The sequence below is a fragment of the Narcine bancroftii genome, chromosome 1 (assembly GCF_036971445.1).
Source record: "Narcine bancroftii isolate sNarBan1 chromosome 1, sNarBan1.hap1, whole genome shotgun sequence".
Classification (NCBI taxonomy): Eukaryota; Metazoa; Chordata; class Chondrichthyes; order Torpediniformes; family Narcinidae; genus Narcine; species Narcine bancroftii.
Window position 1 is genome coordinate 146,557,136 of NC_091469.1, and position 144,179 is coordinate 146,701,314.

The 144,179-nt window shown below is 43.3% G+C and overlaps 1 long non-coding RNA gene across 2 annotated transcripts; it reads left to right on the top strand.

The window, feature by feature from the left end:
* Positions 1-39,121: 39,121 nt before the first annotated feature.
* Positions 39,122-103,060, top strand: LOC138764889 (uncharacterized). 2 transcript variants are annotated; one of them, XR_011358346.1, is made up of 5 exons: positions 39,122-39,403; positions 53,142-53,213; positions 80,992-81,177; positions 97,241-97,448; positions 102,173-103,060. It is a non-coding gene; the product is annotated as an uncharacterized lncRNA (long non-coding RNA). The 2 variants fall into 2 exon arrangements; XR_011358347.1 differs by lacking the exon at positions 80,992-81,177.
* The last annotated feature ends 41,119 nt before the right edge of the window (positions 103,061-144,179 follow it).

A 144,179-nucleotide genomic window follows, 5' to 3' on the forward strand; every position in this document is an offset into this window, starting at 1 on the left:
TACGTTGAAAGAGGGGGCAGCGCAAAGCTTAGTGGGAATGGGTTGGATGGTCTGGTCATTAAACAGAAGTCTACGCTTCCACCAGCGTTGTCTCCGCTCCATCCTCAACATTCATTGGAGCGACTTCATCACCAACATCGAAGTACTCGAGATGGCAGAGGCCGACAGCATCGAATCCACGCTGCTGAAGATCAAACTGCGCTGGGTAGGTCACGTCTCCAGAATGGAGGACCATCGCCTTCCCAAGATCGTGTTATATGGCAAGCTCTCCACTGGCCACCAAAACAGAGGTGCACCAAAGAAGAGGTACAAGAACTGCCTAAAGAAAGCTCTTGGTGCTTGCCACATTGACCACCGCCAGTGGGCTGATCTCGCCTCAAACCGTGCATCTTGGCGCCTCACAGTTTGGCGGGCAGAAACCTCCTTTGAAGAAGACTGCAGAGCCCACCTCACTGACAAAAGACAAAGGAGGAAAAACCCAACACCCAACCCCAACCCACCAATTTTCCCTTGCAACCGCTGCAACCGTGTCTGCCTGTCCCGCATCGGACTTGTCAGCCACAAACGAGCCTGCAGCTAACGTGGACATTACCCCTCCATAAATCTTCATCCGTGAAGCCAAGCCAAAGAAGAAAGAAAGTAGTCCTATCTAGTGAATTGAGAAAATCTGCAGAAGATATGATCATGGTTAAAAACACAAAAGCACTGGAGAAACCCAACTGGTCCCACAGCAACTGTAGGAATCAGAAGCCACTTCCAAGTGATCCCAGGTATTAACGGCCAATCATCCTTAAAAGTATCTGGTGTGAAAGGGAAATTGTCTCAACGCCAGCGTCAGATGGTGTCATCTCACATCAGGGATTCACGGCCTTGACCCCTAATGCAAACCCCGGCGACTGTAGACGCTGGCGTTGCAATTAGGCAAGTGTAGAATGGGTAATTGCATTGTGAGATTGAAATGACCCAAGGTTTTTGTGAGTGCAGGAATGTGAAGGAAGATTAAAAAGGTATAAACATTGCCATGGAAAAGTCACAGGGGGGGGCGGGGGAAGAGGGAGAGGAAATAAACAGTAATAAATAGCAAGAGTGGACAATTTTCAAACAGTGTTGAAAAATTGGTAGCGATATAGCACAAAATTTATAAAGACTGTGGGAGAAAGTGGTGGCAGAGAAGGTGTGGGGAGCGGGAGGAAAAGAGATACGGATAGGGAAAGAGATACAGTAGATATATCTACTACATGGAGTGTGTGTGTGTGTGTGTGTGTGTGTGTGTGTGTGTGTGTGTGTGTGTGTGTGTGTGTGTGTGTGTGTGTGTGTGTGTGTGTGTGTGCGCGCGCATACGAGAGAGAGAGGCTTCTAATGTCTTTAAATCAAGATATTGGAAAGAGAACACTGACAGATGATAAAACCATAGATCAATTACAGAATAGAAACTGGCCACTTCGGACTCTTTTATTGCCTAGTCCCACTGACCTGCACTCAGTCCGCAGCCCTTCACACCTCTCCCATCCATATCCCTGTCCACATTTTCCTTGAATGTTAAAATCAAGCTAGCATCTACTACTTCAGCTGGAAGCTCATTCCAGTCTCCCACCACTCTCTGAGTGAAGTTCCCCCTAAACCTTTCCCCTTTCACCCTTAGCCTATGTCCTCTTGTTTGAAACTCACCCACTCTCAAATGATGTCAGAATCATGAGGGCCCTGGAAAGAGTTCCTTTGAGATCGACATACCATCGCACTCTCTGTCTCTCTCTGTCTCTCTCTCTGTCTCTCTCTCTGTCTCTCTCTCTGTCTCTCTCTCTGTCTCTCTCTCTGTCTCTCTCTCTGTCTCTCTCTCTGTCTCTCTCTCTGTCTCTCTCTCTGTCTCTCTCTCTGTCTCTCTCTCTGTCTCTCTCTCTGTCACTCTCTCTGTCACTCTCTCTGTCTCTCTCTCTGTCACTCTCTCTGTCTCTCTCTCTATAAAAGAAGGAACAACGGAGATGGAAGCAGCGATATCCCAAGACAAGCGATCATGCAGAATAGGACTTTAATCCCAGGACTCCGAGATGACCCTTGGAGTGAACCTGGTCAATTTCCTCTCAATTAATCAGTCCTTGGGTCAGAATCTGTGAGGCAGTTGTACACAATTATGGATACTTCCCAGTTGAGCAATGATGAACCTTAAATATACCTGAGTTGATTAGTCTTTTGCTTCCCCATGGCAGGCTCGGGCCTGTACAATGCTTCCCATGCATGCTGTGCGACCTGTTAAGTTTCTCCAGCATTTTTATGTCCAGAGTAGTCTTTTGTCACTTTTTGTTTGACAGTGGTATATTTTGGCACAGTAAAAGCACTCGAGGGGGTCTCTTTGGCTGCTCTTTCTCTGATTGTAAGGGGTGCTGGGCATTTTTGCTGATGGCAAATCTTTGTCTGCCTTACGGTAGACCATAGGATATTTAGGGTAATATTAACTTTCTGTTTTATTGCATGAGAATGAAAAAATCTTGAATATTAATGAGCTATTTTTACCATTTAAAAAAAAACTTTAATGTTTACCCTCAAGCAACATGGGAGATAAAATTTAATATACTTAATCTGCATGGAGCGAGGCTAGCTTAAAATAACTGGATTGTTGTCAAAGCCCAAAGGGATCATTTTTGGCCAGATCTACCTTTTTGCCAGATCTGTGGATTCAAATGAACAGTCATTATGCCAACAACCTTGGAATTGGCCAAACCACTGGCATCACTAGGGGGGGGGGGTGTAGGGCACGCAGACCGCACCAGGTGACACCAAAATGACTGGCTATTTTTAAAAACAAATCGTGCAGAGTTTCACCAGAAATTTATTGTTTTCTAAAAATAACCCTGTAGTTAGTTATAACAACAGAAACATATTTTAAGTCAAACTTACATGTATCAATATACCTACGAGGCTAAAACTTGATGCTAATTTACTTTTTGAACCTGCTAATGTGCTCCAGTCAGAGCTGCTGTTATTACCTGATTACAACAATGCTTCAAATCACGTGGTTTTGTCTGCACCCGCCTCAAGCGCGGGTTATTGTTGCTGGTGTTTTTATAGTCACTGCTTTTGTTAAATTTTCTGGCATTTTAGCTCAGTATTGTGGTAATTAGTATTTGTGAACCTATCAATAACCTTTTCTGAGAATGAATTATAGGCCTGTATGTCTGACGTCTGTTGTGGGCAAGTTGATGGAAAGTGTTCTGAGGGATGCTATTTACAAATTTTTGGAGGTACAAGGATTGATGGGGAGTAATCAGCATGGTTTTGTCAGGGGTAGATCATGCTTGACAAACCTGATTGAGTTCTTCGAGGGGGTTACAAAAAAGGTTGATGAAGGGAAAGCTGTGGATGTTGTCTATTTGGACTTTAGTAAAGCTTTTGACAAAGTTCCCCACAGGAGGTTAGGAAAAAAGGTGGAGGCATTAGGTATAAATAAGGAGGTAGTGAAATGGATTCAGCAATGGTTGGATGGGAGATGTCAGAGAGTAGTGGTAGAAAATTGTTTGTCCAATTGGAGGCCGGTGACTAGTGGAGTTCCTCAGGGATCGGTCCTGGGTCCACTATTGTTTGTTATATATATTAACGATCTGGATGTAGGGGTGGAGAATTGGATAAGCAAGTTTGCAGATGACACAAAGAATGGTGGTGTTGTGGACAGTGAGGTAGATTACCATAGATTAAAAGGTGATTTAGGAAGGCTGGAGGTGTGGGCTGAGAAATGGCTGATGGAATTTAATACAGATAAATGTGAGGTGCTGCATTTTGGAAAGGCAAATTTAAATAGGTCATATACATTGAATGGTAGACAATTGAGGAATACAGAGCAACAAAGGGATTTAGGAGTGATGGTAAATAGTACCCTCAAGGCTGATACTCAGGTAGATGGTGTGGTGAAGAAGGCATTTGGAATGTTGGCCTTCATAAATCGGAGTATTGAATTCAAGAGTAGGGAGGTTATGATGAAATTGTACAAGGCATTGGTGAGGCCAAATTTGGAGTACTGTGTACAGTTTTGGTCACCAAATTATAGGAAAGATATAAACAAAATAGAGAGAGTGCAGAGAAGGTTCACGAGAATGTTGACAGGATTTCAGGGTCTGAGTTACAGGGAAAGGTTGTGCAGACTGGGGCTTTTTTCTCTGGAGCGTAGAAGATTGAGAGGGGACTTGATAGAGGTGTTTAAGATTTTAAAAGAGTAAATGTGGATAGGCTTTTTCAATTAAGAGTGGGGGAGATTCAAACTAGAGGACATGGTTTAAGATTGAAGGGGGAAAATTATAAGGGGAACATGAGGGGAAATTTCTTTACGCAGAGGGTGGTGGGGATGTGGAATGAGCTTCCGGCAGACGTGGTTGAAGCGGGATCATTGGTTACATTTAAGGAAAGACTAGATCGTTACATGGATAGGAGGGGACTAGAGGGGTATGGACCGGGTGCTGGTCAGTGGGACTAGGAGGGTGGAGATTTGCTACGGCATGGACTAGTAGGGCCGAACTGGCCTGTTCTGTGCTGTAAGTGGTTATATGGTTATATGATTTTGTAATTCAAAGGTGTCATTTGAATTCTGCTTGTTTATCTCTACTATTGGCATTACAGTCAGTGATAAGCAGGAATTGGGATTTATGAATAATATTTAGTAGAAAAAACCATTACTGAGGATTCTGGATGGTCTGGTAGGAGAGGAGGTCCATGACGGGTGGGGGTGACACCAATACACTGTGCCAAACCATGCATTAAATCACCATGGGAAATGGGTGTAGCTTTACCACAGGTGTTGCCACCATTAAAGAAGGATAATAAGTGGCTTCACTATATGTCTGTCTCGCAGGAAGGTCAAGGGAAGGAGATGCAGAGAGACTCCACACAAAACTCCCTCAAAACTGCACCCTATCCTGAAGAAAATATATTAGAACATGACAGCACAGAACAGGGCTTTCAGCCCATAATGTTATGGTGGCCTACATAAACCCACTTTACAACAATCTAACCCTTCCCTATCTCACACCGATACCCCACTATTTTACTTATGTAAATCCATGTTAGAATCAGAATTTATTGTCATGAACAAATCACGAAATCCATTGTTTTGTGGCAGAATCACAGAGCAAACTTGCATGTAAACCACCTTACAACAATAAATAATAAATAGTGCACAAAAACTCAATGTGAGGCCGTGTCATTGGTTCATTCAGGAATCTGACGGCAGCGGGGAAGAAGCTGTCCTTGTGCCACTGAATGCTCGTCTTTAGGTTCCTGTATCTTTTACCCAATGGGAGTGAGGAAGGAAGGGGTTAACAGCAAGGAAGAACACGGAGCCAGATTTTGCAGCATTTTAGGACCAATTAGCATGATGACTAACTATAGGAATTTATTTTGAACCAATCAACTTGATCAAAGTTTGATAGGCTATCAATGTGTATGTAAGAAGCAATTGCATTGGGTAAGAATGTATTGTGTAAACTTTTGATCGGGCCAAATGCACCCCAACCCATGTGCAGACTGAACAAAGGAAAGAACTGTGAAACACGAGGTCAGACTTTCTGCCTCTCTTTATATAGAGAGAGCATCTTTGTGAGACATTGAGCAGATAGCTCACAATTCTGCAGAACAAAATAGTCTGACCCGGATGAAAGGTTGGGTATCGTCATTTCGTGAGGTCCACCAAATGAACTGGAATCTACAGGAGCAGAGTGATGGGGGTCCTTGAGGATAGAAGCTGATTTTTTTAAGACACTGCCTCTTGTAGATGTCCTCAATGGAGTGAAGTCGGGTGCCTGCGATGACGCAGGCCGAGTTAACAACCCTCTGGAGCTTTTTCTTGTCATGAGCATTGGCACCTCCGTACCAGACAGTGATGCAACCATCCAGAATGCTCTCCACGGTACACCTGTCAAAGTTTTTGAGACTCTTCGGTGAAAACTTCGACAGGTGTACTGTGGAGAAGTGTCATGTGCTGAACATTTGAGGCCATTTGACATGTGCCTAAGCGTCTTTTGAATGCCTCTATTGTACCAGCCTCCACCACTACCCTGCAATGCATTCCAGATACTCACCACTTTCTGAGTACATATCCCCTAACACTGATGTCTCCCCTAAACTTTCCTCCACTCACCTTCAACAGATGTTTGCTGGTATTTGACATTGTCACCTTGGAGAAAAAGGAGCTGGCTGTCCACCCTTTCTAAGTCCTCATAATCTTGTCTACCTCAATGAGGTGGGGGGGGGGGGGCACAGTTAGCTTAGCGGTTAGGACAGTGTTTTTACAGTGCCAGCGATCCGGGTTCGAATCCAACACTGTCTTTAAGGAATGTGCAATTCTCTCTGTGTCTACATTGGTTTCCTCTAGGCACTCCATTTTCCTTCCACCCTTCAAAATTCATGGGATTTGTAGGGTATTTGGGTGGCATGGGCCCATGGACCAGAAGGGCCTGTTACTGTGCTGTATGTTTAAATTTGTCATCTCTCATCCTTCATCGTTCCAAAGAGAGGAAAAAAAACCCTACCTCTGATCTTGCAAATATCGTGATTGCTCCATCGTCATTGAGTGCTGTGGGAGAACTTTAAGCAGAGGTATTATTGGTGGTTCAAGAAAATGAACATCACACTCTGAAGAGCATTTAAAGCAGGGCAGTTAATGCTGGCCCAGCCAGGAATGCCCAGATCCTGAAAATGAAATAGAAAAAATCCACTCTAATTTTAGGTTGTGACAACTTAAAGCAGATTTATCTCTCCTGAAGGTTTCGCCATGCACGGATTGGACAGGCATGATTAATGACTCTCTTTCTCAGGTACCTAATTGACAGTGAAACACTATTGAAACCAGGGTGTGGGGATGCTGAAAGATGCTTTATAACTGCAAGTTTGTACTCTCCGAACATTGTTGCAGTATCTTCACAATGCACATGAGCACCCACAAGGCATTTTACAAGTTTAAAATAAAACATATCTATCTAGCAATTAAGACCTTTCTTGCAATCTACCTCAGCACTGAAGCCTGGGTCCTGAAGCAAATCGGTTTAGACAGAAAACACTCAAATTCCCTGAGTAAGATGGTGTTGCAAAGGTTACTGTGAATTTAAAAAAAAAAAAAATCTGCTCTGGTCTGGTTCTCCAGTGTCAGCACCTGAGAGCACCATAGATAATTCGACACAGACAATGCCGGCATTTATATCTGCATAAAGTGTAACAAGGCACCTGAGTTGCATCTGACCTGTACCTCTGGATTCACAAAGTGACAGTAAAAGGCTGTGATAAAATGTTACATTTACTGCCAGGGTCATTGCAAAAAGGTGAACTGCGGAAGCTGTAGATCCCCTTGCTTCTGGGAACTGCAATGGCCTGAACACAGTAGTGTATTTGCATTCACCAGGATCAAGTAAAACAGTTTATTACAAAGAAAGTATCAGGCAGAACCTCTATTACATCTAAAAACAGGTTGATTCAAGTCGCATACAACACACAACACAGCAGCACAGATCGAAACTTTCCAAGTGTGCTCATCGCAGGCTCTGGACCACATATGAAGCTCAGGAGTTTGCATGGCACCCTCCAGTGGTGTACATCCACTGAATGGACTCCGTGTCCTTCAGCAAGAAGGGCCTGAGTTCAACACTGCCTGCAGATCACAACAAAATGCATAATGACTGAGACAGAGTGTCCACAATCTTCCTGAAGAATTCTGAATGCTTATAAGCAGTTTGTAAAGAAATTTCCACTCAGCTGAGTCACCGATGGCAAAGCCCCTTGTTCTAAATTACGCCCCTGCTTCTATCCTCCAGTTAGATGGAAGGGTCCTGAGTGGCTCAAGGATAATCATCTCTTATTCCGCATTTCAGTGATGTTGATCAATCTTACTCAACTGCCTACGCCACAGAGACTGGAACAAATCTTTAAGCAGGACAGAAGGAGACTTGGTCAAAAACTCTCTCGGGAGAAAACGTCTCAGTGGAATCTCTTTGACCTTAAAGTGCATTGTGTTTTTATACTCTTAAGGACAAAGATAAAGGCAAGTGATTAAATACTGTTTGAAAGTATAAATTAGAGTTTACCTCAACATTTTGGGTGTAAACAAACCGCTCCATAGAAATACACATTTCCAACCAACTCGAACACCTCAGCATATTCAAAATATAATGCTGCAGAAACTCAACAGGTCAAACAGCGACTTCATAGGGCAAAGGTAAAGATACATAACCAAAGTTGCAAGCACTTTCACTCTGTCCACTGGGATCTCCCAGTGGCCAACCGTTTCAATTCTGTGCCCCACTCACTCTTCTCCATCCCTTTGTCTTTTTTCCTCCAACTTTCTGCCCCTGTTCCATCTCCATTCACAGAGCTGCCCCCCTGTTTGCTGGTGTGCCCTCTTTATTACCTCCTGTATGTGGGACTATCCTCCTCCCCCCAAGTTTTTTTTTTGGGCACCTGCCTGCATTTTGCTCATACCTTGATAAAGGGCTCAAGCTTGAAATGTTGGTTATGTACCTTTATCTTTGCTGTGTGACCTGTTGAGTTTCTTCAGCGTTGTGTTTTTACTTCGATCACGGAGTCTGCAGACGTTCGTGTTCTACTTCCTCTCTCTCTGCACGTGGGAATCCAGACAACAAAAGTAGGTTTTACTTGAAATTGATGATGGTTCTTTTCTCTCTCGGCCAAACCGTCCTTGCCTCGAAGACTTAAAACGCTGGAGAAATTCAAAGGGCCAGGCAGCATCCACGGAAGGCGATAGCCAGACATGATTTTGGCCCCAAACCGTAATTCTTCCTTTGGCTTTGTTCATGACCTCCCAAATGCACATCTCTGTACTTACAAGAAGTAAATTCCATCTGCCCTTGCTCAATCCAAACTTAGCAGCTGGTGAATATCTTTCTGTAACCTGAGGTTATTCTCATTATCAATAAATTGATAAACTTACTTATAATCATACATCCTGCAGTAACATCGAGGTATTTAACAAAAGAAATGTCTCAATACTGATCGCTGTGGTACCCCACTGGTTGCCGATTTCAATTGCGAAAGCAACACACTACTACCTGCCTCTGATTCCAACAGATCACAAGTCAACCTCGCGAATTAATAACAATCACTCTTCCCTTCCAGACAGACTTAACACCTTCTCTGCACGGTTTGATGAGATGAACAGAATGAAGTCCTGATGTCCCACTGATGAATGGTGATGGCCCTGCATAGCCGAGGTGAGGAGAGCCCCATCCAAGGTGAAACCGGGCAACATATCTGGTCAGGTACTGAAGGATTGTGCAGACCAAATGACTGGATATCTTCAACACCTCACTGAAACAGTCCATCGTTCCCGTAGGGTTCAAGACAGCCACTACCATCCCAGTACCCAAGAGGGCAACAATACCAGGCCTCAATGATGACAGCCCTATGGCACTGAACTCCATCGTTAAGAAATGCTTTGAGCATCTAGAGATGGAACACATCAAATCACATCTCCCAGAAACACTGGATTTATTTCAATTTGCCTAGTGAAGAAACGGTTTCACAGATGAAGCTATTGCCTTTCCACTTCATATACCAGGCTGCTGTTCGTTGACTTCATCTCGGCTTTTAATACAATCATTCCCCAGAGGCTGGTGGAGAAGTTTTCCTTCCTAGCAAGGATAGCAAATTCAGTAATTGGATCCTGGAATTCCTAACAAAGAAATTGCACTCTATCAGGGTCAGTTGCAGAATTTTGAGCAATGTCAGGCTGAGCACTGCCCCACCTCAAGGCTGTGTGTTCAGCCCATGAATGCATCGCCATATCCAGCTTCAACAGTGTCATCTAGTTTGCAAATGACACAACAGCCTTTGGCCTCCTCACCAATAACAACGAGCCGCACTACAGAGAAGAGGTGGGAAATGTTTTGAAGTGGTGCAAGAGGAACAACCTGACTCTCAAACGTGGACAAGTTGAAGGACTTCAGAAGGATCAAGAAAAACCACCCTCCACTACACATCAACAATTCTGGTGAGTGGAGACCTCCAAGTTCCTTGGAGTTCACTTAACTCATGAAATATCATGGATATTCAACATCTCTTCACTTGTCAGGAAGGTACAACAGCGACTGCACTTCCTGAGAAGACTGAAGTTTGAATTTTTTAAAAATTTAGACATGTAGCACAGTAACAGGCCCTTTTGGCCAATAAATCCGTGCTGCCCAATTTGCACCCAATTAACCCACAACTCCAGTACGTTTCGAACAGTGGGAAGAAACCGAAGTCCTTGGGGAAAACTCACGTAGACATGGGGAGAATGTATAAATTCCTTACAGACAGTGTGGGATTCTAACCCCGGACCCGATCGCAGGTACTGTAAAGGCACTACACTAACTGCTATGCCAACCTGTGTGGACAAGGCCATCAGCCATCATCTTTATGTCAGCCTTCTATAGGAGCTCTATCAAGAGTGTCCTTGCTGGCTGCATCACAGTGTGGTACCATTGCTGTAGAGAAATGGATCAGAGGTCAATCCACAGAACAATAAGAGTGACAGTGAGGATCACCATCGAGGTGTTCTACTGGGATCGTTGTCTGAAGAGGGCGCGCAAAATCATCGAGGACCCCTTCCACCCTGCACACAGCATCTTTCAGTTGCTCCCATTGGGGAAGAGCTACAGGAGGATAAGAGCCAGCACCACCAGGTTGAGGAACAGCTTCTTCCCACGGGCAGTGAGAATGTTGAAAGACCCAAAGGAACTGCTCACTTTAACCATTCAAAATTCTCATTTGTACATTTAAAAAAATAAAATTATTTATTTTCATAGATAAAATACTTGTTCTATTTGTCTGTATGTCTGTTACGTCTAGTTATTTGTCAACATATTTTGGACCGAGAACCAGAGAACACTGTTTCGTCGGGTTGTACTTGTACAATCAGATGATGATAAACTTGACTCTATTTACTATACTGAGTCAAATGTGAATGCAATGTGCTTTCGATCCCATGGGCCCAAAGCTGCTGGGCTAGCCTTCAATGTTGGACCTTGTCAAATGCCTCACTGAAGACCTAGCCCAATGCAGTCCACCTGCTGCATTTGAACCTTGGTGTCCTTATCTCTGGCGCAGTAACAGAGATAGCTATGCTATCTGTGCCACCCTCAGTGCGTGCTCTCCCCATATTTCTATTGGTTTCCTCTGGATGCTCCTGTTTCCTTGCTCCTGCCAAGAATGTACGTGGTTTATAGGTTAATGGTGTATAGGCATGGCACCAGCTCATGAGCTGGAAGGGCCTGTTACTATCCGAAAAAAGAAAACCAGCCCTGCCTATTCTTTCAGCTGACCAGTAAATAACAGGGTGATATTCTAGTGCAAATGAAAATCTCCTGCCGCAGGATTTTCTTAAAATCTTGATAAAGGGTCCAGACCCAAAAGGTTAACTGCCCATTTCTATTCGTGGATCCAGGGCGACCTGTTGAATTCCTCCAGCAGTTCCTTGCTCGAGATTTCAGTGTCTGCAGCTTTTGTGAGCTGAAGGGTGTTGTCCTGGGTCTGATGCCACAACCTTGCAACCAAACAGGAACACACCAAGACTCAGTGCAAGAATGCTGTGGATTGATTTCAGGCCGGCAAGGGCACCTAGGTTAAATGGAGCTGTCGAATTAAGCAGAAGAGCAGGCATGAGTGACTGAATGATCTCCTCCTGGCAATAATGCTCTATTACTGAAGGCAATGTCAAATGCTCTCTACCCTGGGCTCTTTTTGAAAAATGTTTAAAATGTTTCTGATTGAGAAAGTTCTGTCCTCTTACACTTGTCGTAACTGGAGCAGCTGCAGTTGAGATGGATTAATTGATAAACTATGAAATGCAGCTCCGATCCAAGGGAGATTAGAACATGCACTTTCTATATTCAAATCATGGGAGTTTGGCCAAGGGACTTCATTCCATTGGCATTATTTGATTGCGGAGGTCTGTTGTTCCCAGAGGATTAATACAACTTACTCACAATGAATAACAAGGAAATTGCGACAGTACACCACTAATGCCGGGCAGTGAATGCTGTAAATCAAAGTCTAGGAGCAATTGGATCCGATCGATGTCTAACAACGATATTTTGTGCAATGAACTCTCCCTTATAGAATCAAATTTGTTCAATTAACCCTTGACCCACTTCATCTCGATGTTTATCCTGCCGCAAGCAAGATGCTTCTGTGTGTGGTGGGAAGCACAGTGAGGCAACGGACTGCAAATGCTCTCGCTTTCAGAAAAGGACCGAATGGCAGGAGTAACTCAATGTGTTGAGCGGCATCTGTGAAGGCTATATATATGGAGGCTTTGAGTTAAGGCACTTCTACGGGACTGAGAGTTTAGAGGAGAGGTTAAAAGGGAGGGGTGAGAGGTGCCTCAGGCCTCCTCCTCACCTCTTCTGACTGCTATTTCCCTTCTACCCTCTCAGTCCTAATGCAGGGCCTTGACCTGAAAGCAGGGCCACATGGCTAGCGAGGCAGTTAGTGCAATGCTATTGCAGTGACAGCCAACTAGGGTTTGAATCCGGCACTGTCAGTAAGGAGTTTATACATTCTCCCCGTCTCTGTGTGTTTCCTCCAGGTGCTCTGAATTCTTCCCACCATTCAAAACATAACGGGATTGAAAGCTGATTGGGTGCAATTGGGCAGCACGGACTTGTTGGCCAAAATGGCCTGTTACTGTGCTCTATGTCTATTTAAAAAAAAGTTGTCAGTTCACACTTCGGGTTGGGACTCTTTGTCTCTTTGTAAGGTGTCGCAGCCCATCAAGATGCCTCGCTCTTTCTTTCCATGGATGCTGCTTGGCTCGCTGAATTCATCCAGCTTCTCATTTGTTTGCTTAAGATTCCAGAGTCTGAAGTTTTGGTGCTCTTCTTTATGAAGTGGATTTCCAATGAACTGAGAAGGTGTGAGTCACAGGGTTAACAAAGGCAAAAAGATTTAATGTGCATGACAGCATCTGCTTCCATCACCCTGATCAGCTGTGGATTTCTAACTCCAAACACAGTCTGTGTGAACAGATTTCCTCTCAGATTCACTCGAAAAACCATAAGACCACAAGACAATAAAATTGGGTGAAACACGAAAGCCTGCAGATGCTGTGATTGGAGTAAAAACACACAGAAATGCTGGAAGAACTCAGCCTGTCTCGTTGGGTCCCTTGGAGGTAAAGATATATTACCAATGTTTGGGGCATGAGCCCTTCTTCAAGACAGAAGCAAAGAACAGAAAGGCATCAAAACAATAACTGAAAAATGGGAAGGGGGAGGAGTCCAGACCAACAAAAGGTTTTGGCTCTGTCAAAGGAGACAGGGAAGAGGGAGAGAGACAGACAGATGGCCAGAGCTGGGGGAAAGTTGACAGGATGAAGAAGGAGGGAGTGATTTAATGAAAACCGTAGAAATCGATGATAATGCCATCTAGTTGGAAGGTCCCTCGTCTTCTGTCTAGAAGATGATCGTCCTTTTAAATTCAGTTATAGGAAGGATGTGGAACCTTTAGAGAGGGTACATAACTGACTGACTAGGATGATGCCTGGATGGGAGAAAATGTCTTAGGAAGTAGGTTTGATTGAGTTAGGACCTTTCTCTTGAGAGCAAAAGAGAATGAGAGGTGATTTAATAAGATTATGAGAGGCATAGATAAGGTGGACAGCCAGCACATTTATCTGAGGGCAGCAATGGTCTATACCAGAGGACATCTGTTTTAGGTGAGTGGAGTAAAGTTCAGAGGAGATACCAGAGTTAGCTTTGTTAGTCAGAGAATAGTTGGTGACTTGGATGCATTGCTGGGGGTGGTTGTGGAGGCTGGTAAAATAGGGAAGAGTTAGATGGATGCTGGAATAGGTTGGCTCAACATCATATGCCCACGGTCCATAGTGCTGTAATGTTCTATGTTCCATGTAATTTACAGATTGCATTGGAATTGAACTTTTCTATACAATCATGAATAGATCAGGGGACCAAACATGTAACCTTGAGGTGTCCCTGTGTTGATCAGCAAGGAAGAGGTGATGTTACCGATCTGCCCTAATTAGGGTCTTGTGAAAGGGAAATCAAGGAGCCAGTAGCAAAGGGATGAACAGAGACTCAGGTCCCAGAGTTTGATTATTTGTTTTGATTATGATGGTGTTACCACTGAGCTGATGTTAACGACGTAGGAGTTCCTGTGGTCCAGGTGAACAAACGCAGTGCGGAGGTCCAGCAAGATGTTCTCTGCAGTTGACCTGTGTGAAACCAGGTGAAATGAAATGGGTCCAGGATGAAACTAGTTGTGACAATCACAGGTGCTGGGAGGACCAAGGACCTTGGCATTTACATTCTATTTCAGTTGGTTTTTTTTTGCACCAGTGGAATTTTAAATTAGAATGGTAATTATATAACCTCATACAGTTTGAATTTCAAAGCTAAACTACATTACCAGTCTCGCACTTCAATGAACAAGTGCACCAAAATTAATAGAATTATCAGGTGTTCTGTAGATGGACAATATGTTGAGAATATCAAATGAGTGACTGCATGTGTTTTATTAAAAACGTTTATTTTTAAATTGTGGGAAAAAAAATCAAGACTCGCGCTCCTGACGCAGAACTGAGGGGATGCTGAGCTATTGGAGATTTGCCGGCAAGAGCTCTCCATACAATGTGCCCTGCCTTTCCAGTGCCAAGGTCCTGTGTGGGAGCAGAAAATTAATGACTGTCTCTCTGTTTCCTGTTTGCTCAGGACTTCTGCAAAATCCAGCAAAAGGTAGTAATGTTCACGGGCGAACATTTGCATGGATTGCTATGGTCAAAGAGCAGCAGCAATCATCAAGGATCCATCCCACCCAGGACACGCACCATTCTCGCTGGTGCCATCAGGAAGGAGGTATAATAAATCTGAACTTTGAGTTGCTGTACCTCAATCATCAGGGCAGCTTCTCCACCAGACTCTAGGGAATGATCTGCCATAGAGGAAAGAGGTGTAGGTGCCACAAGACTCATACCACCAGGTTCATGAGCAGTTGCACCACTTCACCATCAGACTCCTAAACAATAGGCTCATTCCGAGACTCGTTTAAGGGCTTGTACTTTGCTCATTATTTATTACTCTATTTATACTTCTGTATTTGCACAGCCATTTTGTTCACAGTGATTCTTTCTTGAGCACAGTTTACAGTTGCAAATAATTGTAAATTCTGCCTGGCCCACAGAAAAAAACCATCACAGGGTTGTATGTAGTCATGCATACACTCCAACAATGAATTTGAACTGAGCATCTTTTGTATAAAGAAAGCCAAGATGATCAAAGGACCATAGCATTAGATACAGTAAGATGGAAGCACAGCCTGTAGACCACCTTGTCCATGCCAAACACCTGAGTGTACTCATCTCATTTACCAACATTTGGTCCACAGCCCTCATGCCCTGGCATTTCAGGTTAGCCTGCCTGCGTACTTCTTAAATGTGAGAGGACCTGCCTCTGCCAACAGTATGTTCCACATTCCAATCACCATTTTCTGAAAAAATCTCCCCTCAGATTCTCCTTCCTTCCCCCCCCACCCCCCACCCTTTCCCTAAACCTTCGGCCTCTGCTTTTAAATGCCTCTGCTATGGGGTAAAACTTCTATTGAACCATAGAACACAGAAATAGGCACTTTGGACCTTCTAGTGTTGTGCCAAACTATTATTCTGCCATATCCCATAGTTCTGCACCAGGACCATATCCCTCCATACCCCTCCCACCCATGTATCTGCTCAGAAATTTCTTAAATGTCAAAATTGAGCCTGCATTTACCAATTCAGCTGGCAACTCATTCCACACTCCTGCCACCTCTGTATGTAAGAAATTCCCCCAATGTTCCCTTTAAACTTTTCCTTTTTCAAAGTCTCATCTTCCAAATACACAAACCTAGTTTAGTCCTTGAAATTAAATTGTTGTTTAAACTTAGGCATGAAGATATACTTTCAGGATATAAGGTGACAATAAGCTGACGGAGGAAGCGGTGGAGATGATGCCACTGTGATGTTTAAAAGGCATTTGGATGGGTCCTAAGATAGGAAGAGAGTAAGGGACCTGGGCCTAAGGCAGGCACATGGAATTAGCCAGAATGTCAATTTGGTTTGCGTGGATGTTGGGCCAAAGGGCCTGTTCCATGTTGTATGTCTCCTGGACTGGAGCATAGATAGACATTGAAGCCACCACGTTGAGTTGGGACAAATGACCCATTTATGTGCTGTATGGTTCTCTACCTTTTTTTCTCTCTCTGCAAATGCTGCTTTATCAGCTAATCTATTCTATGGAAACAAACAATCCGATGGAGGAAATCAACGGGTTGAGCAGCAACAGTGGAGATAAAAAATGGTCAAATGTTTCCAATCAGAACTGTTCATCAGGACTAGTCCCTTTCCTCTTGCTCCCCCATGACTAATGAGTTCTGTAGTTATCCATTTCCATTTAAACCTATATTTGTCCATATCAGTTTTCACCCAATTACTGGCTCAATCATGGAAGCCTGCCTCAGACCAGGACAGGGTGAATGCCATTGCCTGGAAGGAACGCTACGAGACCTGCCCACAAATTGTTTGTAAAGGTCTCTAGCAGCTCGCCAAACATCACTGCTTTGTTAGACCCAGTGGAGGTTGAATGAAATGGAATGGTTTATCATCATGTGTGCTGAGATATCCCATTTAGTGAAATCCTGCATCACTGGAGCTCAAGGTGGCACGGTTGGCGAGGTGGTTAGCGCAACACCTTCACAGCACCAGCAATTGGGACCGGGGCTCTGTAGGGAGTTTGTACATTCTCCCCGTGTCTGTGTGGATTTTCCCCAGGGATTCTGGTTTCCTCCCACCATTCAAAAGGTACCAGGGGTGTAGGTTAATTTGGGTGGCATGGACTTGTGGGCCAAAATGTTACTGTGCCGTATGTCTAAATTTTTTTTTTTAAATTTCAATTTAAAATTAAAAAAAAGTCCAATGATGGAGAAAGGTTGACAAAACGAAGCCAAAGAGCATGTGTGGTAATCCTTGAGAATTCTATATGGAAACACCAGCATTTCATGAGAACTTTATATGGAGACACCAGCTGGGATGGTGGAAACAACAGCATTTCATCTCCAGTTCCAAGTCAGTGTTACATAGAACATGGAATGGCACAGCACAAGAATAAGCCCTGTGTGGTGAACATAATGCCCAGGTTAAACTAAAAGTCTGCTGCCTTCACATGATCTCTATTCCCTGCATATTCATGTACTATATCCACTGCTACACCTGACAGCCTATTCCCAGGCACCCACTGCTCACTGTGGAAGATACTTGCCCTTCATATCTACTATAAACCATTGCCTCACCTTACATGAATGCCTCCTAGATTTTGAAACTATTTACAGAGAGAGAGGTTGATTCTAACTGTTTATACAGTCTACTGTTCATTCCTCTCATAATTTTATGAACTTCGGTCAGGTCTCCCCTGATGCCCCAGAGATAACAACCCAAGCTTGTTCAATCTTTCCTGATAGCTCATGCTTCCAATCTAGGCAGTATCCTGGTAAAACTATTCTGCACCCTTTCCAAAGCCTCCACATCCTTCCCGTAATTCAGAATCAGAATTAAAAACACACTGAAATGCTGGAAGAACTCAGTAGGTCTTTTCAGAATCTATAGCAGATAAATTTATATTGACAATGTTTCAGGCTTGAATCCTCCTTCAAGGAATAAGCAGAATATGCCAGAAGTAGGAAATCTCAGGAAGTCTCAGAATTCAAACAATGGGGGAGGAATCCAGGCCAACAAAAGGTTAACTGGATATGATAAGGGATGAGGTAAGAATTTATCACGTTTGCGTGAAAGGAGATGGAATGGAGAGACAGAGATAAGGAAAGGCAATGGGGTAAAGGGGGGGGGGGTTAATGAAAATAACAGAATCCAGAGAACTCCAAAACCCAGCAGCAACAGAAATTTACCAAGAAAATGGTTACTTAAACAAAGGTTGCTTTTAATCATCTTTAACTTAGAAATTCACCAAGAAAATGGTTACTTAAACAAAGGTTGCTTTTAATCATCTTTAACTTTAACTTATTACTATTAACTTAACCCGCTTCTAATTCTAAGCACATGTGTATGTAATGTTTATGTGTTCAGGCATTTACTACTCACTCCTCCAAGTTCACTGGTATCAGGCAATTTTCATACTGTGCACAGAATTGAACATTAATGATGCTCACTAGGCTCTGGTACTTTAACTTAAATTGTTGCCACAAAGGAAGGTCTTTGTTGGTTTCAGAGAGAGAGAGAGAGAGAGATGTTCGTTGGACACACAAACTGGTCTCCTTCAAACAGCCACTTCAGTGTCTTGCCAAAGAAATTTTCCCCCTCTTGGGTTTTCCAAAAGATAGCCTCTTCTTCCAGGTTATCACAGAGCATTTCCCCCCCCCCTCCCCCCCATTCCAGGAGAAACACATTAACCAGCCACTTCCTCTTGTAATTGGCTACAAGATTTGAGAATAGGCTGAACTCTGAACTCATAACCCCCCTTCAAATGGGGTCTTACAGCCTCCAACACCAACTCCTCCTGTGAACCTCCCCCCCCCCACCCTCCCCAGAGAATCACTTTTTTTTCCCTTCTCTCTGCCAAACCACATGACCCCTCTTAGAATAGCAACCTTCAACCAGCAATTTAAACTTCTGGCACCAGTCTGAACAGTACATGATTTTCAATTCTTGAGCTTAGGTTCTGTGATCCATTTACACCTTGTAAAACTGTACTCTTCTATTGGCTTTGCAAAGCACTGTAGACTTGTAAGCTCCACTTTAGCTTTTGCCTAAGGTGGAGCCTACAAGTCTACTCTGATGCCTTTTGTGAAATATTAATGTCGGTTTGTGAAATGTATCTAAACGAATACTTAAACTAAACCTCCACAATCTATACCTTTTGAAAGACGTATTTTAATCATTATTAACCCAATCCATAATAAAAGCCAAAGAAGTCAATATTAATGCCATCTGGTTGAAGGGTGCCCAGTTGGAAGATGATGTATTGTTCCTCCAATTTACAGGAGGTCTCAGTCTGGCAGTGGATGAGACTATGGACAGACATGTCAGCATGGGAATGGGAGGGAGAACTGTAGTGGGTGGCCACTGGAGGATCCATCCTATAGCGGTGACAGAGCATCTTGGCTAACTATTTCTCTTTCCAGCACCGCCTGCCCTACTGAGTGATTCCAACATTTTCTGTTTTTATTTCAGCTTTCCAACATCTGCAGTTTTATTACCCCCATTACAAAAAGAAAACAGTAAAAACTCCAACTGTTTTGATAGCAAATTCGATAATTCAATGGAGAGAAAAGATTCAGGGAGCGGCTTCCACATCTGAGGATTTCGACAACTGAAGGTACTTCCGCCAAGGATGAAGCAATCGCCTTCACAGGTGATCAAGTGGAGAGTGTTTGAGGGGCATAGGTCCCTTCAGAATCAGAATCAATTTTATTGTCATGAACACATCACGAAATTCATTCAAATTCGTTCTTCTGCAGTAGCGTCACAGCGCAAGCATTGCTATAAATGGCATTTAAAAATTAATAGTGCAAAAAGAAGAGAAAGTGGAGTAGTGTTTGTGGTTCATTGTTCGTTTAGAAATCTGATGGCAGAGGGGAAACAGCTGTCCTTGTGCCCCTGGGTGTTCGTCTTCAAGCTCCTGTACCTCCTTCCTGATCATAGCGGAGAGATGAGGGCATGGCCTGGGTGGTGGGAGTCCTTGAGGAGAGAAAAACGTGTGCTTTCTCAGTCGCAGGGCAGCCACAGATGACGATCTCCACATGCATTCAATTGGTTGCATACTTATTTTGAAATCAAATAATTCTGGGTGCGAGCCCCATTCCAAATGTTAAGGCAGTATAGTCAAGAGAGAAATGGAAAGACTTTTGAATGCTCATTAAAGGACACCAGGTTTAGTATCAGAGTGATGAGGTCAATTCTTATTGAAGACAAAGGATGAATGACCTACTCCTGCTTCTCTTATGTTCTTATCTTTGACTGAGAATGCACCAGCCTTCTCATGTAGAGCCACAAGTGCAGTAGTCACCATTTCAAAGAAGAGCAGAAGAATCATGATTAACTTCCTTGCCAATATTTATCCTTCAAACAGCATTTCCAGCGAAGCATAGCTACAATAAAGATGATCAGGACTTCGCTATGTGCAGATTCATTGCCCTTTGTCCTACCTTGTCAAAGGAGCCACATTTCAGAAGCTCGCAACTGCTTCATTCCCTCGCAACTGCTTCAGGATGTCCCCAAAGGGGCGTGAATAGGGCATAAAAAAGGCAATATCTTCTTTTCATTTTTTTCCCCCACCAGGAGCATTAACTATGGGCTCCCGGTTAATTGGTCTCCAGATGACAATTAGACTTGAGTGAAGCGAGGGAAGAAGAGTTGGAAAGATGTGATGCTTTTGTGAATAACCAGATTGTAGAAGGTTAAAGGAGGACAGCAAAGGAGCAGTAGGCGATTGCAAGGTGGCTTGAAAAGAACCACAGGCCTAATAAAAGCAAATTTATAGTTCAGCATACACCCTGTAAAGTACCACTGCTGACAATTATCAGAACTATTTTCATTCAACAAGGGCACCAAGGTTTTTTTTTTCAATTTATGCTGAACAGGATGAAGGGTCAGTTTCAATCAACGCAATAACTGCTGCCTTTCAATTTCACACAGAAGATCTAATAGAACCATAATGACCACACTGAGTGAGCTGGACTCGGCTGGAGTGGAAAGCTATTTATTCAAACGCTTCTGTTTGCACTTTTACTTCTGCATAGGGGTTAAAAATCGATTGTTTTCAACCTGACTACCAGCGTAACAGGATTTTAAGAGGCGGTGCGAAAGAAAGATAGTGCACACCAGGGGTCACCTTCCAAAGTTCCTTAGGTTTGAGACGGGTGGGAGAGAGACAGTGATGTGAATGGGGAAAATTGAGGAAGTGATATCTGGACACCCAACAAACTACTCTGGCAGAGTGAATATAGATTTACAAACAAATAAAATATATTTTGTCAATTTTTTTTATTTGCAACTAGTAGGATGGCGGGTGGTCAGGGTGGGAGAGTGCAAAAGGACAGATATGTGAGTCTGGAAATGTGACTTGGAACTGAAATGGTTGACTACTGGGAGGCCGCTGTGGTTGTGGACTTAGAGGAGGTGCTCAGCGAAGTGATCTCCCAATCTGCAACCGGTCTCTCCGATGAGGAGAATGCCACAAAGGGAGCACTGGATGCAGTAAATAAGTCCTGCATGAATTCAACACTACCCACCCCCCCCACCACCCCATTCACATCAACTCCCCATTTTGAACCAGTTACCAATACAATGGGGCATTTAATAGTGGGCCACAAACTCAGACATCTTTGGGCTGGCATGGTTAACATAACCAATAAATCAATACTGTTACGGTGCCAGCAACAAGGGTTTGAATCTGGTGCTGCCTTTAAGGAGTTTGTACATTCTCTCAGTGAGCTGCGCTGTTTTCCTCCAATTTCCTCCCACCCTCCAGAATTGCACAGACTTGGTAGGTCAAATGGGTGTTAATGGTCGGCGTGGGTGTTAGTGGTCAGCTGGAAGGGCCTGTTATTCATGCCGAGTTGGAACCCTTCATCAAGACTTGATGCAGAGATCCAGCCCAAAACATTGACCATTCTTTTTCTCTCACTGATGTTACTTGACCTGTTGCGTACCTTCCATAGATTTTTTTTTTTGCCCCAGTTTCCAGAATCTCCACTACCTCATATGTCTAGAGTCACAGGAAGAATGAGCAGAAGTCAGTCCATTGGCCCATCGAGGCTGCTCCACCATTCTGATCATGAGCTGATCCATCCTCCCACTCAGCCCCATTTCCTGGCTTTCTCCCCATAACCTTTGATGCTCTGACTAATCAAATACCTGTCAAGTTCCGCCTTAAATCCCTCCCCAATGACCTTGCTTCCATAGTCAGTTCCACAGACTCATGACCTTTGACTAAAGACATTTTTCTGCCCTGCTTTAAATTGATACTCTTTCATCCTGAGGTTGTGCCCTCTTGGCCAAGAACTCCCTACCATGGGAAACATCCTTGCCACATCTACTTAGTCCAGGCCTTTCAGCATTCGAAATGCCTCTATGAATGCCTCCCTTGTCCTTCTATTCTCCTACGAGTATCATCCAAGAGCCGACGATTATTCCTCACAAATTCACCCTTTCATTCCTGGTATCATTCGAGTAACTCATGATTATTATAATCAAACTCGGGTTGCTGGAGCTTTTGGCATCATATCAGGGAGCTGCACCTCTGTTTGAAATATCTAAACTTCAATAGGGTGCAACACAGAAGGTTACCACAAAAAAAAATGACTGCTAAGTACTGAAGATTATATTCTGACATGGATAAAGGATTGCTCTAATGGGAAGTCAACAGAATTTGGCATAAATGAATTACTTTTGGGTTGAGAGGCCTGTGACATGCAAAGTGTCAGCAGGAGCACAGGCTTTCTGCTAACAAACTGATTTAGATGAGAGGATCAAGTGCAATCTATCCACGTCTGTTGAAAATGACAGTGTGGGCTGTGTGGAGGATGCACAGATGGTTTGGGGATTTATAGAGAGAGAGAGAGAGAGAGAGAGAGAGAGAGAGAGAGGTGAATGGACAAGGTCATATAAATGTGAGGTCTTCCACTCCATTAGAAAGAAGATAGCAAAAATCCATTATTTTATATGCAAAAAGCTGGAGGAACTGAGCAGGTCAGGCATCATTGATAAAAGATTTAAATTTAAATATAGACGTACAGCACAGTAACAGACCCTTCTGGCTCATGAGCCCGTGCTCTTCAAAATCACCAATTAATCTACAACCCCCCTCCCCCACTACATTTTGAAGGATGAAAGGACACCAGAGCACGTGGGGAAAACCCATGCAGAAATGGGGAATACTTGCAAACTCATTACAGACAGTGCGGATTAGAACATTGGTCGCTGGTGGAGTAATTGCATTGTGCTAATCGCTACGGTAACTGTGCTGCTAGATATTATCTATTGCTTTTGTAACAAGCCCAGAGGACCCCAAAAACCAGCAGCAATAGATGTTCACCAAGACAAATAGTTACTGAAATAAAAGTTACTTTTAATTATCTTTAAACATGAAAATAGAATCAAACTTTAACTTATCTCTATTGACTTAACTAACCTAACTTAACCCCCTTCTAATTCTAAGCGCGCGTGTATGTAATGTGCGTGTAAGTTCAGAAAAGTTCTTTGGTTCACAGTCCAATCTCACCTCTCATTCCTCCAAGTTCACTGGTTGCAGGAACTTGTACACTGTACACAGAATTTAAAATTGATAAAGTTCACCAGGCTTTGGTGCTTGAAAGGTAAATCGCTCAGGAAGGTTTCTATCGGTTTTCAGAGATATTTATTGTACATTTACTTTTATAAGCCACTTCAGTGTCTTGCTGAAGAAACTTAACCCCTTCAGGGTTCTCCAGATGATCACCTCTTTTTTTTCAGGTCACTACAGAGTTCTTTTTTGTTTCTCTTATTCCAAGTGAAATATTATGCAGCCAATCCTCTCCTCTTTCATAAACCCCAAGGGCTTTGACCAGGCTGTCTTCCAAAATGGGGCTGCCACAAGTTTACCAACTTGTCCTGTTCCAGTCCCAGCTACTCTTGCTGGCTGTAACACTGTAGAAGTGATTTATCTCTCTCTCACACACACACACACACACACACACACACACACACACACACACACACACACACACAGAAAAAGTCTGCTTGACTCTCTCTGCTTGCAAAACCACATGACCCTCTTAAAATAGCTCCAGACATAAGCGGCTCCAACCAACTCTTTCATCTGTTGCCTTTTGTAAACAGCAATCCATTAGTGAAGTCTTTTGAGCACTCTTCAAAGCTCTTGCAAACATTATTGGCCCTGACATGTCTAGCATGGGGCAGAGCTCCAGTATTTCAAATAAGATCTGTTTTCAAGTGTTTGTATGCAACCTTTCCCAATTTATCTTCCAAAAACATATCTATATACTCTGTCACACTTTCCATTGAGTTTCTCCAGCACTTTGTGTGTTTCTCCATTATTCCAGCATCTGGCTCTCTCTCGTTTACTAGGACTATTTTATAAAATGGCGAAAGATTTGTCTTGGTTTTAAAAGGGAACTAAATGTACGTTAATCACTAAACGTTAATACGCAGCTGTAGCAAGTAATTTATAAAGTGATCAGATTTCAGATTTCAGATTTATGGTCAGAGTACATATATGACATCACGTATAAACCTAAGATTCCTTTTGCCTGCGGCAGAATGACCATGAATTGGTCATGCAAAAAATAAACTGAATACAGTGTAAACATGTAAACAAATAAAAGATCTGTAAACAGATAATGAATGCAAACAAATTGATTGTGCAATACAGAGAAAACAAAAATAAAATCAATGAAGTACAGAAGTCAGAGTCCTTAAATGAGTCCCTGATTGAGTTTGTTGTTGACGGATGCTGATGGTGGAGGGGGAGCAGCTGTTCCTGAACCTGGTGGTGCAAGTCCTGGGGCATCTATACCTCTTTCCTGATGGCAGGAGTGAGAACACAAGAGGATCTGAATTCAAGAGAAGTGACTTCTTCCTTACATTATATAGGACTTTTTTGAGAGTCTATCTGAAATATTGTGTACGGGCCTGCTTTGCCTATTAATGGAAGGATATGCATGTACAGACAAAGTTCCCCTGAATGCTGGAGAAGGGGGTAGGAAGCATTTGTACTATGAAAAGAAATTGATCATCCAAAATGAGAAGAATGAGGAAACAAATGAACTGCAGATGCTGGAATCTTGAGCCGCAATGGAACTGCTTTAATTGAAACCTGGGGCAATCTCCATAGGGATTGCTGGGGGCGGGGGCGGGAGGGGGGTGATGTTTTCCCAGTTGGAGTTCCTTGGCAGGTGTATGGAACATGCTGCCAGAAAAGGTAGTTGAGGCAGCAGCTATTGCAATGTTTAAGAAAACAAATAGACAGATAAGGCTTTGAAGGATTTGGGGCAAATGCTGACCAGAGTGGGGAGAGCCATTTTGGTCAACATGGGTAAGTTGGGCTGAAGGGCCTGTATCCACGTTGTATGACTCTCTGACTCTAAAATCAAAGGGATTAGCCAATCAAAGCAGAGATCAGAGGAAATTTCTTTATCTAGAATTTAGTGATTTTTTAAAAATCAACCCGAGAAGACCGTGGTGGCTGAGTTGAGTATATTTCAGATAAAGCACAATAGATTTTGGATGTTAACAGATACAAAGGATATTGATGAATGCAAGAAAGCATTAGATCACACATGAGTGTATTAAATTTAAACTTAGAGATACAGCACTTCCGGCCCACAAGCCCATGCCCCTCAAATACACCAATTAACCTACAAACCCCACATGTTTTTGGAGGGTGTGGAGGAAACTGAAGCACCCAGAGGAAATCAATGCAGATACTGGGAGTATGTAGAAACTCCCTTCAGATAGTGCTGGGTTAAAACCCAGATCGCTGGCATTGTAATAGTGTTGCGCTATGATGCCCATGTACTGAATGATGGAACATGGTCGACTTCTGCTTCCATTTCTGGGTTTTAATGAATGTCAAGTGGAAGTAAGAACAAGAATCTGTGCTACTTAAAATGTATTTCCTCGGCTAAGAGATCGGAAAATGTCAGCCCTTCGGATCCAGAAGACCAGGAGCTGTCTCGCCAATTTTGAGTCAGATTGGTCCATTACTTGCTAGATTTTAGAAGAATGAGTGTTGAGGTAATTGAGACATATATTTTATGTGAAGGATTAATTGAGTGGATGCTGACAGCCAGTTAACTCAAGATGGATTCCTGATCTTTGCATGCATTCATTTGTTAGCTTTGAAGCATCATTTGGCAAGGCCAAAATTTATTGCACATTCCTAACCAGCCTTCAATTGAGACGATTGCAAGGAACAATTCTATTGGCTTGAGGCCACATACAGGGCAGACCAGGCAAGGAAAACAGAGATCGCTTCCTTCAGCTCTGTCCTCCGCAATAGCGTGGATATGCCAGTGGCTACCCATTTTCAATTCCCCGTCCCATTCACTTGCTGACAAATCTGTCCATGGCCTCATGCACTGCCAGACTGAGAGTACCCACAAATTGGAGGTACAACTCCTCATCTTCTGACTGGACACCCTCCAACTGGATGCCATTAACATCAACTTCTCCAGTTTCTGATAAATCCCCCCCTCCACCTTTATCCCCTTCTCTCCTTTCCTCTAGTTCTGTCTCTTTGTCTTCCCTTTTCCCTCTGTCTCCTTTTAGTGAGCCAAAATTAATTCTCGCCTTTCCAATTCCCAAGATCCAATTAACACCTTTTGTTTGTTGGTCTGGACTCCTCCCCCTCCCATTCTTCTCCTTTCTCTCCCAGTCTTTATTCAGACGCCTGCCTGCTTTTAGCATGTACCTTGAAGAAGGGCTCAGGCACAAAACGTCGGTAATATAAATTGAGTGGCTGAGTTCCTTCAGCATTTACTATTTGCTTTTACTGCAATCACCGTGTCTGCAGTCTTCTGTGTCTCACAGATTTCCACTTGTCTCCTCTGAAGGGCACTGATGAACCAGAAGGCTTCTTGCAATAGCTTTGTTGCAAGCTCCATATGATAAATTGAATTGAAACACTTTTGTTCTCACGGTGCTATTTGAAATTGGGTCTCTGGATCATTAGTGCAGGCTGTTGAATTACTAGTCCAGCAACGTCAGTGTTTTAGCACCACCAGGGCAGTGGTTGTCTCAGGTTAAGGTGTCGGTATGTGAATGAGATGAAGCGAGATTTCTCCCCGTAGAACATTATGGATTTTCGGACATGAAGGAGATTAAAAGATTGTGGGGATCAAGCAAGAAAGTTGATCAGCCATAATCTTGAACAGCAGGGCAGGTTTGAGGAGCTGAACTACTTCTATTTATAGATAATAAAACACAGAAGAGTGCAGTGTACAAACAGGCCCTTCAGCCCACTATGCCCGTGTTAACCATGTGCAAATCAAATTAACCCACCTCGCTGTACATGGCGTGCATCCTTCTATTCCCTGCCGGGAGGGTTGTTTAAATTAGGATCAATAAATTATCGACACTCCCTTCCATCTTTGACCCACTGTCACCTGGAAGGAGGTACAGGAGCATCAATATCAGGCCTGTCAAGCTGGGAAATAGTTTCTTCCCACAGATTGAGGAACTGTATCCTGTAACATTGGGATTTAGGAAATTATTCCAGAATATTTATACGTTTATTTTATATTATATATATATGGAGAGAAGGGTTCAGAGAGCTCATTGCTGTATCTGACCCGACCTTGTTGGTTTTTGTGCAGTTGGATAACCATGTTGAGGAACTTTGGGGGGCATCCGAGGCGCTCTAGTATTTGCCAAACCCCTTTCCTACTCACGGTGTCGAAGGCTTTGGTGAGGTCAACAAAGGTGATGTAGAGTCTTTTGTTTTGTTCTCTGCACTTTTCTTGGAGCTGTCTGAGGGCAAAGACCATGTCAGTAGTTCCTCTGTTTGCGCGAAAGCCGCACTGTGATTCTGGGAGAATATTCTCGGCGACACTAGGTATTATTCTATTTAGGAGAATCCTAGCGAAGATTTTGCCTGCAATGGAGAGCAGCGTGATTCCCCTGTAGTTTGAGCAGTCTGATTTCTCGTCTTTGTTTTTGTACAGGGTGATGATGATGGCATCACGAAGGTCCTGAGGCAGTTTTCCTTGGTCCCAGCAGAGCTTGAAAAACTCATGCAGTTTGGCATGCATATATATATATATATATATATATATATATATGTGTGATTATTGAGTGGTGTGTGAGATACTTGTATGTTTTCGCACCGTGGTCGAGAGAAACAATATTTCGTCTGGATGCATATGTACAGTCAGATGATAATAAACTTGAAATTGATAATTAACATGGACAGATCAGAATGGGAACAAGTCCCTCAGCCCATATGTCTCTGGAATATGATGCTCAAGTAAAATTTAAAATCTGCTAAGATTTGCAATGAAGCATATCCTTATATATTCTTGCAAAAAACATACCTAAATGCTGGACGAATGCAGCTGGTCTCGCAGCCCCATAGAAGATAAAGATATATTGCCAGTGTTTCGGGCCTGAGCCCTTCTTCAAGGTACGAGCAAAAAGCAGACAGGCTTCTGAATAAATACTGAGAGAGAAAGGGGGAAGAATGGGAGGGGTAGGAGTCCAGACCAACAGACAAAATGTGTTAATTAGTTAAGAGGAAAAGTGAGAATTGATTTTGGCTCTGTGAAAGGAGAGAGAGGGTGGTGGCATTGCATGAGACCATGGACAGACCTGTCAACAAGGGAATGGGATGACTAAAAGAAATGGTGGCCAGTGGGAGATCCATGCTATTGCGGTGGACGGAGCTGAGGTCCTCAACAAAGGAAACGCCAAAACTGTGGCCAGAGGATACCACATCAGGAGCACTGGATGTAGTACAGGACCCCCACAGATTCACAAGGAAGGGCCACAGCTTCATTTGGAAGGGCCGCATATTCTAGTGTCAATCTAAATGCCACTGAAACATTGCAATCATTTCTGTTTCCACCTGTTCCCCTGACTGTTTTTTGAAATGCCCACAACTCTCCTTTCCCCTTCTCACCTGAAGTGGATTCTCACCACTATCTGACATTTCAACCCTGGGATGTAAATCTCTGACTATCTACGCTGATCAGGACAAATGTGTTTGTGCAGAGAGGCATAAAGGGTCCATATCTGTGCTTTACACTTCTATTTGTCTATATATTGCTGTTCCACATAGTTCCTGACTGGTTGGTGCACATCACAGATAATATTAGACTGAAAGTCTTGGATTATCCATGCTTCCCTGGGATTTACTGGATTTTCCTTGAAATCTGTAATGTAAGCCTCTGCTCTTTTGAAGGACTCACTGTCCAGTCATTGTGGAAGTAAAGCATTTTTATCTTGTTGGATGGATAGAGTGCTGAGAAATTGTTATTGGTAGAACTTAGTCTACCGAAATGAGAGATGAGATAACAGTTGCCTGACTTAAAACCTGAATTGTATTACACGCTGCCCCAGCACTGAATGAAGTGATAAATCAATCCCTTGCTTCTGTTCTGTCAGGATGATATCAAGGGTAATAGTCACGAAAATAGATGAGATACTGGGACAACTTCCTCTGGATTAGGGGAGGTCAAAAACAGATTTAATAGGAAAATTATAAGGGGAATTAATAAGGAAAATATTGAGGCTACTTCCCTCTGGTGATGGACCCACTTAAAAAGGGGACATTAACAAAAGTGAATAAAGCAAGAGGTTGGGAGAAGATTTTTTATTGCAAGAGGATGAGCAAAGGAATTTCAATTAAATAATTATAATGAAGGTGTTTGCTGTGTAGTTCTGATAGAAAATTGAATCAAGTAAAAAGGGAGTGGGCTACTGACTGAACACTGTACAGCCAGAGAGTTTATTCAGCACAGACGGTGGCCTTTCAGCCCAACACATGAAGCCAATCTACACTAATTCAATTTCCTGGATTAGGCCTGATGCCTCTTCTCTTTTCCTGCTGCAATACCAATCTAAATGGCCACAGACTAGGAGACTGTTTCATTGGGCACCTTTACTCCATCTGCTGCAATAACAATCCTAGTGGCCAACCATTTCAATTCCACAGAACTTTCCCACACCAACAAGTCTATCCATGGCCTCATGCACTACCAAACCAAGATTACCTGCAAATTGAAGGAACAGCACCTAATATTCCTTCTGTATACTCTCCAACCAGACAATATTAAAACTGACTTCTCCAGTTTCTGTTAGACACTTCCCAAAGTCTTGCTTTTTCCCTATCCCTCTATCTCCTTTCCTCCAGCTCCCCACAGAACAGACTCGACAGGCCTAGCGGCCTGCTTCTGTTTCTTTGTCTTGCGATCTTGTCTTGTGAACCTTTCCTTCCCTCTCCTATCAGAGCGTTACCTTCTCCCCATCACTTCTCAGCTTTTTTCTCTTCTACCCTCCCACTTGTATTCACCGCTGACCTCTTATCTGTTAGCCTGTGCCCCTTCCCCTACCCCTGCTCTCTCCTCTCCTCCTTACACCACCCCCATCTTTTTTCAGGCACCTGCCAGTTTTTTTTGCTCATACCTTGACAAAGGGCTCATAGGTACCTTTCACTTCTTGATGCTGTGTGACCTGCTGAGTTTCTCCAGCATGTTTGTGGATCTGTAAATGCCCTTTTAACACTGTAATTGTATGTGCCTCGGGTAGCTCATTCCAAAGAACTACCAGCCTCAGTGTGAAAAATTTGCCCCTCGAATCTCCTTTAAATTTTCCCCTTCTCAGAAACACAGTTCGTCACTGCATCTTGGTAAATGAGACAACAAGCACGACACCTGCACCCTCTGGATCTGCACTCCCTTGCCCTGGGAAAAGTACCCTATCTAACAAATCTCTGTCCCCTGTGATTTTATAAACTTCAGTAATGTCGCCCCATCAGCCTCCTCTGATCTAGTGAGAATAAATCCTGCTTGTCCAGTATTTCTTTTATAATGACTGCCTTCCAAAGCAGTCAGCACCCTGGCGAATTTCCTCGGTACCTTTTTCAATGACCCCACATCAGAGTGGTGACCAGAATTGAATGGAATATTCCCTATGCAGTCTGATTGATATTTAGTGCAGCTGTAACATGTATTACAAAGAGATATGCTGAAGAGTGGAAAAGACCCTCTTTCCTATTCCCGGGAGCATAGCATCATGCAATCGTGTATAAGGAGACATGAAAACGTGTTTTACTCACCTTTCTAATGCTCTCTCTCTGTCTCTGTTTCTCTTTTGCTCTTGAGCACACACGCACACGCACCCCCCACACCCACACCCTCTTCCTGTCCATCTGTCTTTCCCTCTTCTTCCTCTCTGTCTTTATCTTACTATTGGTCTGTCTCCTCTCCTCTCTATCTCTTCCCCCACCCCCCACCCCATCCATTTTCCTTCCTCTCTGTCTGTCCCACTGTCTGTCAGGCTCCTCGCTCTCTCTTCCTGTCTCTTTCCTTCTTCTTCCTCTCTGTCTCTGTCACCGACTCTCAATGTCCCCACTGATCCATTAACCAGGTGGTACCATTAACTTTGGGACCATTACAGCAAGCATATTTTGTTCCATTTTCCTCTCTCTGCCCTCAGTAATCTATTGAATGGATAATCTCTGCAACTTATCCCCTTAACAACCTTGGCATCACCATATCAGAGTGATGATATGTTCTGTCCCTTTCGCACTGACACCTTTTGCAGTTAAAACCTTATATGATCTTACATTCAAAGTTCTGATTAAAGGACCTTGCATTGACTCAGTTTCTCTTTCTAGAGAAGTTGCCTGAATGTTTCCTGCAATTGCTGTTCTGTTTTTAATTCTTTTCCTTTTGAATGTTTCTTATATTCATACTTTGTTTGGTTATTTGTGCATTCAGAGCATTCTAATATGGAGTCCCTTCACCCATTACAGGTTTGGCAAGGTTAGCATAGCGATTAGCATAAAGTTATTACAGTGGCAGCCTCCCTGGTTTGAATCCAGCACTGGCTGTAAGGAGTTTGTACTTTTTTCATGTCACACATGCAAGTTTCTTCTGGGTGATCCAGTTTCAAGGTAGAACATTACAGCACAGTGCAGGCCCATATCTACCTAAATAAAACCCTCAACTCTCTTCACCTCATAACCCTCTATTTTTCTTTCATCCATGTGCTAAAGAGTCTCTTAAATGCCTTATTATTTCAGCCTCCACCACTGAAATTCAATTTATTGTCAGAGTACATACATGACATCACATACAACCTTGAGATTCCTAATTCCTGTGAGCGTGGCAGAATTACCACTAATTGGTAGTGCAAAAGATAAACTGTACACGGTGTAAACATGTGAACAAACAAAGAACTATAAACAGAAAATGAATGTAAACAAACTGACTGTGCAATGCAGAGGGAACAAAAAGAAAATCTTTAAAGTGCACAAGGAAGAATCCTTAAATGAGTCTCTGATGGAGTTGGTCGTTGAAGAGTCTGATGGTGGAGGGGTAGCAGCTGTTCCTGAACCAGGCGAATCTTGTGGCCCTTATACCTCTTTCCTGATGGCAGCGGCGGGAACAAAACGCGTGCTGGGTGGTGTGGGTCTTTGATGATTTTTGCTGCTCTCCGACGGCAGCATTATCTGTAGATGTACTCAGTAGCGGGGAGGGGTTTGCCTGTGATATCCTGGCTATGCCCATTACCTTTTGGAGGGCCTTACGCTCAGGGGTATTAGAGTTCTCATACATGATGCAGCCGGCCAGCACATTTTCCACCACGACACTGTGCTTGAAGAAAGCTCAATGCTGAAAATAATTACTCCCACCTGAGATAAATATGGATGTGCACCACAAGATGTTGTGATTTAATTGAAGTTGCATACAAAAGAACAAATAATTCTCCCTGAGCTGTTCAATTTCCAAGCAAGCAACTTGGCTTTTGAATGTATAGAGTGGAAAGAAAAGATTGCATGATGTACTGAGCTGGCTGTGGCAGATAATCCAGAGTAAAAGAAAATAAAGCCGTCATTGTAACTCTTTGGCCAAAAGAGCAGAGACCATAATGCACTTAAATGAGACCCCAGAGAATGAATTAACTGTATTATATAAGCACAATGGAAACAGTTAGAAGTTAAGTAGTTGACTGGGTATTAACACACACAAAAAAAAAACTGCTGGAGGAACTCATTGAAGCAAGCATCATCAATGGGAAAAAAGAAAGTCCCATATCTCTTACCTCCTGTAGATGCTGTGTGACCTTCTGTGTTTCTCCAACTTGTTTGTGCCCTGTATAAGGAAAGGAATGATCAACATTTCTGGTCAGAGACCTTCATCAAGATTTCATCAAAATGTTGACCATTCCTTCTCTCCCACTGATGCTGTTAGACCCACTCCACCAGATTGTTTGTTGCTCCTAGTTCCTCCATCCGCAGTTTCTCCTGTGCCTACGGGTCTTCAGATGTAGCCGGAGAATGAGGATTCCTTCAGTATTTTCTCGATAAAGTCAAGGTGGTTGGCAGTTTTACAGACTGGAAGGGGCAACTCATCAGAAATTGGATTATTTGTGGAAATGGGTAGCCCAGCACGAGTCAATGGCTGACACTTGACATGGAGTTAGCTTGAGCAAAGGTCAAGCTGGCAGCATGAGATAGCCAACACCGAAAAGTACACCAAACACCTATGACTTTGTTTGTGTGTCTAAACCTGAACTTACTACACTCAACAATGTTAAATTCCCCAAACATTCCTGCAACAATATGATACAGAGTGAAGCAAAACATGAATTTGAGGAACAACACGGTACATTCCTTCTGGACAGCCTTAAAACTGGCAGCAAGAAAATTGAATTTTCTAATTTTAGATAACCCCCACCTCACCCCCCTGATTCTATTGTTTCCAGAACTTCTTTATCTGCTCTGGTATTTAATTTTTCTTCCCTCTCTCTGTTTTCTTATTGCCCCTTTCTAATGGAGGGTTTCTACCTGTCTCTCTAACTCTCCAACTCTCACACCTTCTTCCCTCCATCCTATCACCTCTGGGCCCCTCTCTCAGCTTCTTTTTCCTTTTATATGTGTAATTTCACCTTGTCATCTCAGTCTTGATAAAGGAATCTAAATTAAAATGTTGATTGGTCATTTCCACCTATGGTGACTGCCACATCTGCTGAGTTCCTCCAGCAATTCCTTGTCTGCGTGAGATTGCTCAGAGCTATCCCTCTAAATAAGACAGCACAGTGAATGAAGCTCGGCAGATTCACGGAACCAGAGACTAAGGTTCCATCCCAACCTTGGGCACTTCATGAGCCGGATTTGAATATTCTCCCTGTGGCCACATGCAATTCCTCCTGATGATCCAGTTTCCTTCTGCCTCCCAATTGCTTGTGGTGTGGGACATTAATTGGCCACTCTCTGCTGCCCCTACTGTGTAGGTGAGTGGTAGAACCTGGAGGGATTTCCACACATAAGGGAAGAATGAAAGATGGGGTTATTAGTGGCAGGTATCTGTACATTGAGAGACAGAGATAGGGAACTGCAATGGGGGAAGAAGGGGGGAGGTTTAACAAAAGCCAGAGAGGTCTATATTAATGCCATCTGATGTAGGATTAGCATCTATCTCTTCATAGAAAATTAGAGACCACTAAAGGCCCTTTCACCCACAGTGTTGTGTCAACCTATATACACCTAACTCTCCCCTTTCTCACACCTATAACCATCCATTTTCCTTACATCCATGTAAAAACACAGCAAAATACTGGAGGAACTCAGCCAGTCTCTTCAGCGTCTATAGGAGGCAAATATATATTGCTGATATTTTGCACCTGAGGTTTTCTTCAAGAAATAAGCTAGAAGTAGGAAATCTCACTAAGTCTCAGAATTCAGACCATGCTGGCTGGGGGGAAGGAATCCAGACCAACAAAAGCTGTTAATTGGATATGATAAGGGACGAGATCAGAACTGATCATGTTTGTGCAAAAGGAGACAGGATGGAGAGACAGAGATAGGGAAAGGCGATGGGGGAAAAAGTGGTGGGGGGGGGTTGTTTAACGAAAGCCAGAGAAGTTGATATTAATGCCATACAGTTGGAGGGTGCCCAGTCAGAAGATGTGTTCCTCCAATTTACGGGTGGTCTCAGTCTGGCAGTACATGGGACCATGGAGAGACATGTCGGCAATGGAATGGGATGGAGAATTGAAATGGGTAGACACTGGTCAAATGATCTCTATCTGGCTGAAACCAGACAACAACTCTCAGACACCTCTTACCCCTCCAACCGGACCCCACCAAGGCTCACCAAACCAGTGACCGCTCATTTTAATTCTCCATCCCATGGAGAACAGCACTCATCTTCCAACTAGGAACTCTCCAACTGAATGGCATGAATATCAACTTCTTAGGCTTTCATAAAATCCCTCTTCTCCCATCGCCTTTGCCTATCTCTGTCTCTCCATCCTGTCTCCTTTCACTCAAACATGATAAATTCTTACCTTGTCCCTTATCATTAACACCTTTGGTTGGTCTGGATTCCTCCCCCAGCCAGCATGGTCTGAATTCTGAGACTTCCTGAGATTTACTACTTCTGGCTTATTACTTGAAGAAGGGCTCACGCGCAAAATGTCGGCAACATTTCTTTGTCTCCTATAGATGCGGGAAAGACCGGTTGAGTTCCTCCAGCATTTTGATGTGTCTTTACCACAATCACTGCACCTGCAGACTTTCATGTCTGATTCTTCTTACATCTATGTGTCCATCTATGAGACTGATTGTACAAGCCTCCACCACCACCCCTGGCAATGCATTCAAGAGTCAAGATTCTTTTTATTGTTATGAAGTAAAACAGACGTAATATTCCACAAAATTGCATTTAGTCTTGCGCGAGGCAAACAAAGATTCGCCATGAGCAGAAATTGCTCAGAGCCCCTCACAGTCGGAGAAAGAGAGTCACTGAGTGTCTGTGGGTTTGTCTCCAGTGGTCTTGCAAACTCTGCAGCAGTGCAGATTTCAGTCCAAACTATCGGCAACCCGAGCTCCAGATCCAAACCTCTGACACGATCAGGAACCCTCGGCATCCATTACACTGTGTGTTTAAAAAGAAATGACCACTGATGACTGCCCTAAACTTTCCTGAAATAGATGTCTTCTAGGATTGGCTACTGCTGATCTGGTGAAATAAAAGAGCTGGCGGTCTCCTCTGTCTACGCCTCTCATAATCTTATACATGGCTATTAAGTCACCTCCCAACCTCTGTCACTCTGAAGAGACTCTGATGGCTATGGGCTGGCGACGAGGGAAAGAAATTTTCTCCGAGTCGCACACTCTCCTGACTTCGAAGGATATTCATCGCCACAGGGACTCGAACCTCGAACGTCCCGCTTACCAAGAACGGGGGGAGCACCCTCATGACACAGACTGCATTCGCTGAAGATCGTGGCTCGCCATCATAGAGTCAAGGGCGATTAGAAACAGGCTTTGAGCAGAAGATAGAATGAGAGACCAGAAAGAGAAACATCCACCCAAAAGATAAATTGAAAAAGCCCGAAGCATTCTTGGCTGTCAGCGTCGCTCAGGCAGAAAACGGCTGAAATCTCTCGATAAGGGTGAGTATTTATCTCTGTACCAGCTGCCGAGGTTTCTCAAGTCCCTTTCAACCCACAGGGTTTTCTTGGCTGCGGAAGGAAGCGACAGCTTAATAATTCTCTGACCGACCCGTTAATGCATCTCGAGCGAACAGGTCACTGAAGATAAGCCACAAAGAAACAAAGGGAACGGATCATATATTTTGTACTATGTCACTTGAGGGGCTGAATCAACGTCACTGATATACCAGCCAGCACCTTTTGAAGGCTTCCTTCAATTTACAGAATCAAAACACTGAAGAGGATAAGAAATCCGTGCCTCCATAGACTGTAACCATCAAAGGCTGCCCAGCATTGTACTCATCAATGGGCCCTTTATTTTCTTCTTTAGCTGTACGTTTAAAGTGATATTTTTAAATGGATGATTGAAGAGAACAGCAATTTACTCCACAATCCTTTTGGAATTAGGATAAATTTTCTCGCAATTTGCTGTTCTACGAAACTTACTTGCCAAAGTCACTTTCTCCCTTTAAAATAGTCCTGAATTGTATGATTTTATATGTGTACTGCTGGCCTGTTTTAAAATTTAAAAAAAATGTAAATTTTTAAATTTTAAATTAAAATTTATAGATGCAGCACCGTAATAAGGTCTTTTTGACCCACGAGCCCAAATCTCCTAATTTCACACAATTGATCTACACCCCTGGTACCTTTTGAAAGGTGGGAAGAAACTGGAGCACCTGGTGGAAACCCATGTAGACGCGAGGAGAACATGCAAACTTCTTACAGATAGCGCGGGATTCGAACCCCGGTCGCTACGCTAACTGTGCCACCCAAATTTATTTTGATTTTTGAGCCGCTTTCAAGAGGGATGCGCTTTGGTCAACTGAATCCTTGACAGTCATCCAGTTCCTGTTTACGAACTGTACACAAATCTCTTGCCCTCTCTCTTCATATTCTCTACCTCGCTGGTACCCCTGAACCATTTATTATCATCCTTTTAGCTGCCAAGGTGAAGTCTCAATCACCCTGAAGGTGAACAACAAATCAGGGACAACATTTGTCGACCTTCCAGCCCAGTAATGGGATTGAAATTCTTCATCGGGTGCCTGACCTGGTGGGCAATTCCAGCTTTATTTCAGAATTCCAACATCTGTTGCAACCATTTTTTTGTGGATCAGAGGGAATATTGTTCAATTGGCTGAAAAGACAATCCAGGTTGTTATGCTGTGTCCCGGTTGCTCAGGTCAAAAGAATATACAAGAGAGGAGGAGGATGTGTTACATGCAGGCACCAATGTAATAGTCTGGAATAAATGGATGAGGTCCTGTGGCAAGAACTAGATGACATTTAAAGAGCAGGACCTCAAGGGTTATAATCTGAGTTGTTTCCAGTGCCACAAGTTGGCGAGTATAGGAGAAGATGGACAAGCCAAATAAATGTATGGCTGAAAGGAAGGTGCAGAAGGATGAGCTTTAGGTCCCTAGATCATTGGGACTGTTTCTGGGGAAGATGGGACCTGTACAAATGGAAATAGCCAGTGAGGAACCAACATCCTTGCCGGGTGGTTTGATGTGCCGTGGGGAGAAGGTAGCTCAGAGATATTGTTTAGATGCAGCTTCAGAAAAAATTGTAGCAAGTCTAGAGGACAGAACAAAGAAGTAAGTGAAGTGGCAAATACTTTAATGCAAGTGGTTTCACTCATGAAGTCAATGAAATCAAAAGTTTAATGAGACATGGTTGAAGGTTGGGCAGGACTGGCAGCTCAATATCTCAGGGTATAGAATTTTCAGGTGAGACAGGAGGAGGAATTGCACTGTTGGTCATAAATTCCATTACATCCTTGTTGAGAGAGATGTTGCAGGTTATTGGGAGAAGGCCAGGCAGTGGGGGTGAGTGGGAGGATGGATTGAATGGTAGCGCAGACTTGATGGGCTGAATGGCCTATTTCTGCTCGTGCATCTTATGGATATACTCTGCAAACAAAGCAATAGGGCTAAAGGTTAGTGTCAAGTTCCAGACCCACCCCCCCAGAAGTAAATCGAAGGTAAAGAAACAGATTTAAGTTACGTTATGTTTATTGTCATATACATAAGTACAATGTACAGATGCAATGAAAATCTTACTTGCTGCAGATTCCCATGTATGTAAAATAGAAAACGCAAAACAACACACAAGAAGAGAAAAAATTAAAATAATAATAAATATTAACAGATTTGACAATTGATTTTGGAGATAAAATAAAAACGGGATTATGGTACAAGGGGATTTCAATTTCCTGATATTGCTTTAGGGTTAAAGGTTTGGGAGGATGGAATTTCTGAGGTGTGTCCAGGAGAGCTTTCTGGCACATGGGTCAATAGACGAGGACAGGAGAACCTTTTTTGGGAATGTCGCTGGTGGGAGTGAATTGTCAGGATGAAGCATTTTAGAAATAGAGACAACAACTCTGTATAAAGTGGTAATGGAAAAAGATAAGAAAACAGATGGCTTGATCAGCTCTCGTGGCATTGGGAGCTTACTGTGTCCTGTGGTTCCTATCAGTGAAACATGGAAGTCTGTAGGTGCTGTAATTGTAGTGAAAACATACAGTAAATGCTGGAGGAACTCAGTTGGTCTCACAGTGTCCATAATAGGTAAAGATATATAAATGCCATTTTGGGCCTGAACCCTTCTTCTAGGTGGGCTCTGGCCCGTAATTCCAGTAAGATAGCTTTACCTCCTTTTGGATGATACGAAACTGCTGAGTTTCTCTGGCAGTTCCTGTGTGTTTTCCTATATTATAACAATACCACACTTAAAATGACTTAATTGGCTGGAAAATCCCTTGGGAGTAAATTATGCTTTTGGTGATCCTCAGAGATGATGGATTTTTAGGCAAATCTGCTTAATATTTATAAATTTCACAAACTGTCCAGTAGAGGGAGCTGCAGTTTACAATGAGCCAAACAAGATCTGGCCTGAAGTTAACCGAGGGTCCAGATGAGTAGAGTTTCATAATCCCCAGCAGAAACTTTAAAAACTGCTTATTAACTCCAACAATGTAGAGGACCTTTGCACCCATCAACCCCCGCCCCCCACCCCTACTCGCACCGGCCACAACCGCGTCTCATTGCTGCCTATGGACAGAGGTGCAGAAGTCTGAAGACCCGCACCTCCAGGTTCAAGAACAGTTTTTTTCCAACAGCTGTCAGGCTCTTGAACCTCCCTTGTTACACTCTGACACCGTAAGATGACTGTCTGCACTGTGGTAATGCCAATTTTTTTCCTTGCATGAAGGTAACTGAATATTCTTATCTATCTTTTCTCTTCATTATTTCTCCAGTTTTATTTGACGTATTCTATTGTGTGTGTGTGTGTGTGTGTGTGTGTGTGTGTGTGTGTGTGTGTGTGTGTGTGTGTGTGTGTGTGTGTGTGTGTGTGTGTGTGCGTGTGTGTGTTCAGCTGCAGCAGGTAAGAAATTCAGTGGAGAACTTAATACAGTAATACCCCTGGTATCTGTCACCTATGCAGATTGAAGGTGCTGGATAAGTGAGTTTTCCAGTTGCTTGAGATTCGGTTTCACAATGCAAACTAATACACCAGCATTAAGAATTAATGGATTAAAAGACAAATGACAGTGCCAAATATAAAATAATTTTAAAAATCAGTACTCTAGTGCTTAATTATGTAATGTTCACTTTAATCAGGTGATTGCCATCATTTACAAAATATAAATTTAAATTCGAGCTCCGGCTGCTCATGCTGTAACAGCATTGCGCTAACTGCTGCAAGAACTGCTATGCTAATGCTTCCGCCATCATAATTAACTCCTCCCCACCACCCTAGGTTTATAGCTAAAGCCTTACTAATAAAATACTAATAAAGACTCTTATGAAGCAGGGATAAGGAGACACTTTAAGAGAGTCACCCCAGTAGTGAGCGGCATCAACCAGCTCTTCATCCTGGGCGACGCCATTTTATTCAAGTACAAATTTATTCAAAAAGCAGCTATGAGCAAAGCAAGATCAAGGCCCTCTGCTGGCTGAGAAGTTGCTCCGATCTTCACTAAAATTTTATGTTACTTCAGAGGACATTTACAATTTTAAACTTTTATTTAAATTCTAAATTTCTATTTATTTTCTGTGAGAGAGGGAGGGAGAGAGAGAGAGAGAGTGCATGTGTGTGTGTGCATGTGTGTGTGTGCGTGTGTGTGTGTGTGTGTGTGTGTGTGTGTGTGTGTGTGTGTGTGTGTGTGTGTGTGTGTGTGTGTGTGTGTGCGTGAGAGAGAAAATTTTTTGCCACTTGCTTGAGGTTGCAGGTGGCTTGAATTCAGGATAACAGGGATTCTACCATACATTGTATAATGTATATGACAATAAACTCATTATCATAAAAGCAGCCCGTCATTTCTAGCAATTTAAATTGCCTGTATAACTACTTGCTGTTTCCGCTCACCCTTAACGGGTAAAAGTGTTTCAGAGGAGTGCATTAGGAACGGTGACAAAGGTTATGTCAAGAAGACAGGAGAATAAGATAGAAAGGAAAGATATATCAGTCATGATTTGAATGGTGCAGCAGACTTGATGGGCCTAATGACATAATTCTGCTCCTGAGTCATGGTTGTATGGTCTAATAGCACCTAAATATCACCCAGGCAAACTCAATATGAGCCCTCAATGCCCAGGGGAGATTTAATTGCGCTGCTGTTCTCAAACTATTTGATCTCATTTTCTAAAAAGCTTTTTTCAGAAATACCTTTTGCTGATTCTTGTCTCTCCATTCCACTGTGAATAATGCATTAGCCACAAATCGCTGGCATGAATAACATTTATTCTAACCTGCTGATTCTTCCAGCAACTCATTCTTGCTCCAGTGCTCCATTCTATCTGCTTCTTTTGTGTGCACTTGAATCTCGTGTATAAGCAAAGTTGAAGTCAGTGTTTCCCTTGTATTTAACTATCCTCCTTGTCCATTCAATCCCTGGAAATTAATTTGCTAAGAGTTGAATACTAATCTTCATCTGAAAAAGTTATGTTGAAATCTCATTCCCACATAGGCTGATCTTAAATCCAATAAATCTGTGATATTAATCCTCCATGAAAAAAACATAAATTAAAAAGTACATCAAGAATGTTACTATTTAAAATTTGAGGAAAATCAGAAACCTTGGACTGAAGAAAATGTCTAACTTGTAAATGTTTTAAAAAAATGTCTGTTAGAAAGAATAAATTTGGCTGATAATTGTTCAAAAGACGCAAAATTATCTCAAATAAAAAAAATCATTAAAACTTTGGAGACCTAATCTATACCATTCCAACATCGAGCCGAGATGGCTGAAAAAGATGATTGTCTATAATGGGACCAGCCAGAGAATAACAATTAAATCCAAAAAAATTTCTCTCAGAGCAAGTTGACAGTCTGGAGCAGTTACAGGGTTATTTTCTACAGACAGCTATTAATATTGAAGCCTCTTCTAACTGCTTCATAAGTTGTTATTTTTAAAATAAATTTTATTTATAACTTTAAAATCATGCATTTTACAGTTCATTTCAAGTATATGTTGTATATATAAGATAAAGAATAAAAGAGAAAGAACCCTTCCCCTATAAACCCCTCACCCTCCCCCTTCTAACCCTCTACAAAGCAAAAAAGAATGGGAGAATGTGACAAGAGATCTTCAACAGGTGCACTCCTCACTATAAGTCTTCTACTATACAGAGACCTTTAGGAGAAAGGGCGTGTCTGAGACTGATTCAAATATTCATACCTACAGTTTGTAAATATGGGCACCATATTTTCCAAAATATATAATATTTGTCTCTTGAATTATGTCATTTTCTCAAGTGATATATACAACTCTGAAATTCCACATGCCATCTCACCATTCGCAAACCTGTATCAGACTTCCAAGTTATAGCAATACATTTTCTAACTATTACTAAAGCAATTTGAACAAACTTCACTTGATACACATTCAATTTTACTTTAGGTTTAACCCCTCTAATATCACCTAATAAAAAGAACATTTGATCCTGTGGGAATTTAACCCCTATTATTCACTCTAATTCAGAAGTTGTTAAAGACCTCATCAATATTCAAGGAAGTGCAAGCAGTTCTCTACCTCAACACTAAAAGTACTACCCCAGGTAGGTATTAACACAGTTTTATGGGATGCAGTTGTGTTGAGCTTTAGGGTAGATCTCATTCGCTATGTTGGAGAGATCGGATTCACAATCAAATATGTATAAATTTTTATTAGAGCACAAGCAGTGAATTAGAACCTAAGATGTAAGAGCAGAAGTAGGCCCATTTGGCCTGGTTCTTAATTCCACTGTGATCAAATGCCTAGGTGTCAACATCTCTGAGGATCCCTTCTGGAGCCTTCAAGTTGATGCACTCACAAAGGAGGCTTGCCAGTGGCTATACACTGTGAGGTGTCTGAGGAGATTCAGTATGCCACCCAAAACTCTTGAAAATTTCTACATGTGTACCGTGGAGAGCATTCTGTCTGATTGCATCACTTCCTGGGATGGAGGCGCCAACTTTCAGGACAAGAATGAACTCCAGAGGGTTGTTGACTCGGTCTGCAACATCACAGGCCTCAAACTTCACTCCATCGAGGACATCTACATGAGGCGGTGTCTTTAAAAAACAGCTTCTATCCTCAAAGACCCCCCCCACCCCCACCCCAGGGCCACGCCCTCTTCACTCTGCTACCATCAGGAAAAAAGTCCAGGAGCATGAAGACGAGCACTCAGCGGCACGAGGACAACTTTTTCCCTGCTGCCATCATATTCCTGAATGACCAATGAACCAAAAACACTGCCTTACTTTTCATGGACTGTAATATTTAATTTTTTTCTTTATAGTAATGTTGTAGGATGGTTATATTATGTATGTTTACATTATGACGCCGCTGCAAACACCAAGTTTCAGGAAAATAAATCCTGATTCGGATTCATTCTCCCACTCAACCCCATTCTCCCCATAACCTTTGATACTCTGACTATCCAGATATCTATCAGTCTCTGGCTTAAATGCACCCATTGATTTGGCCTCCACAGGCACCCGTGGCAGCACATTCCTCACATGCTTCTGAATTTCAAAAAGCACAGTCCAAAATCCATCAAATGCTCCTCGTTTGCTGATCCTTTCATTCCAGGAATCATTCTTGTAAATGAAACCTCCAATGTTAGCACATCCTTCCTTAAACAAGGAGCCCACAACCTCACCAGTGGCTTATAAAGCCTTAGCGTCACATCACTGCTCTTGTATCCTATCCTCTCGATAAGAATATTGCATTCTCCTTCTTCACCACTGGCTCAACCTGGAGGTTAACCTTTAGGGTATCTTGCATGAGGACTCGCATGTCTCTTTGCACCTCCGAATTTTGAATGGTCTCCCCATCCAAAGAAGACTGCCCTTTTATTCCTGCTACCAAAGTGCCAGGAATAACTTTCAATGGTGCATTTCATTTGCCATTTATTCGCCTATTCTCCTATGTACCCCCGCAGTCTCTCCATTTCCTTCTCACTACCTGCCCTGCCACCTATCTTTGTATCATCTGCAAACTTAGTCACAAAGCCATTTATTCTGCACTCTAAGTCATTAACATACAACGTTAAAAAAAAGTGGCTGCAACACTGAGACCTGAGGTACCCCTCTTGTAATCAGTAGCCAACCAGAATAGGATCCCTTTAACGATGCTCTCTGTTTCCTGTCGATCAGCCAATGCTTTACCCATGCAAGGTGTTCGTTATTATGAGTTGGCGGGGGAGGTAAACCAGGTAAAAAACTTTACTGAACACAACCAAACATGATAAGGGAGAGAAAGCCCACAGCGGGGCGTCTCGTACTCGATTCAACTAACGCACCCTCATGGTGCTTGTGCATGCGCAGTGTGCTCTTACAAGTATGGTGGCTACATGCGATTGCATCGGGTACAGAGCAGCCAATGGCACTGGCTGTCTACATCCCCTTTCTTGAGCTACCCCTGCATGATACAGTAAACATATATAACTTACATTAGTACAACAATATATACATTCAACCCTGTTCGGTCCCGATATTTTGGGTTCGGCTTACAGACACGCCCAGTGTACATTTTCTAATAGCCCTCTGCTGTTGTGGAAGCTTGGGGCACCTTGTCCTGATTGCCTCCACTGTCCATAGTCTCAGGGGCATTGTCCATTGCCTCTCCTGTAGTTACTGGGGGGGTGGGGGCTCAAGTCAATCCCGGGCTCATGTACCAAATCCAAAAATGCCGAATTGTCTGGGTCGGTTTGAGATGGGGGTGGCTCTCTTACTGATCCTCCTGTATATTTTCCCCCTTAAATGAACCAGGTATGATCTGGGTTCCTGGAAGCTCATTTCCGCTATACCTGAGCGGTCGTAACCTTGTGGAGTCTGCATCTTTACGACTTGCCCTTTGGGCAATGGGTTGAATGGCTGGCTGTATTCATCATAACTTCTTTTGCACCAGCCTTCTGTTTAGCAAATGGGTCTTAACACCTTTCAGGTCCTTTGGCTGAGGCTCCATAAGTCTCCTTGCCACTGGTAGGGTAGTCCTGGCCTGCCTCGACGTTAACTGTTGCGCCGGCCATCTGTGTGGCAACCCCCTCTATGGTGCACATGGGGTAATGTGGTATTTTCAGGGCTGCATTGAGGTCTTGTGGATGTATACAAATTCGGATTTCCTTCCCCTCATTTTTTTGGCAGCCACCATGGAGGAAATCCATTCGGTTGGTTCTGAGCCTGAAGTAATGATGCCCAAGTCCTGCATTCTGACTAGCTCAGCCTTGACTTTATCCTTCATTATTACTGGAATGTGGTGCGCCAGCCGGACTATGGGTCTTACCTCCAGGTTGAGCCACGTGGAGTATGTCACTCGCAGCTTCTCTAGCTTGTCTTTGAAAAGTTCACTGTACTCATAAAATATCTTCTGTGAAAAATCATCCTCAGATGGGCTTATCTGATGGACTTCTGTGCTAAATGAGACAAGCTCCATGTCCGTGCATGCTCTGAGGCCTAGCAGAGGCATGATGTCTTTGCTGACCTCAAAGAAGGTTAACACAAGGAGCTGTCCTGTATGAAACACTGCAGCCACGCCGTGCCGTTGGTCTGGATCCTTAACTTGTTCTGTCTTTCTCAGCCGGTTCAGTGACATGCCATTGCATTTGGCCCCAGTGTTGGCTTTCACCTCGCCCATCTTGCCATTGACTTCCATGGACACGAAGGCCTCGTTGATACCTCTGATCCAAGTTTCTGCTGGGTTGCCTGCCGTCGATGTGGTACTCATTGTTGGGGTCGCTCCCTCTCAGCTCTGGTTCCAAATGGTGAATGGTCCCCCTGGGTCTGGTCTTTGCGGTGGTCTGCAGCATCTGCTGAAGTGGTTCCATTTGCCACAGTTTCTGCACTGCTGGCCGAACGCTGAGCACATCTCCCTTGTTAGCATGTGGTCTGCACTGCAATTGCCACATCCTGCTGGTTTGGCTGGTTCTTACCACCAGCCACTGACTGCTCACTGGCCCTGCCTGCATCACATCCATGCTTGTGGCGTGCTGTCGTGGAGAGGTTAGCTTTTTACTGTTTTCCACAGTAGTTTCATACGCTAGCACCTTGCGATAGCCTTTACTAGTGTCAGCTCGCTGTCTTGCAGGAGCGCCTTCCATATATTATCGTCGAAATGCCACGGACCATTCTGTCTTTAATTAGTTTAGCGCAAAGCATGCCAAAATTGGAGGTTTTCATCCTAAATTTTAAATCACTGACACATGAGCATATCGACTCGCTGGGCTTTTGGTGTCTCATGTTGAATTTGTGCCTTTCCATTGTCACATTTCTCTGAGGGTTGCACATTTCTCTAAATTTACATTTTAAACATTCTCGACTCAGCTGGGCTGATAACAAAATTCCTGTCATGCACTTCGCCTGCGTACACAAATCACCTCTCCCTTTCAATGGCTTCCGGGCTTGCCAAATTTAACGGAGTGTACACCCTGGTGTGAGCAGGCTTGTCAACTATGTGCTGCTACTGTGAATATTTCGTATTCCTGTTCAAAAATATGCCAGTTTTCTGCCACATTTCCATCAAACACGAGTGGGTCGGGCCACCTGGATCCATTCGCCATTATGGTGACTGTGCAAAACGTGGGTGTGGTTACTCACGGTGACCGATTTGTGATCGGAAGACTTTAGGCTTGGGGTGCTCCTGATCCTACTTCTGACACTATGTTCATTGTGGTGTGCTTAATAACGAGTCGGCAGGGGAAGTAAACCAAATAAAAGACTTTACTGAACACAACCAAACATGATAAACAGGGGGAGTGTGGCGTCTGCTCCCTGCTAGTTCTCGATTCAACTAACGTTCCCTCGCTGTGCTCGCGGATGCATAGTGCGCTGTTGCAAGTATGGTGGTTGCAACGCAATTGCAGTGGGTGCAGAGCAGCCGATGGCAGCAGCTGTCTGCACACGGATTGTTTTTATATGGTCACTATTAAGGTACATGTATTTCTGCTATAACAGTGGTGGAACAATTGGTCTGCAACACTGACAGTCTGGGACACATCATCAGTCTTTGCCTTGTCCAGTGTTCTCAGCCATTTCTTGTACTCACGTGGAATGAATTAAACTAGCTGAAGACAGACTTGTATCTAAAGACATGTTTCATCAGTAGGTTAAGCAGCATTGTCTGATTTGCTTTCCACACTCACATACTGAGCTCTGCCACTACAGACAAGGGAGATGTTCCTTGAGCCTCCCAGTGTTAGCTGTTTATCTACCCTCGCTCTTCACAATCTGGTGAAGTTACGACCGAGTAGAAACACAGAAATGTTGGAGGAACTCGACAGGTCTGGCAACGTCCATAGGAGGCAAAGATATATTGTATAACTGACTTTTCAGACCTGAGGCCTTCTTCAAAGTATATATCTTTACCTCCTATGGACGCTGTGACACCTGTTGAGTTCCTCCAGCATTTCTGTGCTTCTACCACAGACTTTTGTACATCACTACACTAAACTACCTGCAGCCTCATATAAATAGGGTTGAATGATCGCAAACCCAACTGATAAATCATTGCTCTCTACATACTTGGCACATCATAGAACTATAGAACTGTCATGTTCTTTTGCAGAGAGTTTTGGTTTGTCTATTGGTTCTGGATTAATACAAGGCTGCAGGTTATTTTGTGCTATCACTTCGTGTTACGAAACCCAGTCTGAACACATTAACGTGTTTTGATCGGGGTGGGAATAAAGTCAATATATTTAAAAATCTTTGCATGAGCCCATTTAGTCATTTGTTCAACAATCCAATATCACAATTTCTGCCTGTTTGTACAGAAGTCATTACATTTAAAGACTTGCAGCTGTCTCCCTGAGTAATGGAACAGTAAACTGAGTATACTTCGCTGGGTAAGCACTGCAAAAAGTGACACCCTGTAAACTTGGATCATAGGATCATTCCATCTAAATATTACTATTCAAGCATTTTCCACAGTTGGAATGAAAGACTTCAGAGGATTCAGGAAAGGCTGTGTGTCAATACCAAGCAGAGCAGAAAAGACTGTCAATCAAACTTAGAGCCCACGCCATCATAAATGGCAGAGATTGATTTTGTTCGCTAATATACTTGCATCTGTTCTTCAGTCACTCCATTTTTCTTGAGATGCGAGCCTGCTTCTACAAGAAGCGGGCTATTTCAGTACCAGCGATCAGGACCGGTGTTTGAATCCCGCGCTGTCTGTAAGGAGTTTGAATGTTCTCCCCGTGCCTGCGTGTGTTTTCCCTGGGGGCTCCAGTTTCCTTCCACCGTTTGAAACGTACCGCGGCTTGTAAATTAATTGGGAGTAATTGGGCAGTAGGGGATCGTGGGCCGAGGGGTCTGTTACCATGCATTATGTTTAAATATTTAAAAAAAAAATTAAAGCACTCTCCCCAATAGTTGTGCAAATTATTCTCTCTCAGGACCCTGTCAAATTCCCTTTAGGAAGCCCAGATGAATTGTTTCCAACATTCTGTCTAGGAAGTTCTAACTTCTCTTAGTAGAAAGAAATGTTTCCTTTCTCTCTCATTCCCTCCTGTACCTTTTGAACTAAACTTAAATTGGTGTGTTTTGCTTCTTAAACTGTCCACTTAGGCATGTCTTCCTTCAAATTAATTGACTGATGTAATGTTCAGCAAATCAGTGTGGGAAGATGATACAGATGAGCATCAGCAGAAAAATTAGGGAGTTTAGAAGATGGAATTTTCACAGAGGCAGAATTTTGAGAACCCTCCAACAAAGGTTCGCTGACCCAAATCCTCCTTTGCTAAATTGGGAATGTGGTGTAATTTTCCAGGAGCCAAAGCCTGGTCTTACTTTTAGGATGATAAAGAGTCATAAAGCCAAACAACATGGCCTTTGGTCCAATTTGTCCATGGTGACCAAATTGTCTATCTGAGCTGGTTCCAGCTCTCTGCATTTGGCCCATATCCTTCTAAGTCTTTCCTGTCCATGTACAGTAAAAGTCCGACAATCCCGACCATCCGTACTTTTATAATTAAAACAAAATCAGACATACAGCATGGTAACAGGCCTTTTCGGCCCATGAGCCTGTGCAACCCAATTTACACCCAATTGACCTACACCCCGGTATGGTTCGAATGCTTGGAGGAAACTGAAGCCCTCAGGGAAAACTCATGCAGACCTGGGGAAGAACGTACAAACTCCTTACAGACAGCGCAGGATTTGAAACCAGGTCCCAAAAAGGGATTGCGCTAACAGCTACGCCATCTGTGCCGCCCAAAAACTTTTGGCATTTGTATGTGGGCATGGAGGCATACATGCGTAAGTGCCACAGATGCACAGCGGCAACAAGTGACCACACAGAAGTAGTGGAAATATAAGAAAAGTGTATTTATTTGTTTCTTTTTGTACTTTATTTGAAAAAAATGTTTAAAAAATAACTATCAGAATATACCTGTTTATTCCCCTTAAATTTGATTTTTAAAAGAACTTCCCAAGAATCTGGAAAATCCAAAAATTTAATGCCCAAGCAGTCTGGATTTTAGGACTTTGACTATAACCGTAGACGTTTTAAAAAATGTTGTAAGTGTATCTACCTCTACCATTTCCTCTGACTGCTGGTGCATGTAGACACAAACTTATATGTGAAAAGGTTCAGCTTGAACCTATCCCTTCTAGTTTCAGACTTTTCTATCCTGGGGAAAAGACTATTGTTAGAGTCTATATTGAGTCGTCTTTCAGCCTCCTGTGCTCCAAGGGGAAAATAGTCCTAGCCTATCCTTATAACTCATGCTCTCCAGTCCTGGTAGTATTCCTTGTGATTCTTCTCTGGCCCCTTTTCCAACTTATTGACTTTGTTCCACAGTAGAGTGAACACATAATCCTGATGAAAGGTTCCGTTCCTCAATGTGGACCATTCTTTTTCCCCCACATACGCTGCTCGATGCACTGAGTACCTCCAGCAGATTGTGTTGAGCTTTTGATGGGATCATCTGCAATCTCTTATCATTCACCAAATGCAGTACACAGTTTCATATTACACTGGACAACAAAGACCTCCCTTCCTGAACACTTTTGGGTCCATTTTATGGATTTTGGATTGCTGACCACAAAAATCACCTTAAAATGTTCCTATCGTGTACTGTTCTTGGGAGTCGCTATCTCAGAAGCTCTTTCCTGGACCCAACACACTAAAGACATCATGAAGAAAGCATTACTTCCTCTAGAGTTTGCAGAGGTTTGGTATGCAGAAACCCCGGCAAGTTTCTACAGGCGTGGTAGAAAGTGTGCTGGAATAGTAAATACCAGAGTACAAAGTGAAAGGAGGAAAGTTTAGGGGAGACATCAGGGGTAAGATATTTACACAGAGAGTTGTGGGGACCTGGAATGCATTGCCAGGAGTGGTGGTGGACCCTGGTATCATAGGGAAATTTAAAAGACTCTTGGACAAGTTATGGGTATGAAGGGGGGGAAGGTTAGATTGTTGAGTAGGTTTGTATAGGTGTGCACAGGCTGAAGGGCCTGTTCTGTGCTGTAATGTTCTATGTACTTTGTCTCTTCTATGTCTGCTCCTGTACTCTTTTTCTTCCCTGGCTAGCCCTCTTCTCTCTCCCTCTTTCTATCTCTCCACCTCTCACACCTTCTGTCCTATCACCTCAAGGCTCCTCCCCAGGTCCATTTATAAAAGTAATGTAACTCCCTTTTTCTCAAAAATCGGTTCAGGCCTGAAGCATTGGCTGACCATTTCTATCCATGGATGCTGTCTGACCCGTCAAGTGCCCCCAGCAATTCTTTGTCTGCTCAAGAATGAACATTTCTGATTGACTTCCTGATATCAGCAATCTCGCTATAAGAGTACTCTCAAATTTACACATGGAAGCACTTCTGACCATTGAAGTCACTCAACTTGCTCACTGTTCGAGCCAGCCTGGTGAACGCAGCATCTTATCAGCGGATACATAGAAATGTTGGTTAAATACAGAAGAGAGGATATTATGTCATAGATTGGGGAAATTAGATGTGACTGCAGCCCATTGCTGTGCATGGAAGAATGCATCCAAATGTCTTCTCTTAGAGATTAATAAACCTTTGGTATTCTACGCATCTAAGGGTAACAGCGGGCAGATCATCAAATATATTTAAAGTAGACATTTAGGCTAAACAGAGGGTGGTGGCAGGCTGCTAGAACTAATGGTGGAAACAGATCCAAACAGTAGCATTTAAGAAGACTGTACTGACAATAACCACACCAGCGGTGCGAGTATAAGACAGCTTTAATAAACTAATAGGTACACTAAGAGGTCTTGTCTCTCTGCAAGATGAACCTGGAAGGCTAGACTGTAGCTCTAGACTGCTTTATAGACAAGGTCACTGGGATGACCCCTAGTGACCTAGTGGTGGAATTACATATCACCAAACAAAGACTACAAATAAACACTTAGGAATGGGGTGTCAAGTGCACGCAGCTGAGCTTTAGTTTGATATGGACATCATGTTCAGCACAGACCTGGGGCTGAAGGGCTTGTTGCTGTGCTGTACTCTCCTAGGTTCTGTTTTCAAGGCCCAGAGTGTCTGTACATGAGATGATTAAAGTGTCCACTTTTACCTTAGTTGGGTATGGGTTTAATTTAATGGTTTAATGGGTCATCAATTCTCGGTCTTGGATGCCTATAGCCAGCAAGGGATGGACTGGAGGAAGGTATCATGCATGTTTTCCTTTGTTTTGTGAAGAATTTGCCTGAAATGTTCAGCAACTTTCTCTACACCGGCACCTATGGGGGGCATTGGTAGATGCTGGATAAATGTATTTACTGGTTGCTTCAGACTTACTCTTCCAATGCTTAACTCAAGGGTTCTCGAGCTTTTTCTTTCCACTCACATCCCACTTTAAGTATTCCCTATGCCATTGGTGCTCTGTTTAGAAAGGGATTGCTTAAGGTGGGATGTGGGTGGAAAGATAAAGTACCTAATTGACTCGTTATGTGCACGGTTTCAGAACTCCAAGGGAAATAGGCCAATGGCAATTTTTTCACAAGCAAAATATTTCAGTAACAATTGGGTCTAGAGCAGTGATTCTCAACCTTCCCTTCCCACTCACACCTTAAGCAATCCCTTACTAATCACAGAGCACTGATGGCATAGGGAATACTTAAAGTGAGATGTGAGGGGAAAGAGAACTAATACACTTGCATTAAGAATAAACAGTTGAAAAGACAAAAGTACTATAATATTACTTACACTGAAAAAACTTCACTTGTGTGAATGTATAAACCTTAAAGCATTTTATTTTACTTTCAGTTACATTCTTTGAAATCATTTAACCATCTCTGCACCGCCCCCCTCCACGGAGCTGCCCGAAAGATGAACAATAACATTATAGATAATTAAATCCCCCTCCCCAAAGTGTACAGATAAATCCCCTGACAGGGGTGACTCTTCCTAAGCAGGGATAAGGAGTCACTTTATGTGAGTCACCCGAATGGCGAGAGGCATCAACCAGCTCTTCACCTTAAGCGACGCCACTTTTCACACCACTTTATTCAAACAGCATGACCAAGGCACTCCGCTGGCTGAGTATTTGCTCCCATCTTCACCAAAGTTTATGTGTTACCTCAGAGAACATTTACTTTTTGTTAAAGTTATTATTAAACCTATTATTTTTTTTTTGTTTATTTTCCTTGATTTTGTTTTTGCCAGTTCCTTGAGGCAATCAGTTGCTTGAATTCTGAGTACCAGGGGCTTCACTGTAGTTGTAGCAGATCCAGATCTCAAATGATGCTGACCATCTGATCTCCATCAGACAATTTTACATGCAACCTTGAGTTCTGGCTTTCCTTGCATTCATTGCTTCAATGTCCATTGTGGTGCAAGAGTGTTTGATTAAGCCATAAACCCGTAGGTGTAGCTAACTCCATGTATATTAACAAAGCCACCAGTCAAGCAGAGTCTACATATTCACTTATATGGTTCACATATTCTGTAACTGATGAAAAGTTTAATATCTCAGACTCCCTAACAGAACCAAGGCTCTGTGGATGTACAAACTGTGTGGACAGAATGACAGAGATGGAGGGTCGTGATTTGTTGCTTTAAGAATGTCTTTGTCTCCCGTGGTTTGTGATTGTCCACAAGGCTATAATATTCACATTATGGATGGAAATAAAGTCTTCATGTTCTCAGAAGCCTTTTGGATATGATGATAACAGAGTGGGAGCTATGAATTGAAATAAAACCCACCAGAGTAAAACATTCCAGTTTTCTAAACAAACAGAGAGGATATATTAGAATCCCTGCTGTGCATCTGAAGGGCTGGTTTGTTTATATCTGGCAATTCACGTTGCTATGCATGAGGAGAGAGCAAGTGTTGGAATTTTTTTTACTCCCACCTCAAATGTAACCATGTTGAGAATCTGTAATTTTATTGAAATTGCCTTTCCAAATCAAACCCTATTGAGGTGAAAATGTCTGAAATTCTGCTTGACCTCCTGGAATATGATTCAAAATTGTGACCTTGCAACATTATTTTTAGGTACCAAGGAGCTGACGCAGGTAATGGACAGTTGAGGGTGTTCGAGTTGATTCCTGTTCACAGGGAGGAGAGGTAAGAGGGTAAAATACGGCGTGAAAGGTGAAAGTCTGCAGATGCTGTGATTGTAGTGAGTGGATAGAGATGCTAGAGGAACTCAGTCAGTCTTTCAACGACCATAGGAGTCAAAGATACATTGCCAACATTTTGGACCTGAGCCCTTCTTCGAATTCAGCCGAATGAGAGAAAAAAAACAACCCAGGAAATCTCAGAATACAGACTGGGAGAGGAGTGTAGACCAACAAGGGAGATCGCTTCGCTTAGTACCTCCGCTCCGCTCGTAACCACAGCAACCTGCCAGTGGTCAATTCCGAGTCACACCCCTGCGCCTACATGGCCTTGTGTACAATCCCACCCTTACCAGCCACAGATTGGAGGAACAACAACTTATTTTCCAACTGGGCACCCTCCAGCTGATGGCATTAGCATCGACTTCTCTGTTTTCCACTAAACCTGCTCGCCTTTTCTTTCCTCTCCCCATTTCCTGTCTTTTCAGTTCTTCCACCCACCCAGCCATCCCTCCTCCCCCTCATTATGCTGTCCCTTCTCTCCTTTCTCCTCCTATCATCTCCAGCCTTTGCCAACCCCCTCCCCCTCATTTCCCCCCTCACTCTTTCGTTCGGATGTCTGCCAGCATTTTTTCATACTTTGATGAAGTGCTCAAGCCTGAAACGTTGGTTATGTATCTTTACCATAAAGGAACACTGTTTGACTTGCTGAGCTTCTCCAGCATTTTGTGGTTTTACTTTAGACCAACTAAAGGAGTTATTTGGATAGGATAAGGGGCAGCAGGGGCCGATGGGAGCTGGCGGCGCAGCAGGAGCCGTCAAAACCAGTGGGAGCCATCAGGGGGCTGGCCTGTGTGGGCTGTGACAGCCTCACAAGGCTGCTTTGGCTTTCTGGGCTTCTCCAAGCATGGCAGAGCAATGGCCGTCTTCCCGACCCATAATCCCCCATGCAGATGGAACTCTTCTGGGAATCACAGAGCGGTTTCAGCTGCATGGGGGATTATGGGTCAGGAAGACAACCATTGTTTTGCCGTGTATTTATGATTAAGGCAGCAGTCATCCCACCTCCATCAGCTCTGGAGGGCGCTACAAGATGCCTCTCGATATGAATGGGTCACTGGAGCAGCATTTTAGGGCTTCTGTCTGAAATGTAAGTTTTAAGTTTTTGATCTGCTCTTGTAGCCGGCCTCCAGGTGGAGGCCTGACATGAAATGGCAGAGAGAGAGAGAGAGAGAGAGAGAGAGAGAGAGAGAGAGAGAGAGAGAGAGAAAGGGAGAGACAGAGATCAGAGAGATAGACAGAGACAGATATGTTTTTTACATAGCTGCTGCAATAAAATTATTGCCATCTTCCCGGAACGCAATCTGTGTAAAAAGATCTGAACAGGAATAAGGAGTCATTCCCATTTCAATATTTTACATCCTTGACCCCTAGTCAATTTCTTGGAATGTCTGTGGTCTAAAGTTAACTGTAGGCAGTCCGTGAACAATGGGCTAATGAATAGCACGTTTCGATGATGCGTGATTCACATCACTCTCAACGTCACCACAGTAGCACTGTATGTCCCACGTACGTCAGTCATCTAGGTCGACATCACTGTAGCAGAGTTGCAAGTCCCGCCTCCTTAATTACCTCACTTCCCATGTTCTGTCTAAATGCATGATGTGATGTGGACATTTGGAGTTTTGGTCGCTCCTGTGTGAACGGCTACTCCTGAAAGGTAGGGAGACACTTGAGAATGGAAAAATCATGTAAGTGCTATTTAAAAAAACATAAGAGATAGAGGTAAGTAGAAATGGGTTATAAGTGTGTGTGTGTGTGTGTGTGTGTGTGTGTGTGTGTGGGGGGGGGGGGGCGGGGGGTTGTCAAACAGAAACTGGAGGTCATTCTTAATGCCATCCTGCTGAAGGGTGCCCAGACGGAAGATGAGGCTTGTTCCTCCAATTTTCGGGTGGTCTGAGTCTGGCAGTGCTTGAGAGACCATGGGCAGACACGTCAGCAAAGGGAATGGGGTGGATCAGCCTGTGTGAGATCAAGGAGGAAGCTACAAATTTTAAAAAAAACACAGAAAATGCTGAAATAGCAAATCAGCCAGCATCTGTAAAAATAAAAACAGAGCTGATGTTGCAGGTCAAAGAAACTTTTGTCAGAACTGACAAGGAGACAAAAGGAGCTGAAGGACTTTGATGATTAGCTGTTCAGTACGGTTACTTGGTCAATGGGTGAACAGGAACAGTTAAAGGGTGAGAACGTGGACAAAAGAATATAGGAGTTTCAAAATGCCGGATAGGAGCTCATGACCAGCGGATCATGGCGGTTCAGTCTGTAACTGTACAAGAGGCCAAGGACTGATAGGTGAGAATGGTATACCACAGGAAACTCAGGGCTGTCCCCTCAATGTTGAACGCAGGTTGTCGGTAGAGCAATCATCCAATGTGAGTTTGGTTTGCAGAGGAGACCACATTCTAAATAATTTTATCAAAACATCAAATAGTTTTATGGACTGTGAACTTTTATTTTAAAAGTAAGTTCTCGATATTCAGATTTCAGATTTATTGTCAGAGTACATATATGACTGTCGCCAGTAGGACTAACCTCTACAGTGGTGAAATGCTTTGAGAGGTTGGTCATGGCCAGAATTAACACATGCTTAAGCAGAGGTCTGGACCCAATACAATTTGCCTATTGTTACAACCGCTCCACAGCAGAAACAATATAATTGGCTCTCCACTCATCTCTGGATTATCTCAAAATCATCAACTCATACGGTTGCTCTTCATCGACTACAACTCAGCCTTCAATGCCATTATTCCCTCAGTGCTGGTTAAGAACCTCCAAACCCTGGGCCCCTGCAACTGGATCTTCAACTTCCTCAATGGAAGTGATGCAATAAATTCTGACTCTGAATTCTTTCTTGATCGACATGGATGAATTGGGCCGTGGTACCTGATTTTGTTCTGTATAACTTCACAATCTCTATCAATGAAGAAGCCAAAGACGAACTCCAATCTGATAGGAACATAGGAGCATAGGAAGTAGGAACAGGAGTAGGCCAAAAATGGCCCATCGAGCCTGCTCCGCCATTCAATAAGATCATGGCTGATCTAATTTATGACCTAACTCCACCTACCTGCCTTCTCCCCATATCTCCTAATTCCTCTGTCATCTAAAATAAATCCTGGTCTCCATCTCATCTAGAGACAAACCGACTCTCTGATATACAGGACAACAAAGAATTTTCTCCTGAACACTATTGGGTGTATTTTAGGGATTTTGAGCTGGTGGTGATCATGAAAATCCCCTTAAAAGTTTCAAATCATGTAATTTTTGTGATGTTCTGTCACATTTTAAGTCCACTTCAAGCAAACAAAACCATGAATTGCAACATATCATTGAAAATTGATTTTCTTCATTCGCACTTGGACGTCTTCCCTGCTGATCTTGGTGCAGTCAGTGATGAACATGGAGAAAGGTTTCACCAGGACATTGTGACCATGGAAAAATGGTATCAGGGCAACTGGATTCCATCAATGCTGGCCAACTATTATTGGACACTGACATGAGTGGCATCAGATGCCGAGTACAATCGAAAATCAGTGGCAAAACATTTTTAGGTTAGTTGAACTGTCATGTGTCAGCGTCATTATGAGATTAAACATGTTAATTTCACTAAAAGTTAATTTAACTTTTCTCCAACTTCCTATGCAATACAGCATATCTGAAATTATATTTGTGTTCATCTTGAAGTTGTCTGTCATAATCCTCAATTTTCTTTCAGTAAGCAAACCTTGTGAAAAAAAATTGTTGTCCAGTGGAGTCTTTAAGGTCAGGCAAGCAAGGGGTGAGAAGGCTATTTCCAATGGCTTTTTCCCCTGAAACACAGTCTTGTCAAAACCAATGACTTGATGCATTAAATGGACAAGCACAGGTTGCCATGGATGCCAAGCATTGATTCTGTAACATTCTTGACAAGTGATCCCCACTTGAAATGTTGACTGATTGGCTGAGTTTGTCCAGCATCTTGTTGTTTGCTCAAGATTCAGGCATTTGCTGACATTTGCTTAATGAGAGCAGCCTGACAGGCTCTAATGCATGCAAGACAGCAATGCAATACACTCTAATACGAACTGTTTGACCTGATTTTTAACGCTAACTATACTTAACTACAGGACTAATAGAAATAAGATTGAAAGTGTGCAGAGAGAATTTACCCAGATGTTGCCGGGACTTGAGGAACTGAGTTACAGGGAAAGGTTGAACAAGTTAGGACTTTATTCCCTGGAGCGTAGAAGAACGAGGGGAGATTTGATAGATGTGTAGTATAGTTAGAGGAAATGCAAGCAGGCTTTTCTATGGAGGGTTGAGATTCCAACCAGAGGACAGGGGTGAAAGGCAAAAGGTTTAAGGGAAATATTAGGGGAACTTCTTCACACAGAGAGTCATGGAAGCGTGGAATGAGTTGCCAGCTGAAGTGGTGAACGTGCGATCAATTTTAGCATTTAAGAAAAATTTGGACAGGTACATGGTTGGGAGGGACATGGACTGGGTGCAGGTGAATGGGACAAAGTAGAATAATATTTTGGCACAGACAGGAATGGATGAAGGACCATTTCTGTGCTGTAATGTTCTATGGTTCTACGATTCAACATAGAGTACCTTGTTGAAACCATGAATAAGAAAAAAATTGAACAATTTCTGTCAGATGTCCTCTTTAGGCAGACACCGTATGGCGGAACAGTTGGTGTAGCAGTTAGTAAGACATTATATCAGCACCAATGACCCAGGTTTAAATCCAATGATGTCTGTATGGAGTTTATACCATTTCCCTGTGTTACGGGCCCAGAGGACCCAAAACCCAGCAGCAATAGAAATTCACCAAGACAAATGGTTACTTAAACAAAAGTTGCTTTTAATTTTCTTGAAACATAAAAAAAGATCACACTTTAACTTATTACTATTACATTAACTTAACCTAACATAATCCCCTTCTAATTCTAAGCTCACGTGTAAGAAAAGTTCTTTGATTCACTGTCCAATCTCACTTCTCACTTCTCCAAGTTCACTGCTATCAGGCAATTCTTATACTGTGCACAGAATTTAACATTTATGAATTTTCACCAAGCTCTGGTTACCACTCAGAAAGTTTCTTGTCGGTTTCAGAGAGAGATTCGTTGTTCGTTGGACACACACAAACTGACTCCTTCCGATCAGCCACTTCAGTGTCTTGCCAAAGGAACTTGCCCCATCAGGGTTTTTCAAATGATAACCTCTTCTTCTGCAGGTCACCTAAGAGTTCCTTTTTGTTTCCCTTATTTCAGGTGAAACACCCTAACCAGTCATTTCCTCTTGTATGGACCACATGAGTTGTTGCAACAGGTTGACCTCAGAACTCACAACCCCTCTTCAAAATAGGGTTTTAAACAAGCTGCCAGCTTGCCATGCTGCAGAGACCAGCTCTTCCTCTCTCTCCCTCTCTCTCTCTCTCTCTTAGAAAAATGCTGTTTCGTCTCCTCTCTCCCTCTCTGCTTGTAAAACCACATGATCTTCTTAGAACAGCAAACTGCATTCAGACAGATTGTGGCACTGGACCCAATCTTCTGAGTCCGTTCATCTGTTGCTTTCAAAACAATAATCCATTACTCCACAGCATCAGACCAATTAACACCTTCTTGTGAAGTCTCTGTAGGCTTTGTTCAAAGATTTTTCAAAGGCACTCGGAGCCTGGACTGTCTGGCTTGAGCAGAGCTCTGGCATTTTAAATGAGATGTTTTGTGAAGTGTTTGTATTTGTTTGTGACCTACACTACCCCCACAATCTATCTCCTTCAAAAGCATATCTATATACAATATAAAATATGATATAATCTGTCTGTGTAATTTTTCCCCATGTGCTCCGGGTTCCTGCCACCCTCCAAAATGTATGGGGTTGTGGGTTAATTTGGGTGTAGTTTGGCGGCACAGGCTCATGGGCCTCAATAGTCTGTTTACCATGCTGTATGTTTACATTTTTTAAAAATTAAAAATTAAATAGCCAGAATCACCTTCTACCGTGCTGCAAATAAAATGTTTTTTTTAATTTAAAAGGATACAGGAACAGCAGGCCACATTTAACATATTACTGCAGGTTTTTTTGTGGATATATCGAATGCCAAGGATAGAGGGGTGCAGGATGAGGTTGAGAACAGACATATCAGTGTGGGAATGGTGAGTGGAATAGAAATGGTTGGCTAAAGGAAGTTCAAGCTTTGATCCAGAGGCAGAGCGCAGGTGTCTCCCACTTTTTGCTGCACCCCCCCCCCCCCGCACTCTTCAGAAAGAAGAAGGGTGACAGAGACTCAGAGGCAAACCACACATCTCCACAAGCTGCTGCTAAACTCCACAGTCTTTTATTTGAGGAAGTCTTTGCCATCATTTCAGGCCTGCAAACTGAGCAACAGGGATATACCATTCAGGCCTTAGAATCGGTTGGTGGGCACTCATTGTGGTGCTTTTGAGAGCTTTCTGTGTGATTGTTGGTGGCTGCATTCTTTGACTTGCATCAATGAATTTGTTCTGGAAATTAAGTTCATCCAATTCCTTTATTCTTTCTTGTTCAAGGCTCATTTGTGTCTGTCTACCTTCTACCCAACTTGCTTATGTCACTTCCTTTTAGAGTGGCACAATTAGTGTAGCAGTTAGTGCAGCACTGTTACAACGCTGTGGTGTGGATTCTGGAGGGTCAAGTGACCTCTTCTTATGGAAGCTGGTCAGAATGTGGATTGGGGAGGGTCATGTGACCTTCGTCTGGAACCTTGTCAGAATGTGGATTAGGGAGGGCCATGTGACTTCTCCATCTGGAGTCTGGTAGGAATGTGGATTCTGGAAGGTCACGTGACCTCTCCTTATGGAACCTGGTCAGAATGTGGATTGGGGAGGGTCACGTGACCTTCATCTGGAACCTTGTCACAATGTGGATTAGGGAGGGCCATGTGACTTCTCCATCTGGAATCTGGTAGGAATGTGGATTCTGTAGGGTCAGGTGACTTCTCCGTATGGAACCTGGTCAGAATGTGGATTGGGGAGGGTCATGTGACCTTCATCTGGAACCTTGTCAGAATGTGGATTGGGGAGGGCCATGTGACTTCTCCATCTGGAATCTGGTAGGAATGTGGATTCTGGAGGGTCAGGTGACCTCTCCGTATGGAATCTGGTTAGAATGTGGATTGGGGAGGGTCATGTGACCTCTCTGGTGAGCATGAGATTGGAAGCTATCTCACCTTCCAATCAAATGTTAGATTTGCCCACTGGTGGATCTGGAGCCATGGGCGATGCTGGAGACCAGGTTTATTTGATATACTTGTTCGTTGAAATTAATTAATTAGTGTACTGTGCCTGCTAGAGACAGAGAGGATTGATGGGTACTGTGTGTTTAAATTTCATGTTCCCAATCAAATATTTAGCAGAGATTTATTCACATCCGATGTGTAGTTATTTGTGCATTATTGCTGTGTATGTTGTGTCCATTGTTGTGACTCCCCATTCATTAGTTGTGACCATTGCTGAACTCCAGGCTGTGAGCCACGGGCGGGTCTGGAGGGCCAACTGCAATGGTCCTGTCCCAGATCCCAACCATCAGTGATACTGGAGATCAGGTTCATGCATATGTACTCGTTTAGTTATGCCAGCGCCCCCGAACTTTTTATCTTGATCCTTCAACAACCCCTTAAAGTGTTCTTTGTATGTCTGGGGGTGTCCAGGGGTGGGGTGGGGTGGCAGTGCTCTCTGGGATGTGGTGGCACTATCTGAAAGGTGGGGGTGTTGATGGCACATTCCTCATCCTCTTGTTCACTCTCAACTTATTAGATGGCTGAATCCAAATACAATTTAGAGGCCACCAAGGTCAGCTCCCATGAGAGGTTGACCACCAATGCCAGCTCTTGCAAGGGGTTGGCCACCCTTACCATAGGCGTGATTTTCCATATATATACCCCTGCTTTTGACCCCGATCAACCCCATTTTAACCCCCAGGCATTTATCGACCGCTTGGATAGCCCCATCAACCACCAGAGGTCAACCTCGACCTCTTTGGAGACCCTGAGGTATGCGGTATACCATGCCTGTGGGTGGACAGGTAAACCCTCATTGATTTGTCACATTGTATAATGTGCCTGTGGATATTATGGAGGTTTAACTCTCATTTATTTGAATACTTGGTATCTGTATGTGTACGAGTGGGTTATTTTTGTGAATTCCCCTGTGCGTAAATAAAGACCACTGATTGTAATAATGCATGTCCAGCCTTGATTCACTTTGAACCTGTCGAATCTATTCCAAACACAACAAGCTCCAGCCTACTGACAACCTACTAATCATGTGTGTCTTTTTAATATGAGAGGAAACTGGAGCATCCAGAGGAAACCCATGTGAACTGGGGGAGAATGTACAAGCTCCTTACAGACAGTGCTGGTTTGAACCTGGGTCGCTGGTGCTGCAATAGTATGGCATTAATGGCTGCCCTATCATGGTGGGGAGCTGGCTGATGGAGGACCTCAGTTTTCTTCAGGCTGACTTCCAGGCCAAACATTTTGGCAGTTTCCGCAAAACAGGACGTCAAGCGCTGAAGAGCTGGCTCTGAATGGGCCACTAAAGCGGCATCGTCTGCAAAGAGTAGGTCACGTCTCCAGAATGGAGGACCATCGCCTTCCCAAAATCGTGTTATATGGCGAGCTCTCCACTGGCCACCGAGACAGAGGTGCACCAAAGAAGAGGTACAAGGACTGCCTAAAGAAAACTCTTGGTGCCTGCCACATTGACCACCGCCAGTGGGCTGATATCGCCTCAAACCGTGCATCTTGGCGCCTCACAGTTCGGCGGCAGCAACCTCCTTTGAAGAAGACCGCAGAGCCCACCTCACTGTCAAAAGACAAAGGAGGAAAAACCCAACACCCAACCCCAACCAGCCAATTTTCCCTTGCAACTGCTGCAACCATGTCTGCCTGTCCCGCATCGGACTTGTCAGCCACAAACGAGCCTGCAGCTGATGTGGACTTTACCCCTCCATAAATCTTCGTCCGCGAAGCCAAGCCAAAGAAAGAAAGAATGGCTGCCCTAACTGTGCTACCTTTCTTTTCCTTGTGTTTGGAAGAGTGAGAGGTCAATTCAACAAGTTAGATATGGGGATGAGGTATCTGGAGCCAAGTGTCAGTCTCGAATCAAAGAGTGGGCCATTTATGACAGAAAGAAAGAGAAATGTCTTCACTCAGTGGGCAGCAAATCTTGAGAATTCAGCACCCTGGAGGTGTAGAGACACTTAATAATTGTCTTTATTGAAAACAGGTGTTAGATTCAGAATTGCTGAAGATTGGGCAGGAAATTGAGCTGAGGATCTCGTTGAATTAAGCTGCAGGCTCAAGGGCCCGTATTGCCCAATCCCTTTTTTTTATACTCTCAGGAAAAGCCTGGATGATTGTTGGACTCTGCTGCAGGGTCAATACAATAAGAGTAGTCTGTCTCTATAATTTCCTCTTAATAGTGTTAATCAAGTTCAAACAATTCATCCCTTGGCTTTCCAGATTCCAGGCTGTATAACATTAACTTGTGTAATGGGACCTCATGACTCAACCCATGCACCATTCTGCGACAATACTTCCGCGGTAACCATCTTTCCTGTGCAGTACATCTCCTAAGGTGCTGCATTTTACCATGGCTCAGACCTGTGCTTGTTTGCTCTTCACATCCAGTGTTGAACACCAACCCTACATCATGTCTCCTGCTCTCACTATTGGTGTGAGCAGTTTAATTATCTCGTGCTGAGAATTTATGAGCCTCTGCTCCTTTCTGCTCCAGAGGGAGTGAAAATTCTGCCTTCAGGTTAGTTGTAGATTTTTTTTAATACCTGCTGTTTCGATTCAACAATCTTTCATCAACTTCTATCTTAGTAAAAAGCAATGACCCAGAACCACGATTCCATGAAAGTGAAGGACAGACAGGTGCTTTAGGGACTAAAACACCACCAAGGAATTTGACCAAAAATGTGACTACAAAAGGCAAAAAAAATGCTGTCTTTTGGACACCTAAAATAAGAACCTCTGAAGTATATTTGCTCATGCAGTTTTGGAAACGACAATCGATTTGTTAATAGCAAGCTCCCAGCTACTGCAGTGATTTTTTTTCCCTCCCCCATTGGATAATGATGGAGCAGAACTCCAGAGATAAATTACAAAAAAATGCCAGGGATTTATAACGGTCATATAAGAGAACTAACATCTTGTCCAAAATACTCCAACTCTGAATGTGTAACAATCCCATAGTATGACACTGGTGAAGATTGCCCACGGAGGATTCTACTGATGAAGATTGTCCATGGGCATACATACAGATGTGCCATCAAACATGGCCACTGAGGGGGGATGTAAGAAGGAAGTGGTGGGTGCTCAGAATGTGCTGTTGGTAACGGTGGTGGAGGCAGGTACAGTAGAATCAGCGAGACTATTGGATAGGTTTGTATATAGAACAGGGAAGAATGGAGGATGTGCAATGGGAAAATGCTAAGCAGTTGTTAGAGTGGGTTATTAGGTCAGCACAGCACTGTAGGTTGAAGGGCTGTAGATTTATATGTTCTGTTCTTGAACAAAAGCAAAACAAACATTACTTAAAAGAATCAGAAAACACCAATCAAAATTCTTTGGACACATCATGTGAAGAGATATATTAGAACATTTACTTACAGTTAGAAAGCTGGAAGGAAAAAGAAGCAGAGAGAGATAGAGAATGAAAATGATAGATGGATTAACATCATGGTTGGAAACAGGGGAGGAAACAACTACAATTCGATGGTCAGAGACCGTGATGGATGGAGAGACATGATTGCCCACGCCGAACGGCAAAGCACCTGAACGATTCTTGATCGTAGGTTCTGCTGCAGCCTTCTGCAAGGTGGAAAAGTGGACTCAAGATGACTGAATTGTGCTTTTTAACATTGAAAAATATACTTTATTTGTAATAAATGTATACTTGAGATACAACACTGTGTCTTCATATTAAAATGTGCTGTCTTACAATGAATCAATGCCACTCATTGCTCCTCTTCAACCACTACACCCCTGCAGTGTTTCAGAGCCTGTTGCATAGGATGAAACCTCTCAGGGCCCAGTAGAGGCCGATCCTGGACTGTGGCCCTTCCACGCAAAGGTACTGAGGTGGCTGAACTAAGCTTCAGAGCATCCTTCTGCATTACCTCCTCCAGATTGGAATGCACCAAAGTGCGTCCTTCACTATTGATCCTCAAGAAGCAGTTGATGGATGTGCCCTTGGATTGAGTAAAGGAGTTGGGATGTTAGGGAGAAGTTCTGTAAGACATTGGTGAGGCCAAATTTGGAGCACTGTGTGCAGTTTTGATCACCTAACAACAGAAAATATACCAATAAAATTGAGAGAGTGCAGAGATAATTTACTAGGATGTTGCCAGCACTTGAAGAACTGAGTTACAGGGAAAGGTTAAACAGCTTAAGGACTTTTTTTTCTGGAGCATTGGGGAATGAGGGGAGATTTGATAGAGGGGTGTAGAGTAAATGCAAGCAGGTTTTTTTCCCCACTGAAGTTAGGTGAGAGAGAAACCAGAGTAAATGGATTGAGGGTGAAAGGGGAGAAGTTTCGGGGAAACATTAGGAGGAAATTCTTCACACAGAAAGTGGTGGGAGTATGGACCAAGGTGCCAGTGAAGTGGTGAATGTGGGCTTAAATTTAACATTGAAGAAAAATTGGGACAGGTACACCGATGAAAGGGTATGAATGGATATGGAATGAGAGCAGGTCAGTTGGTCTATGCAGAATAAAAGTTTGGCACAGACTAGAAGAGATGTAGGGCCTGTTTCTGTGCAGTAATGTTCTCTGATTCTATGGGGACAGACCTCAGATCTGAGGAGCCTGTGTTATATAGTTGCTTGGATCAACTCCTGTCAAGGACCATTGCATCATATATCAGTCCTCTTTGGCAAACCCACACTCTGCAAAGTGTGGACAATCATCTCATCTGTGGGATAACTATTTTGAGGGAAGCACGCTCTGGAGTGAGCCTCTGGCTGCAGGAAGGCTCTGATGTGGAGGGATCCTCTCACAGACAGGTGTGGGAGTTATCGCTATTTGTTTGTGAGCTTTGGACCTGCACTGTAGTATGGTAGTCTCGCCAACCAAAGGATAGCAGCAGCATTTGTAGATCTGACTGAAGTACAGCTGGCCCATTAAAATGAAACAAGAAATAATTGCCTGGAGCTTCCACGTGATTTAATTACATTAATTTAAAACATTTAATTGATATGAATGTAGTGTGTGTGTGTGCATTTTAAATCTTTTAAATTTTAAATATTTTTTTACCATATCATGTTGATTATGAAAAGTTTGACCCAAACAGTTAGGAACAATAACACTTTAATCTACGGACTGTTCCCATGCTACATCTATCAGTTGCTTCTGGAGGATCATCATCTTAGTGAAAGACACACTCCAAGGTGCACGAGTACATGCTCAAGCTCATTTTAGTCCCCACATAGTCTTCGTGGGGAATGGCCACAGTCTAGGTTCCTGCCACTGCTGGGCATTGCGGGTCCTGTATAACAACCTTTCAACTGAGGGATCCAGTGAGCCACGGGGTGAGCTTCCCTGGCTTTGTTCTGTTCTGTTCTGCAGTGGCACCTGGTCTCGGCGAGCTCCTGCACTTCATCGACAGAGGTAGGATCCAGATCGGAATTAAAAAGTTGTCAGGGGCAAGAGATTCCCGAAAGACTGACTCAGAGGGACGTGTGTTGCAATCTAAGCTATAGCTCAGTGTTGGTTCGTCCAGCCACTTTTAAGGCAGTGAGTTTAATTTCCATTAGTGGCAAGGTAATAGATTTTAAACAGTTGCCTTCCAAAGGGAATTGAATGCACTTTAAAAGGAGGATGCTGAGAAGTTGAAGGTGAGGGTGTTATGTGCCTTTACAACCAGACTGGCTATAATTAATGAATGCTTTCCTTTTTGTATCTCTGCAAAAACCCCTGTTATCCTGAATTCAAGCAACCAGCAGCCTCAAGCAACTGGCAAAAACAAAATCGAGGAAAATAAATTAAAAAATAAAGAATAAAATAATAGGTAAAAAATACCTAAATTTAAAATGGTAAAAGTATATGTTCTCTGAAGTAACACATAGATGTTTGGTGAAGAGCGGAGCAAATATCCAGCCAGCGTAGTGCCTTCGTCAAGCTTTGGTCGAAGCAGTGGTTTGAATAACGTTGTGCGAAGCAGCAATGATGTGGCCCAGGATGAAGAGCTGGTTGATGCCGCTCGCCATTGGGGTGACTCTCTAAAGTGTCTCCTTATCCCTGCTTAGTAACAGTCACACCAGACAGAGGCTTTATCTGTAAACTTGGGGGAGGGAAGGGCTAATTATCTATAATGTTATTGTTCGTCTTTCGGGCGGCTCTGTGGAGTGGGAGGGACCTGTAGATGCAGCGATGATTAAATGATTTCAAAGAATGCGACTGAAAATAAAACAACATACTTTAAGGTTTATACATTCATGCAAGTGAAGTTAGTTTAGTGTCAGCATTGATCATCATCTTTCAAACTGTTTATTCTAAACGCTGGGTATTCGTTAGTCATTATCAGTAAGTCTCAAGTAACCAGAAAATACACTTATCTGGCATCTACCAATCCCCATAGGTGCTAGATACCAGGGGATTTACTGCATTAAACTCTCCATTGTTTGCTGTTATTTCGATTTTGTAAATGAATGGACACAAATGAAAAGGGTGTGAACATTTCAACGTTTAGGAACTCAAAGAATACTCAAAGCCAACAATATCTTCAAGGGATTGATTCCTCTTGCCAGACTAACAGCTGGACACATCTGGAATTCCAAGGAAAATAATAGGGAATCAATTTAGTGTAATTAAGAAAAAATTTACTTTCATAAAATGCTTTTTCAAAAGATGAGACAGATGCAGAGTGATTGGTACCAATCATGTCCCATTTATGGCTACAAGAGAAGAGGGATAGGTTCTAAATTTTTTACATTTAGACATACAGCATGGTAACAGTAGCAGGCCGTTCATGCCACCTATATAACCCAAATTAATCTTCAAGTCCCCGTACATTTTGAAGGGAGGGGGGAACCTGGAGCACCCAGAGACAGGGCCAGATTTGAACCAGGGTCATTGGTGCTTTAATAGCATTGCGCAAACTTCCCCCTAATGCCCCTTCAAAGAACGTTCCTCTGGAGGGACAGCACAACCTCAACCTGCCTAATCTTCAAAAGCTGAAATAAAAATCCTTTCAGAGTCATTGTTAAACTTCACCCTGAACAAGTGAAATCCAACCTGACTTTATTTCAAAACGTGTGGCTCTCCTCATTATTCCCAATCTGTTTTGGCAGCTTTTTAGTGGAGTTACTTCATCTAACATCTTTAACAAACATTGCACATCTGGTGGTACCCTGCCACTAATAAAAAATCTTTTGAGGTGTAGTCACGTTACATAAAAAATGAGAATAGAGAACCAATAGGGAGCACCTCAGTGTTGAATGGGGAACACCTTACCTTTAGACAATTCTACCACGTTTTAGATTAGGAGATAAAATATACTCTCAGCGTCCACCCTGTTAAGCAACCTCATAATGCATAGTATTGCCGACCAGGCATGTTCTACACCTTACTATTATCCACGCATATCACAGACATGGAACCACAATTTAATCCTAACTCCTTAACTACTCAATTGTTCTCATCTCATCTCATATGCGCTCGATTAGCATAACACTATGATAGGGCCAGCGACCCGGGGTTCAACTCCTGCGCTCTCTGTAGGAGCTTGTACGTTGTCCTCGTGTCTGCATGGGACCTCCCTGGGTGCTCTGGTTTCCTCCCATCCTCCAAAAATGTACAGGGCTGTTGGTAATTTGGGTGTAATTGAGCAGCACTTGTTTAAATTATCGGAATTGACTCCTACCTTGCTGTTAAAATAAAATAATTCTTCACCCGACTTATTTGCTAATTATTATTAACTTATTTTCTTCGTTTCCTTGTTCGGAATCTGAAATTTCAGCTGTTTTTCTTTCCACAGATGTGTCTGACGGCCTTAGAAATGTTCATACATTTCCATAGGAACGGCTTAAACCAATTATATGGTTGCCTTTACTTTCAAATCAAATGACCAGATCTGTATTTAGGAGACTTTATCCATGGAGGTTGCAACAAAACCCTGCCATGAACTTTATTTTTTCAATTCTGAGTAGCTTTGGGAATCTGATTAAGTGCAGTGCGTAGTAATGCATTTGAAGAGGACAAAAGTAGGCTGACAGCATGGTGACCAAACATAACATAACATAACAATTACAGCACGGAAACAGGCCATTAGGCCCTTCTAGTCCGCACCGAACCAAACACCCCTTTCTAGTCCCACCTCCCTGCACAATGCCCATAACCCTCCATCTTCTTCTCATCCATATATCTGTCCAACCTTTTCTTAAATAATACAATTGACTCCGCCGCCACTATTTCTCCCGGAAGATGATTCCACACAGCTACCTCTCTCTGAGTAAAGAAGTTCCCCCTCATGTTACCTCTAAACCTCTGCCCCTTAATTCTTAACTCATGTCCTCTTGTTTTAATCTTTCCTCCTCTTAACGGAAATAGTCTATCCACATCCATTCTGTCTATCCCTTTCATAATCTTAAATACTTCTATCAAATCCACTCTCAACCTTCTATGCTCCAAAGAATAAAGACCCAATCTGTCCAATCTCTCCCCATACTCCAGATGCTTAAACCCAGGCAACATTCTGGTAAACCTTCTCTGCACTCTCTCCACTCTGTTTATATCCTTCCTATAATTAGGCGACCAGAACTGCACACAGAACTCCAAATTAGGCCGTACCAACGTCTTATACAATCTCAACATCACCTCCCAACTCCTATATTCCATGCAATGATTGATAAAGGCCAGCATACTAAAAGCCTTCTTCACCACCCTATTCACGTGAGTTTCTACCTTCAGGGAACGATGTACCGTTACTCCTAAATCTTTCTGCTCTTCTGTATTCCTCAATGCTCTCCCATTTACCACATATGTCCTATTCTGATTCTTCTTACCAAAATGAAGCACCTCACACTTATCAGCATTAAATTCCATCTGCCATTTTTCAGCCCACTTTTCTAAGCAGCCCAAATCCCTCTGCAATCCTTGAAAACCTTCTTCATTATCCACTATTCCACCTATCTTAGTATCGTCTGCATATTTACTAATCCAATTCACCACCCCATCATCTAGATCATTAATGTATATAACGAACAACAATGGGCCCAATACAGATCCTTGAGGCACACCACTGGTCACCGGCCTCCAACCTGACAGACAATTATCCACTACCACTCTCTGGCCTCTCCCATTCAGCCAATGTTCAATCCATTTGACTATCTTAAAATTTATACCTAAAGACTGCACCTTCCTAACTAACCTTCCATGTGGTACCTTATCGAAGGCCTTACTTAAGTCCATATAGACAACATCCACTGCGCTACCCTCATCCACATTCCTAGTCACCTCTTCAAAAAATTCAATCAGATTGGTCAAACATGACCTTCCTCCCACAAATCCATGTTGAGTGCTCCTGATCAGACCCTGTCTATCCAGATGTTTATAAGTACTATCTCTAAGAATTTTCTCCATTAATTTACCTACCACAGACGTCAAACTTACAGGCCGATAGTTGCCAGGCTTCCTCCTTGAACCCTTTTTAAATAACAGAACCACATGCGCAATGCGCCAATCCTCCGGCACTATCCCCATATCTAATGACATTTGGAAAATTACCGCCAGAGCCTCTGCTATTTCCTCCTTCACTTCACTCAATGTCCTGGGGAAGATCCCGTCTGGTCCCGGAGACTTATCCACCTTTATATTCTTCAAAAGCCTTAAAACTACACCTTTTGTAATCTCTATATTCCCCATATTTACCCAATTTGCTTTTTTTATCCCACATCTCCCAATATCCTTCTCCTTAGTGAATACCGAAGAAAAGAAACTGTTCAATATCTCCCCCATTTCTCTAGGCTCCACACATAGTTTTCCACTCTGATTTTCTAAGGGACCAATTTTGTCTCTAGCTTTCCTCTTACCATTAACATATTTGTAAAACTCTTTTGGATTAGTTTTCACCCTGAACACAATTCTCCAAGTGGGGCCTCAATAACTCTGCACACTTCACTTGTGTATCCGCCGGTTTGATTGGCCATATCTGGTGCTCCCTTTGTGGTTTTTTCTATATTGGAGAGACTGGGCCCAGACTGGGAGATCGCTTCGCTGAGCACCTTTGCTCCATCCGCACCAGTGACAGAGATCTCCCAGTAGCCAACCATTTCAGCCTTTGTCACACTCCTATGCTCACGTGTCTTTCCATGGCCTTATGTACCATCCCACCCAGACCAGCCGTAAATTAGAGGAACAACACCTGATTTTCTGTCTGGGCACTCTCCAGCCAGATGGCGTTCACATCGACTTTTTGGGTTTCTTCCCACCTTCTCCCCCCTTCCCTTTCCCCTTTCTGCTCTCCTCCCCCACTTCCCTCCCTATTCACCCAGCCACCCCTGCTCCCCTTACTTGCTGCTCTCCTCTCTCTCTCCTTCCTCCTGTCTTTGTGGCCCTGCATCCCCCTACTCTGATGCCTGCTGACATTTTTCCATACCTCAATGAAGAGCTCAAGCCCGAAACATCGGATATGTATTTTTATCTTTGCTGTATAAATGACACTGACTTGCTGAGTTTCTCCACAATTTTGTGTTTTTACTTCAACCATGGAGCCTACAGATTTTCATGTTTTACTTTTGACTCTGCACTCTGTACTGTGTTTTTAATCCCTGTACTATGTATGGCCTGACCAACTGGATTACATGCAAAACTCCCTTTTCACAGGACACATGTCAATAAACTCCAAATTGAACTGTTAAAAGGATGGTATAGTACCTCACAGCTCCAGAATTGTGCCCACTTCTATCCTTTCCTGTGGCAATAAACACCAATTATACATCAAGGGCTTAGGATCTGCCATCTACTGGAGAAAGATTCAGTTACACCATTCAAATGAGATTTGTGCATGTATCTGAAAGCAAAGCACTTTCAGGGCTTTGAGGAGGGTGCAGGGGAGTGGAATGGGGTAGACTGATTTTATACAGACCCGATGCAGACTTGTTCTCCTGTATGATATATCAATTCTGTGATTCTAACCTTCTCGACTCATGGAATTAAAGGATTCCTACACCACAGACTATCTATGGCCATTCAGTCCAACAAGTCTATGCTGCTGCCTGGTTGGCGGTACAATGCCATTAGTCATTTGCATGTTCCTTTCTCTTTAAACTTTCTCATTAGCCTCTTTCAAATGTCTCCTTTTGAAAGCTTCATTGCTTGTTCCCACCATTCTGATGCACAGTAATTTATAAATAAGTATTTATTTTACTTATGCAACCCTTCAGGATCAATATGAATGGTTTCCATATCGGCTTGTGCATAATTTCTCCTCACTCCCCAACTACACTTCCTGCTGCACCAATCATGATCTAGTTCATTCTCATCAAATCTCCTCTCAAACCTCTTAGCTCCGAGGAGAACAAGCTCAACTTCTCTGAGACCGAAACCACCCAACACTGGAACCATTCCCCTGAACATTTTATGCATCTACTCTTCAGTTTCTCTCCCCTCTTACCTATTATGTATAAGATGATTCTGAAGGTAAACAAGAACATCTGCAAATGTTGGGGTTCAGAGCAGGACACAAAAAAAGTGCTGGAGAAACTCCACAGCTCACCCAGCATCTATAAAAGGCAGTCAATGTTTTGGGCCTGAGCACCTCATCAGGAGCAAAAGAACATAAAACATTGAACAAAGAACATTAGAGTGTGGATCTCCCAGTGGCCACCCATTTCAGTTCCCTTTCCCATTCCCATGCTAACATGCCTGTCCAAGTTCTCATGCACTGCCAGACTAAGACCACCTGTAAATTGGAGGAACAACACGTTCTCTTCTGCTTGGACACCTTCCAATTGGATGGCATAACCACTGACTTCTCCGGTTACTGTCAAATTACCACCCCCATCTTCCCCGTCTCCTTCCCTCTAGTCTGTCTCTCTTTCCTCTTTTCCTTCTGTCTCCTTTCACAGTATCAAATCTGTCATTCCTCTTATCATATCCAATCAATATTTGTTGTCTGTTGGTCTGGACTCCCCCTTCCCCGCCCCCCTTCCTCATTCTTCCTCCTTTTTCTCCTCGCTCTAATTCAGTCACCTGCTTGCATTTTGCTAATTCCTTGAAGAAGGGCTCAGGACTGAAACATTGGTAATGATCTTTACCTCCTTTGGACACTACGAGACCAGCTGAGTTCCTCCAGCATTTCTGTGCTTTTGATTTCTTCATTACAGCACATTTCAGGCCCTCTGGCCCAAGATGTGGTGCAAACCTATATAAATATCTAAACCTTCCTTACCTCACACCCATAACCCTCTATTTTTCTTGCATCCTCGTGCCTGCGAAGGATCTGTTAAAAGTCTCTTTGGTATCAGCCTCCACCACTACATCTGGCAATACATTCCAGGCACCTACTACTCTCTGTGTATAAAAAAAAAAGCTTAGCCCTGACGGGTCCCCTAAACTTTCCTGCCCCTCATTTTGCACAGATGTCCTCTGGTGTTTGCCACTCTCACCCCAGGAAAAAAAAAGGTGCTGGCTGTCCATCCATCCTATCTATGCCTCTCTTAATCCTGCACACCTCAATCTGGTGGAGAAACTGAACGAGTATAACAGCATCAGTAGAAGTATAAGAATTGTTGATGTTTTGGGTCAGAACCCTTCATTAAGACTGTATAAACACAACATGTTGTCATTAGTTGATTGAATGCGGGAGGACTATTAATAGTAATCAATTAGTCAGTAATATCTATAAAACTCCACTTACGTTGATTTAATATTTGACAAGGTTGTATCCTTTTTTAAAAATTTAAAAATTTTTTTCACACTATATAACCAAAATACACACAAACATTTCCCTCTTGAATATAGACAAGGTTGTATCCTTAAAGCAGACTGCAGCAGTGGATTTACTTGGTCTTAAAAGCTGTTATGATCAGTGATAAAAGGACCTGCTAGTTTTTATTCATCATCTTCTCCAGATGTGGAAAATCATCTGTAGAGGTATGATGGGTATAGACAGGCTTTTTTCCTCTGAGGTTAGGAGGGATAAAAAAATTAGAGGACATGAGATAAGGTTGAAAGGGGAAAAGTATTTTTTTAATATTTTATTTAAAATTTGAAAACCATGGTACATATAATCAAAAATGATAAACATTATAAACATAATAAAAATGCATGGTATATATAAATCCCTCCCTACCCACCCTAACCCCCTATCTCCCCCTGACCCATCCCCCATACCAAACCAGAAGGAAAGAAAAAAAGAAAGAAAAGGAGATATAAACCACAATAACATAACTGGATATCATGGAAAAGAACACCACCACCACAGCATGGCCGAAGAATTCACAATTTTAAACCCATATAATCTAAATAAGGGCTCCAAACTTTCCGATAAAAAAAATATTTATTACGTTAATTATACGTTATTTTTTTCCAGTGGAATAAACATAAAAAAAACATAGAAACAAAGAAGATAGGAGCAGGAGTAGGTCATTCGACCCTTCAAGCCTGCTCTGCCATTCAACAAGATCATGGCTGATCTTAATGTTCAGTACCCCATCCTTGCCTTTTCTCCATAACCTTTAATACCCTTATACTGAAGAAATAGATCTAATTCCCTCTTAAATAGATTTAATGAACCTGCCTCTACTGCCCTCTGTGGCAATGAATTCCACAGATTTACCACCCTCTGGGTCAAGAAATTCCTCCTCATCTTGGTCCTAAATGGTTTGCCTATTATCCTCAAACCATGGTCCCGGGTTCTGGATTTTCCCATCCTTGGAAACATCCCATCTGCATCCATTCTGTCCAGTCCTGCCAGAATTTTATAGGTCTCTATGAGATCCCCTCTCAATCTTCTAAACTCCAGCGAGTACAATCCCAATTTGCGCAATCTTTCCTCATAAGTCATTCCTGCCATTCCAGGTATCAACCTGGTGAATCGCCTCTGCACTCCCTCCATTGCAAGAACATCCTTCCTTAGATAAGGTGACCAAAACTGCACACAATACTCCAGGTGGGGTCTCACCAAGGCCCTGTACAGCTGCAGTAAGGTATCCTCGTTCCTATACTCAAACCCTCTTCATATGAAGGCCAACATACCATTTGCCTTTTTAACCCCCTGCTGTACCTGCATGCTCGCCTTCAGAGACTGGTGTACAAGTACCCCTAGGCCTCTCTGCACTTCCCCATCTCTTCATCTATTGCCATTCAAATAGTAATCTGCCCTCCGGTTTGTATTACCAAAGTGGATAACCTCACATTGATCCACATTGTAGTGCATTTGCCATGTATCTGCCCAGTCCCTCAATTTATCCAAATCACACTGGAGCTTCCTGACCCCCTCTTCCGTGCACACAACCCCTCCTAGCTTAGTGTCATCTGCAAATTTGGAGATATTACATCCAATCCCCTCATCCAGATCACTAATGTAAATTGTGAACAGCTGGGCTCCCAGTACAGATCCCTGTGGCACCCCACTGGTCACCGCCTGCCACTCAGAAAACGAGCCATTTATCCCAACTCTCTGTCTTCTACCTGCCAGCCAGTTCTCAATCCACATCAATACTTTGCCCCCAATCCCATGACCCTTGATTTTGTAAGCCAGTTGTTTATGTGGGACCTTATCGAAGGCCTTTTGGAAGTCCAGGTACACCACATCCACTGGCTCTCCCCCAATCTATTTTACCTGTCACCATCTCAAAGAATTCCAATAGATTTGTCAAGCACGATTTGCCCTTTGTAAATCCACGTTGACTCCGTCCAATCCCTTCTCTGCTAGTCATATGCTCCGCTATTACATCCTTAATAATGGATTCCATCATTTTGCCCACTTCTGATGTAAGACTCACCGGCCGATAATTCCCCGCTTTTTCTCTACCCCCCTTTTTAAATAGTGGGGTAACATTAGCTACCCTCCAATCCATGGGTAGTGATCCTGAGTCTATCGAGTTCTGAAAAATAATTCTTAAAGCATCTGCTCTCTGAATACAGGATCTCAATTCCATCTGCCATCTATGTAAACTCAAATCAATCTCATTTTTCCATGAAATGGCTACACATTTTCTAGCGACAGCTAATGCCAATCTCAAAAAATGCTATTTGAAATCTAGTCGACCTCAATTTTTTAATCCTACCTTACAAAAATAATAATGGATCCATTGGAATTTTAACCATAAAAATATGCTCTAGTAATTCTTTAAGTCGCATCCAAAAAGACTTTACCACATGACCAAGTAGAATGTAAAAAAGAACCTACCTCGTTCCGACATCTAAAACATACATCTGAAGAAGATACATTAAATCTCTTTAATTTTCTGGGGTTAAATGTAATTGTTGTATAAAATTATAATGAGGGGAAAAGTTTAAGGGGAACCTCTTCATACAGAGAGTAGTGCGTGCATGGAACAAGCTGCAAGCTGAAGTGATGAATGCAGGCTCAATTCTATCATTGAAGAAAAATTTGGACAGGTACATAGAAGGGAGGACATTGGGGTGGGGGGGGGGAACGGTGGAATATGGTCTGGGTGCAGGTCAGTGGGACGAAGCAGAATAAATATGTGGAAGGGTTAAAAGTGTGAACGTGCACATCAACAAGCTGAAAGACAGTTTCATCCATATAATCATCAGGCCCTTGAATGATCCTGACTGGAGTGATAAGTGGTAATTCTTCAGAAAAAAAGAATCTCAGGGTTGTATGTGATGTCATGCATACACTCTGAAATCTGATATCATTCACCCCCTTGAGGGTCGAAGGGCTTGTTTCTGTGCTCCAGTGCTCGATAGTTCTATGGGTCACTTCAGTATTTGGTCTCTGGATTTCTTGCCCTCTTGAAGGCTTGTACGTGAAGTGCCGAGATCACAGCCTCACTCTGGGAATTTTGGAGAAAAAAATAGTTTTCATTTGCAAGTCTCCACTGAAGAGGAACTGCAAGTTGAAATACTTTGGAAATTATATTACAGTGATGTTCCATCAGGCAAATTTTATGCCAGAGGGAAAGCCAGAGGTAGACAATCCAGTGATATCTGATGGATCAGAGGTGGAGAGGCTGGGCAAATTTAAGTTCTTGGGAGTCACTATCTCAGATGATCTTTCCTGGACCCAACACACTAAAGGCATCGGGAAGAAAGCACTGCAGCATCTCTACATCCTCAGGAGTTTGTGGAGGTTTGATATGTCGCCAGAAACCCTGGTAAATTTCTACAGATGAGTGGTGCAAAGTGTGATGACTAGCTGCTCAGGGTCTGGTATGAGGACACCAATTTTTCTTTCCTTTTCTTTCTTTGGCTTGGCTTCACGGACGAAGATTTATGGAGGGGTATGTCCACGTCTGCTGCAGGCTCGTTGGTGACTGACAAGTCCGATGTGGGACAGGCAGGCATGGTTGCAGTGGTTGGAAGGGAAAATTGGTTGGTTGGGGTTGGGTGTTGGGTTTTTCCTCCTTTGTCTTTTGTCAGTGAGGTGGGCTCTGCGGTCTTCTTCAAAGTAGGTTGCTGCCCGCCAAACTGTGAGGCGCCAAGATGCACGGTTGGAGGCGATATCAGCCCACTGGCGGTGCTCAATGTGGCAGGCACCAAGATATTTCTTTAAGCAGTCCTTGTACCTCTTCTTTGGTGCACCTCTGTCTCGGTGGCCAGTGGAGAGCTCGCCATAGAACACGATCTTGGGAAAGCGATGGTCCTCCATTCCGGAAAAGTGACTCACCCAGCGCAGTTGGGTCTTCAGCAGTGTGGATTCGATGCTTGCGGACTCTGCCAGCTTGAGTACTTCGATGTTGGTGATGAAATCATTCCAATGAATGTTGAGGATGGAGCGGAGACAGCGCTGATGGAAGCGTTCTAGGAGCCGTAGGTGATGCCAGTAGAGGACCCATGATTTGGAGCCGAACAGAAGCGTGGGTATGACAACGGCTCTGTACACGCTGATCTTTGTGTGTTTCTTCAGGTGGTTGTTTTTCCAGACTCTTTTGTGTAGTCTTCCAAAGGCGCTATTTGCCTTGGCGAGTCTGTTGTCTATCTCTTTGTCGATCCTTGCATCAGATGAAATGGTGCAGCAGAGGTAGGTAAACTGGTTGACCGTTTTGAGTTTTGTGTGCCCGATGGAGATGTGGGGAGGCTGGTGGTCATGGTGGGGAGCTGGCTGATGGAGGACTCAGTTTTCTTCAGGCTGACTTCCAGGCCAAACATTTTGGCAGTTTCCGCAAAACAGGACGTCATGCGCTGGAGAGCTGGCTCTGAATGGGCAACTAAAGCGGCATCGTGGGTGTGGCATTGTGGGTGTGGCAGAATTACCACTAATTGGTAGTGCACAAAAAAAACTGTACACAGCGTACACATGTAAACAAAGAACTGTAAACAGATAACGAATGTAAACAAACTGACTGCAATACAGAGAGAATAAAAATGAAAATCAATAAAGTGCAGAAGTGAGAGTCCTTAAACGAGCCCCTGATTGAGTTTGTTGTTGAGGAGTCTGATGGTGGAGGGGTAGCAGCTGTTCCTGAACCTGGTGGTGTGAGTCTTATGGCACCTACACCTCTTTCCTGATGGCAGCAGTGAGAACAGAGTGTGTGCTGGGTGGTGTGGGTCTTTGATGATTGCTGCTGTTCTCCAACGGCAGTATTCCCTGTAGATGTACTCAATAGTGTGGAACGTTTTGCCTATGATGTTCTGGGTTGTGACCATTATCTTTCAGAGGACTTTACACTCAGGGGTGATGCGGGCAGTCAGCGCATTTTCTACCAGTACACCTCTGTAGAAATTTGCCATGGTTTCAGGTGTCATACTAAACCTCCGCAAACTCCTGAGGAAGTAGAGGCGCTGATGTGCTTTCTTCACGACGCCATTGGTGTGTTGGGTCCAGGAAAGATCCTCTGAGACAATGACTCCCAAGTACTTTAAATTGCTCACCCTCTTTACCTCTGACTCCCCAATGATCACTGGATTGTAAACCTCTGGTTTTCCTTTCCTGAAGTCATCTCCTTAGTTTTGGTGATATTGAGTGCAAGCTTGTTATTGGTACAACATCCTTGTGCCTATGTCTGAGACTTTTAATGTCCTTATTGTACCAGCCTCCACCACCACTCCTGGCAATACATTCCAGGCACCCACCACTCTCTGAGTAATAAAAACTTTCCTTTGACGTCTCTCCTGAACTTTCCTCCTCTCAAATTAAACAGATATCCCCTGGTATTTCCTATTGCTGCCCCAGGATAAAAAAAAGGTGATGGCTGTCCTCTTTATCTTAACTCCTCATAATCTTTCTCTATTAAGTCACCTGTTACCCTTTGTCATTCCAAAGAAAAAAGTCCTAACTCTGTCAATCTTGCTTTATATTTTCCCCAATCCAGACAACATCTTGATAAAATCTCTGGACTCTCTTCAAAGCATCTGCATCCTTCTCTTGTAATGAGACGATTAGAACTGAACACAATACTCCAATTGTCTTACCAACCAGAGAGCAGCAACATTAACTCACAGCTCTTGAACTGTATCTTTCAATGAGTGACCAAGTCCCGGAAAATAAATCACAGAACCTCGGCACAATGACCTTATCTCGATCATTTTAGTATCAGAGTTACGATTGAAGTACGTGGTTGCATGCCACAGGATGTCCATACAATGAAAGCTACAGTGGGTGATGTGAAGCTCTGCCAGTTTAATTTGTTTTGCTTACGCAATCTTCTTGCTTAAATAATCCCACTGACACATAGCCATCCCGGAACCATGTGCATTCAAGAGAGAGGAGGAACATTTGGGCTGTGATGTTCTGAACCTTTCGTCTATGTAATGGGAGCCAGCTGAATCTCAGCATGAAAGGTAGAAGGAATGCCCGGCCTTGCAATTTACCCTCCAAGCTATGCCTTAAACATCTCCTGCCTCACTTGTGGTGGTCTTTGTGGGAACACATTGGCTTGCAGTGCCCCCTCAGAACCCAGAGACCTTGAATGGAAGTAAGCCATCCTTTAATCCTAGGCCTTAGAAGCCATGTAAGGGGGAATCTTAAACTAGTTTATCCTATTAAGACTGTGGGTTAATGGATTCGTCATGGCTGACTATCATTCAACATGCGTGATTCATCCTTAACTTGGTAATTTCATAGTTCCATTGCAAATATTAATTTACTCTTTAATCAAGGCCTAACTGGGTTGCCTGCTTCTGAAATGGAAGATTGCGTACGAATGCAACATATAACACCTTCCATGGCTATTTTCCATTGACATTCTCATCAACAATAGAAGAATACTGAGTAGCTTATTAGGGATATATATGGCCAAAAAAATGTCCACGTCGTATAATTTGGAGATATAGGATGGCACCGTCCAAATACACCATGTGTCCAATTAACCAGCTAACCCCGTGTACCTTTGGAATGTGGGAGGAAACTGGAACACCCCGAGGAAACCCACACAGACAAGCATCCAAACTCATTGCAGACTGCGCTCTATTCAAACCCAGTGGTGATGTAATAAGATTGGACTAACTTCTACCCTAATTGTGTTGTCCAAGAAGGAATCTTGAAGGGTAAAAAGAGAGGGAGAGTGATGGGGAGGTTTAAGTAGGGAATTCCAACAATTAAGTGCAGTGCTTCAGAATGGTGCAGTGTTTAAAGTTAACAATATATAAGTAACCAGATTTTGATGAGTTATCAAAATTGGACAAAATTCCAGTAGTTAGAGAACAAAGAACTGATTTGAGAAGAATATGTTTTAAATTGAGATGATGATTAGCTGGAGAGTTGTACATTTTAGCAGAGATGGGAATTATCTGTCTCTCCTGAGTATCACCCCTAAGGATAAGGGATAAGCCTCTTGGGACTGAGATGGAGAGAAACTTCTTCACTCGGAGACTTGTGCACCTGTCGAACCCCTGACCACAGAAAGTTGTTGAGGCCAGTTCAAAAGATATATTCAAAAGGGAGTTACTCCTATTGGGTGAGGGGATCGGAGTGCAGGGAGAGAAAGCAGGAGTGGAATACTGATGTTGCATGGTCAGCTATGATCGTATTGAATGGTGGTGCAGAGTCAATGAGCTGAATGGCCTTCTTTATTATGATAATTTGAGGTTTGTGGAGAAGATTGGCAACCGGATCGGGCACTCGTGAAGTAGTCCATGCCAACTGAGGGAGTTTTTTGAGCACAGGAGTAAACCAGAAAGGAAGCGACGGTGTCAATAAGCTCCATGCTCAATGGTGCCCAAATATTCTCAATGTTATGAATCATTCACTTCCCCAATTTAAAGGCTGTGCTTCTGCTGCAGACTTGTGTAAATTACTGCTAATCAATCAGAGACTCCAAGGGCACACAGTAACACTAAAGAGATCCTGCTGGGAGTAAAATTAAATTAGAGAAACCAAAGAACTCTGGTTCCATATCATTCTGTGAGACTTTAAATGATGTATCAATATCCTGAAAGAGCACGTGTTATTTCATTTCTTTATTGTCTCTCTTCATTCCTTTTCTTTTCTTGGTTTTATTTTTTTCTTCTGATTTGATTTCAATTCACTCCCCTTTATTTCTTTTATGATCTTTCAGTCTCAAAGGTTTGCCCATTAGATTGTTGGTCCTAAAGTTCATTGTGATTTCTTCTTTGCAGGGCTGATGACAGATTCCTGCTTATGGAAAATAGAAATGATACAGTAAAAAGTCAAGTCACCTTTCTTTGTCGTTCATACCCATGCTCGCACGGTAAAGACGAGATACCGTTTCTCCCTGTTATCTGGAATTCGAGCAACTGGTAACCTCAAGCAATCAGCAGAAAATAAAAGCGGAAAATGACTAGGTAAAAAATACGGAAGTTTAAAATTTCTGCGGCTCACCGTTAGTTCGCCAATCACGCAACACGCAATCTCAAGCAAATGGAAAATTCACTTATCCGGCAGCTACCAATCCCCACAGGTGCCGGACACCAGGGGTTTTACTGCATCCAATTTAGGCCTGCATTCAAGATCAGATCCAATATTAATTAACTAGGGAAAGTATACTTATCAACTTAGCACTTTTTTTTCAGCTTCATGTCGGTGTCCTCAGGCAACAGTGATAAACCTCCAAACACTTTGACAGAAATAATTTGCACTTATTAGATACTGAATTCCCCCAGAACTCCTCACAGCCAATGAACGACCAAAGTAGGCTCTGTTTTAAGGTAGAAATGTGTACAAGTAGCAGAAGGTAGACAGTCGGACATTCTTGTAGATTGTCCGGCACCTTTGTGGTATGAGTGTCACTTGCCACCGATCAGCTCGTGAATGAATGTTCTCTGGGTCTTCAGGCGCATAAGTGAGAGTTATGAATTGAGATTGAGAACTATGAATGAAATTTAGTACTGGGATGGAATTTGACACTGGACCATCATTAAGCAGTCAGATTCACAGAATGGTTGCAACATGGTACAAGGTCACTCGCCTATTGAGTCCATAATTGTTCTATGTTAAACAATGCAACTGTTCTTATTCCCTTGCTCTCACCTTGCAGCCCTGTGAATCCTCTTTTTGGTCATTTTTACCACTCCATTTCGAACACCCAATTGAATCTTCCTGCTCTAATGCCCTGGCAACGTTGAAAGGCATGGATAGAGTTGATGTAGAGAGGTTGTTTCCCATACTGAGAGAGTCGAGGACAAGAGGGCACAACTTCAGGATTGAAGGGCGTCCACTTAGAATAGAGATGCAGAGGAATTTCTAAGCCAGAGGGGGTGGTGAGTCTGTGGAATTTGTTGCCACAGGTGGCTGTGGAGGCCAAGTCATTGGTGTACTTAAGGCAAAGATTGATAGGTCCTTGATTAGCCAGGGTATTAAAGGTTGTGGGGAGAAAGCCGGGGCGTGGGGCTGAGTGGGAGAATGGATCAGCTCATGCTTGAAAGGCAGGACAGACTCAATGGGCAGAATAGTCTCTTTCTGCTTCTGGCGTTATAGTCTGACCACATACTACATAAAACTCTCTTTCATATAGCACCTCTGATTCTTTTTCCATCAGCTGTATTCTGCTTGGTTTAGTTTTAGATCTTTCGCCAAGGGGAACCGTTTCTCACCATCTACCTTTCTGTAATTAAAAAAATATTTAGGTATACAGCATGGTAACAAGCCGTTTCAGCTCACGAGCCCGTGCTGCCCAATTTTCACCCAATGAACCTACAACTCCAGAATGTTTTTGCTTTAGAATGGTGGGAGGAAACCGGAGTCCCTGGGGAAAACCCACGCAGATAGGGGAGAGCTCCTCACAGACAGCACGGGATTCGAACCCCAGTCCCGAATGCTACCACAGTAAAGGCGTTGCGCTAACTGCTAGCCAATCGTGCTGCCCATATCATTCCTCTCATCTTAAACCTGCAAGGTCAACAGAGCTAGGGCTTTTCTCTTTGGTGTGTTGGCGGATGCAAGGTGACTTAACCAAAATATAGAAGACTATGAGGAGCTTAGGTGTGGTGGACCAACAGCACCACTTTTCCTGGGGATACAACAGCAAATGCCAGAGGACAACTGTTCAAGGTGGGTGGAGGGAAGTTTAAGGGGATGTCAGAGGTGGATTTTATAATTCTGAGAATGCCTGGAATGCATTGCTGAGGTTGATGGAGGGGGCTGGTAAAAGAGGGATGTTCATAAAATCTCTTAGGGAGGCACATGGATATAAGAAAAATTGAGAGTTATGGGTGTGAGGTAGGGAAAAATTAGATTGTCGTGCAGTAGGTTTTATGGGCTAAAGGGCCTGTAGTGTGTGGCAATTTTCTATGTTCTCTGCTCTTCGTTCTTTTGATACACCCCATCACATAACACAGATTGTATGATTTTGTCTTTTTACCCTATCTATGATTTTTATCATCTGAGATGCAACTATTAGGTTGCTGCTTAGCCTCCTTGACTTCATGGAAAATGCAGCCAGCCTGTCCAATCTAAAGTCGGCCAATCCAGGAGTCATCCTAGTTTCTCTCCTCTGCATTTTCTCCAGTACTCTCACATACTCTTACAGTGTGGTAACTGGAACTGCACGCAATACTTCAAATGAAGCCTAACCACTGTTCTGTAAAAGTGGCAACATGAATATCATCAACTTTTATAATCTCTATCCCTTCCTATGAAGGTAAGTACTGCACGTCAAGTTTAAATTCAAATTCATTATCTTCTGAATGTACATTTACAACAAGACGAAACAGAGGTACACAAGGTACACACACAATACACAGGACAAAATAATCGCAAAGTATAATTTAAAATAAATATACGATATGTGAAGATTTTGTGATATTCACTCAGTTACAGGATACTGGATATGATACAGAATATTTTCTTTGTTTGCCTCTCGACCTGTATTGCCACTTCAGGGTATAATGAGCTTTGATCCTTAGGTTTATCCATAGATGTGTCGCACATTTTTTGACTTCCCAAAATGCATCATATTGCACCTTTTTGGATTAAATTCCTCATCATTGCTTTGCTCAATTTTCCATTTGAACTATATCCCGGCCCTCAGCTTTAGAATAAAAATAAACCCTTCCCCGCCCTCTGCTTATACTGTGTTCCTTCTGATCACCGATCAAAACACTTCTCCTTGAACCCTTTTCTCTGTTCAAAACACTATCGAGTACTTTTGTTTCCCTTATGTTTGCTGCCAACCTCTTTGCAGAATCTTCCTCTCTTATTTCTTATTCCATTTCCTCTTGAACTTCCCATAATTTATTGTAAGGCAAGAGGCAAGAGGTGGACAATCTCCAACCAGTTATCATCGATTTTCTGAAGCTGACAGCAACTTGAATCTTTTGCGCATGTAAACTTTGATGACAAATTGCAATTCCATCAGAGAGAGGAGCAGGAGTTGCTCATCTGGTGTGCCATGCCTGCTCCACCACTCAATCAGATCATGGCCGATCCGGTTCCATCTACCCGCCTTTTCCCTTCACCGTTAATTCCCCAATGATGCAAAAAAAGCTAATTGGGTTATTGATGTGATTTACGGGGATCGTGGTTTATCAAAATCTGAGAGGGCCCCTACTACCACCATGCACACAGCATCTTGCAGCTGCTCCCATCAGGAAAGAAATACAAAAGCATTGGAGCCAGAACCATCAGGCTGAGGAACTGCTTCTTCCCATGGGCAGTGAGACTGCCGAAAGACTGTTGAACTGCTAAAACAACTCCCGTGACTCAACTATTTATTGATAATACTTAACTTAATATATGTTGATAGGTTCTGCACATATGCACCGTTCATCTGCATGTGTGTTATGTCTGTATGTGCATTTGCGTCGTTTTTCACTGTGGACTGGAGAACGCTGTTTCGTTGGGTTTTATTGGTACAATTGGATGATAATAAATTAATTTGTACTTGAATTTCTCACTTGTCATCTGTCAAGTGGTCGGTTATTCTATTTTTTAAATTCTTTGTCTTTTCAGTCATCTGACAGTTTTAATTAACCCTGATGGAGATGAACCAAGACTTTATTTGAAAGAGTAGTGCCTTATCGTGTTCCCATTGTTCACTGAAATTTAAGGGGAGAAATACTGAGTTCACCAGAAAAATCTGACTGGTTGATGAATGCGTTTAACATGTGACTGACTACAGACCCAGCAATGCTGTTGAAACTTAGCCTCCCCCTTAATTCAGTGCCATTAGAGATGGATAACGAATGCTGTTGGATAACGTTCCATGAGTGAATACAAAAACTAATTTACTCTATATGCCGTCGAGACTCATTGATCATCCCAGTTGCCCCCTGGCCTACCTTGTATCACCACCTTCTCTCAACAAAAGCTCGGCTTCAATTCTGCAGCTCGATATTGCTCTGTGAAGTTGCCTCAAAGGATATAAAGTAGCAGAACCACACAAACGAGTTGCTACCGGGAAACAGGAATTGGTTTGTGTGCTGAGCTCACATCATTGCTATTTCTTTGGCTTGGCTTCGTGGACAAAGATTTATGGAGGGGTAATGTCCACGTCAGCTGCAGGCTCGTTTGTGGCTGACAAGTCCGATGCGGGACAGGCAGGCACGATTGCAGCGGTTGCAAGGGAAAATTGGTTGGTTGGGGTTGGGTGTTGGGTTTTTCCTCCTTTGCCTTTTGTCAGTGAGGTGGGCTCTGCGGTCTTCTTCAAAGGAGGTTGCTGCCCGCCGAACTGTGAGGCGCCAAGATGCACGGTTTGAGGCGATATCTGCCCACTGGCAGTGGTCAATGTGGCAGGCACCAAGAGATTTCTTTAGGCAGTCCTTGTACCTCTTCTTTGGTGCACCTCTGTCACGTTGGCCAGTGGAGAGCTCGCCATATAACACGATCTTGGGAAGGCGATGGTCCTCCATTCTGGAGATGTGACCTACCCAGCACAGTTGGATCTTCAGCAATGTGGATTCGATGCTGTCGGCCTCTGCCATCTCGGGTACTTCGATGTTAGGGATGAAGTCGCTCCAATGAATGTTGAGGATGGAGCGGAGACAACGCTGGTGGAAGCTTTCTAGGAGCTGTAGGTGATGCCGGTAGAGGACCCATGATATTTAATAGCCACTTAAAAACATGTTTTCATAAACTGTTAGCTTGTACCTAAAAATGTGATATGCTCCTATTTTCCTCCACCCTCCCGTCCCCGCAACAAATTCTGGCAGATATGCTCTGACCACCCAACAATTGTGTACTGTTTAGAATAGTAAGATACATTGCTGAGTGATATTTCTAGTGACTGAAACTTCACGTTAGATCTTGAAGGTCAGAGTACATTAGGAGCCTTTATGCAAATGTCCTCTGGGCTTCCACAGTCTGATGGTGCAGGAAATAGTCTGAAACACCCTGCCTCTTTGTTAGCTCTGATTATTATTAATCGATACCTGGTGGTTGATCCAGAAAGATAAATAGAAAAACATTTCTATGAGTCGCCAAAGAATTCTGCTTTCAGACTGTTGATATTCCAAATCAGTCAGAATTGTTCTTTGTTTACAAGATACAAATTTTGCTAACATTGCACTTAATTGCCCATCCATTAATGCTCTTGCAATGAGGTAGAAGAGCTGAGACAACAACATCGATGAGCCTAGACTCCAGTAAATTAACCACAAGGAAACACACAATGGGGCATCAAGGCTAGCCTCACGGTTAGCGCATTTACATTATGGCATCAGCTACCCAGTTTGAATCTGGCGCTGCCTGCACAAAATTTGTGTGCACTTTCTGTGACCTGGCTGGGTTTCTTCTGGTTCTCCAGATTCTTCCCCCCCTTCAAAATGTATGGGTTTGGTTGGTTACTTGGTGTATTTGGGCGGAAAGGGTTTGTGTGCCAGAAGGGTGTAGAATTTTTTTTTTTAAATGTTCTTATTTGGGGAATTTCTCAGGCCTGTTTCCTCTTGCACTAGAAAGCACACTGTGTACCACGTTATCTTAATGAGGACATTTTCGATAGTTCCTTCTCACTTTTGTTTAAATCTTGGGTTTCCTGCCTACCAGCACTACAGATGTACCTTGGACAGAAGAAATGTAGCAGGACTTGAGCTTTTCTGCCATTCAGTAAGATTATGACCAATCTAATCAAGGAGACAGCTAACTACCATCTCCTTATGAATGTTTTTTTTAATCTCCCAGTTAAGTTTTTATCCAAGAAAAGAATAATATAAATATTTTAATTTGACAAGAGAAAGGCCTCAGTTCTGGTCACCTAATTTCAGGAAGGATCTGGATGCTATAGAGATGGTGCAGAGGAGATTTACAAGGGTGCTGCCTGGATCGGAGAGCATGCCTTTTGGGGATATGCTGAGTGAACTTGGTCTTTTCTGCTTGGAGAGAAATGAGGATGAGAGATGACCTAATAGATAAGATAGTTTAGATGGCCAGTGGCTTCTCCCCAGGACTGAAATGGCTAACACTAGGGGGCGTATAGTTAAGGTGCTTGGGCGGAATGTAAGAGGTAAGTTTTGAATGCAAAAAGTGGTGGGTGCATGGAATGTGCTGCAGGCAGGAGGCAGGTTCAAGACGATCTTTGAAGAGTCTATTAGGTGAGTGGAACTGAGAAAACCGGAGGGCTATGCAGGTGGGAAAATCTACGCAGTTGTTAGAATATTAGGTCGGCAAAACACTATGGGCCCTAGGGCCTATACTGTGCTGTAGATTTCAGTGCTCTATGTTCATCCCATTCTCACTATAAATACTTGTGTCACTATTTCTTACGAGAAATAGTTAAGACGTTTGGGTCTAAAGTGCATTGGAGTTCAGAAGATTGAGGGAGAATCTAATTATTAAGAGGTCCTCTCAGAGAGTAGAGGTTTACCCTCAAGGGGAAATCTGAAACTAATGATATAGGCAGAGCGACTCCATCGGCGATGATAAGGAATTACTTTTCTTATTGGTTTGTGACTCTTCGAATTCTCTCCGACAGAGAACTATGAAAGTAGTCATTATATGTTAAGAAGACGGAGATTTAGGTCTGTGTAATACCTGCATCCACACCTCCTCCCTCACCTCGGTGCAAGGTCCCAAACAGACCTTTCAAGTGAAGCAACACTTCATCTGTACCTCCAAAGAACTCATTTACTGCATCCAATTCAGCCTCTGTGGTCTTCTCTACATTGGAGAGACCGGTCGCAGATTAGGAGATCGCTTCGCTCAGCACCTCCTCTCCGTCTACAATAAAAGTGACCTCCTGTAGCCAACCATTTCATTACTGAGTCACACTCTCAAGCTCGCATGTCTGTCCATGGCCTTTCACACTACCCCACCCTGATCACCCACAAATTGGAGGAACAGCACTTCATTTTTAATCTTTCCACCTGGCCTAGATTCCTCCCCCCTCCATCTATCATCTCCCACCCTCACCACCCCCGCCCCTTCCCCCCTTTGTTCAAATATCTCTCATGTTCCCCTACACCTTGTTGAAGGGTTACATAAAGGCATTGTTTGACCTGCAGAGTTTCTCCAGCATTTTTTCACTTAACCATGGTGTCAGCAGAATCCTGTGTTTTACCTCTATGTCTACTGAAGAATTAAGGGTGATGGCAATAGGCAGGAAAGTGTTGTGGCCGGTATCAGTTCAGCCATGATTTTATTGAGTGAAATAAAAAAATTAATACTGTTATTATTTTTCTTGTAGTGGTCTATCTGACGACATTACCTTACGCAAGTGGCAATAAATGACACTGGAGTCAGGAATCAGTACCTTTATTGTGCTTAACCACAGCTTTTATAGTTCCCTCTGCGTGTTTTACGCTGAGACTTCTGGGATGCGGTAGTGATGTTACTTTCCAGCCTTGGGTGTTGGGTGCCATAAAAAAGCGTGGGCTCTTATTCACTCGCTTTTCCTAATTGCTGGTGCCTGGCATGTAGCTGGAGGACTGGGACATTGTTGGATGCTGTGCACTCTGGTAATTGTTGTGGCTGCGCGCAATTCTGTTATACACGAGGGGCTCCCGCTACACCCCCCCCTCCAGAATCGTGACTGCCAGACGCAGGTTCCTGCTGGTAGTTCATTCTGGAGTGTCCTCTGGGACGTTTCAGAGGTGACGAGATCGGTCTTGAAAGGTCAGTGTGTGCCAGTTTCAGTCGTTCAATTGTGAACATACACTCTTGGTCCCCTACATCCAAAGAAAACATTAGGGTTAGGGTTACACCTTTTCGCATGATCACCATAAAGGGCCCCTCATATGGGCATTGAAATGCTGAGTCTTTCTGACCTTTCCTATCCATCACGAATTCCACAGTCAGTAGGTTGTGTGGCACCTGATGCTTGGAACTCCCGTGAAAAGCCATGGGATAGGGTTGTTCTGCCTTATTGCTATCTCTCACAAGACGTAAAATATCCAAGTCAGCTGTCCCATTTATGTCACCATCGAAATGTATGTGACATGGAATGGATAGTGGAATTCCAGAGATCATCTCAGCAGTCGAAACTGGCAATCCTTCCTTTGGTGGTGTACGTATTCCCAACAGCACCCATGGTAATTCGTCCATCCAGTTCGGCCCCTGCAGTCTCACCTTAAGTGCCAACATTAAATGCCTATGTTACCATTCCACAAGTCCATTTGATTGAGGATGATAGGGTGTTGTGTGGTGTAATTTACTTCCACAGAAGTTTGAAATCTGTGTCCACAGGTAGGAAGTGAACTGCGTACCTCTATCCGAAGTGATGTGAGTAGGTACACCAAATCGTCCAACCCAATTAAAAATAAAGGTCCATGCACACGTCTCCGTGTCTGCTGCCTGCATAGGGATTGCTTCTGCCCAACGACTAAAACAATCAATAACAGTAAATAAATATCTTATCCCTTGACAGACCGGCAAAGGTCCAACTACATCCACGTGGACGTGCTGAAATTTCGCATGCACCGTTGAGAATCTCTCAGGCGGCAAACTCATGTGTCTGTGAATTTTAGCTTTTTGGCACTGAAGGCAAGTTTTGGCCCAAAGGGTGACATCTCTCTTTAGACCGTGCCACACATAATGATTTGACACTAGTTTAATGTAAGATCTAATGGAAGGATGCAAAAGATTATGTATATCATCGAAGATCTTCCTGTGCCAGCTAACCGTAGAAGGGGTCTAGGGTATCCCGTGGAAATGTCGCAAAGGGGTATGGAACCACTTGCCTCAGTAGAGATTTCCTCAACCTGGAGACTTGTAATGGCTGTTTTGTAGGCTTGTACATCCTCATCCCTCTGCTGATCTTCTGCCAAATGTGTCGTGACGATTCCACCCTGGACTGCAGAGACAGTTGGTCTCAATAGGGCATCTGCCACTGGATTGGAAAAACCAGCAATGTATTGAATGTCTGTCGTGAACTCAGAGATGAACGACAATTGGCATTGCTGCCTTGTGGACCATGGGTCAGATATCATACTCATGGCCTGCACAAGGGGTTTATGATCAGTAAAGGCCATAAACACTCGACCCTCCAGCATGTACCTGAAATGGTGCACCGCCAAATACAACAACAGTAATTCTCAGTCGAATGTACTATATCTCATCTCTGTAGGTCGAAGATGTCTGCTATAAAATGCAAGTGGCACCCATTGTCCTTTTGCATGTTGTTGCAACACTGCACCAATTGCATGGTCGGATGTGTCTGTAGTTAGCGAGAGGGGAGCTTCATGATCTGGGTGGGCAAGACTTGCCACAGATGTCAAAGAATCCTTGGTTCTTTCGAAAGCAATGTTCGCTCCCTCATCCCAATGCAATATATTTGATCTTTTTCTATTTAATAGGTCAAACAGTGGGCGCATCACGGCTGCCGCTCCTCTAATTAAACGATGGTAAAAGGTAACCATTCCTATGAATCGTTGCAAATCCTTCTGAGTAAGTGGTCGGGGAAACTTGAGAATGGCAATCACTTTGTCTGGCAATGGTATAATTCCAGAACGAGAAATCCTGTGGCCGAGAAAATCAATTGCAGCTGTATCGAATTGGCAATTTGTGGGGTTGACTGAAAGGCCAAAATCCTGTAATGTAGTGAACGGGAGATGGAGGTGTCGTTTATGCGATTCCTCATCGGGCCTCGCTTTGAGGGATGTCATCCAAACATACGAGGGTTCCTTCTAAGTCCCTAGTGTCAATGTCCATCAATCTTTGAAATGTCTGGGCTGCGTTCTTCAAACCAAACGGCATTCTAATAAATTCAAAGAGACCAAAGGGGGTTATAATATCCATCTTTGCAACATCCACAGGGTGAACTGGAATCTGATAGTATCTCTTCACTAAATCCACTTTGGAAAATATGTTAGTGTTAGCTAACCGTGCTGAAAAATCCTGAATATGAGGAATTGGATAGCGATCGGGGATGGTTATATCATTCAACCGCCTATAGTCCCCACATGGCCGCCAACCACCGCAGTTTTTAGGCACCATGTGAAGGGGTGAAGCCCATGGACTTTTGGACCTGCATACCACCCCTAATTCCTCCATTACTGTGAACTCTGCTCTTGCAATTGCAAGCTTGTCCTTTGGAAGCCTACGAGCCCTAGAATAAACAGGTGTTCCAGTTGTACCAATGTAATGATCTACTCCAGGCCGCGGCTCATTATCCTGAAAATTAGTCGTCAATAGTCCCGGGAACTCTTTAAGTATCGAGGCTTATGCATTCTGCAGAATCGCGTGAACTCTTACCGGTTGGAACAAACGATGCGTTCTTTTAAGGGGAAAACTTTGGAAGTTAGCCATGTTTATCAGATGGCATTTATGTATATCAACCAGGAGACCGTGCTCTCTCAAAAAATCTGCACCTAACAGGGGAAAACCTACTAAGGCCACCATGCATTTCCAGTAGAATACCGCTGAACCCGTATGTATCATGACCTTCTTCATTCCGGAAGTAGGAATCGTGGTACCATTAACTGCTGAATGTGGTGGAGTACGTGCACATTGTGCCAACTCTAACTGTGTTGGAGGAACAATACTGAACTCAACTCCCGTATCTATCGAGTAATCCACCCCCAAAATCACGTCATGTAAATAAAGTTGACCTTGTTCTGTGCCAACTGCCGAAATCACTAATGGTAGTTGACGGGTCCGTTTCCCGGACGAGGTGGTGGACCTGGGTAAGTGCAAGGACTCTTACATCTATAGGCGGAGCGACTCCATCGGCGATGATAAAAACAGTATCCGGAACTTTTGTTTCCTTGATCAGGACGTGGTTGCTGTACTGCCGGTGGCCTTGGTATTTCGGGGGGCTCGGACAACACAGCCGCACAGATCTGCAATCTGTTAGCCTGTGGAAGGCCATAAAGTCGGTCGGCCTCTCTTGCTACCACATGCAGTTCTGCAAAATTCACGTGCACCACACCCGCTGCGACACGCACTGGTAATTTCGATAAAAACATTGCCCTGAAAAGAAAGCAATCCGTATGGCCTGTGGCTAGTGATACCAGATCTTGCATTAACTGGGATGGACCTTGGTCCTCCAGTTCTTGCGTATTCAAAATTCAAATAGTTGCAGGTTTATTTGGGTGTAATTGGGCAGCATGGGTTTAAATGGCCAGAATCGGCTTTCACTGTGTTGCAAATAAACATTGAAATTAAAAAAATTAATAGATTCCAGCACCTGTGGTCTCTTGTGTGTTTACAGATTTGATGGTTGCCTTCAAGAGGGGTTTGCATAGAACTATGAAAGGAAAACTGAAGGGATGGGAAGATAAAGCAGATGAATGGGATGAACTGGGCTGTCTTACAAATGAGCAACGTGATGGATAGTGTGAGTCTTGAGATCCTATCAGTCCTGTCAGTCAACATCAAAACTACGAGCCTAAAGAGGAATAAAAATCATGTGCTACTCTCCATATTTACGGATAAGAATCACTTAAAATAATATGCAGCAAATAATTAGAAATGGCGATTTCTGAAGAGAGGTGGACATCTGCTTTTCACAGTACAATATCCTTAGTCTGGGCCAACTGTTAAAATGAGAGTCATGGATTGTCAAAGTGAAAGATCACGGAGGGTTGGAGAAGGAGCAGGGAATGTGTAAGGTGGGCACTGTTAAATAACAGGAGCTGGCGAACTGAGGCAAATGGACCTCTTCGATGACTCTCTGCAAAGGGATATCAAATGAAAAAAGTTTAAGGTTAATTGAGGATGGGCAGTCAATGCTGGCCCAGCCTTCACATGGATGCCCACATTCTGTGATTGAATAAATTAACCCAAAGGTCAAGGTCTTCCTTTGTGAACACAGTTCTCTCTGCATTTGGGCCCCTGTGATTCGCGCGATAAAGTACAACATGACAAAAGATATTACTGGTTTGTGATAGGAAGCTCTATTGAAAACCCACATGCACAGAGGAGAGTGAGAGAGAGAAAGAGGACATGATATGCTGCCAGAAGGTAACAAGGGAGCAATTATTTCTTCTCATTTTCAATTAATCCACAAAATATCTTTTTCATTGTTGGTGTAGATTAATTGATTTAAACAGTTGCCACAGCGTGCTTGGGTTACGTCAGTGGGTGGGTATGTTGTTCACCACTTGGAAACTTGGAGGCAGATGGCATTCAAGTAAGATTTGCATTTACACAATCAATTTGTCATGTGTCTTCAAGCCTTATAAAAAAAATAGAATACCAGTGTCCAATGGAGCGATCGGGGCAAATATTTAATAGCCCCAGTCAAAGTCAGAGACAATTCTAGCTGAGCTACTGAGCATTGAATGGAATAAAGGACAATCTCGAGCCTTGGGCGTGCTCTGCCCAGATCGAGGCTGAGCTGACTGCTATAATCCCATAATCCTGTTGGTAAATGAAAATGAAAGGAGTCACAGAGAAATGCAGTAGAGAAGCCAGCCCTTCGGCCCACTGAGTCAATGCTGGCCCAACTGTTGCTCTTGAGGCCAAAGGAAAATCACTTCCTCCTCATCTCTGTTCTAATTCTACTGCCCTGAATCTTGAGGCTATGTTCCCTAGTTCAAGTCTGCCCCACCAATGTGAACAACTTAACCAACTTCTATTTTATCTATGCCTTTCACAATTTTATAGTTTCTATAAGATCCCCTCTTATTCTTCTAAATTCAGCAACTCAAACTCTCCTCATAGGCTAACCCCTTCATCCCTGGAATCAACCTGGTGAGCCTTCTCTGCACCACCTCCAAAGTCAGTACATCCTTCCTCAAGTAAGGAGACCAGAATTTTAAGCAGTACTCCAGAAGTAGTCACACGGTTACAGTATGTCCTCCCTGCTCTTAAATTCTATCCCTCCAGCAAAGAAGGCTAACATCCCATCTGTTCTCTTGACATCCACAAACCAAACAGTTTGCTTCTCCTCTAAATTTAGTGTCATCAACAAACTTAGATGCACTACACTCTGTCCCAGCTTCCCGATGGTTAGCGTATATCGTGAACAGTTGCGGGCCCAGCACTGACCACTGCTCACCTCAGATTGCCAAACAGAAAAAAGACCCCTGTACCCAAACTCTCTGCTTTCTTTTGGTTAACCAATCTTCAATCCATGCTCATACGTCACCCCTCAACTAAGTCTTTCATGCGGCACCTCTTTGAATGCCTTCTGGAAATCCAGGCAAACAATATCCACCTGTTTGCCTCTATGAAGCACTGTTGTTATATCCTCAAATAACTCCAATAAATTTGTCAAACCTTTCAGCCCTTTGCTGAATCCATGTTTCATTCACCTGATCGATCTATTTCCCTCCAGATGTCAGTCCATGGTCTCATGCAGTGCCAAATTGGAGGAACAACACCAATTATTCCATCTGGGATACAAGCACTTTTGTGTACTATGAAAGATATTTGAACAGGTGCATGGATCGAAAAGGTTCGGAAGGACAAGGGATAAATGCAGGCAAATAGAACAAGCTTATGTATACAACTTGGTTAGCATGGACATGTTGGGATGAAGGGCCTGCTTCTCTGCAGTACACCACTAATTGGTTGACAGCTGATCTGAATTTTAACTCCCATCTAACTTCACTCAGAATGTTACTGTGAAACAGATTGCTTTCTGGAGGCTTTGCCTTCTCCCTTTGTTCCAGATTCTCCCAACCCAAGTAAATAGAATTTCTCTCCAGTTGCTCCGGAGTGGTATCACTTAATCTTCTTTAAAGTCCTGAGCCTGATATCATCTTAACCTTTTTATAGCTGTTGGTGTTGAATAGTAATGACTTTTTTCATGACAACGGAAAGAGCCAATCAGGGCTTTGTAAAGGGTATTGGACAGGCCCTTGAGGAAAGTAATATGGAGAGCTGTGGGGTAAATGTGTAAAAACACACTGAAATGCTGGAGGAACTCAGCCCGTCTTTTTAGCATCTATAGGAGAGAAAGATATATTACCGATGTTTTGGGCCTGAGCCTTTCTTCAAGGAATAAACAGAATAATCCAGGAAGTCTCAGAAAGTCTCATTATTCAAACGATAGAGATGAATCCAGACGAACAGAAAGTGTTCATTGGATATGATAAGGGATGTCTGCGCGAAAGGAGACAGGGAATAGAGAGACGACAGGGGAAGAGGGGGTGGAAGGAGCGTTTAACGAAAGCCAGAGAAGTCGGTATGTGAATGTACATGGTTCTTTCTCAAAGAGCCAACACAGATGGATGGGTCACATGATTTCCTTTTGAGCTCTAATAATGCTGTGTTTTAACCTTCAGCTTTCAACAAAACCCAGCATTCGCAATAAAATACCCTGTAAACAGCCAGCAAAAAAAATTACGGAAAATAAATTGGCAAAAAATACGAAAATTTAAAATTAGCGCTCCATTGCGGTAAAGTTCACCAGTCACACAACACACAGTCTCAAGCATCTGGAAAATACAAACCTATCCGGCATCTACCAATCCCCAGAGGTGCCAGATACCAGGAGTTTTACTGCATGACACAGCTCTTCAGCACATAACATAGAACAGAGTAACAGCACTGATTTACCACAGCTTACAAACAAAGAAGAATACGTTCACTGGTTTCTTTCAGCCACACCACGAAGTCGACTTTCTTTTATCATTCACGAGACACAAAATTGCATTCTTCAACTCCCCAAATGCCACCCAGATAAATCTCTCTGACCTTCTCATCGGCTCACCACCAAATGGGCGATCCTGACCCTCTCACTCTCCTCCTCCTCCTGCACCTGAGATTCATCACCCATATACTGACGCGTAACACATACGTGCCTGTGCGCTATTACCCCTGTGCATTACATCACAAAATCATCAGAGATGGACAGTACTACTCCCGATGAAGTTAAGTACGTGGCCGCGACAACATCCCCCACCCCCCAGCCTCTGAGTCATGCAAGGAAGAGACTGATTTGAACTGTCCCGTTACGTAACAGTTCGGAGGGCTGACAGTTTGACCCAACCTCGTACAACAGAGCAAGACAGGCAATGCACAGTCTGACTAGTAAGAGTGCAACCGGTCCCTCTGACTTTAGCTCAACCTGTCGATGGAAACTGTCAGCATTTTCATTCTTGTCAATCACAAAAGTCTTTGGTTGGCATCACAAACCAGTAAATGGGCTGAAGTGGTTTGCGAACAGTATCCTGCAGGAGGAACACGTGAGTACAGCGTTGTAAATCATTCGGCACTAATACTGCAGGTGATGCCTCCTGCATAGGAGTAGGTTGGAGTGATCTCGTGTTTTCCCGAAGATTATCAACATAACTAGCTGGATCATGGACTGTTGCGCTGTTGCAATTCACAAACTCATCTGGCAAGGTAAATGTAGTGCCATTTACTAGCTCGGCCCCTAAACATCCATGATCTGCCTTAAGAGCTGTACACACTCCAAGAGGAAACACGGGCAAACATTTGCTCCACGTAGATGCATCACATCTGCTGTTAATCCTGCCTTCAATTGTTGATGGAAACGCTCAACGAGGCTGTTGATCTGTGGATGTTAAGATCTAGTGCGAATACAGGTGTGCCCAGAAGATTAGTGAGAGCTGGGAACAATGCCAATGTGAATTGAAACCCTCAATCCATTGTAATAGTGACTGGACACTGAAAGACGGAATCCATTGATCCACAAAAGCCCTAGCGACCATCTCTGCATAGATGTCAGTGATAAAAATTGCCTCCTGCCTCCTGCCACCTGGTAGTCCAGGCGTCACATGTAAGTAGATAAGTACATCCCTGAGATAGGGGAATCGGGCCTATACAGTCTAAGTGAACATGCTAGAAATGGGAATCTGGAACAACAAAATCCCCATCTTGGATTTTGTGTCTGGAGACCTTTTAGAGCATGAACACGGCAAGCAAGTCCTTGCCTATAATCCAACATCCCTTTTAACATGAGGCCAAGTAAAACGTTCCGTAACTAGTTTGATTGATGCTCTTCCACCAGGATGAGATAGATTGTAAAGAGACGCAAGAATCTCCCGCCTTATAGCCGCTGGCACACAAGACCTAGACTTTGCTGTGGAAAAATCGCTGACTAACTTTTCCCCCTGATTCATCCAGGGTCACATCTCGAAGATGGAGACCAGAGTTGTTCTGCCAACTGATCAAGGGTGGACATTCGGAAGACACTCAGCAAATGCTCTTGAACATGACGAGGTAAACATCTGTTTCCAAAAATCGCCTTCGACCGGGTGTGTTCCAGCTAACCTGTGCCACCTTCTCAACAACCATAACGGTTGCCTATCGCTTAGGCAATGGCCTGATGAAGGTAAGAATGCGACCATGACAACAGTACAGCACTGGTACATGCCCTTTCTCTGCATTTTCATGTGTCTTTCCTGAAGCCTGTTAAAGCTCTACCATCACATCCTTCCAGCACTGCCCCGGGCAGCTTGTTTCAACAACCCAGGACTTTCTGCGTAAAAGCCCCACACATTTCCTCTAAATGTTCCCACTCTCATCTTACGTGCATGACATTTTTACCCAGGAATAAAGATTCTGAGTGTGTAGTCCATCAATGCCTCTCATCATTTCATAAACTCCCTGTTAGATTCCACCCCCCCCCCCACCCCCAATCTCTGATGCTCCAGAAAGAGAGTTCAGTTGTGTCCAAATTCTTTTAGCTCATATCCTCTAATCCAGGCAACTTCCTGGTAAACCTCTTCTGAACCCTCTCCAAAACCTCCACATCTTTCCTGTAATGGAGTAGTCAGTGCTCCAAATGAAGCTTAACCAAAGTTTTATGTAACTGCATCACAACTTCTTTACTCTTATATTCAACACACTTTAGCACCTCATCACTTGTGTGGCCACTTTCAAGGAGCAATGGTCTTACATCCCCACTGCCTCTGGTTATCAAAGATTTAAGAGTCCTGCCATGAACTGTATACTTTCCCCTCACATTTACCTCCCAAATGCATCACCTCACACTTCTTCAGATTGAAGTCCACTAACCATTTCTCTGCTCATAACTGTAAATGATCTGTGTCCTGCTTGAATTAAACTAGTCGTTGTAGTAAACCACTATATGTATGTTTGGATGTGCTGTATATATACTCGAGCTGGCAGAGTCTGCAAGCATCGAATCCATGCTGCTGAAGACCCAACTGGGTCGGTCACGTCTCCAGAATGGAGGACCGTCGCCTTCCCAAGATCGTGTTCTATGGTGAGCTCTCCACTGGCCACCGAGACAGAGGTGCACCAAAGAAGAGGTACAAGGACTACTTAAAGAAATATCTTGGTGCCTGCCACATTGACCACCGCCAGTGGTCTGATATCGCCTCCAACCGTGCATCTTGGCGCCTCACAGTTTGGCGGGCAGCAACCTCCTTTGAAGAAGACCGCAGAGCCCACCTCACTGACAAAAGACAAAGGAGAAAAAACCAAACACCCAACCCCAACCCACCAATTTTCCCTTGCAACCGTGCCTGCCTGTCCTGCATCGGACTTGTCAGTCACCAACGAGCCTGCAGCAGACGTGGACATACCCTTCCATAAATCTTCGTCCGCGAAGCCAAGCCAAAGAAAGATTTATATATGTGGATGCGCTAGGACACGCCCCTTTGCTGACAGTGCCTGAGGCTCCTCCCACTGCCCCCTGAATAAAGGCAACTGTGCCACAGCCCCTTCCTCAGTCATGGACGGATCTCCATTCTGTTGTGAATAAAAGTCGATCAGTTTCCCTACAACTTCAAGTCTTTGAAGCTATTGAAGGTGCATCAATTTTATTCACCACAGTTTTTTTTTGATAATGGGGCATATCCTGCAGGCCTCCTCTACTATCATCCAATCAGAAGAATGAAAGGCTGCAAGTATTGTATTGCCGGGTCCGCCCCCGGTATACTCGATGATCTCGGATGCCCTGGCATACCCAGCAGCAATGGATATACTGAAATGTCAGTACTAGAGGAAGGTAAACGAGGTCTACACTCGGCACCTCCTGGGTAGCCGTAAGCAGCGACCCAGGGAATCAAGCACTGAGTATCTTCTGGCCCTGAGAGCTCTCAGATTGGCCTATGACTGCAAGGCTGTGACGGCCGCGGGAACATGGAGGACCTGATCAGAAGTGCCTATGTCACAGGCATAAGATCCAGCTACATCCGATAGAGACTGTTGGAGCAGGGTGAGATCAATTTACAGAAGGCTGTCAAGCTAACCGACACACTAGAGGCAGCCGTCCAAAACATGGTCGTGCACTGAGTTGACAACACAGTTACCTCGTGGTTACCACAGGAAGTGGGAGGGTTGCAAGCTTGCATCCCACCAGCGAACCGACCATGGCCTCGGTACTCCACAAGCACTCAAAGTGCTACTTCTGTGGCCTGCTCAAAGACCCGAGAAATGTTGCCTGGCCAAAGATGCAGTTTGCGCTAACTGTGGGAAGAACGGACATGATGGTAAGGTGTGTAAATCTGGGTCATCCTCTTAATCCAGCAGCTCTGTGTGGGGCTGTGGGGGTCGCTATCTTGGATGACACCATCTTCCCAACCCAGTAGTTCTGCGTGTGGGCCAAGGGAACCAAATGCCTGAACACTCCACACAAAAGGATGTTTTACTTCCCCAGGAAGTCTGCTTCAGGGACCACACTGCCATCCTGGTTGACGTCCCCAGGGCTAATCCTACTCTGAAAGCACATGAGGAGCCATAAGCCTGACCCATTGGTCAAAAGGGTCCATCTCCTCCATGCCAACCCCCAATATGTGCCATATCCCAATGGGCATGAAGACACAGTCTCCATTCAGGACTTGTTGCCCTCAGGAGTCCCCAAGACCATTCCCTACCATCCCGCACCCTCTTCATCTACCACTCCTCATGATGCACCAATGTTAGGGCATGTTACCCTTGCCCCAGTGGATGACATGTCTGATCGAGCACCATGCCATCGCCGACGGCAATGTACAGGTGTCCCAAACCAACCAAGATCTAACATCTGCACCGCAGCCAGCAGACGACCACCCGAAAGACTTAATTTGTAAGAACTTTCAATTCACTTCTTTTTAGAAACAAGGAGTTTACTTGGTTAAGCCACTGTAAATGTGTTTGGATGTGTGAGGACACCCCCCCCCTTGCTGAGTTTGCCTGAGGCTCCTTCCACTGACCCCTGAATAAAGGCGACTGTGCCACAGCACCCCTTCCTCGGTCCAGGCAGTCGACCATCATGGACGGGCATCCATTCGGTTGTGACTAAAAGCTGAACAGTTTCTCTACAGCCTCAAGTCCTTGAAGTTATTGGTGGTGCATCAGACATGCAGACAGTAATAGGCCCTCTGGCCCATGAAACTGTGCCGCCCAAATACACCAAATTAATTTACAACCCTTCCGTTTTGAAGGGTGGGAGGAAACTGATGCCCCCAGGGGAAACCCAGGCAAACACAAGGAGAAGGTGCTAACTACTTACAGTCAGCGCCGGATTCAAAACCGAGTTGCTGGCTTTGATATAGCATTGCACTCTCTGCTATGCTAACTGTGCCCCCCTGCCCCCCCCCCCCCAGGATTTGATTGCTCTCTGAGCTGTCCACAATTCCACCAATTTTTGTGTTATCCACAAAATTACAAACACACACTCCTGATTTTTTTTCATTCTCTTTTATTTACACTCCACTCCATCCTGACCCACCTGGAGAATGGGTCAGGCTGCTGTTCATCAACTTCAATGATTATTCCCCAGATTATTCCCCAGAGGCTGATGGAGAAGCTGCCTTCTTTGGGACTCAACACCACTTCTCCGTCATTGGATTCTGGGCTCCCCAACAGAAAGACCTCAGTCCATTTGAGCCAGCGCCGAACGTCAGCACCGTCACTCTGAGTAGTGGCGCGCCTCAGGGTAGCATGCACAGCCCACACCTGTTCACGCTGGTGACCCTCGACAGCAATGCCAGATCCAGCTCCAGCAGTGTCATCGAGTTTGCAGGCGACGCAACAGAATTTGGCCTCATCAACAACAATGAGTCTCACTGCAGAGAAGAGGCAGAAAATACCAAGATACAGTGCGAGAGTAACCACCTGAGCCTCAACATGGACAAGACCAAGGAGATGATTGTGCACTTCAGCAGGACCAGGAATGACCACCCTCCACTGCACATCAATAATTCAGACGCCAAGTTCCTCAGAGCCCACTTAAGAATTGACCTATCGTGGACACACAACTCCGCACTTGTCAGGAAGTCGCAACAGTGACTGCACCTCCTGAGAAGACTGAAGTGGGCAGTGCCGCCAGCCACCAGCATGTCAACCTTCTATAGGAACTCCACCAAATGCATCCTGGCCGGCTACATCACAGTGTGGTATGGCTGCTGTAGGGCAATGGATATGAGGTCAATCCATAGGACCTTGGGAGTAGCAGAGAGGATCATTGGTATCTCCCTCCCTCCTATCTATGTGATTTACCAGGATTGTTGTATGAAGAGGGTGCGTAAAATTGCGCATATTCCTAGCACCCCGCACACAGCATCCTTCACCTGCTCTGGTCAGGAAAGAGATGCAGCAATATCAGAGCCAGTACCACCAGGCTGAGAAATAGCTTCTTCCCATGGGCAGTAAGAATGGTGATGGACTGCTCACTCTGACCATCCGAGACACAACTATTTATTAAACAATATTTATTTATCTATCTAGCTATCTAAGATTTATTTATATTGTATATATATATAGATATATATATCTATATATATATGTATATAGATATATATAGATATATATATATCTATATCTATGTATATAGATATAGATATTTTGTGTGTATGTATATATAAACATGTAGAGTCTTTTGTTTTGTTCTCTGCACTTTTCTTGGAGCTGTCTGAGGGCAAAGACCATGTCAGTAGTTCCTCTGTTTGCGCGAAAGCCGCACTGTGATTCTGGGAGAACATTTTCGGCGACACTAGGTATTATTCTATTTAGGAGAATCCTAGCAAAGATTTTGCCTGCAATGGAGAGCAGTGTGATTCCCCTGTAGTTTGAGCAGTCTGATTTCTCGCTTTTGTTTTTGTACAGGGTGATGATGATGGCATCACGAAGGTCCTGAGACAGCTTTCCTTGGTCCCAGCAGAGCTTGAAAAACTCATGCAGTTTGGCATGCAGAGTTTTGCTGCCAGCCTTCCAGACCTCTGGGGGGGATTCCATCCATACCTGCTGCTTTGCCACTTTTCAGTTGTTCAATTGCCTTATATGTCTCTTCCCGGGTGAGGACCTCATCCAGCTCTAGCCTTAAGGGCTGTTGAGGAAGCTGGAGCAGGATGGATTCTTGGACTGAGCGGTTGGCACTGAAAAGTGATTGGAAGTGTTCTGACCATCGGTTGAGGATGGAGATCTTGTCGCTGAGGAGGACTTTGCTTGGAGCTCTCCACTGGCCACCGAGACCAAAGAAGAGGTACAAGGACTGCCTAAAGAAATCTCTTGGTGCCTGCCACATTGACCACCGCCAGTGGGATGATATCGCCTCAAACCGTGCATCTTGGCGCCTCACAGTTCGGCGGGCAGCAACCTCCTTTGAAGAAGACCGCAGAGCCCACCTCACTGACAAAAGACAAAGGAGGAAAAACCCAACACCCAACCCCAACCAACCAATTTTCCCTTGCAACCGCTGCAACCGTGTCTGCCTGTCCCGCATCGGATTTGTCAGCCACAAACGAGCCTGCAGCTGACGTGGACATTAGCCCTCCATAAATCTTTGTCCGCGAAGCCAAGCCAAAGAAAAAAAAGATATATAAAAATATAATCTGCATATGTATTGTTTTCCTCCCTGTATGTGTGTTATGCCTGGAGGTGTGTCTGCATGTTTTGCACCAAGGACTGGAGAACACTATTTTGTCAGGTTGTACTTGTGCAATCAGACAGTAATAAACTTAAACTTGACCTTATATATATCGTTCTTCAGTCCACAGTGCAAATTAGTGCATTGAGTAAATCATATATTTACAATAAAAATGATGAATAAACAGTGGAGTCTTGGAGAGTCATTTTAGGAGTTCATTTCGTTCAGCATTCTCCCTGCCTGTGGGAAGAAGCTGCTCCTCAGCCTAGTGGTCCTCTCTCTGATATTTCTCCCTCTCTTTCCTGACAGGAGTAGCTGGAAGAGGCTGTGCGCAGGGTGGTATGGGTCCTCACTGATTTCATGAACTCTCTTAAAATGATGACTAAAAAAAATGTACATATATAAATAAACACCGCTCCCTATGGAACACCACCAGTGATATAAGCACCAGGTGACATCAGCAGCGCTCAGCTACACTGGAAATATAGCTGCATTGTTCATTATAGATGGGCTGAATGTCACCTTCGTCCACTAATATCTTGCATGATCTCACTTGCCATTTTACTTTGTGAGTATATTTCAACTTCGACTCCTTGCACCAACAGGACACACATTGCCAGGAAAACAGAACCACATACAAGGGAATAAATGAGATCTGCTAACTTTGAAAGCCCTCAGAAACAATCAGACGATATCCCCGAGGTCCTACTCATTCAGAGGGAGCTCATTCTGAATGGTGATTGAAGCTCTTTAGCTGAATGTTAGCAATCCCAGTGCACCCACTGAATAAATGTAACAGCACTCAGCTTACTTTTCGATTAATGAAGAATAAAGGAAACAGATTTCCACTGAGGGAATGACAAACATAAATCTTGCACTTTGGACAAAAGTCATTTTAAGTCAATAAATTAATCAGACTCTCAAGCTTGTTGAAACTGTTGGATTTGATCTTTCGTGCATTACTGAAGCCAAGAGCCTCCCAAGTCCCAATGGGTTTCGGATACAACATCAATTCTTTTCATCCAATCTCAAAGCATTAATTTAGGTTCCATTAACACAGGACAAATAAACATGGGTTTCTTTCAAGATTAAACAACACACAAGGAAGGAAATCAAAGACCTATACTCAGAAGGGGGACAGATTGGCCTCTAGAAACGATTACAATTGTCAAGAGGCAAATACTTACACAATCTAAGCAAGCAATATGATGTATCTTGTCTATGCTCATTTTCATCCAGTAATTGGAGAAGGGCATTTGTCTGGTCAAGTACATGAAATCTTTTAATGAGATTCTGTGACTTAACCATTTATAACCGTGCTTCGGGAAGATTGGCTTACTTCTGTAGCGGTTAGCGCAATGCTGTTATAGCACCAGCGACCTGGGTTTGAATCTGGGACTGTCTGTAAGGAGTTTCTATGTTCTCCTCATGTCTGCATGGGTTTCCGCAGGTGCTCTGGTTTCCTCCCACCTTGCAAAAAATGTACTGGAGTTCTAGGTTAATTAGGGTAATTGGGCAGCACGGACTCATGGGCCAAATGGCCAGTTACCATGTTGTATGTCTAAATTTAAAATTAAAATAGAAACATAGAAGATAGGAGCAGGAGTAGGTCATTCGACCCTTCGAGCCTGCTCCGCCATTCAACAAGATCATGGCTGATCTTAAAGTTCAGTCCCCCGACCCCGCCTTCTCTCCGTAACCTTTAATACCCTTATACTGAAGAAATGGATCTAATTCCCTCTTAAATAGATTTAATGAACCTGCCTCTACTGCCCTCTGTGGCAATGAATTCCACAGATACACCACCCTCTGGGTCAAGAAATTCCTCCTCATCTCGGTCCTAAATGGTTTGCCTATTATCCTCAAACCATGGCCCCGGGTTCTGGATTTTCCCACAATTGGAAACATCCCATCTACATCCATTCTGTCCAGTCCTGCCAGAATTTTATAGGTCTCTATGAGATCCCCTCTCAATCTTCTAAACTCCAGCGAGTACAATCCCAATTTGCGCAATCTTTCCTCATAAGTCATCCTGCCATTCCAGGTATCAGCCTGGTGAATCGCCTCTGCACTCCCTCCATTGCAAGAACATCCTTCCTTAGATAAGGTGACCAAAACTGCACACAATACTCCAGGTGGGGTCTCACCAAGGCCCTGTACAGCTGCAGTAAGGTATCCTTGTTCCTATACTCAAACCCTCTTGATATGAAGGCCAACATACCATTTGCCTTTTTAACCGCCTGCTGTACCTGCATGCTCGCCTTCAGAGACTGGTGTACAAGTACCCCTAGGTCTCTCTGCACTTCCCCATCTCTTAATCTATTGCCATTCAAATAGTAATCTGCCCTCTGGTTTGTATTACCAAAGTGGATAACCTCACATTGATCCACATTGTAGTGCACTTGCCATGTATCTGCCCAGTCCCTCAATTTATCCAAATCACACCGGAGCTTCCTGACCCCCTCTTCCGTGCACACAACCCCTCCTAGCTTAGTGTCATCTGCAAATTTGGAGATATTACATCCAATCCCCTCATCCAGATCATTAATGTAAATTGTGAACAGCTGGGGTCCTAGTACAGATCCCTGTGGCACCCCACTGGTCACCGCCTGCCACTCAGACAACGAGCCATTTATCCCAACTCTCTGTCTTCTACCTGCCAGCCACTTCTCAATCCACATCAATACTTTGCCCCCAATCCCATGAGCCTTGATTTTGGAAGACAGTCGTTTGTACAGGACCTTATCGAAGGCCTTTTGGAAGTCCAGGTACACCACATCCACTGGCTCTCCCCCATCTATTTTACCGGTCACCATCTCAAAGAATTTCAATAGATTGGTCAAGCACGATTTACCTTTTGTAAATCCATGTCATCATGTAATCATCCATCTTTAGAAAGAGAGAAGGTAGAAAGGATGAGCCCATTACCCAGGGGTGTCTGCGACATTGTCCACCTGAAAAATGTATGATTGTTTCCTTACATGACAGAGCTGAGTGGAGTCCTGTTGGAGTGTAAGTTATCAATATGATTTAGATAGGGTGCTAACAGAGGATTATCCAACAGGTTGGACAGGAAACTGCTTCAAACAAAGGATAATCCATGAGCTTGCTCCTGGAGGGTCATCTGACTGGGCAGGTCGAAAGTCACTTCCCCATGACAATCAAGTTTAGTCTACTCACAGGTAGGTGCACACCTTGCCACTGGTTCCCTCAATTACCATTCCTACTTTGGGCATAACTGAGCTGGGCCCTCTAGCTGGTTCCTGCATGAAATCCACCCCATGGAGCACCTCTCTCTCTCTCTCTCTCTCTTTACGCTGAGGTTCGAACTCAAACTCCACTCCAGGTCATGACCCAGAGATGACGCAGAAGAATCAATCTCAAGGCTTGTGCCACTAATGGGTGACGGGCTTTATTGTGGTACACATTAACAAACTATCGCTGTATAGTATTCCTCATCTTCCAATTAATCATATTACCGTTCCTAAACCGGGTCTAAGGGTGGTTGGTACTTTATAAATCGTCTGCACATTTAAACGTGGGAACCTCGATTAGCAGCGATCTGTGAATTTAAGCGTGGGAACCATGATTTGCAGCGATCAGTTTTTTTAACCATAGGAACTGTGAGTTATAGCGATTCCATCGGTCGTCGTGAGTATTGATTGTTAAGTTGCGTCGGATTCGGTTTTTTGCCTGTGTCGTGTGTGTGTGTGTGTGTGTGTGTGTGTGTGTGTGTGTGTGTGTGTGTGTGTGTGTGTGTGTGTGTATGTGTGTTTGTGTGTGCTGTGTTTGTGTGTGTGTGTGTGCTGTGTATATGTGTATGTGTGTTTGTGTGTGCGTGTGTGCTGTGTTTGTATGTGTGTGTGTGCGAGAGTGTGTGTGTGTATGAGTGTGTATGTATGTGTGTGTGTGCTCTGTATGTGTGTATGTGCTGTGTTTGTGTGTGAGTGTGTGAGAGTGTGCGTGGGTGTGTGAGAGTGTGCGTGTGTGTGAGTATGTGTGTATGTGACTGTGTGTGTGCTGTGTATGTGTGTATGTGTGTTTGTGTGTGTATGTGTGTGTTTGTGTGTGCAAGAGAGTGTGTGTGAGTGTGTGTGTATGTGTGTGTGCTGTGTATGTGTGTGTTTGTGTGTGAATGTGTGTGTGCTCTGTATGTGTGTGTGTTTGTGTGTGTATGTGTGTGTTTGTGTGTGTGAGAGAGAGTGTGTGTGTTTGTGTGTGTGTGTGTGTGAGTGTGTGTGTTTGTGTGTGCGAGAGAGTGTGTGTGTGTGAGTGTGTGTTTGTGTGTGTGTGAGTATGTGTGTGTTTGTGTGTGTATGTATTTGAGGGTGTGCTGTGTTTGTGTGTGTGTGAGAGAGAGTGTGTGCATGTGTGAGAGTGTGTGTGTGAGTGTGTGTTTATGTGTGTATGTGTGTGTGTTGTGTATGTGTGTGTGTGCTTTGTATGTGTGTATGTGTGTTTGTGTGTGTATATGTGTGTGTGTTTGTGTGTGTGAGAGAGTGTGTGTGAGTGTGTGTTTATGTGTGTGTATGTTGTGTATGTGTGTGTGCTGTGTATGTGTGTTTGCGTGTGTGTATGTGTGTGTGAGTGTGTGTGTGTTTGTGTGTGTGAGAGAGTGTGTGTGAGTGTGTGTTTATGTGTGTGTGTGCTGTGTATGCGTGTATGTGTGTTTGTGTGTGAGGGTGTGCTGTGTTTGTGTGTGTGAGAGTGTGTGTGTGTGAGTGTGTGTTTATGTGTGTGTGTGAGTATGTGTGTGTGTTTGCATGTGTTTTTGAGTGTGTGTGTGTGCTGTGTTTGTGTGTGCATGTGCATGCTGTGTATGTGTGTTTGTGTGTGTGTATGTGTGTGTGTCTGTGTGTGTGTGTGAGACTGTGTGTGTTTGTGTGTGTGAGAGTGTGTTTGTGTATGTGTGTGTGTTTGTGTGTGTGAGTGTGTGTATGTTTGTGTGTGTTTGTGTGTGTGTGAGAGAGCGTGTGTGTGTGAGTGTGTTTGTGTATGTGTGTGAGTGTGTTTGTGTGTGTATGTTTGTGTGTGTGAGAGAGTGTGTGTGTGTTTGTGTGTGTGAGTGTGTGTGTGAGTGTGTGTGTTTGTGTGTGCAAGAGAGTGTGTGTGTGTGAGTGTGTGTTTGTGTGTGTGTGAGTATGTGTGTGTTTGTGTGTGTATGTATTTGAGGGTGTGCTGTGTTTGTGTGTGTGAGAGAGAGTGCGTGCGTGTGTGAGAGTGTGTGTGTGAGTGTGTGTGCTGTGTATGTGTGTGTGTGCTTTGTATGTGTGTATGTGTGTTTGTGTGTGTATATGTGTGTGTGTTTGTGTGTGTGTGAGAGAGTGTGTGTGAGTGTGTGTTTATGTGTGTGTATGTTGTGTATGTGTGTGTGCTGTGTATGTGTGTTTGCGTGTGTGTATGTGTGTGTGAGTGTGTGTGTGTTTGTGTGTGTGAGAGTGTGTTTGTGTATGTGTGTGTGTTTGTGTGTGTGAGTGTGTGTATGTTTGTGTGTGTTTGTGTGTGTGTGAGAGAGTGTGTGTGTGAGTGTGTTTGTGTATGTTTGTGTGTGTTTGTGTGTGTGTGAGAGAGTGTGTGTGTGTGTGAGTGTGTTTGTGTATGTTTGTGTGTGTTTGTGTGTGAGTGTGTTTGTGTGTGTATGTTTGTGTGTGTTTGTGTGTGTGTGAGAGAGTGTGTGTGTGTTTGTGTGTGTGAGTGTGTGTGTGAGTGTGTGTGTTTGTGTGTGCGAGAGAGTGTGTGTGTGTGAGTGTGTGTTTGTGTGTGTGTGAGTATGTGTGTGTTTGTGTGTGTATGTATTTGAGGGTGTGCTGTGTTTGTGTGTGTGAGAGAGAGTGTGTGCGTGTGTGAGAGTGTGTGTGTGAGTGTGTGTTTATGTGTGTATGTGTGTGTGCTGTGTATGTGTGTGTGCTTTGTATGTGTGTATGTGTGTTTGTGTGTGTATATGTGTGTGTGTTTGTGTGTGAGAGAGTGTGTGTGAGTGTGCGTTTATGTGTGTGTGTGTTGTTTATGTGTGTGTGCTGTGTATGTGTGTTTGCGTGTGTGTATGTGTGTGTGAGTGTGTGTGTGTTTGTGTGTGTGAGAGAGTGTGTGTGAGTGTGTGTTTATGTGTGTGTGTGCTGTGTATGCGTGTATGTGTTTGTGTGTGAGGGTGTGCTGTGTTTGTGTGTGTGAGAGTGTGTGTGTGTGAGTGTGTGTTTATGTGTGTGTGTGAGTATGTGTGTGTGTTTGTATGTGTTTTTGAGTGTGTATGTGTGTGTGTTTGTGTGTGTGTGAGAGTGTGTGTGTTTGTGTGTGTGAGAGTGTGTTTGTGTACGTGTGTGTGTTTGTGTGTGTGAGTGTGTGTATGTTTGGTGTGTTTGTGTGTGTGTGAGAGAGTGTGTGTGTGTGAGTGTGTTTGTGTATGTTTGTGTGTGTTTGTGTGTGTGTGAGAGAGTGTGTGTGTGTGAGTGTGTTTGTATATGTTTGTGTGTGTTTGTGTGTGAGTGTGTTTGTGTGTGTATGTTTGTGTGTGTTTGTGTGTGTGAGAGAGTGTGTGTGTGTTTGTGTGTGTGTGAGAGAGTGTGTGTGTGTGTGAGTGTGTTTGTGCGTGTGAGTGTGTGTTTGTGTGTGTGTGAGAGAGTGTGTGTGTGTGAGTGTGTGTTTTTGTGTGTATGTGTGTGTGTGTGTGCTGTGTATGTGTGTTTGTGTGTGTGAGTGTGTGTTTGTGTGTGTGTGAGAGAGTGTGTGTGTGAGAGAGTGTGTGTGTGTGTGTGAGTGTGTGATCCCTGTGGCAACAATCCCTTGTGGGCAAAAAAAGGTCTTTTGTTATAATTAATTTGGTTCCAGAATCATTGCTTCTCAGATCTGCTGAACTTGTTTTTCACGTCACATTGGGGAACAGAGGGAAGCTAGTCCCATTATCCACAGTTTGGAGGACAGGGTAGAAAGATATAGGGATAGGCTAAACCAGGGTGAGGGGGTATTTGGTAACAGTTTAATAAAAATGGCAGATTTTTATAGCAATGAAGGAGCCCACTTGGCCCATTGAGTCCATTCCAGCTCCTTCAATTCCATTCATATCCTTCCCCTTTCCCTGCAGTCTTGCAGTTTTTTCTCCCTCTCGTCCCCAACCAATACATCTCTGAAGGAGAGACTGCAAATGTTGGAATCTTGAGCAAAACACAAACTGCTGGAGAATCACAAGGGTCAAGGCATGTCTGTGGGGTGTGTGAGGATTGAGAACTTGTTGACGATTTAGGTGAAGGGTCTGCAACAGGACCCAAAGCACATCAGGGTGGTCCTGACAGTTCCATATTCCACCACCCTTCACATGGAGGGGTATATATCTAGATCTTTCATTTTCTACTTGGGCCTTAATCAAAATGTATCCCTTACTTTGTGAAAGGCACAAAGGAGTTGGGGGAAGAAACCACCTTCCACCCTGTCCAACTCATTCAGTTTGTAATTCTACATGACTGAAACATTTTACTCCTACCTTGAAGAAGGGCTCAGGTCCGAAACATCGGTTATATATCTTTATCTCCCATGGATACTGCAAAACCTTCTGAGTTTCTCCAGCATTTCGCATTTTTATTGCAATCACAGAATCTGCAGACTTTCACATTTCACTGTAGGCCAAAATGTAGTTAAAATGTAGCCTTAAATGCCAAGATTAACTTGACCATAAAACCTCAAATAATAACTGAAGGTGACACAAAAATTAGAGGCATCGTGAACAACGATGAAAACTTTTAAAGATTGCAGAGTGTTCTGGACCATCCGGAAAAATGGCAGATGGAATTTCACGCCGACAAGTGTGAGGTGTTGCATTGGATAACAAACCAAGGTAGAATATACATAGTAAATGGGTGGGTACAAAGGAGTGCAGCAGAACAGAGGGATTTTGGAATATGGATACCCAATTCCCTGAAAGTGGGGTCACAGGCGAGTAGGGTTGGAAAGAGAGGCTTTGGCATATTGGCCTTCATAAATCAAAGTATTGAGTACAGGAGTTGGGATGTTATGTTAAAGTTGTATAAGACATCGGTGAGGCCAGAGTTGGAGTATGTGTGCAGTTTTGGTCACCTAACTACAGGAAAGATAGCAGTAAGATTGAAAAAGTGCAGAGAAGATTTATTAAGGTGTTACAGGGGAAGGTCAAACAGGTTAGGACTTTATTCTTAAGAGCATAGAAGAATGAGGGGAGACTTGATAGAGGTATTTAAAATAATGAGGGGGATTGACAGAGTAAATGTAGGTAAGCTTTTTACACTGAGGGTAGGTGAGATACAAACCAGAGGATGTGGGTTAAAAGTGAAGGGGGAAAAATTTAGTGGGGTAATGAGAGTGGTGGGAGTGTGGAATATGCTTCCAGATAAAATAGTGAACGTAGGCTCAATTTTAACATTTAAGAAGAATTTGGTCAGGTGCATGGATGGGGGAGGTAGGGAGGGATATAGACTGTCATGAGTCAGTGGGACAAGGCAGAATAATAGTTTGGCACAAATGGCCTGTTTCTGTGCTGTGAGTTTTCTATGGTTCTAAGTGCTTTGGGTGAAATGTTTTCTCTTGCTTCCCTTTATGCTACTGGTAAGAATCAATCGCTGTCTCTGGTTATTGATCCACTGAACATTGGAATTAATCTCTCCCTATTGTGTTACTCAAATCCTTTCATAGTTCCAAACAACATCATCCTTTTTGGCTGCACGGCACTCAAGATGGCTTCTTGCATTTCTAAATATATTCATATCTTTCCCTTCCCTCATTGCCCCAGCAACTTGAATATTCTTGGTAAGTGAAGTTTACCATAAATATCCATGTAGAATGCATTCCGTGTATAATGCGACCCCTCCCCCCAATTTTTGAGGGGAAAAAGGGGGATTTTTTTCCGCATTATTAATAAATATTTATGATAGATCTCATTGGTTCTTGAAATTTTGCTTGATGGAATTCATTAATGGTCATTCAGAAATCATTCTTCCTGCATTACTAGGGTCACAATGGTTAAGGATTATTTGCTCTTAAACCATGCTGATGTCTTTGGAGTTACATATGTCCCAGAGCAGATAAGGATGTGGTTTAGATAGAGGAACAGAGTCGTAAGGACCTTGTCAAAACAGATGTTTGTGTGTGTGTGTGTGTGTGTGTGTGTGTGTGTGTGTGTGTGTGTGTGTGTGTGTGTGTGTGTGTGTGTGTGTGTGTGTGTGTGTGTGTGTGTGTGTGAGTGTGTGTGGGTGTGTGCTCTGTTCTCACTACCTGCATCAGTAAAGTGGTAGAGGTGCCACGATTCAGTGATCACTGGGGGAGTCAGAGGTGAAGAAGGCGAGTAAATTTAATTCCTGGGATTCACTATCTCGGAGAACTTTTCCGAGATTATTGAGGCTAATACTATCATGAAGAAAAGTAAATCAGCGCCTCTACCCCCCTCAGAACTTTTGCTGACATTGGAAACCTTGGCAATATCCTACAGATGTGAGGTGAAAAGTGTGCTGGCTGGCCATACCACGGCCTGATCTGGGGGCACCAATAGGTCGAACTGGAAGATCCTGCAAAAACATAGTGGACCCAGGCCAGAACATTACAGAACATCTACAGCTTATGCTGCTGTCAGAGAGAAGTAGCACCCAATTAACCTACATCCCCGGTACGTTTTGAACAATGGGAGGAAACTGGAGCCCTGGGAAAGACCTACACAGAGATGGCGAGGAACGTACAAACTCCTTACAGGCAGCGTGGGATTCTCGATCGCTGGTGCTGTAAAGGCATTGTGCCAACCGCTATGCCAACTGTGCCATGATAGGGTGAACAGCCAACACCTTTTTCCCAGGGCAACAATAGGAAATACCAGAGGATATTGGTTGAAGGTAGGTGGAAGAAAGTTTAAGGGAGATTTTGGAGGTAAGTTTTTTACTGAGAGCGGTGGGTGCCTGGAATGTTTTGCTAGGAGTAGTGGTGGAGGCAGATACAATAGGGACATTCAAAAGACTCTTAGACAGACACATGAATGTGAGAAAAAAATTGAGGGTTATAGGTGTGAGGTAAAGAAGGCCAAGATTGTTGTTACATAGGTCGACACAACATTGTGTGCTGAATGGCCTGTAATGTTCTATGTTCTAATTTCTAAGCACATGCTGCAACCAGCCAAACATCAGTGGGCAACCGCTGTCTAAATCTCCTCCTGCTCTTTCGTTCCATAGAACCCAGGACTGTTGCATCGAAAGAGATTTTAAGGCGAATGAGAAAGAATGGATCGAAGAGGTGGGCTTCGGTGAATATCATGCAGAGCAGAGAGAGTATGAAAGGCTTTGACACACGTATCTCATTACATAAATGTATCAAAGCCTATCATTAGGCATTTCATGTGGAATTAATTATTCTTATTTCATTATCTCACCGCATTTCTCAGGTATCTTCTCCAATAAATCAGATGATTCCCAAGTGATTTCTTCTTCCTTCATTAAAATGACTTATTCAGGCATAATTGATAATCCCCACAATATGATACTCTGGGGTTCAATTTCTTTTTAAATCCTGGATTTTCATCACCACGTCACGGGCAGCTGTGCCGAGCAGCTGCCAAAACCCAGGATATTGACATTTGCCCCTTACCAGCCTCTCAAAAACTCTCTCTGCTCTGCATGACATTCACCGAAGCCCACCTCTTCGATCCATTCTTTCTCATTCACCTTAAAATCTCTTTCGATGAAACAGTCCTAGGTTTGATCTGATAATAATTCTGAAAAGTGCATTGGGATGTTTTAGTTCCTTAAAGGGGGATATTAGACATACATACAGCTTGACTACAGGCCTTTCTGTCCCATGAGCCTGTGCCACCCAATTACGCTCATTTGACCTACAGCCCCCATATGTTTTGAAGGGTGGGAGGAAATCAGAACACCCGGAGGAAACCCACACAGACACGGGGAGAATTGTCAAACTCCTTTCAGACAGTGCCAGATTCGAATCCCAGTCGCTGGTGCTGTAACAGCGTTGCACTAATTATTACGCTAACCGGACATGTGTTAGGAGAATGGCTTTGTTACCAGGTCAGCGATCAAGAGAAACCTTGAACTTGAATTATTAATTACACTTCTCACTCAGGTCTTGCTGAGTTATTCCTGGTCTACTCTGTTATCTTTTCAATAATCCAGAAGCTTGGAGTAATATTTCTGAGTGTAAGTTCATGGAACATAGAACATCAAATGGGATTGTCTAATCTCAGAAGCTAAGCAGGCACAGGACAGTTCAGTACTTGGAGGGAGACCACCTAAGAACACCAGGTGCTGAAGGTCTCGTTCTAGAGAGTCGAGCTAGCAACGTTCAGCTACGACATCCAGCACCGACCAAGGAAGTTCAACGACTCCCCCGATGCCCTATCCCAGACCTGCGCGTCGGCCCAGGCCGACCAGCTGCAGGCACTCCACGAATCCCTCTGCCACCCGGGCGTCACTCGCCTCTACCACTTCATCAAGTCCCGGAACCTCCCGTACTGTAGGTTTTTGTGAGGGACGCTGGACAAATCGGCAACTCTCTGTCTGCCTTACACTAGTCAAAAGTAAAAGAATTTCATGTATGTTACATTTTAAATGTAGTATTACATGACAATAATGGAACCTTGACCTTTACCCTTAAAAATCGACAGCACCGTACAGGTTCTTCAGCCTACAGTGTTGTGTCAAACAAAAAAAACTACTGTTACAACTCCCTAGAATTTCCCTATTGCTTAAACCTCCCCATTTCTTTATGTCCCAATCTGATAGTGTCTTAAAAGATCCTATTGTACCTCCCTCCACCACTGTTGCCAGTAGCGCATTCCATCCACCCGCCACTCTCTGTGTGAAAAAGTACCTCTTTACATCCCCCCCCTGTACTTACTCCCAAGCATCTTAAAACCCTGCCCCCTCATGTTAGCCATTTCAGCCCTGGAAAAGCCCCTGGTCATCCACACGATCAATCCCTCTTATCGCCTTCTCCAGCCCTCATCCTCCGTTGGTCCAAGAAGAAAAGACCAAGTACTAGGTATGCTCTCCATTCCAGGCAACATCCTTGTAGAGCTCCTTGGCATTCTCTGTCTAACATTTACATCTTTCCTGTAGTGAGGTGGCCAAAACCAAATGCAATATTCCAAGTAGGATCTCACCAAGTTCAAATAAATCAACCTGGAATAATAAAACTAGAATCATCGACAGTGATCGTAAAGTTACCTGATCCTCATCTAATACCATTGGGTTCTCTCGTCTTCCTCTGTGATCCCTGGCCCTCGTATGATTTTTGATTCTCGGCAACATTGTTGACCATTAACTGCCCTCAAAATTAGCTGATTAGGCAGTGCATTTCAAGGGTAATTAAGTCATGTCAAGTTTATTGTCATCTGATTGCACCTGACGAATCATCGTTCTCCGGTCATGGGAAAAAAAACATGCAGACGTGCACATACAGACAACCAGACATATAATGCACATATGGACCAAGAATACATAGGCAGGCAAGTATTTCATCTATAGCAAATAAATAAATACATTTTGTTTCATGAGAGTCTCGGATGGTCAGTGTGAGCAGTTCCTTTGGTGGTTCAGCATTCTCAATGTCTGTGGGAAGAAGCTGTTCCTCAGGCTGGTGGTGCTGGCTCTGATCCTCCTGTATCTCTTTCCCGACGAGAGCAGCTGAAAGATGCTGTGTGCTGGGTGGAAAGGGTCCCCAATGAAATTATGTGCCCTCTTCAGACAATGATCCCGGAACATCACATTGATTGGGGGGTGGTGGGGGGGAGGGTTAGAAATGATGGAGATTCTAGTGATCCTCTCTGCCACTTTTATGCTCCTGTGGATTGTCCTCCAATACATTTCTCTGCAGCAACCATATTACACTGCAATGCACTCACCAGGACACTCTTAATGAAACTCTTGTAGAAGGTTAACATAATAGTGACCTTTCCCATTTCAGTCTTCTCAGGAAGGGGCCTTAATAAAGATGTACCATCGTACAGTTAATAGAGCTGCTGCATCATAGCTCATTCTTGTTCATTCCCGATCTCTGAGGCTGCCTCTGTGGAGTTTGCACATCTTCCCTGTGGGTTTCCCCCTGGGTGCCCCAATTTCCTCCAATGCCCCAAAACTGTGTGGGTTGGTAGGTTAAATGAACACTGCAAACTGACCCAAGTGTACGGGTGAGAGATAGAATCTGGAGGGTGGTGGTGTGGTGGTGGGGTGGGGGGGGGGAAATACGGGGAGAATAAAATTGGGATGAAACACGAAAGTCTGCGGACACTGTGATTGTAATGAAAACACAGAAGTGCTGAAGGAACTCAGCAGGTCACACAGTATTCACAGGAGGTTAATGTAAAGGACACCTAATGGTTGGTGTGCATTTGGTATATTGAATATCGTCATTCCGTGCAGTATATCTGTGACCCTATCAGAATAAAAACAGTGAATCACAGAAATTGGAGCTTTCAAGTTATCCATTTAAACTGTAACAGGTTGTGAGCGGGTTCTTTATATTGAATCCACGCTGCTTAAGATCCAACTGCGCTGGGTAGGTCACGTCTCCAGAATGGAGGACCATCGCCTTCCCAAGACCGTGTTATATGGCGAGCTCCCCACTGGCCACCGAGACAGAGGTGCACCAAAGAAGAGGTACAAGAACTGCCTAAAGAAAGCTCTTGGTGCCTGCCACATTGACCACCGCCAGTGGGCTGATATCGCCTAAAACCGTGCATCTTGGCGCTTCACAGTTCGGCGGGCAGCAACCTCCTTTGAAGAAGACCGCAGAGTCCACCTCACTGACAAAAGACAAAGGAGGAAAAACCCAATACCCAACCTCAACCAACCAATTTTCCCTTGCAACCGCTGCAACCGTATCTGCCTGTCCCGCATCGGACTTGTCAGCCACAAACGAGCCTGCAGCTGACGTGGACATTACCCCTCCATAAATCTTCGTCTGCGAAGCCAAGCCAAAGAAAGAAAACCCCTGCTACCTGGCACCTATGAGAAATGGTAGATGCAGGATAAGTGAATATTCTGTTTGCTTGAGATTGCGTGTTGCATGATTTGTGAACTAATGGCGAGGCGCGCCAATATTAAACTTCTGTATATTTTACCTATTTATTTTCTGCAATTTTTCTTTTACCGGTTGCTTGAATTTTGGATAAGAGGGTTTTACTGGATGTATATCTTTCTGCATGTGTGTCACTTGTGTTATATCTGGTTGTGTGTTTGCATGTTTTGCACCGAGGATTTGAGAACACTGTTTCGTCAGGTTGTACATGTATTTGGATGATAAGTGAACTTGATCCAACTTCCACAGAAAATTGCTCTTTAACCATTCCATGTCACCCAAATAGTTGTCTGCGTGTGCCTCATTGCACAGGGAATATGTTTACTGCAAGAGTAATGATCAATTTGTCAGCCACTATCTGCATGGGGCTAATTGTGGTTAATTGTGTCCTGATTAGTGAGTAAAGAATGACTAACAGATTATATGCTCATTTTTTAATGCTTATGAAAAGAAAGACATTAAAACAGCATGCATGTTGATTTTAGTTCTGCTCACATTTTCTCCATGTGGTGGTACATTTTTACTAAGTAAATTAGCAGGGACTTACGTACATTTAAAGATAGAAGGGCCTCAAATGGGTCAGAAAGTAAAGATCTGCCAGGAGGAGCTCACCAAACATCTGCCCTTGCCCAAACATGCTGATGTTATACCCAAGAAAGCGCTCCAAAGGCTCCACTTCCTTGAAAGCCTGAGGAAATTCAACATGTCCCAAGGTCTCTTACCAACTTTTACTATAGGAAGTATCCTGTCTAGATGCATTTTGAATGTTGAAAGGTGTGGACAGAGTCAATGTTGAAAGGTTGTCGAAGACAAGAGGGCACAGCTTCAGGATGGAAGGGCATCTGCTTCAAACAGAGATGTGGAGGAATTTCTTTAACCAGGGTGGGGTTAGATCTGTTGGAATTTCTTGCCACAAGCGGTTGCGGAGGCTTGGTCATTGGCTGTATTTAAGGGTGAGATTGATAGGTTCTTGATTTGCCAGGACACAGAAGGTTATGGGGAGAAGGCTGGAGAGTGGGGCCGAGTGGGAAAAATGAATCAGCTCGTGATGTAATGGTGGGATAGACTCAGTGGGCTGAATAGCCTCTTTCTGCTCCTATGTCTTGTGATCCTATGGTCATTGCAGCTTGATAAAGGAACAGCTCTGCCCAAGACTGCAAAATATCACAGAAAGTTTATGCCCAGCTCAGGATGACAAGCAAAAAGAAGTCCCCTCAGTCAACTCCGTCTATACCTTCCCCGGTCATAAAATGTTGCAAGCATATTAAAGGGCCAATCCTACCCCAGTTGCACTCTCTTTTTTCCCCCCTTCCATCAGGCAGAAGATGTATGAGCTTGGAAGCATGAAGCATCTGATTTAAATACAGTTTATTTCCTACTATCCTCAGTCTCTTGAATGGACCCCTCATTGGTAAAAGATGATGCCTTTGTGCAGTTTTTAACTGTATCTTTCTCTTATCCTGCACAATTTGACTTATTTTAGCATGGTCCCCAACACTGATTTTTATATATTTGTTGAATTTCACCATGTTACGGGCCCAGAGGACCCCAAAACCCAGCAGCAATAGAAATTCACCAAGACAAATGGTTACTTAAACAAAACTTACTTTTAATTACCTTTAAACATGAAAACAGGATCAAACTTTAAGTTATTACTATTAACTTAACCTAACTTAACCCCCTTCTAATTCTAAGCGGACATGTATGCAATGTGTATATAAGTTCAGAAAAATTCATTAATTCACAGTCCAATCTCACTTCTCACTTCTCCAAGTTCACTGGTTGCAGGAACTTGTACACTGTACACAGAATTTAACATTTATGAATTTCATCAGGCTTTGGTGCTTGAAAGGTAAATGGTTACCACTCAGGAAGGTTCTTGTCAGTTTTCAGAGAGATTGGTTTCTCATTGGTCATCCACAACTGATTCCTTCTGATCAGCCACTTCAGTGTCTTGCTGAAGAAACTTTCCCCATCAGGGTTTTCCAGATGATAACTTTTTACTTTCAGGTCACCATGGAGTTGCTTTTTGTTTCCCTTACTTCAAGTGAAACATTATACAGCCAATCCTCCCCTCTTGTATGGACCACAAGGGCTTTGACCAGGCTGAACTAAGAACTCACAACCCTCTTCAAAATGGGGTTTTCCACAAGCTTGCCAGCTTGTCCTGTTCCAGTCCCAGGTGCTGCTGCTGAACTGTAGAACTGGATTCTCTCTCTCTCTCTTGCTCTCTCTCTCTCTCTCTCTCTCTCTCTCTCTCTCTTTCTCTCTCTCTCCCTCTCTCACTCACACAGAGAAAACCATATGACCCTCTTAGATCAGCCAACTGCACTCAGACAGTCTGCAGCTTCAGACCCAATCTTGTGTTCATTCATCTGTTGCTTTCTAAAACAATAATCCATTATTCCACAGCATGTCCAATGAACACCTACTCGTGAAGTCCTTATAGGCATCCTTCAAAGTTCTTTCAAAGCCACCCAGAGCCTGGACTGTCTGGCTTGAGCAGAGCTCTGGCATTTTAAATGAGCTGTTTTGAAGTCCTTGTATCTGTGTGTGACCTAAACTAAAAAAACCTGCACAATTTATCTCCTTTAAAACATAACTATATACAATATAAAATATAACAGGATCTGTCACAACCAGCTGCTTAATGAGATTACTTCCCTGGATAGAATGCAAAACAAAGATTTTCACTATATCTCAGTAAATAAGCAATTCAGTTCAAATGGGTAATAAATTCATTTAGCTCAGTGGTTTTCAAACTTTTTTCCACCCACATGCCACCTTAGATATTACCTATGCCATAGTTGCTCTGTGATTAGTAAGGGATTGCTTAAGGTGTTATGTGATTTGGAGGGGATGGTTGAAAATCACTGTTCTGGACCCAATCATTATTTAACTATTTTGCTTGAGAAAATTTGTAATTGGCCCATTTCCTTTGGAGTTATGAAACCGTGCACATAACGAGTCAATTAGGTATCTTTAAATAAGTGGTTTTCAAACTTTTTCTTTCCACTTACATCCCACTTTAAGTAATCCCTGACTAATCACAGAGCACCTATGGCAGTAGTTTCCAAATTGTCCCCCTAAACTCACATTCCACCTATGCCTTATTGTTCTGCGATAAAGGATTTCTTAAAGTGATATTTGAGTGGAGAGAAAAAGTTTGATTTAGACTGATTTAGATCACGTCTCTTCTGTGTCCCCAAACAATTCTGACCTTTGAGATATATAAAGCGTGCAGATGCTTGAATCTTTAGCGAACCATGAACTGCTGGAGGAATTTAGCAGGTCAGACGCCATCCATGGTTAGAAAGTCAGTGAACTTTCGGGGACACGTTATCAGTCATGGATGCTGCCTGACCCACTGAGTTCCTCCAGCGGTTCATTATTTGTTTAATCTTAACCCTTGCTTGATTGGCAATAGGTGATTTGCGATCTTATTGAATGTCAGAACAAGCTAGAAGGGTTAGAATGGATACCTCTGGTTCTTTCTGATGTAGACATTTAGGGTCTGTGATTCTTAATTTAAATTACCAAGAAAAATCTATCAAACTGAATTTGACCTCCAGCATCTTTTGAGAAGAGCTTTGCAAGTTTATGTACATTAGAGTGCACCTGAGGAGTTTTCTGTTCATTTCAATGCACATTTTTAAATTGGATTTTTTCAAATGTCACAACCATTGCATGTTGGTCGATTTTCTTGTATCACAGAGGCAGCAAACTGGGTTTAAATCTGCCGCTGACGATAAGGAGTTTAACATTCTCCCCATGTTGGCACGGGTTTCCTCCAGGTGCTCCACTTTCCTCTCACCCTCCAAAGACATGGTTAATCGGTCTGCCAATGTTTTCATGTATATTTATCTCCTATAATTGCTAAAAAGGCTAGATGAGCTCCCCCAGCATTTCAGTGTGATTTTACTACAATCACAGCATCTGCAGGTTTTCATGTTTCACTTGAGGTTGGTTGATTAGCTACATGGGTGTAATTGAATGGCACAGGCTTGTGTGCCAGAAGGTCCTGTTACCATGCTCTATCTTCAAGAGAATGAAACTCTATGAAACTAGGAAATGGCACGTTCACCGAACAAACAAGACCTGCTTGTTGCTTCATGTACATTTCGAGGATGATGCACAACACAGTGTGGGCGATCTGGCAGTAGCAGGCAGCAGGAATTTAATTGGATCTCAGCATCTAACACCTCTTTGTTGCAAGGCACAAGTCAGGAGCATGATGGAGTACTCGCCACTGGATTCTGGAGCTGATTGTTAACTTCAGGAAGAGAAAACCAGAGGTGTATGATCCAGTGATCAATGGGAGAATCAGCAGTGGCGAGGGTAGTTTTTGAGAGTTGCTATCTCAGAGGATCTTTCAACACTGTTCAACTCCCATATCAAATCACTTGCTGAACATTTGGATGGGGTGTATGTTTGAGGTAATGGGGCAGGGGACAACTTACAGCAGTGAAGAAAAGAAATTACATGGTAAACAAATCTTAGTTAATGCCCTCAAGCAAATAATCTCTTCTTTCAATGACAAAATGTAACTGAGTTGATTGAATTAAGTTTTAATGAAAGACATGAAATTTTAAAAGACATAGACGTGTGCATGGTGTGGAAAGATTTAAAGGGATAGGAACAGGCAAATGGGACTCACTCAGGAGGACACCTTGGTTGGCATGCAAGAATTGGGACGAAGGGTCTATTTCTGTGATGTATGACTCTATAACACCTTTTTCACTGGCATCCCAGTTAATTGGTTGTGTAGTGTCCAGGGATAGGAAGCCCTTTGTGCCATTTCTACTGGGCCACCCTTAACTGGGACACTAAATGCTTTCCCACTGATTCCCCGGGGATTGGAGTGTTCTATCTTCAACTGGAAATGGGTGACTTCCTGCTGACCCTTTTCCACTGATTTTATCAGCCCACACCATGGATATGAGTGGGGGCAGAGTGGTTAATCCCTGGGGTGAAATGACGTCATTTGACGTCGGCAGTCGGACAAGATTCCTTTTCCACTGGACCCTGTCCAAGTAAATTCCCAGTTAATTCCTGAGTCAGGGTGCCGTGGAAAAGGGGGTTATGATTTAAGACCTTGGCACCTCCTTTGGCTCCCCACAGAGATAACCCCAAGCAAACATTTAGGGATAAACTCTTTCTCTTTTGTCCTGAATAACTTATAGCATTTTTAAGTATTTTCCTTTACCTTATCAACCACTTCTAATTTTGCACTTCTAATTTCCTTCCTAAATGTATTGCTATATACTTTAGATTTCAGTAATCAGATTTCAGATATACTGTCATATTATACTGTATACGTGACATTTTTTCCTTAATACCACTTACTGGTCATGCAAAAAACAAGTACACAATGTATACATGTAAATAAATAAAGAACTGTAAACAACTGACTGCAATACAGAGAAACATAGCAATAAAGTGCAAAGTCCATAAATGAGTCTCTGATTGAGTTTGTTGTTGAGGAGTCTGATGATGGAGGGGGAGCAACTGTTCCTGAACCTGGTGGTGTGAATTTTGTGGCACCTACACCTCTTTCCTGACAGTAGCAACAAGAACAGAGCTTGTGTTGGGTGGTGTGGATCCTTGATGATTACAGCTGCTCTCTCATAGTAGCATTCCCTGTAGACGGCCAAGACGGAATGTAATGTATTATTCCTATAGTTTCCAGGCAGCTTTGATGTGGCACTGCACAAGGCCACAAGGATAGACATGTTGGTGTAGCAATGGTGAGGGGAATTAAAATGGTTGGGCACTGGTGCAGCAGGCAGAGTGAAGGTGCTCAATGGGATGATCTCCCAGTTTGCATCCCCACTGTACAGGAGGCTGCATCAGGAGCACTGGAGGGCATCATATTCTCAGTTCATGATTTCTGACAAAGGGCTCAGGTCTGAAATGTTGTGATCCGACGTGTTTATCCAGCAGGTTTGAGCATTGCACTGAACCCCAGAGATTGCATATTTCCTTGTTTAAACCCAACTTTTGCTTCCTCCTTTGTCCTGACAAGAGCTTCAAAACCCCTCATCAACCAACAGAACCTAATCCTGTCCACCTCATTCTTCACTCCGATAGGTACCTGTTGGCCCTGAGCTCTCCTTAAAACATTTTCAAAAGAATAGATGAAATCTAGAACTCATCTCCATGGAAGAACGATAGAATAAAGCATCAACCAAGAAGTTCAAAGCAGAATTGTAAAACAAATGGCATGGCTTTGGAGATACATGTATTGCTGGGAGATGTACAGTTACCTATCAGTGGAAATTCTGCTGGGTTTGCAGGAAAAAGAATCTTGGGGTTTAATTGGATATCAGGCATGTGACAATAAATTTGATCTTTGCTATTTGACTTTGAGATATGACTGAGCTGCTGCTCTGCAGAGCCAAGATGAATTCAATGGAACAAGTGTGCAGAACAAGATCACAAGATATAGGAGCAGAAGTAGGCCAATCAACCCATTGAGTCTGCTCTACAGATCTATCATGAGCTGATCGATCCTCCTTCCACTCAGCCCAACTCCTCTGGCCTTCTCCCCATAATCCTGATGCCTCGACTCATGAAATATCTGTCAATCTCTACCTTAAATACAACCAACGATCTCACTTTTACAGCCACCTGTGGCAACCACTTCCACAGACTCATGACCCCCCCCACCCCGGCTAAAGAAATTTCTCTGGATCTCTGTTTTAAATTGACGCCCTTTTATCCTGAATTTGTGCCGTCTTGTCCAAGACTCCCCTACCATGTGAAATAACCTTGGCACATCTACTCGATCCAGGCCTTTGAGCATTTCAAATGTCTCTATTACGATCCCCCTCATCCTTCTGTACTCCAACGAGTCCAGTCCAAGAACCAACAAGCATTCCTCATATGCTAACCATTTTATTCTTGGTATCATTTTAGTAAATCTTCTCTGAACTCTCTCCCCAATCCCAGCACGTCCTTTCTCAACTAAACTGTACAGAGTGCTCCACGTCCATGCATTATAGTCTCAGCATTCACAGTTCTCCGATTCTATTCCATGACAGATCAGTCAGTATCTGTTTGGGTTGAGAGACTGAATGCTCAGCTCCAATGGATGGCCTCCATGCCTGAATGATATCTTCAGTATATCTACTCTAGGTTCAACTTCCATGCTGCATTAAGCCTTAAATTTAAGTGTACATTTCTTGTGATTAACATTCATGCAAGAAATAAATGAGTTCGCTTTTTTCAATATTTACTCTATGGCTGAGTTATCAGGTGAAAATACATTTAGTTTGTATAATCATTATTCTCGAATTATTGCAAAGCGTAATTTTAAACTATGTGTAAAACATTGATGCTAATTTAATCCTCAAATTTTTAAACCTTTGTAACCAATTATATTGTATTATGCGTAACCTCGTGTATATTATGTTCTTCATAGTTCAAGAACATAACTTTTCCCATATTTCATTTTTTATCTTTATGGTTAGATCTTGTTCCCACTTTTGTTTGGGTTTATAGCTTATTTCATAATTTTCCTTCTCTTGCAGCTTGATGTACATGTTCGTTATAAATCTTTTTATTATCGTTGTTTCTGTAATCACATATTCAAAGCTGCTTCCTTCTGGTAATCTCAGTTTGCTTCTCAATTTGTCCTTTAAGTAGGCTTTCAGTTGGTGGTATGCAAACATTGTACCATGAGTTATTCCATATTTGTACTTCATTTGTTCAAATGTTAATAGATTATTTCCCAAAAAACAATTTTCTATTCTTTTAATTTATTTTCTCTCCCATTCTCAAATGGAAAGGTTATCTATTGTGAAAGGGATTAGTTGATTTTGCATCAATAATAATTTTGTAGTTTGTAATTTGTTTTTTTTTCCTTTCTACGTGAATCTTCTTCCATGTGTTGAGTAAATGATGCAGATCTGGTGAACTTCTATATTGCACCACTTTTTCATCCCACACAAAGTATATGTTCCGGTACCTTCTCCCTCATTTTTATCTAGCTCTATCTTGGTCCAATCTGTTTTTTCCCTTGTTTGATTAAAAATCTGATAGATACCTTAATTGTGCTGCTCTATAATAATTTTTAAAGTTCGGTAACTGCAAACCACCTTTTGTTGTATCATTCTGTTAATTTATCTAGCGCTATCCTCAGTTTCCCCCCTTTCCATAAGAATTTCCTTATTATTCTCTTTAGTTCATTGAAGAATTTCTCTGTTAAGGGAATTGGTAACAATTGAAATAGGTATTGTATCCTTGGGAAGACATTAATTTTAATGCAATTTACCCTCCCTATCAGTGATAGTGGTAAATCTTTCCAATGTTCTAAGTCATCCTGTAATTTCTTCATCAATGGCTGATAATTTAATTTGTATAGGTGGCATAAATTAGGTTATATATCACGCCCCAAATGTTAAAAAAATGGGACCTAATAGTATCAGATAGATGTTTTCGCTGTAAGAAGGAAATAGAAACAACAGTAGATGCAATTTGGGCATGTGAAAAAGTGAAAAAGTTTTGGGAAGATCTAAATCAAGTATTAAATTAAATCACAAAAAGGAACATACCAAAAAACCCAGAGATCTTTCTTTTAAGTAATATAAGAAGTAAAGAATTAGGCCTCAAACTGGATGAAGTGCAAAAAAGATTTATTATGATAGCCTTAGCTGTAGCAAAAAAATGTATAATGTCAACCTGGAAATCAGAAGAGAGCCTGAGAGTACAGCAATGGTACATGGAAATGAATAAATGTATTCCATTGGAAAAAATAACATATCATTTAAAAAATAAAGTCACATTATTTGAACAAATTTGGGAACCGTACATGGAACATAACAGAGAAGGCCTACTGTGGACCTCCACCCCCTAAAATGATAGAATGAGAAGAAGACGAGATGAACTGAACCAGTGTATAAAAGTAGATGATACAATTTTCTTATTTATTTTCATTGTGTGATGACATTGTTTAATGGGTTTATTGTATTATATATGTTGAACGTTAAATGGGTTTGGAGGGGGGGTGGGAAGGGGGTGAGGGAAGGTAGGGGGAAAAAAAGGGGAGAAAATGCCGCTGTGTATATTTAAGAGGAAAATGTTTGTATGTATTTTGATTGATATGGTGCACAATGTGAAAAATTAAAAAAAATATTTAAACCTTGTTGTTGCTTGCATTATGCCACAATGTAACAATTACTTTAGAGGGAAGCAAAGATAATCTATGCAAGAATGATACTCATTGAGAGTCAATATAAAGCATAAATCAAGGAGATATTAGTTGCAGAAATGCAAGTATAATACACTGTAAACGATCAGACTGAAGACGCAAGCAAGAAACCGGTAAACTACAAAGTTGTCAGGTTTGGTCTAACCATTTATTTGTGCTCCTGTCAAACACTGTAAGAAAATTAGAATTGAGAACAGGCTTTGAGAATGCAATTCATCATACTCCCCATCCAGCCACAGTAAAGTATTTGCGGCCTGTGCCTAAATTCACAATATTGAGACAGGAGAGGGTTATGTCATCAGTCGAAACTTTCCTGTCATTCAATGAAATATTAGCTGCTATATCTCTCAACTTGGAGGTCTAGATCAGTTTCTTATGCTTTTACACCCTTGGACCATTAAAACATCTGTCAATCTGATCGATATAAAACTAAGTGGGAATTGTGAGGAGGTAGGTGGATGTAAGGATTTTCAAGGGATGTGGGAACATAATATGGAAAATAAGAGATTACCCATTTTAAGGCAGTAAAGTAGAAGATTATTTAAATGACAACAGATTGAAGAAATGTTAATGTTTACTCCTCGTGTATCTCCCTTCCATGTTCATCTATGACCTTGTGCCTGTGGGCGTGTTCACCTTCCCCTGCCATTTCATTCAGATGCCTGCCTCCATTTTGATCATATTCTGAAATGTCAGTTATACATCTTTGTCTACACTATTTAGAGTAAACTGTTTGACCTGCTGAGTATCTCTGGCATTGTGTTTATTGTGTGTCATTTAATGTTCAAAGGGACAGGTGCGCTTGACATATATCACTGAAATCTATCGCACAGGTTCCACGAGTGATGAGGAAGGCAACAGACGCACCAGCTTTCATGACCGCAGGATTTTCACCTTCAATACTTGATTGAAAAATGCTTTAATTTGTATCCAAAATGACTTAACCTTCATTTGCTGCCAAGTCGAGTGAAGTAAAGAACATTTCTCTTTAAAAAATCTAAAATATAAAAGTTAAACTTCCATTCGATCTAATGTTATTTTTATTGGGAAATATTAAAATTTATAGTTTAAAATTAAGGTTAACTATGTTTCAAATTGAATTTTTATGATTTTTTTTTTTGCGAGAAGATGTATAGCTATTACTTGGAAATCTGATATAGATTTAGGGATGCAAAGATGGCATACTGAAATGAGATCTTGAATCCTTCTTGAAATTTTACATGATAAATATCATTCTTTTTAAAAAATATGTAGCCCATATTTACAACAAGTAGGTTTAAAAATCTAACTTCTCAATGACATGTCCTGGGCGTTACTTGGCTCCATGGCAGTAAATTAGAATTTATATATTCATTGACAATCTCTTTTCTTTCTTCTCTCTTTGGGGTGTTTGAGGGGAGGTGGGTGGTGGGAAGGGAGGGTAGATATACCACATTTTTATTCAGTGAAGGTACTTCATTTTTTTTCTTAAAATTTTAAATAAAATATTTTTAGAAAATGAAATCTTAATACAAATGGTAAGACTGTATCTGGAGCATTGTGTGTAGATTGGTCTCTTCAACCAACTCTAAATTTTGATGAAAATCAATTAATCTAGAATGTTAACTGTGTTACTAGATTCTAAGATGCCTTGATAAAGTTTGTTTTGTGAGCAGTCCAGCGAGACATCCCATACATGTGACAGCAAGCAAAACGCAGGAGAGAAGTACAAGCTTACAGGGAGAGATCAGTTAGTTAGGTGCAAAGGCAGCAGATACTCTCGAGCATGCACTAGTGTTACCAGCCTACTTCCTTCACTGCCTAACTCATGGAACTTCTCCAGAATTTTCTGTTTTATCTCTGACTCACCAGGCAATGAACCTTTCTGCTTTTGAGCTGCATCCATGTCAAGATTAAAATCAACCGGTGGATTTTAAATGAATATCTATCAGACTCATGGTGATCATAACCTAATCTTTAATTCCATACTTATTTAATTAAATGAATTTAAATTTCTCTGCCTCCACGATGGGATTCCAATTTATTTTCCTCAGGCATTTTGCCTTCATGTCCAACCTAGTGTCCCAATTAATGGATCACTATATTAGATCAACTCTCATTGAGTTTCTCCAGAATTGTGTTTTTACTTCACCCACGGCGGTGTATGCAGATTTCTCTGCTTTACTTCTCTTTGGAGAATATCTGATAACAAAGCAAGCAAGGCTATGGTCCAACTAGGGATAAATGGGACTAGTATGGACAAGTACAATGGTTAGCATGGACATAATGGGCTGAAGGACCTATTTCTGTGCTACTTGACTCTATGGCTCAAACATAATCCAAGTGACCTTGATCATGGCTGATTTTTCCCTCAATGCAGCTTATGACTTTTTTTCATTTCTTTTGGTTCCTTCAACCAATTAAAACTAATAGTCCTCCAGTCTTGTCTCAGCATCCGGTGCTTCAGTGAAGGAAGCCCTAGTTAGATCAACAGATGGGAAATGATGGCCATGTACCATTAAATTCACTGCCAGTCTCAGCAAGTTCTTTCCCTGGTGGCAGCAAGACGCTGCTGACAACTGCAGATCTCTTGCAGCCGTGCGAGCATTATGGTATTGTCCAGTTGAGCAGTAAGTGCTAAGAGGGAGAAACCAGAGGGTGAATGGAAGTAAAAATAAACTACAGATGCTGGAAAACAGAAATGGAAACACGGGACGAAAATATGAATGTCTGCAGACACCATGATTGAAGTAAAAACACAATGCTAGAGAAACTCAGCCGGTCAAACAGTGTACTTTAGATTTCAGATTTATTGTCAGATTACATACATGACATAACGTCCAAACCTGAGATTCTTTTTCCTGCGGGTGCGGCAGAATTACCACTAATTGTTAGTGCAATAAAAAAACTGTGTACAGCGTAAACATGTAGACAAATATAGAACTGTAAACAGTGAATAGGAAGGATATAAACAGAATAGAGAAAGTGCAGTGGAGATTTATAAGAATGTTGCCTGGGTTTCAGGGTTTGAGTTACAGGGAAAGGTTGGGACTTTATTCCCAGGAGCGTTGAAGATTGAGGGGTGATTTTATAGAGGTATTTAAAATTATGAGTGGACGGATAGAGTCAATGTGGACAGGCTTTTTCCATTGATAGAGGGGAGATTCAAACAAGAGGACATGGATGGACATTGAAGGGGGAAAAGTTTAGGGGAAACTAATTGCTTTTCCACTGAATATAACTCATCCCTGGGATGACTGGAAACATCTTTTTCCACTGGTTTTATCAGCATGTTGATGTCAGCAAATACCATGGAGATGAGTAGGGGTAGAGGCAGTTAATCCCCGGTGTGAAATGACATCATTTGATGCCGGCTTTTGGACAGTGTTCCTTTTCCACTGGACCCTGTCTCAGTAAATTCCTAATTAATTCCTGGGACAGGGTGCCAGTGGAAAAGGAGCTAGATGTGCTCTGGAAAGTGGATCTGATTTCCTCATTGTAGGAGAGACCACATCACATGGATCTGATTTCTTCAATGTGGAAGATATCACATCGTTAACACTGAATGCAGTGGACTAGATTGCAACCTAATCGTTGCTTCACAAGAAGGGTTTACTTGGGTCTTTGGATGCTGGGAAGGGATGCGCTACTCGAGCAGGTGTGGTATCTTCTGTGTTGCATGCAAAAGTAGAGTGAGACTACGATGGGTGTTGGTAGAAGTAGAAAACCAGGCTCGAGAGATACAAAAGGAATGGTCTCTTGTGGAAGGGGAAAAGAAGGAAAAATGAACCGGGTATTGTAATCTCAACCAAAGTAGTAGAATTTGAAAAAGGGAAATGTGGAATGTGAAGGCTGGAGATGTGGAAGGTGCCACAACCAGGAGAGAACATGAGGGCAGATCTGGAAGAAATAAATGGAGAACAATCAAGGATTGTGTCAACCCAGTAACCAGGTCTAAGGCAGATGCTGTCTCACTGGCTGTACACAAAGCCTGATACATCGGTACAGCAAAGATGCATACATCAGGATGCTCTTTATTGACGACCGTTTGGCATTTAACACCATTATCCCCTCAAAACTGATCAGTAAACTCAAAGATCTGGGAGGTAACATCCCACAGTGTAATTGGATCATACATTTCCTCACCTTCAGATCACAATCAGTGAAGATTGGTAAGAACTTCTCCTCTATAATCTCCATCACCCCTGCTCTACTCACTTTACACCTATGACTGTGTGGCTCAGTATGACAATAACACCATCTCCAGATCTGCCGATGATACCATGGTAGTGGGTTGTATAAAGGAAGGGGGTGAGTTAGCATAAGAATGAGATTGAAAACGTGGCTGAATGGTGCACCAACAATCCTTTGGAGCTAATTGGTGACTTCAGGAAAGGAAAGCCAAATGTATACAATCCAGTGGTCATTGGGGGATCAGAGGTGGAGAGGGTGAGCAAATTGTAGTTCTTGGGAGTCACTATCTCAGAGGATCTTTCCTGGACTCAAGACAGCAATGGCATCGTGAAGGAGGCACATCAGCGTCTCTACTTCCTCAGGAGTTTAAGGAGGTTTGGTATGACATCGGAAACCCTGGCAAATGACGACAGAGGTGTTGTGGAAAGTGTGCTGACCAGCTGCATCGTGGTCCGGTACAGAAACACCAATACCCCTGAGTGTAAAGACCTCCAAAAGGTGGTGCGCACAGCCCAGGACAACACAGAAAAGACCCTCCCCACTATTCAGTACATCTACAGGGAATGCTGGGATTGGAGAGCAGCAGCAATCATAAAGACCCTCATCACCCAGCACAAGCTCGGTTCTCACTGCTGCCATCAGGGAAGAGGTATCGGTGCCACAAGACTCGTACTACCAGGTTCAGGAACATCAGACTCCTCCACAACAAACTTAATCAGGGTCTCTTACTTGATTATTTTGTTCTCTCTGTATTGCACAATCAGTTTGTTTACATTTAAAAAAAATCTGTTTATAGTTCTTTATTTGTTTACATGTTTTATACTGAGTACAGTTTATTTTTTGCGCGACCAATTAGTGGGAATTCTGCCGCAGGAAAGAGGAATTTCAGAGTTGTATTTGATGTCATGCCTGTACTCTGTCAATAAATCAAAAATCTGAACTGTGACTACTCTGGTTTCACTCTACGGGAAATATTCCCTCTGCCCTCTCCATTCCTCCTTCAGCTTTCTCTGCAACTTACATTTTAAAATTTTAAATTTAAATGTTTAAATCAGGCATACAGCGCAGTAACTGGCCCTTCTGGCCTCTGAGCCCGTGCTGCTCAGTTACGTCCCTGGAACATTTTGAAGGGTAGAAGGAATCAAGTACCCTTCCCCCCTTCCCTGGGAAAACCCACTAGACACGGGGAGAACGTGCAAACTCCTTACAGACAATGTGGGATTCGAACCCCGGCCCCGATCGCTGGCGCTGTAATGGCATTGCGCCAACCGCTATGCTAACCCTGCCGTCTTTGTTTTTCCTTTCCCCCAATTCTGACAGAGGGTCCTAAAATGCTCCAACTTTCACAAATGCTGAAATATTTTAAGCATCTTCAATGTTATAAGGATAATTCAAGGATATGGACTAAATACAGACCAATAGGACTGTCCCAAAACTGGATGGGCAAGGACGGGTGGGGCTGAATGACCTATGCCATAACTCTGTAATTTATTTCATATCTACAACATTGGTCAATGGTCTTCCTTCCAGCTCGTTTTTAAATTAAAGGTTATTTTTCTGACATGCTTTACCCAAAGCTTCCTGAGAATGGCACCTTGGTTTGCATGGATACATTATCTTGGCTGGCATTCTGGATTGTGCGTTCTGGTGTTCACAAGGTATAGGAGCAGAAGTAAGCCAATCGGCCCATCGAGTCTGCTATCTTTTAGATGAGCAAACATACTGGATCTTCCTCTACCCTCTCAGGATGATGTAAAAAACAAATTGTAGGTGCTGTTTCACAGCAGAGTCAGAGAGGGCTTCGTCAAGGGTTACATTTAGCCTTCAACCTAGATTGCTAAAATGGATCATCGGCATTGCATGCAACAATCTGGATGCAGGGGCTTCAACTGACGGTTCCTCGTTGACCAGCATAGGCAAGGTGGCCGCTGAGGTTACAGGGGCACTGCAGCGATGAGATTCTCGGCCACTCAATCTCCCTGAAGTGACTCACTTTTGCTTCGCTTTCTTGCTTTGCAGAGCGGCAGGTTACTTGACGGCTCTTTGCTTGCCTTTGTAGGACCAGCAAAGGAAATATTTTCAATATATCTTGTGTTCATGGCAATAAATTGAATCTTGAATTTATCTTTCAAACACACATGCATTTTTTATGTCCAGAAGTCTGGCCTGCTAGTTCAAGTTCAAGTTTATTATTATCCGATTCCTCAAGTACAACCCGAAAAAACAGCGCACTCCTGTCCTTGGTGCAAAAACATGCAAACACACAAGACATAGGCCATCCATGAATTGGAGGGGCAACATTTAATATTCCATCTGGGCACTCTCCAACTAGACATAGCATTCCTAGAGACCAACAATACATAAGCAATACATATACTAAAATAAATAAATATTGTTAACTAAATAGTAGAGTCTTGGAGGGTTAGTATGGGCAGTTCCTTTGGTCGTTCAGCATTCTCACTGCCCATGGAAGAAGCTGTTCCTCAGCCTGGTGGCACTGGCTCTGATCCTCCTGTATCTCTTTCAGCTACTCCAGTAATCTGATCAAATTAAATATAAGGATTAACTCTTAGATATTTAAATCTAAGGAGTCAGAGATAAAGTTCTCTCAGAGTTGGACTTCTTTAGAACTTTTTTCCTCTGGTGGGGTGGATGAAGCAAATCATTTGGATGCTCTTAAGCTAAAGGGTGATGCACATTTAGAGAAACAAAATCTGTCAATGCTGACATTGGGTCAGGCATCACCCTTGGAGGGAAATCCCAGGACCCTTTATCAAGTCAAAAATGGGAAATGGAGATATCCATCATAAAAATCAGGGATGGGGGATGGAGGACAAGAGTGGCTGGGGAAGGGCCAAGAGGTGAATGGGGACTGGACAGAAGATGGGAGAGCTGGAGAGACAGGTAGGGGAGGCGATCCTTAAGGGGGAAGGGGTAAAACACAGGATTCTGTTGACACCGTGGTTAAGTGAAAAAAAAACCCACAAATGCTGGAGAAATTCAGCAGGTCAAACAATGCCTTTATGTAGCAAAGGTACATCGCAAACGTTTCAGGTTTTAGTCCTTCATCAAGGTGTGGGGGAACATGAGAAATGGGGGAACAAAATGGGGAAACAAAATGAGGAAGGGGGAGGGGGGTGGTGAGGGTGGGAGATGATAGATATGGAGGGCGGGGCACTGCTGGAGGAAGGTGAGGAGTCTAAGCTGGGCGGGCAGAGAAAGGAAGTAGGAACTGGAAGAACTAATTAAGGGGTCAGGGGGGAAAAGGCAAGTTGATTAGTGGAATGCAGTGAATTCAATGTTTATGCCCTAGGGTTGGAGGGTGACCAGACGAAAATTGAGGTGTGGGTGGTCAAGGTGGGGTAGTGCGAAAGGCCATGGACAGAAATGAGAGCATGAGAGTGTGACTCAGAATTGAAATGGTTGGCTACAGGGAGGTCGCTTTTGTTGTGGACAGATCTCCTAATCTGCAACTGGTCTCTCCGATGTAGAGAAAGCCACAGAGGTTGCACCGAATGCTGTAAATGAGTTCTTTGGAGGTACAGGTGAAGCAATGCTTCACCTGAAAAGTCTGTTTGGGACTTCGGACCGTGGTGAAGGAGGAGGTGTGGTGGTTGCAGGTGTTGCACCACCTACGACCACAATGGATGGTGTCAAGAAGCTGTGGGGGGGGGGGAGGAAAGAGTGCACAAGGGAGTCAGGGAAGGTGCAGTCCCTACGGAAGGCTGAGAGGGGAGGAGAAGGAAAAATGTGTCTGGTGGTGGGGTCCTGTTGCAAGTGCTTGAAATTCGGGCGGATAATATGTTGGATGCGGAGGCTGGTGGGGTGGTAGGTGAGGACGAGGTAGGAAATAGAGAGGAAAAAGGATGATGGAACAGTGGAATCAGATTGGGATGGGGTCAACTAAAAATGGAACATTCAGAGTTCATGGCATGTGTTTAAAGCAATGAAGGAGGAATATGATCTGCTGTTCCACAGGTTATTGATTTTAATTTTTAATTTTTATGATACAGCAAGATGGAAGGCCCTTCCAGTCCATGAAACCTTTTCCGACAATTACACCAAATTAACCTCTCAATCCCATACATTTTGGAGGATGGGAGGAAACCATAGCACTGGGAGGACGGATTCAAACGTGGGCTGGTGGCGCTGCAAATAGCATTGCGTAACTGCCACACTAATCAAGCTGCCCCATTTTGGTTTGATAAGCAAGAGGGCGAATAATTATTTTGGCAGACAGGAATGCAGACTTGAGGTTGTAATCAGATCAGATATGGTCTAGTGGAATGGCAGACCTGAATGACCTGTTCCTGATGCTAATTCGTATATCTCCTGTTAACCTGGGTTATCAGCTTAAATCTATGGAGCAATCAGAACTGAGAATATTCCCAACAGAGACATAACTGACACAAATCTGCACAAGAAAAATAAATGCCCCAAAATCTTTGTAATTGGAATGAAAACTGTGCTTTAGGCATACCTTTTATTTGAATTCCGATGTGATCACACAGGTTATTGTCGTTCTGTGTCCATTTTCCTCCTTAACTAATAAAAAGTGTTTTCAACAAACTACTACTTACTTTCATTTTAACGAGGAATTCTCTGTAGGTAAGTTTTGCTGATCAATCTAATGAACGGATCCAGCCCCTTGTGAGTGACCTGGGGTTCAAACACGAGGCTGCTCAATCCATGGGCATTTTTGCACAGAAACTTGGGAATTATTCAGAAAAATAGTATACTTACCTCTGGTGTGTCCCGAGGTGATCGTTTTAGGGCACTTTTACACAGCCTTCCTGCGTTGTGGAGTTTGTCGGAGGGGGAACGTATTCTTTAGGCCTGTTTCTTACGGAGTGACTGTGGTCAATTTACTCTGTGTAGGAGTTGCACGAGTGTAAAAATTACGGGATGGAATTTCCATCAAAAAATTCCGCCCCGACATTTTTTACGCTGCCACCGGGGTAAGAATGTTCTGCTGTTCAGTGGATGTGTAAAAGTGCCTAATGTCAATTTGAAATTTGAAACGTCGTTCCATTTAGAGTGCCTCTTTATACATGAGCCACACCTTTGCATGCTTATAAAGGGGGACTTTAGCTCTGTGCTTTACTGATGACATCACCAAACCAAGGTGGCAAACTGAACAAACACAGAACAGCATGGAGCCTGCATGAAATATCAGTTTGCACTGTGGATATGTCAGCTTCAATTCAGGTAATGGAAATGAGGGCTGAAGAGACCCAATAAACTTATTTGCTCATCTTCCAGTAGCGCTGTGCAATGGCGCACCAGCATTCCCTGAGCTTTCATAACAGACAGTAATCAAATCTACTCAATATTACTTATTCACCATCAGTTTGGCAAGGTAATGAAGGTGCTTTGTGTGTGTATTGCTGGACTGAATCCAGTTTCCATGAACTCAATTTACAGAAAAGACAACCTGCTTTCTCTCAGCATTTCTATTTTAAAAAATATTTTATTTAATATTCCATACATGCTGTAAATACAATGCTTATAAAATGCTACAGATAACAAAAAAGAACAAATTGATAACATACATGATGGTCTGCACCCCGCCCCAAAAACCCTTCGCTCCCACCAACCTCCCCCCTCAAAAAAAATAATAAGCAAACTGGAAAAATAAAAACTTTATAGGCATAAAAAGAAAAGGAAAGAGAGAGAGAGAGAAAGAGAGAGAGAGAGAGAGAGAGAGAGAGAGAGAGAGAGAGAGAGAGAGAGAGAGAGAGAGATCTTTGGATTGCAGAGAGAGATGTCCAGTACAAATCATAAGTTCTAACATAAACACACGGAGGGGAATCCCACAGAACTAGAGGGGATAAGAAGGATGTCTCTACAAATTTAATCCCAAGATTTGACTGTACGGGTGCCAACTTTGTAAAAAACTTAGAGTACTTATTTCCTAAATTATAAGTATTTTTTTCCTCTCAGCATTTCTCAACTATTTTTTTAATTCATAACTCTGACAATGGAATTTCACAAGAAAATCAGAGCTGGAGAACGCCACTTGAACCCTCAAGCCTGCCCCGACATTCAGTCTGATTGTGGCTGATCTGTTCCCTGGCCTCCAGATCTCTTCTGTGCCACTCTGAATTCCAGATCATTTAAACACTTAGCCACCTCCTCTTTTCAGTACATAGAGCCAAGGGTGGCACAGTTAGTGTAGCGGTGAGCGCAACACTGTTACAGTGCCAGTGGCCCGGGTTCCAATCCGGCACTGTCTGTAAGGAGTATGTATGTTCTCCCAGTGTCTGGTTGGGTTTCCTCTGGGTGCTCTGGTTTCATCCCATTCTTCAAAACGTGTGGGACTTGTAGGTTGATTGGGTGCAATTGGGCGGCACATGCTCATGGGCAAGAAGGGCCTATTAGAGCGCTGTATGTGTAAAAATTTTTATTGAAAAATTTAGATGGAGAGTTTGATTATACTTATTGACATGTAGATTTGTACAATGCATTGCACTTTGAAATTCTTACTTGCTGCAGCTGAACAGGTACTTAGTGAAAGACACAACTCATAACTACAATTTTATACCTCAATGAAATACAAAAAGACAATGCATTCCAAAACAAGATCATAAATATTTACAGCTGCCCTGGTGCAAAATAAAAAGAGACTTTATAATCATACAAACAGCCCTTTTGTGGTTTCAGAGCAGTTCCTGATTAGTGCAACAAGTGGAAGTTGAAGAGCCTGATCGCTGTTGGAAAGAAACCTGTCCTTGAGCCTGGAGGTGCTGGTCGGAAGGGAGCAGTAGAGGCTTCAACTTTACTTCTCTCTCCAAAGATTATGCTGGATTTACTGAGTGTTTTAATTTGCTCTCCTTACTATCTCTCAATTGAGTCCGATTCTCCGCAATGGGACAACAAAGGGGGAAAAATGTACAGTAACTGCTGAACTTAAGGAAAACACAGAGATCGTACTTACACAGAGGTCGTACTTACACCAGAGATCCTACTTACACAGAGGTCATTCTTACACAGAGGTCGTACTTACACAGAGGTCGTACTTACACAGACGTCCTACTTACACAGAGGTCGTTCTTACACAGAGGTCGTACTTACACAGAGGTCGTACTTACACCAGAGGTCCTACTTACACAGAGGTCGTTCTTACACAGAGATCGTACTTACACAGAGGTCGTACTTACACCAGAGGTCCTACTTACACAGACGTCGTTCTTACACAGAGGTCCTACTTACACAGAGGTCGTACTTACACAGACGTCCTACTTACACAGAGGTCGTACTTACACAGACGTCCTACTTACACAGACGTCCTACTTACACAGAGGTCGTACTTACACAGACGTCCTACTTACACAGACGTCCTACTTACACAGACGTCCTACTTACACAGACGTCCTACTTACACAGAGGTCGTTCTTACACAGAGGTCCTACTTACACAGAGGTCGTACTTACACAGACGTCCTACTTACACAGAGGTCGTACTTACACAGACGTCCTACTTACACAGACGTCCTACTTACACAGAGGTCGTACTTACACAGACGTCCTACTTACACAGACGTCCTACTTACACAGACGTCCTACTTACACAGACGTCCTACTTACACAGAGGTCGTACTTACACAGACGTCCTACTTACACAGACGTCCTACTTACACAGACGTCCTACTTACACAGACGTCCTACTTACACAGAGGTCGTACTTACACAGAGGTCGTACTTACACAGACGTGCTACTTACACAGACGTCCTACTTACACAGATGTCCTACTTACACAGACGTCCTACTTACACAGAGGTCGTACTTACACAGACGTCCTACTTACACAGACGTCCTACTTACACTGACGTCCTACTTACACTGACGTCCTACTTACACAGACGTCCTACTTACACAGAGGTCGTACTTACACAGACGTCCTACTTACACAGACGTCCTACTTACACAGAGGTCGTACTTACACAGACGTCCTACTTACACAGAGGTCGTACTTACACAGACGTCCTACTTACACTGACGTCCTACTTACACAGACGTCCTACTTACACAGAGGTCGTACTTACACAGACGTCCTACTTACACAGAGGTCGTACTTACACAGACGTCCTACTTACACAGACGTCCTACTTACACTGACGTCCTACTTACACTGACGTCCTACTTACACAGACGTCCTACTTACACAGAGGTCGTACTTACACAGACGTCCTACTTACACAGACGTCCTACTTACACTGACGTCCTACTTACACTGACGTCCTACTTACACAGACGTCCTACTTACACAGAGGTCGTACTTACACAGACGTCCTACTTACACAGAGGTCGTACTTACACAGACGTCCTACTTACACTGACGTCCTACTTACACAGACGTCCTACTTACACAGAGGTCGTACTTACACAGACGTCCTACTTACACAGAGGTCGTACTTACACAGACGTCCTACTTACACAGAGGTCGTACTTACACAGACGTCCTACTTACACAGACGTCCTACTTACACAGAGGTCGTACTTACACAGACGTCCTACTTACACAGACGTCCTACTTACACAGACGTCCTACTTACACAGACGTCCTACTTACACAGACGTCCTACTTACACAGAGGTCGTACTTACACAGACGTCCTACTTACACAGACGTCCTACTTACACAGAGGTCGTACTTACACAGACGTCCTACTTACACAGACGTCCTACTTACACAGAGGTCGTACTTACACAGAGGTCATACTTACACAGACGTCCTACTTACACAGAGGCCGTACTTACACAGACGTCCTACTTACACAGAGGCCGTACTTACACAGACGTCCTACTTACACAGAGGTCGTACTTACACAGACATCCTACTTACACAGACGTCCTACTTACACAGACGTCCTACTTACACAGACGTCCTACTTGCACAGAGGTCCTACTTACACAGATGTCCTACTTACACAGACGTCCTACTTACACAGACGTCCTACTTACACAGACGTCCTACTTACATAGAGGTCGTACTTACACAGACGTCCTACTTACACAGACGTCCTACTTAAACAGAGGTCGTACTTACACAGACGTCCTACTTACACAGAGGTCGTACTTACACAGAGGTCGTACTTACACAGAGGTCGTACTTACACAGAGGTCGTACTTACACAGACGTCCTACTTTCACAGAGGTCGTACTTACACAGAGGTCGTACTTACACAGAGGTCGTACTTACACAGAGGTCGTACTTACACAGACGTCGTACTTACCTTTGTCAAGTTGCAACACAAATTTCAGTTTATCTGTACACAGTACTTATGGATATGACAATAAACTCGCACACTCATTTTTGATTGGAATTACTAGTCATTTACCATATGTAAAGCATTCATACCTACACTGGGGCAGTGGTGAAAGCTGATGCGATAGCATAGTTTAAGAAGCTTTTAGTTAATGAGACTAGAGGGACTGGAGGGAATTACAGACTGTATGTAGAACTAATATAAGCTGGCCTCGTGACCATGGTGGGCTGAACATCCTGTTCCTGGACTCAATTCATGTCTTATTCATGGGATGTGGACCTCAGCAGCAAGGCCAGCCTTTATTGTCCATCCCTGATTACTTGAGTGTTTGTGCAGAGAATGCTGTACCCTCCAGGTACTCTGTTACCTCCTACCTCCCGAAACATGCAGATGTGTTGAGTAACTGCCTGCTCTAAAATGCTCCCATGTGTATGTGAGTGGCAGAAACCAAGGGGATCGGTGGGAATGTGGAGAAAATAAAATCAATGTGATTAGTGTAAGACAGTGGTTTTCAAACTTCCCCCCCTAAACTCACATTCCACTTTAAGTAATCCCTATCTGTGATTAGTAAGGGATGTGAGTGGAAAGGAAAAGGTTTGAAAACCACTGCTTTAATCGTCCCAAATTGACTCGTTATGTGCACGCTTACATAACTCTAAAGGAAATGGGCCAATGACAACTTTTCTCAAGCAAAATATTTCAGTAACAATTGGGTCTAGAGCAGTGATTCTCAACCTTCCCTTCCCACTCACATCCCACCTTAAGCAATCCCTTCCTAATCACACAGCACCGATGGCATAGGGGTCGCTTAAAATGGAATATGAGTTTAGGGAGGCAGTTTGAAAACCTCTGATGTAAGATTAATGAAAGTGGATGGTTGATTGCCCCTTTTCTCGCTACTCTCTTCAGGTGGAAGGTACAGAAGCCTGAAGACAGTACCTCCAGGTTCAGGAACAGTTTCTAGCTGAAGGCCCTCTGGCTCTTGATCCACGGTACACTAATCAGAAACTGCTCTGCACCATCAAAGGATTCTCTGCATAATTACGAGTCTCTTTTTTTTGCACTAGGGAAACGGAATATTTATGATAATTTTTAAATGTATTGTCTCTTTTTTTAATTCACTTAAGTATACAATTGTAGTTGTTTGAAGGGCCTGTTTCAGGCTGTTATGACCCTAGGATTCATATGCATTGCCTGGATACGCACCTCTACACTTCCCCTTCCCTCAGGAATTTACCTTTGTGGGCAGTTAGAGGAGCCGACTCTGGCCCGGAGAGGTGTCCAGTGAGACGGAGCTTGGAAGCAAACTGCTGTCAGGCTTCAGGCAATGATACTGGGGCCTTGGCCCTGAAAGGCCCTGAAGGTACTTTCTCGATAACAGCTCAGCCTTCAATACCATTATTCCCTCAGTACTGGTCAAGAAGCTACAAATTCTAGACCTCTGTATCCCCCCCCCAACTCTATAACTGGATCCTTGACTTTCTCTTCAGAAGGCCACAGTCAGTAAAAATTGGAAACAACATCTCCTCCTCACTGAATATCAACACAGGTGAACACCAAGGATGAATGCTAAGCCCACTGCTCTACTCATTATACACCCATAACTGTGTGGCCAGGCACAATTCCAATGCTATTTACAAATTTGCCGATGACATCACAGTTATCGGCAGAATCACAAATGACAATGAAGAAGGGTCTAGGAGGGAGTTAGAACAGTTCGTTGAATGGTGTATGATGCACCATTTATTACCATAAAAGAATGAGATGTGAAACTGATCGGCTTTTATTGTCTATAGATTGGAACAACAACCAACCTCACCAACTGATCATGACAGGAAGAAACATGATCATGCCAAGGGGTAATGAGTAGGATCAGTCACAGGAGTTGTGTCCAACCAGCAGAAGCCAATCATACCATAACAGAGGCTTACCGCATTCTCCCCTCGTTTTTAAGAAGAGTCCTGCGGGGTGAGAGAAGAAGATAATAAAGCAAATATATACATATATTATTTTTTCAGGCCAAATCTGTCAGGTGGGGGGGGGGGTCTCCTTTGCCACAGTGAATGATGTGATTAAGGTTGGAGTGCCACCGTGGCGCCCTGGACAGCTTGTGTGGCTGGTCCATCGTCACCAGGGAAAGGACAGGTAAAGGGAGGAGGGAGTGTGGTGTTGGTGCTCCATGGGTGGCACCGGTTGCCAGGGGTGAAGTGTGGTCAGCAGCAGGTTCAGGGACCCCCGAGATGGCAGTGGGAGGGGGGAGTGTCTGTTGGTGGTCAATTGCAGTCGGAGGGGCTCCCAATTGTGCCAACTCCATTTGCATCAAGTTCAAGTTTATTGGCACGGACTGAGCTACAGTGAGATAGCCATTTTTTGAGAAGTACAGCTTGTCAATCTATATATAGTTCAGCATTTTAAAACCATGCAGAGTTGGTTACAGAGAGAGTTGAGTACAAACAGAACAAAGGGAGCATTACTGGTGTGATGTTTGTTCAAGAGCCTGATAATGGCAGGGTCCTTGATCCTAGTGGCTCGTGAATCTTCTTCTCAACGGGAAGAGGGAGAAGAGAGCATCCAGCAAAGTCTGAGACAAGGCAATAATCCATTTCTAGGTATAGAATTGCCACTGGCTGTCTGGGAACTTGCTTCTCCCACAGCTGCGATATGGACAAACAGCATCCTGCAACTGATTAAACCATCCCAAAATATTTATATACATTTATTTTAAATTATATCTTTATCTTTATCATTGAGAGTTCAGTAGTTGAAAGAACTTCAAATATCTTGGTGTCAACATCTCTGAAGATCTGCCCTGGGCCCTCCATGTTAATGCAGTCATGAAGAAAGATCCCCAGCAGCTATACTTCGTTAGGGGCTTTGAGGAGATTTTGTATGTTATCAAAGACTTGCAAATCTCTACAGGTGTACCGTGAAGAGCAATCCTGATTCGTTTCATCGCTGTCTGGTATGGAGGTGTCAATGCACAGGACAGGAAAAGGCTACAGAGAGTTGTGAACTCGGCCAGCGCCACCACCGGTATCAGTCTTCACTCCATCAAGGGCATCTGCAAGAGGTGGTGTCTCAGGAATGCAGCATCTATCCTCAAGGACCCTCACCACCCAGGCACTGAATAGCCGGAGTATGCCTGGGATTGCCTGATCTTGGAAGCGAAGCAGGCACAGGGCCGGTCAGTACTTGAAGGGGTGACCACCTAGGAAAACCAGGTGCTGTAAGTTTCTGTGAGGGGGGGGGTTACTGGACAAAGTGGCGACTCTCTGTCGACAGCCTAAATTCTAAATGTAGTATTGCGTGACAATAATGGAACCGTTCCTTCGCACTGATAGGGAAGAAGGTACAGGAGCCCGAAGATGAACACCCAGCAGTACAAACACAGCTTCTTCCCCTCTGCCGTCAGATTTATGAAAGGACAATAAACAACAGATGCAACCTCACTCTCGGTTCTTGCTGCACTAATTTATTTATTTACTCAATAAGATAATTTATAGCAATTTTCCACCTGCTGCGCTGCCACAGAACAACTAATTTTGTGACGTGTTCATGATAATAAATACTGATTCTCATTTATATGTGACTATTATGTCCTGTATATTGTGCGTGCATGTGTGTGAGAAATGCTTTTTTGTCAGGTTCTTTATGAACAGTCAGATGGTAATGAACTTGAATTAGTCCTGAAATCCAGAGTGAGTAAATTCTCCATCCACATTGTTCCAATGCAGTTTCAATACTAGCATCTGCCTTTCCTGGTAGATAAAAAGCCAAGTTGTACAAGTTCCGCAAAACAAACTCAATCCAATTAATTTACCACCAATCACTTTATTTATTTTAAGTAGTGCCCCCTGCTTCTCGGTTCATCCATAATCCCCTTCACATCGACCCAATAAAGATCCCTTAGGTTCTTCAATGCTTATAGGCATGTGGGTATAATTCCAAACTTCAGTCAAATGAAGCAGACATGATTCGGATCGTCAATCACACAAACGCTGTGCACCAAAGCCTCTCCTTCGATCCTCAGATAGACTGAATCTCCGGGATTTACTTCAGATTGAGATGGGGAGCTTTATGAGCGCACCTGCTCTGCTCTTGGCACTGCAATAATTTCCCGCGTGAAGCAGTTAAAACTTTATTTCCCTCGTGCTTAATTTCGGAGAAAGCGTGCCATAAATTTCACCTTTGTTTTTATTTGATGGTGAGCAGAATCCTTGCTAATCAGATGTTTTCCCCACAGTCAGCATTATAGCCTCAGGATCAGAAGATTAGAAGTGAGCCTTTGATTTAGGTTACGCATCCAGCAAAGATTAATTGCACAGCAAGGGAAAGAGGCTTATCGATTGACCATCCAGTATTCATCAATGGAGTCCTGTGTGCAGCAAGGACATTCGTCATTTCCAAACATTCCCATTATAGAGAAGACTGGATCTATGGGGAGTGAGAGGCCATCCATTCCCCAACAGCACAGAGAATATATTATGCGTGCGTCTTTATTCTAAGGAGTTGTGATGTATAGACATGCTGGGCACATTTCTCAAGCAGTTAGAGTATCCCA